The sequence below is a fragment of the Hakea prostrata genome, chromosome 5 (genome assembly GCF_041222555.1).
Source record: "Hakea prostrata isolate BN-2017 chromosome 5, UWA_Hpros_2, whole genome shotgun sequence".
In the NCBI taxonomy this organism is placed as follows: Eukaryota; Viridiplantae; Streptophyta; class Magnoliopsida; order Proteales; family Proteaceae; genus Hakea; species Hakea prostrata.
Window position 1 is genome coordinate 58,691,401 of NC_142604.1, and position 112,972 is coordinate 58,804,372.

The following is a 112,972-nucleotide window of genomic DNA, read 5'->3' on the forward strand; positions in this document are numbered from 1 at the left end:
TAACATTATTATATCATGTGACAAATCAAGAGATCAATTGAAACCTGCAAGATGGCTAATACACATGGTCCCTAAGATTTTGACCTCCAAGCTCTCCAAACTGGAATGTAAGACATTTTAAATCAAAGATACAAAGCCAACCTACAGTCAAATAAGAACCATATTATTGAATTAGATCACTATAATCAAATAAGCCAGAAGAAGGTTGATACAAGATGGTCCCTGTGTATCCATGCAGTTCAATAGGTCACATCAGACTCCTTACTTAAAAGAAAAATCAACTGTAAATCTGCAACATGATTAATCAACGGCAGACCCCACTTTTACATATAGCTGAAAGGTCTTACATCTTCCACCAAACACCACAAACCAACTAAAAGACCCTGTAGATGATTAGGCACACCTTTCTGCTACATTTTTCCCTGTGAACATCCGAGCTAATAAGTAAGGGGTATGCCAACAAGAGAGAATCACATATTTGTGAGCCCAGAAATTTCTTTAACTCCTTATTGACTTTCATTAAGAATGCATACCATCCATCAGCAATCGCATTATCAATTGGGATGAATCAATTACCTCAAAAAGACAATGAAGCAAATGACTTATGGTACTAAATTTATCCCTTCCCTTTTTTCCAAATCTAACTTATAAACCGAAATCTTGGGGTAGTTCTGAGAGGGTACCTAGAAGCATCACAATCTTATCACACTGCAGATACAAGAAAACAAGCACCACCAAAACTAGTATACACTAGAAACTCTTAAGAAGTCCAGTCTTCTGATCCTATGCATCAACTATTTTGTTGGATGATTCCGTTCTCATTAAGGTATTCCACGAACTCATCAATTAGGTAGGGCCATGCACCTTCTGCATCATAGTTTGACAGAGCAGGGCCTACAGTCTGCACAAACCAAGACATGGCAAACGTCATTTTTTTCTTTCTTTTAAAAGCCATAAAAAAAAAATTCAGTTACAGTAAGCATCAAACCCAGAAAGTGAATTTGAATTCTCAACACAGAATGCAAGATTTTGATTAGCCTGTAATCAGGGCATCATACTGTGCTGCTCTCAAGAACTCATTAACCCTTGTGCCTATCTGATAACTAAGCTTGTAGCTTGCTAGAGGAAGTTTCTCCTCTTGCTTTTTACTCTTCGTTTATTCAACTTCTCTTTCCCACATCAGACTGCCAAAAGAGTCAGCTACATCATACCCAATTACTATTTCTCAGAAGCAGCTGATATGGAACCAGAGCAAGGAGCAAATATCCCCGGAATCCAGTCCAAAAGCACAAAGAGCTACTTAGGGCTGGCCATGTAGCCGCTCACCTTACTTACTAATCACACAGATTTCCCCACTCCTCTCTGTCTGCCTATTAATCTTCAAGCTAAAAAGGGTTTCAAAAATACAGGCAAAGTTACATAGAAGATTTCTCCCACTCCTCTCTGGCTTTTAGGTTGACCATTCATTCACGTTTGATGTGGCCAATCTAGAGCCCACTTTACCTGTCTACTAGTTTGGGTTAGCCACACCACTCTTCACGTGAATTAAATACAAGCACCCACTATTTGAGGCAGATACGCAAGAAAAACTATTCTGCACTAGAAGCTTTACTGAAAAGAAGAAATCTATCTACATCTCATATTTGTGAATAAATTACCAATCAAGTAGTATAATCCCATTTTAATTGTATGATTTTCAAATAACAACTACAGCATGCACATATTCAGTTCTATGCCTTTCAAATTCAGATTTGTACATATTTAATAAATATAGACAAATTGTCTACTATTTTGCTTCAAGAACCCTATGATCCAGACAAGTGAATCATGAACCAGGAACAAGAAATATCTCAATAAAAGATGTCACATGTGCTTATGCGCTTACCCTTGCAAATTCCAGTAGTTGAGACCATGTGTCCCTTGGGATTGCTTTGTTGTGGCGAACCTAAGATGGAGACAACCAAAAAACAATACTAATGAGAAGAGCAGCAGCAAGACACACACACACACACACAAGGCCCATCGAAGCTGGCCGCAGAACCATATACATTGATTACCATCTTCCCCATAGTTTGAGAAATCACCAATATTGCAGTAATATCTCAAGAATTTCTCAATGCTGAGTCAAGATGCCATAAAACCCTCTCCCCAACTTGAGAGAGGTCTTGTGATCTCAACAGAACTAGGAAAGTTGTAAGTCTTGGTCAACCTGGTGTTTTTGGCTATTGCAGCTTACGGAACTCGGTGATAGATCTTGGGAACTCTCAAACTATAGGGTAAGTGATTTATTTATTTTATCTAGAGCAAATCATACATATACACCCTGGGTTTGCAAACTATTACGTTTACACCCCTGAAATTTTTTCTATTACGTTTACATAACCTATGTTTCAGATTATATGTCAAACATACCCCTATCATCTGAATAATAGGGTTAAGTCATGACTCAACATCTACTGTACTTCCCGAATTCCCTTATTACCCTCGTTCAACCTCAAACCTGTCTCATTCTCACTTTCAGGAAAGAGAAAAAAGGAAAAAAAGGACAAGGGGAAGACTGTCCTTTCTTCCATTGATGGGCTACAACTGATTCTTAAGAAAATTTTCAAGCTTAGGTAAATTTTCAATTTTTGCTCCAACACATAAAAAGATTCAACAAGGGCAAATATCTCTTTTTCTAATTGAAACTAATGGCATTAGGCACTGGGGACATCTGTAATAGAAAAGAATTTCAGGGGCTATAAATGCAATAGTTTACAAACCTAGGGAGTGTACACATAACTTGCTTTTTTATTTATACCTTGGAATCAGGTTGTTATGATAAAGTTGAACACTCTGGTTTCCATGGATAATTCAATCAAGTTACTCAAGTGTGGCTGTACTTTAGTGAGAAACTTTTTAAGGTCCATGAATTGTACATTTTTCATTTTATAATGGCTATTCAACTTCTTTTACATCAAATGCTTGATTTGATTACTTTCTACTATTAAATTATGTGCAGAATAGGGTATTTTAGACTTTAAGCACATCATAGCATTTAGAACCTATGGTCCAAAGTCAAACTTGTATTTCCACCGACTTTGTTCAAAATCTGATAGTACCATTGTGTTCAAAAGGCAACTGAAATGGCCCAAAATAGGCTGTAGATCAAGTTCCAGACGAAACTTGGATAAAAGCCCACCGAGGTGGAGACGTGGAGAACTGAGTTGCTCAGGAAAAAAAAATTATTGCAACTTGGTAACAAGATGCCAAGATCTAACTCCAACTCTGTTTTCTGGACCACCAAAGTGACCACTAAGGCCAAGATCTTGAACCATGATCTTTCCGAGGACAGCAGTTCTGAGATCTAAACTAAGCCGATGATTATCACACCAAGTATCATTGCTATATTAGATGTACTGCACGTCTAACTTGGGTCACCTAGTCTTGAACCAGTTGTTCCACAGCTAGATATGAGATGGTCTTGTTGTCATGCCACCTACCTGTAAGAACTGACACCAATGATCAACCAACGGCCACTGCTTTTCAGCAAATAGCAACTGCCACATTCCAATAGCTGTATCTAATGCAAGAGACTTCTGACCCTGCATTTACCAACTACTATCAGCATCCAGTTTAAAATTAATTTCATAATCTATCAATTGTTGGACAAAAACCAAATACATTGATTTCCCCCTTCTTAATTAGCAACAAGAGAAAAAAATAATGAAAACCTTTTTCAAATGACTTTCATTTAGTTGCTAAAAATCTCATAGATGAAAAGGAATATTGAGAGATTAAAAGCAAATACAAGAAAAATAATTAGCAGAACTTTAAAAATTGAAAAAGGAACATTATAAATGATGAAAAATCTGGGAATGCCAATTAATTGTGGAGTTGTTTAGAGATCATTCTACCATTGTGAACCTTAACAACCCTTCTAAATCTACAGATATCTCAATATTAACTTGCATGCCAATATTTTAACTTCTAAAAGGAAATCCAACTTCTCTAACAGTAAAACAACAATTCATCCTTGTTCCAACCAAATGGGACTTGCTACATAGACCCTTATACAGGGAAGATTAATAGAAGCAAGAACCCAACTTTACTAATGGTAACAGAAAAATAAGGTGTTCTGTCATTGTACCAATATATCCTGTCTGAGAACACCCCGTCAACCTATACTGAGTGAAAATATATTACTAATTCTCACAAAGCACTGACACAGCTGATGTGTATAAAGTGAATTGCATTGTGATAATGACCATATCATCGAAACTTGTTCCAAATATAATAACATTTTTAGACATAAAAATCTGTGAAACAATCAGAAGAAACAAACAAAAACTCCAGAAGGGGGTGCCCCTTGGAATAGGAGGATTAGATGGGGAAAGACAGGAAACAGTTGAGCAGAATGAAGTAATTTGAGACAGTAACATGATCAACAACCTGGAAAGCACCATGTTGTTTAATAATGGCGAGCTGCTCATCTATACACTTTGAAACATTAAAATTTCCCACAAAGAAATTATGAGACCTCTCTAGTAAGAACCAGCATGCAATATCATCAGTTTTAGCACCTCATACCCATCAGTACTTGAGGTTGTTAGATGGCCTAAAAACCAGGAAAAACAGAAGCATGGTAGGGAAAAGTGGAAAACCAGATGAGTGCATACATTTTGAACAATTCATAATCAGAAATAATTCAGAAAGTAAACAATCAACAGGAATAGGTGCTGATGCCAATATTCCTCAGTGCATCTCAGATTATTTTTCTTGCCTTGCCGGAACACAAAATATAATGTTCACCAATCATCAATTTATTTGTACCGAAAGACCATTTCTGCCCGAAATATTCAACAGATATCTAACCAAATATCAAAATAAAGAAAACGCCAAATTCAGAAGAACTCGGCATTCAATATCATACTAGCAGTGTTAATCTTAAGTCAATCAAGATGAGTGAAATACAGAAGCAACCAGACAGTTATCAGCGGGTATAAATAACATATTTTATTTGTTAGCATATCAGCGGCAATACCTTTTCTTTAGCCCATCCAAAGGCAAAGTTGTATATCTCACGGAACTTTTCTGGAAAAAGAAATCAAGCACAGAATACCAATCAGTAAACACAAAAACTTCTTTCCATATGTCATTTCATTAATTAATTACTTAATTAGCTTAAAAAAATCCAATGTTAATTGGTTCTTCTCATTTATGAATTACATGATTATAAGTTCTAGTCTATCCAAAAGGAACAACTTCTATTCCTATTAACAACGAATAAAGTGACAATTGGAAATTTCTTAGATCAAGAGTCTAAGCTTTCTAGAATAATAAGGGACATACGTTCATCTTTTAGTTCAGAACGCATATATTGTATCCTCTCACGGAGCTTCTCAAGTGAATCTACCCTGTCATCAGAATGTCATAAGCTCAGAAGTTACAGTTACCTTGAATCCTTGAGGTTGACAAATTGAAAAAGAGTTAATTGATACTGACCCGAGTGATTGCAATCCACCTATGAACTCCTGCTTGGAAAATTCACACATTGTAGCAGCCTTCATATGCCAGGACAAAACCAGCTGTAACAAATGCAAAATGCATATGTTATCAAGAACATTCAAAAGAGACAAGCATCGTCATCTTTTTCTCTCTTTTTTCCCCTACTTTTGCAAATAACTGATTTTATCAGGGGAAAAGAAGAGGGTCTTGTCACAAACCAACAAAATATTTCCTTTTTTTTTTCTTTATACCTATTTTAGAAAAATCAAAAGCCCTCCATTCCTTCATTTTGAAATCTTCCAGTGAACAACCAAATCTATTCAAATCTAAAGACATGATGCAAAAATAAAATGAAATAAATAAACCAACACTGACAACACATACATTGTTGTTGCATCTGCATTTTTTTTTTTTTGGGGGGGGGGGGTGGGTGTTGGAAGTACCATAACGCTACTCCAAAAATTATTTTTTGTCATTTCCCTCCCTTTATTTCTGCAACATTATATCACAGCATAAAACTCCAGTGTTGTGTATTCTCTCATTTTTTTCAAAACAATTGGCTAAGCAAGTCAAATAGTTAATAAAGGCTCAGTTGAGTAACCAAAAGTGGGTCATATGTGATGGTATAGATGTTTTGTCCAACCATTTATACTTTCACCCAATTTTTATATTCAGAAAAAGGTATTGACACTATAACTGAACAAGCACATACCATAACAATATCTTGAGGATCCACCTGCTCAAAAAAAATGAAAAAGGTCCACCAATTATTCAGTCACCAATAAAAGAAAAAAAGGCTATAGTAGTTGACAGAAGTACTGCAAAGAATAAGATCTATTTGATAAAAAGTTATACACAATGATTTCAACAATTCAAAGTATACAATTACCAGTCTTCAAAAAATAGAGAGTTACCTGCAGGTCATTGCAAAAAAGTGTGATGCCATCAACCAAGATCATGTCAGCATATGGGTCTGCAAAAAACTGACAGAGTCATTTAGTGTCTGGATCTGATGTCACAAGAGCGCAGTAATTAGGAAAATACTACATAGAAACTCTGCTTCAATTAGCAAAAAGAAATAGAATAAACTATGAAAAGTTTATCAAATTCAAAATTCCATATTGTAAAGGTAAGTCATTCATGAGAACTTTGAAAATGATTCTGCAGAGACTAGCTACTGTATTTCCTATTTATCATTAAGCAAGACAATGGCATGAAAATTGAAACAACCGAGTGGCACAATGTAACAGACAGTACAAACATACCTCCCCCCTCCCCCCACCTTCTCCCCCCCCCCCCAAAAAAAAAAAAAAGGTTCTCATCCTTGTCCCAGCATAACAGGGTCGGCGGTCGGCTGCATGGACCTGAACAAGACAAGGTACAAAAAAGGAGAAACGAAATAATGGGAAAAGACAGATGAGAAATGAAACAAGAAAGTTAAAGTGAGAGAGAGAGAGAGAGAGAGAGAGAGAGAAAAATATGATAGATCAAAATACGAGGAACAAGGCAGAGCCAGCCAGCCAGGAGAATCTAAACTACATGGGGTCTACTACATGTATCCATGCCCTCCAATAAGTTCTAACCGTGGTCAAGCTTGGAATTAGACCTCGGATATGTACATCCTTCCTTACTACTTGTTCTATGGTCATATTAGGCCTTCCTTAGCACTTTGAACTCCTTCAATCAGGATTATATCATTCCTTACTAGGTCATTCCTAGACATCTGTTTAACATGGCCATCTCACCTCAAATGACTCTCTTGAAGCTTGTCATTGATCGGGGCAACTCTCAAGTCAACTCCGATATGTTCAATGACATTTTTTATTACTCTGTCATTCCTAGTTTTCTGCACATTCAGCTTAAAATTCTAATCTCTACTATGCAGCTTCTCAATATGACACTTTTTAATTGCCCAACATTAATGCCCCATACATCATAACCGATCATACAACCATAGTTCAAGAACTCGCACTCGCAATGATCTCGCCAACCCAAAAAACTGAGATCTCGACGGAGATGGTGAGATCTCAGGCGAGATATGGGAATTTTGATGGGCCAATTCAATGGCCCATCTCAAGGGGCTTTAAGCTCCAGGTTGGGTGCAAACTTGGTAGTTAGCCTAATTTAGGCATTCTGAACATACTGGTGTCCTTAAATCTGTGAGGAAAAAAAATCCATAGTAGATATGTTCAATGACATTTTTTATACTCTGTCGTTCCTAGTTTTCTGCACATTCAGCTTAAAATTCTCATCTCTACTATGCAACTTCTCAATATGACACTTTTTAATTGCCCAACATTAATGCCCCATACATCATAGCCGATCATACAACCATAGTTCAAGAACTCGCACTTGCCAATGATCTCACCAACCCAAAAAACTGAGATCTTGACGGAGATGGTGAGATCTCGGTCGAGATATGGGAATTTTGATGGGCCAATTCAATGGCCCATCTCAGGGGGCTTTAAGCTCCAGGTTGGGTGCAAACTTGGTAGTTAGCCTAATTTAGGCATTTTGAACATACTGGTGTCCTTAAATCGTGGAGGAAAAAAAATCCTAAGTATGAGTTCTAAGTCAACCCTAAGTTTGAAACTGAATGTTGCAAGATTATGGACACCAAGATTATACAACATGAAATATAAAACCTTTTAGACATATAAATGAAAAGAATGTTTATCAAAATACATCAAATAACTTAAATATCATCAAAATTCCATCCATATGAGTATCACAATCTCGATTCTCGAGAATAGAATAATAAAATTATACGACCATTAGAAGTTCAATATAAATCATAACTCATAAGCTCACAAGCTCACAAGACAAGCATGGAATGAGATAAAAATTCAATCAAGCCCCAATGTCACCACCAGCTCCAGCAGCACCACGACCACGTCATATACTGGTGGCTACACGTCGGCCTTCCAACTCGATGAGGGATCTACCATATATTCCCTCCCGTGATTAGGGACAGTGGGGCACATGGCTGTATCATAGTAGCCACCAGCCAAGTGTTGCTCGAACTAGTTGGTTGATCCTCCTCTGGTATTGTAGATGTGCTAAGAGTGGTTGCAATTGAAAATCCGACTGAAATCCACAACAAATCAGGCAAGAAAGAGCGAGAAAGCAGCGAGAGAGGTCAAGAGAAGACCTCTCTCGCATGGGATAAGGTCTTCAAAAGACCCTGGTTGGACCAAAATTGGCCCAAACCTCGGTCCAGGCGAGATATAGGGGCAAGGTCTCACACAAGATGTGGGATCTCTGAGATCTTGCCTCGAATCTCATCTCGCTTCTTCAAAAAACCAAGATCTAAAACCATGCATACAACAATCCTATAAAACTTTCCTTTAGTTAAAGGAATAAATGTGTCACACAACAATTTGGACATGCCTCTCCACTTAATCATATCACACTTAAATTGATGCACATTCAGCACAAAAAAATGCCTCTCTTCTTGGGGGGAAGAAAGAAACAGTTGTTACCCATATGAGTTGGCCCTTCATTGGATAGGTTATGCTTGTAATCAGCCAACTTAATGGGCCTAAAACATGGGTACACGATTTAAGTACAAAATTTCCCATTTTCAGTAAGTCTTACAATTAACTTAATTGAACCAATGGTTTAATTCTGGTTCAGTTATTATAATTATTTGGTTTAATTTAAATCAAGGACTCATGTGTCTTGTATTTTTGTTTTAAAATGTATGGTTACTTCACTACCTCTATGCATGGGACACCTATTTGGCGTCACACTATCATAGAGGTAAATAAGAATGTAAAATTACTACTTTCATTTTCATTTTCATTTTTTACATTGATTACTGATATAGTACACACCACATAATTATTGTTATGAATCTTATGATGCTTGATGAGATGAGTTTTTAATCTTTTTTTGGATAATTTTTCATAATTGTGATTCTTGAATGTTTTTTTTATTTTTATGAATGTGATTGTTGAATGTTTGTTTAGTACTTTAGTTTATTATAAAAAGTATTTGTATTAAAAAATAGTTTAAAAGTAATTATATTAAAAATATTAACTAAACCGCTTTGGTCGCTTTATTGCCGCTTAAGCGCCGCTTAGTCACCTAAACGCCAAGACGGAGCCTCAATCGCTTTGCCGCTTTAATAACCTTGGATAAGGCACTTATTTGGCATCATTCTATCATAGAGGTAAGTAAAAATGTACAATTACTACTTTCATTTTCATACTTATAATTTGATACAGTTTATAGTCATATGTTATAATGCTTGATGAGATGAACTTATGCTTGTGTTCTTTTCTGAAAAAAAATTCATAATTATGATTCTTGAATGCTTTTTTTAGATGAATGTGATTCTTGAATGTTTGTTTAGCTTATAATAGAAATTTATTAGCTTAAAAGTAGTAGTATTGAAAAATTTTAACCCAATTGCTTTGGTCACCTTATTGCCACTTGGGTGCCGCTTTGTTGCCTAATCGCCTAGGCAAAGCCCCAGCCGCTTTGGTCACATTGCCGCCTTTACAACCTTGCTAACATTAGTCAATAATAACATTCAAATTAGAATCTCTAGATCACTTTTTTTTTTAAAGGCAAAATGGCGGTTACCTAGTCGGGTTAGGCGCCCAAGGCAACGCCTTACTAGCCAAGGTGACCCACCTTTCATGCACTTAACTTAGCAGTAACTGTCCATCCCCATAGAAACCACCCCTAGATGTCTAGGCAACACCTTGACAACTATGATACCACCAAAGTCAAGAAAAGGGGCAGCGACATTATTCACATGAACATTGATGTGAACAGCTTTTGGCCTTCTGTTCTGCATCACTCCTACAGTTCCCATGCTACTCACCACACCCCCACTCATACATTTAATCACATCCACATATTTACTTGACACCCCTCTCCTCAGTTGAACTTGCTAGATTAACTCTCTAGGGACTCAAACATAGGATTTTTCCATGTCAATATAAGTCATTAGGAGATCCTTCTCATTATCTATATATCTTTGCATGAGCCTCGTTAATAAGAGACAGTACAAATGTATTAATGACATTCTCAAGTTGTTCAAAATGCAAAAATGCGAGCAGGTCTTTGGGACATGATACAAGCAGCCGAAGACCCAGGTGATACCAAATAGCCAAGCAATTATGTAGGAGTTGATGTGGCCAGATTGGTAAGCAACAGATGCTAGAGCCTAGAACTGTGACTTTTCTTAATGACATGGAATCTCCAGTTAGCGGCAAAAGATGCTATCACCATGACTCCTGAACCACATGAAACGCATCAGAACTCTCTCTACCTCCCCCACCCTTGAGCGGTAAGAAGATTGTCAACTTATGATTAAAAGTTTTGAAGGTTAGGACCTTTCTTGTAAAATCATGCAGTTGTCATATTGTTTGTGTGTGTTAAGATCTGTATCCCTTGGCTAATAACATTTTCATATACAGAATTCTGGGGATGCAGGATATGATAGAGAACCTATGAACTCAACAGATAGCTGAAGAGAGATCCCTATGAGTTTATAGAAAACAAATAAATACTACTTCTTATTAAACTCAACTAGAGAAACTATCATGCTGGAAAGTCTGGCTATTAGCCTGGCTGAAAGCCTATAATAATAAGTTCACAAGTTGATTTTACTTTTTATGCATTTTTTTTCTGGGTTTTGCATTGATAGAACTTACCTATTGAAGAAAATATATGGCATTAACCAATTCCAGCATATATATCACATAGATTGATCTAAAATTTAAGACTAAGGTCTTACGTTCTGTAACACTCTCAGATTAAAGGATAAATACATAACAGATAAAGATAAAATATGCTTTACTGAAGCAGAGTAAGAGTAGGGATCTGCCCCTCAGTGTCTCTATTGAAGTTCCAGTTGTTAAGAATTAAAGACAAGTTTGATTGGACTTATTGAGGGCAGGCCTTAGGCAATGGTAAGGTTGCACCATTGTGACCAAGTGGTCATGGGTTTTGAGTCTGGAAACAGCTGCTGTCTGAAACCAGCAGCAAGGCTGCATACATTATCACCCCTCCCAGGCCTCTCACTGGTGGGAGATTCATGCAGCAGGAGTGCCCTTTTTTTTAACCAATTGGAAACAGGAATAAGTTAACCTGGGATTGCATATTTTCAGAAACTAGTATGTTTTTTTATTGTCATTTAATCTTGCTCGGTTTCCAAGTTGTCTTCAAATCTCTTAATCTTCTGTAAGGGATCAAATTGCAATACTGCATGTATGTGGCAGACTATATCACCAGGAAAAAAAATGATGCATCAAGCTCCGTGCAACTTAAACATTGACAAAGCTTCCTCAAGAAACTGAATACTGATCAACACCATAAAGAAGAGATCTCTCTATTGAATTTTTCTTTGACAATATCAGTCAATTTAATTAAAATCAAAACATAAACAGCCATCCAAATGTAATGAATGAATAGGTGAATCTTGCCTTTGTATCTATTGTAAAGCTCCTCAAGGTGTCTAGAATCAGTAACTGCTTTAACCTGTGGCTGGCTGTAAAAAATATCAAAAGCCCCCTCAAGATGCCAATCACTGGACTTCAAAGCCTGGAGAGCACTTTTTTCACTGCAAAGAAGGATGGTTTGTAATAAATACACAGAGAACAAATGATACTGTAGACTAAGTAGCCTGTGTTGCCTTGACTGTGCAAGTAACAATAATTTCTCAAATAAATAAAATTCCTAAAAGCCTACTAGATTCAAACACTCAAGCTGGATCTGGTATAATATCCATGTGGATACCCAACTGGGTTATCTATCCAAGAGAGGGTATCTGCATTAACAAAACTCCCATGGGAGAGGCTAATGTTCTAGTTCTTTATGTAGATTTCTGAAGTTCAGCTTTAAAGGATTTTCATCAGGAATGTGCTTTTGGTATATGCTGGTATCAGACTTAAGGATGGATCAGTTGGAGCAACTCATGCCGGTTGGAGAAAGAGATTCTACAAGAGAAGAGATTAGATTTTTTTTTAGGAAGGTCTTTTTGGTGTACAAGGGTCTATCAGACTTAAGAATGGGTCAGTAGGAATAAACAATGTCAGTTGGAGAAAGAGACCCCACAGGAGCAGAAGCCTTATGCCTCATAGTATTGGCGGGATATATTTAGTAACAAAAGCTTGTGGTAGGAGGATTGGCCAATACCATGTGAAAATAGGGCAGATGGTTATGAAGGATCTCAATCTAAAAGCAACTTCAGCTGTGAGAAAGACCTAATTTCTAGCTTCTTCTGATCACGCCTCAGTTCCTAACAGGGTCAGCGAGTGGGCAGCCGATTTTTCTGTTGGCTGTCACTTCAACTTAAGCTGGGCTGCAGAAAAACTGCTGGTTGCATCGATCAAGTACAGCCAACAGTATAGCTGTGGTTACATTCCCTAGGAACTCTCAAACCACATATCACAAGAGAAACAGTACCTGAGGTTTACACCACATCCAAAAAAAACATAGCAAGGAAATGATACCAAATACTCACAGTGAAAAGATAAGTAAGAATATATGGTTAAAGGGTTATTCATCCGCCAGATACAATGACAGTCTCCTCAGAACAAACCACCGTTACTACTCCTTTTATGAGCTACTCCTTTTATGAGCAACTTCCCGGTAAAAACCCATACATCAAACTCAAGTGGAGCAGAATAATCAAGCTCACACTTGGAACTACGAATTAAAATGGAAAAGAGAAAAAGAGAAAAGAATATGTAGATGGGACATGAAATGCTACGGAAACTAGTAGAAGGCGTGAACTAAGTCTATGTCACCAACAGTATGAATAGAAGTAAAGCAAACACCAAAAGAAGGAGAACTTACACAAATAAACAGGCTATCTACAATTTTTCAAGAAAAAAAAAAAAAGAAAAATAAAATAACCAACCTTGTCCCGGTAATCGCCATGAACTGCTGAACCTTGTCACGGTGACCTCTACTTAATTTATTCTGCCAACAAGCAGCCCTTCGTTTATCAACCAACAGCAATAACAATTCGGAAACAAAACGAAAAGAATCACCCTAAACCATAAATCGCAAATTCTCGAGAAAGAAAAAAGGAGGTACTGCTTCCTAAACACCCCCTTCCCCCTAAAAATCATTGCTTCTCAGTATGGACGCGCTACCCACATGCAGTAAGGGATGGTCATCTTCTATATGGATATTAAAAAGAATTCTTTCTTTAGAAGTTTACCAATCCGATAAAGACTTTAAGCGGAAAACAGGATCCTCCCAAGCCAACTAACCTGAGTTTCGAATCTCACAGATAAACGTACTGAGACACTCGCATTTCTATATCCAAACTCCAATAAAAACATTTCAGATCATTTAAATCGCAAACTTCACCGGGAAGCAAAGAAATCAAAAGAAAAACGACATCGAGAGCTATAATCGACTAATAACCAAATTCTACGCCCCCTTGCCAAATAAAAAAGAAGAAGCATATCATGCATGGAATGGGATGAAAATCTCGAAGCTCGAAAATTAGGGGAAGTACTAACCATTTTGAGTTCGGAACAGAAAACTTGATTGTCAGAAAATATGAATTTTCAAGAGGGAACTGGAGCGAGTGAGAGATTAGGTTTTCGATCGTCGTTCTTTCACTCTTCGCTCTCTTTCCCTCTCTGCTCCTTCGGGCCTTCTAATTCTCCCCTTTTTGGCTTCACTCCTACTGTTTACACACATAGCATCATCAACTTCGCGATTTGCTCTTTGGCAGCAGTCATTTCCGAATCTCGTTTCTCGGTTAAAGTTTTCGGTATTACATCGCTACCCTCACATCTTCCTCAAATTTACGATATTGTGTTTCCCAAAAAAATTTACGATATTGTCTCCCGCATTAGGTGTATTATTTTGTTTTTTTCTTTTGCATCAGGCATGTGAGTGTAGATCCTATTTAGGGGTGTAAATGAATAATCAAAATCTGCTTCCGAATTCGCATCCGCATTCATTTAGGGGAATCCGAATCTGTCCGATTATTAATAGGATGCAGATATGGTATACCCATTTCTTACCGAATATTATCCATCCAATATAATTATCCGATTAAGTTACTTATTTAGATTTATTATTCTTATTTTTATAAATTTTACCTATGATATGTGACTATTTTTCTAGATTTTTTATTAAAATAGCTACCGAAGTTGTTAAATTCTTAAATTTCAAACCTATCCTTCACAAATAAAAAGGTAAAAATTTAAACAGGTAGTTGAAAACTTGTATTCAATCTATATTCATGTTCGTTTTGAAGAATCTATTTAAGAAGATAACTATCTGATTATCATCTGAATCCGACTGAATCCGTCCGAAAACTAATAGGATATTATCTGAATCCGTCCGAATATAATAGGATGCGGATATGGATATACCACTATCCGATCCGAATCCGGTCCGTTTACACCCCTAATCCTATTAATGTATGATAGCAAAAGTAAAGAAGTCACTAATTTGACTATTGTCGATAGGATATGTAATATTCTCATACTTTATATATAAAAAATAAATAAAAAAAAGTGTGAGGGGTTCTTGTTATACAGGTGCATTTGACATGGTTGTGTCGATGGTGCCAAATTGAATAAATTCTATGTGAATTTCATTAAATTTCAACCACACAATAGAATGATTTGGCTCCAATTAAGGAAAAATCGCATTATTTGACTCAAGCTAGTATAATCTACACGTATTCTTTTGTATAACTAGAATTAATAGAATCCACATAGCGTGCATTCAATGATAGGCATCATAGGCATTAGCATATCAAACATACTAGCCTATTCAGATCTAGTGTGAGGAGAGCACAATCTTCTATCTATCGATCCCAACTCTAGGTCTGCATGCTTCTTCAATAGACTTTATTGATGAACCGAAGCTTTAGAATATTCTTAAGATGTAACCAATAAAAATGATCACTTAAAAATAATGCAATTGAGAGAGATGTTGATGAATCCAATCAACCTTCACATACTTGAACTAGATAAGAGATATTCATATGAAATCTGTCATATTGTGTTGATCTCTATGAGATTCTTTATGAATGTCTCAGATGTATTTATTTTCGTTCTTGAACACAAAGAATCCTACACACATCTCGATGGTCAAAATAACGAGCAATACTATCTCTATATTAATTTTTGTTATTATTTTGGATAGATGTTTTTATGTTACTGTATGCATGCAAAGATTAATGACAGACTACACACATGGGCATCATAGAGTGAGATACAATGCTTTGTGGGGTGAGACTCTTTTGTGGGATCAGATGATCAATTTTACCTATTTGTACCTAGGTGTGGGTACTTATATTCCATCAACAACTTTCTCTTTTTTCTTTATTCTTTTTCTTTTTCTCCAAAAGTTCATAATTGAGAGGGTAGATTAGTAAAAAAATTTAAGAGTTACTATTCGCATAGGTACTCATGGGGTAGATTTGTACTATCTATAAAGCACGGGTCTCAAATCTTAGAGGCGGATCCAAACCCCCCAATAAAGGTGGATATTTTCATTTTTTGTTTTTTCCCCCTTTTTCTGAAGATGGATATTTTTCTTCACTTATACCCATGTGAGAATTTACAAGGGCTCAAGTAAAATGTGGTCTATATAAGAGACCCCTAAACCAATAAAAATTGATGCTTATGATAGTTATCAAGTCTTTTTTATGGTTGTGGCCCTTAAAAAGATCTAAGAAAGTTGAACTAAAGGTATTTGCTTTCCTGTGGACTACAAGCTAGGGTACCTCTCAAGTTATTAGCATTTTAAGTTTGTGAATCATACAACTAAATGTCCAATATGTATTATAGAAGGCCAAATATATTTGTATTTATTGTTGTGTAGATGAAAGATTCTTTATATATTTGAGCAAATTGCATTGGCACCCCAAAATGGAGGTCTTTAAAGCACTGACACCCCCACTTTATGTTAAAAAGCACAGAGACCCCAAAATTTGAATTTTCATTGGAAATATTTATCCAATTTGTCACTGAAAACCTTTTAGACACTGTTTATTATAGGGATATTTTTTTTAAAAAAATAAACAGTGATTTACCTGCTTTCAATGATAAATTTGACAAATATATCAAATAAAAATTCAATTTTGGGGTTTCTGTGTTTTGTAAACTTAAAAACATCTATTTTGGAGTGCCAGTGTAATTTGTTCTATATATTTTTATTTTTTGTCAAAAATTTTGTATATTAGACATTTATCAAAGTTTACGGTTAAAATTCAATCATGTTCTCCAATAAAAAATCGAAGAGAGAGAATATTTTTGAATAATAAAAGATTATCATATTAGAGTAAAGTCTAATTTATAGGCAACATATTTAATAAATGTATATTTATGCTATCCTATAACTTAACCTAGTTAGTTACCAAAAAATAATTCAACCTAGTTAAAATTATCAATTTAGTTAATTGGGTTAATAATGTATCATTAAATGTAGACCTCGTATATGCACAAACCTAAAATATGGTCACGGATTTTGTATGAAATTGAATATAATTACTAATTTTTATGATAGGTTAAGTTAGTAATTGAAAATAACCGCTTCTCTTGAATAGTATATAAAGGGGTTATGGTCTTCAAGTCAAGTATAGTTTGTTCTTCTCTCTAAATCTCGTCATTAGAGAAAAAAAATAGAGAAATCAAAAAATTTCCTTAAAAGAAGGCTTGCATTCAGAGCTTAGAAGATCAATGATCCCAATTGAAACTCATTTTAATCTCATGGATCAAGGTTAAGTTTTGTACTTAATATTTTTTTAATGATTTGATATATTTGGTTCTGAGTGAATTTTGGATCCTATAAGTGACATCAGAGCAATTTTTATATTAAATCATTAGAATTAAATCATTATGATTGTTACTTTGATATATAAGAATGTAATTTGGGAAATAGGAATTTTTTTTTTAATAAAGGTTTATTTGAAAATGAAATTTACTAATATATGACCATAATGTTTTGATTTTCTGATTAGCTATATGTTTTTGGTTAATTTAGATGCTTGGTTTCCTATTACTATGATTAATCTTTAATGATTTCGTTTCCTATATTTAATTTGTTTATATATTTTTATTAATAAATTCCAAAACGCCTTTCCTATGTAAGTAATGTCAATTCATTTGAGAATTAAATTATTATAATCTAATGATTAATTAATTTAAAAACTGAATTTCTATAATTAAAGAATAGGTTTACGGTAATTTCTTGAAGATAAGTTTTCGTATACTTTGAAAATTAAATTGCATGGACTACCAAAAAAAATAAGAAAAAAAATAAAATGCATTTTTTTCTTGTATGATATAGAATGCATTAAAAATTTGAATTTTGGCATGATTTTAAATTCAAATATTGATTATTTGGTATATGTGTATTAGAATAAATTAATTGCAACAATATGTTATCAAAGTGACATTTTTCGTGAGATTAATTTTATTTTGAAATACAAAAAGTTGTATGCATATTAATCAGCCAAAGGAAGGTTGGTATTCAATAGAATTGCATGCGCATTTGTGGCAATAAGCATGTGATACTTATTTGTTTTTACATGTGATTAATAATCAACGCAAAAGAATATTTATTGATTCTACATATTCATTATTATTTGTGTTTGATTACTACACTAAGATATCAATGGGGAAATTGTTTTTGTTGTTACAAAGAGTTTTCAATCAACATATTTTATATTTATAAGGGCTCAATCATATACTTAATGAAATGTATACATAATGATATTGAAGTGAATTTAAACATATCTTAAAAATGGTGTAAGTGAATTAGCCGAAAACAATTTCTTAGAATGGCAAGAGTTTTAACATACTTTTTGAACTTGTGTAGTTGATTCAAATGTAAAGAATGTCTTACAGCTATTACAGAAACAATACTAAAATATGTGAGTTCAAATGTCTTACAACTGTTACAGAAAGAATACTAAAATATGTGGAATGCTTAACACCCACAAAACTCATCCATTAATAAAGCAAGGCCTTCCACAATTGAAGAATCTTAGTTGTATAAAACCAATAAACCATAGAACCTATGTAGACGATTCTTAGTTGTATCAAACCAATAAGGCATAATTATTCTATGTATGGGTTAAAACAAAGTCTCCCTAACTAAACTGAAGAATATTAATTGTATCATAACATACCCATGGTCCTCTCCGGTCTTTCCTCAAATGTTCCAGCACTTGGGCTGTTTTTCCACTGGGCTGCTGAAAGCACACAATAAAAAGCATCAACAATTATATGGGGAGAATAATGGGAAAATGACATACTAAAGATTCCAAAAACACACAGTGGAAAATTATACACGTGAATTAGAGAATTTGGTTGGGGATGGTCTCTGTGAAGGGTGCGACAGCAAGGGGAAGGGGTTTCTGGTTTGCACAGATAGGGGAACGGGCAAGGAGGGTTATGCAATGGGTATGGGAGGTGATGCTACTTAGTTATGGGCAGAATGAGGAGTAAGATTCCTGGATTTTGCTGGAATTGCAAGATAGAACTGACGAAGATAACATAACTCTTAATAACCACAAGGTCCCACTTGAAAAGACCTTGCCACACCTTCTTGGTTGCAATTCTTCAATAATTTTAGATCCCACAAATGTTCCATTCGATGGCAAAGAGTTTTAGGGAGGAGGATGAAATTAAACAATTTTGAAGAATTTTTATGTTAATGGTGATTTTAACATACCTCTACAATTGTTGTAGGTACTGTTAGAGTAACGATTTCTCAGAATGGACCTGGTTAAATTGACAATGGAGCTGTTGGATGAATTCTTTAATATGTATGGGCTTATTTTGGCCAGTTGAACAGTCGTGTTTATAAATTATATGATATCCATAAGGGTTATCAGGGTTATTAGGCGGTCAGTCTTCATTGAGTGATTTCATACATAATTTAATTCCATTTGAGGATTATTTCCATAATTGAATGATAATTGAATTTAATTACATGGGGAATGTAAAAACTTAGAAATCTAGTGAAACAAGTTATCCATAAGGGTTATCAGGGTTATCAAGTGGTCAGTTTTCATTGAGTGATTTCATACATAATTTAATTCCATGTGAGGATCATCTCCATTATTGAATGGTAATTGAATTTAATTACATGGGAAATGTAAAAACTCAGAAATCCAGTGAAGCATGGGAAATGTAAAAACTCAGAATTCTAGTGAGGCAAGTTATCCATAAGGGTTATCAGGTTGTCAGTCTTTGTTGAGTGATTTCATTCATAATTTAATTCCATATGAGGATCATCTCCATAATTGAATGATAATATGATAATTAAAACGATCGAGCTAATATTGAATTTTTGTTCTTGGTATTTGCTTTCCGGAATGATTTCGAATAATGTATCAAGCAATGAATGATTTATTGGAAAATGAAATAGGAAGAAATTAAAAAATAAAATGAATTCAATAACTTGCATTTACAATTGTAGACATACTTTACAATTAATGCAAAGAACTACAAAAATCTAATTGTGTGAATTCAGAGAGCTAATAGTGGAAAACTAAATGTAGCCATCTCCAATTGAGTTCATGCTTTTATAATTGTACTAGTATGATAGTATGATATGTGTTTGATTACTATGCCAAGATATCAAGATGGACAAGGCTCATTTGACCAGTACTTCCGAGGATAAAGAAAAGAAAAGGAAAAATGATAACAATGATAAAAATATGAAACTTAATAAGAAACAAAAACAACATCAAACGATAAATGTTGTTTCTTCTATAGAGTTGAAGGTCATCAAAAGAAGCAATGCATTAATTATCAAGCATGGCGTGCTAAGAAAGGTATGCTTCTTAATTTGGTTTATTTTGAGGTTAATTTAACTTCATTATCTAAATACACATGCTGAATATATTATGTTGTAATAAATCACAGTAGTGTATCTAATAGGGTTGTCTGAAATGTTAAAAGGCAAATGATGGTGAAAACTACATCCATGTAGGTGATGACAAGTCGGTTCAAGTTGAAACAATATAAAATTTAAAATTAAAATATTTAAAGACTAGATATTATTTGGATCTTAATGAAACATTTGTTTAGTCGTCTTTTAGACGGAATTTGATTTTTATTTTTGTTTTAGACAAATTTGGTTATTCTTGTTCATTTGGAAATGAAAAATTAAGTTTATTCCATGATTCAAAATTGGTTGGTTTCGGTTCTTTATCAGACTATGATCGATTGCTTTATTTAATGAATCCTTGCAGTCAAGTATATGAGGTATTAAAAGAAAATTAACTAGCAAGGATTTAGTTGTGCTTTGGCACAAGAGATTAGGTTACATCTCCAGATGGAGAATGGAGAGACTTGTGTCAAACAAACTATTTGCACCCCTATATTTTATAGATTTTGACGTTTGTGTTAAGTTTATAAAGGGAAAACAAACCAATAAGGGGAGATTTTAAGCCAATAGGATTTTAGCCATCTTAAAACTTATGCATACAAACATTTGTGGGCTACTTCCTATAGCTACTTGGAATGGTCAACAATATTTTATAATGTTTTTACATGATTTTTTTTTTCCAAATATGGCTATGAATATCTCATTCAGGAAAAAGCATAGTCGTTGAATGTGTTCAAAAATTTTAAAGCTGAAGTCAAAAACCAACAAAGCAAAAAAAATTAAAAGCGTAAGACCTAACTGTGGTGGGGAATGTTATGATTGATAGAACGATTCAAGTCATAATGTCCAAAACTATTTGCTAAGTTCATAGAGGAATGCGGTATCGTCCCACAATACATTATGTTGAGTTTGCCCAATATGAATGGTGTTGCTAAGAGGCGAAACAAAATGTTTGAAGACATGGTGAGGAGTATGATTAGTCATTCTACTTTGCCTGAATCACTCTGGGGAGAAGCACTTGAGATTGTAATATATATCCTTAATAGGGTTCCTACCAAAGTGACTATCAAAACCCCTTATGAGCTTTGGACAAGCAAGAAGCCTAGCTTGAAGGATCTATAAATTTGGGGATGGCCAATTGAGGCAATGCCTTACAGGCCTAATGAAAGGAAATCGAACTCAAGAACGGTAAGTTGCTATTTTTTGTTGAATACTCTAAAAGTTCTAGGGCTATAAGTTTTATGATCCCAATACTTAGACAATTTTTGAGACGAGAAATTAATGTTGAGTTCTTTAAGGATATTGAGGTTGTGAGGGAATATAAGGTTGGAGATTTTGTCTTTGAAGAAGAAGAGAAATACACTAAAATTCCTACAGAAGAATACGTTGAAATTCCTATAGTTGTCATTGACATTGATTAAGGATTGATTCTTAACATTGTTTAATAAGCAAACCAAAATCAAGATAATATCCAAGAGATTCTTATTTGAGAAGAACAACCTCTTCCACCTTAAGAACCTATGCCACCAAGGAGATCTACCAGAGAGAGAAATGCAGTGTCAATAGATTACGCCATATTTAAGCAAGAACTTGAGTATGACATTGGTGTAGTGGAAGATGATCTTAATTGACTTTCGTCAAACCATGAAAGTTTTAAAGTTCAAAAGTGGATTGATGCCATGAATGATGAGATAAAGTCCATGAAGGACAATGATATTTTGGATCTTATCCCATTGCCTAAAGGTCCAAAAGCCATTGGTTACAAATGGATATTTAAAACTAAAAAGAATTACAAAAGATAATGAACCTGGCTAACATATCAAAACATATGTTATTTTTGGACTTCCACAACCCAATGCTTCAAAGATAGTTTGAATATTATGCAAAGATAGGAATCTCTCAAATGGTCTGTCAATAGTGTTTGTGGTGCTTTGCACTAATTTAGTTCTAATCTAAGTTTCTTCTAATAAAAAATAAAAATAAAAAAAAACTAAAAAGAATTTGAGAGGCAATGCAGAGAGGTACAAAGTGCATCTTGTTGCTAAAGGCTTTATCGATTATAAAGAGACTTTCTCTCTAGTTTCAACAAAAGACTCTTTCATGACAATAATGATACTTATGACACACTTTGATCTTGAGCTTCCTTAGATGGATGTTAAGATTGCTTTTCTCAATGGCTACATTGATTAGACAATTTATCCGAAAAACTTTGTATCTGGAGATGCAAAAAAGATGGTTTGCAAGTTAAAGAAATCCATCTATTGATTTAAGCAAGCTTCTCATCAATGGTATTATAAATTTCTTCAAGTTATCATCTTGTTCAGTTTTGAGATGAATATAGTCAATAAATGCATAATCCATAAGTTCAATGGGAGTAAACAAATATTTCTGGTTTTGTATTTGGATGACATATTGTTTACCGCCAAAGATATAGACATGTTGCACGAAACCAAGAGATTTCTATCAAACAAATTAGAAATGAAAGATCTTGGTTATGCCTCTTTTGTGTTAGGTATACAGATGCATTGAGATCGTTCTCAAAGTACACTTGGTTTATCGCAAAAGAGCTATACTAAAAAATGTGTTTAAAAGGTTTGGCATGCAAGGCTGCAACCACGTGGTACTCCTGTTGCTAAGGGAGGCAAATTTAGTCTCAAACAATGTCCCAAGAATGATTTTGAAAAAAAAAAAAAAAAAAATGTAGAAGATTCCTTAAGCATCAACAATAGGGAGTCTAATGTATGCTCACGCTTGTATTCAACTAGATTTGCATTGTTGACATGTTATGTAAACTTAAGCAATCCTGGAAAGGATCACTGGAAGAGAGCCAAACAAGTCATGAGGTATTTACAAAGAACAAAAGACTACATCTTTGTGTTATCAAAGGTCGGATCAAACTAAGATCGTTGGGTATACTGACTCTGAAACTACCAAAGATAGTATGAAATCAACTTTAGGCTATATTTACCTACTTGTTGGAGGTGCTATGTCTTGGAAGAGTGTTAACTAGTTTCTTATTGTTTTTTCCACATTAGTAGTTATTTATAGCTTGTTATGAGACATCAAATCATGCATGGGATATGGTTGTGAAATTTTGTCATGGGGTTGCGCATTATAGATGGCATTAAAAGACCATTGAAGATATTTTGTGACAGCAAATAACAGTATTGTATTCTAACAACAATAGAAGCTCGACAAAGTCAAAACTTATAGACATTAAGTTCTTAGTTGTTAAAGAAAGAGTTTAGAGTGGACTTATGTCTATAGAGCATATCGATACAAACTCCATGATCGCGGATATGTTTACTAAAGCATTGCCACCCAAGGTATTTCATGATGAGCACATTGCTTGTATAGGTGTCATGTCACTTGAGGATGTATAATTTTAGTGGGAGTTTATAATTTTGGATGGTTTCTTTCATTATAGATATGTTTTTATGTTATTCAGTTTATGGATATTTTACAGTTGTTCACTTCACTTTGATTTTTGTATGGTTTGATCTCCTTAAGGTTTAAGGTAGACCAGTTGAAAACAGGTATGTTAAGATCACAGTACATGATATTTTCATGTTGTACATCAAGCATCCACACTTGATCTTCGCCATTAGTTGTATAGATATACGTGATCATTGATGGGTCTAATCATGAGATATATGTGATAAAGATCACCTTAGTCCTTTGTTTATATAATTAATGGACAAGTTTGTTAAGATGCATCAAATTTTGATAGCAAAATTCATGAGCTGATAAGGTATAATGTTTATTTATAAAGTTAAATATATTGCCCAAGTGGGAGATTGTTGGAGTAAAATCCAATTTATGGACAATATCTTAAATAAATGTGTATTTATGCTATTCTATAACTTAACCTAATTAATGTTTACAAAAAAGAAAAAAAAGAAAAAAAAAACACTTAACCTAATTAAAGTGATCAGTTTAGTTAATTGGGTTAATAATGCCTCATTAAGTGTGGACCTCCTATCTGTAGATACCTAAAATATGGTTATGAAATTAAATTTAATTACTTATCTTTATGATAGGTTAACTTAGTAATTGAAGATAACTATAGTTTTCAAGACTTGGAAGATCAACAATCCCAATTGAACCTCATTCAATCTCATGGGTCTAGGTTAGTTCCTGCACTTAATATTTTCTCGATGATTTGACATATTTGATTTTGGGTGGATTTTAGATTCAACAGATCACTTATTTTTTTTTGGGTGGGGGTTGGGATTGAAGAAAGATGATCATTCTTGCTTGCATACAAGTATTTTATTAAATAGATTTATAAAACCATCAGCCAGTCTTACCATTTGTTAAAAATCGGTCTAAATGCCCTTGTTCCCCATCTCCTATCCACACACATAAATAAATAAATAAATAAATAAATAAATAAAAAGAAAAGAGTGCCAAGAAGTTCTTCCATTTATTATATCTATTTTTTTTAAGGAGAATCATGCAACTAGAAAAACATGTGCCATGTGCCTTTTGAGGGAAGATTAAGTTTGAATACTTCCCCCTCCCCACCCCCACCCCCAACAATCTTTGTGCCTTGTTATTTTTTACTTTGGGTGTCTGTTTTTTTTTTTTTTTTGTTTTTTTTTTTTTTTTTCTTTTTTTTTTGTTTTTTTTGTTGTTGTGGGTTGGGGGGGGGGGGGGGGGGGGGGGGGGGGGGGGGGGGGGGGGGGGGGGGGTGTGTTGTTACTTTTTGTTCGGTCCGCTCCATTTCTTGGCTCTCCTGGTTTGTTACCAAGTTATCTATTTGTGTTTGGTATGAACTAGGTCTCTTGTGTGTTTGAGTGTAACTCTGAATTTGATCCACTTGTGAATAAGATGTAATCTGCTGAAGTCTCTTGAATAAATAAGTTTGAGTCTGGTTCTTGAAGTCTTGCACGCATAGAATTAGTTGAGTTTGAGCGGAGTTCTTGAAGTCTTGCACGCATAGAGTAGTGGTGTCTAGGCAACCCTAGATTCGACTAAGGTTGCCTGTGATTTTCATGTTTTGCCCTCAGACTGTGGATTACCATCATTATCCTTAAGAATTACCTATGGAAGTATAAGCTCCTGATTTCAATTCTTCATACCGATGAGGCCATTCATGTTTATTGCTTATCACTATTTTTAATGAAACTTGAGTGGTTTCATTCAACTCTAATATGATATGGTTCATGCACTTGTGGGGTCAATATGTGCATATAAGAATATTCGAGTCAAAGCCTAGAAACTTTGTTAGAAAAATAAAATAAAACATATAGAGAGATCAAACAAGATATTGTCGTTAAGAAGGGGGAGTTAGTAACCAATTTAAAAGGAGTTGAAACCCTTAGGAACCAGATTTTGTTATGTGTGCTTGCATGGGTTTTGCATCTAAGTGCAACCATTGAATTTTGTGTGTTCTAGGGGCAACTGATGTTACAGGGGTGAGTGATTTGATTCCCTTGATGAACCTATATAATTACTCCTCTTATATATATATATATCTACTTTTCGCTCTTAATACAAATGACTTTTCAACAGAAAAAATAAACCATTTCGAACCCCAATGTGTCTTGTGTTCAGGTTAATTTCTTGGTCCACCTTCCCTTGTAAATCATTGAGTTTTATTCCTCAAAATCAAACTTTCAATTTGGAAATGAGTTCTTCATGCCCCATCTAAACTCAGTATATTATTATGTCAATAGATTTAAGGATTGGGATCTCATCTTCCAAAATGACTAAATTATTAAATAAATTATTTTTTAATGAATAATTATATAATTTTCAAGACAAAAATACTAGGCCAAAAAAAAAAAAAATGATAATAATAATAACTTAGAAAATGGAAGGAATTTATATATACATATTTTTTGGGGGTAAAAGTTCATCTAAAATCAAACCTTAGGCAAATTTACTAATATAACAACAACTTAGTCTTCTAATATAGCTTAAAATTTTTCTTTTTGATACTAAACAAAAGCTTGATATTAATTAGGATAGCAAATACATAGAGTAGTAGGGTCTATTACATTTAATGACTTGTTATGGTCTATGGAGGACACAAATGTTAAATACATAAGCCATTGGTGGAGTGTGGTATCACAAAAACCATTAAGGTTTGTATCCTTAATGTTACATACTAAGTTTACCAAAATTGGGACATAAGCTATCGGCCACCTGTTGTGATTAAGTGGGAGAAGTAGATCTAGCACTTCTTTTTCATTGCACCATATGTCTTGTAATTGAAGTCTGTAGAGCACTGCTTGATCTATTCCATCCTTTAATCCAATCAGTAATGCCTCAACGATGTTACCCTTCCCTAGTCCTCCTGTACTTAGATACTTTAGTTGTCCTTCACATAATAATCTCACACTCCATCCTGTACTGTCTAGCTTTGCATTATGTATCCCTGCACACACCAAAGTTGGACAATGATTTAAGTTAGTAAGGTTTTTATAGAAACAAATATTTGGTTTGGATGTCTTTACTTGTGTTTGGTTATGTGTGGTTTCAACTGTTTCATGTGTTTTAGGGCTTAAGTCATGGATCCAATTTACTATGTTATTTAACACTCTTATGAGGTTGGGGATAACTTTATTAGAAAGTTTGTTGTTCCGTTCTTTCCAGATAAAGTAGCATGTGATTATAAAAACGGACACCGTCCATCTTTTTGATGCATTGTCCAACCCAAAGTCTAGGATGAAAGAGTTGCACAGATCACTAATTGATGTGTTTGAAAGTCTTTCCGTTCGTGATCCTAGGGGACTTGTAGCCCAAATCCTTTACGTCCAATCACATGAAAGGAATACATGCCATATAGATTCCACACAATTTCCACAAAGCTCGCATTCTAGGGACAATGGCGTCCATTGAACAAGTGTTGCCTTAACTGGTAATCCTGCATTTAAAAGACGCCAAAAGAAAATCTTAAATCTAGGGTGTAGGGGTAATTCCCAAAAGAACTTCCACCATGCGGTGTAAGTATTAGATTGTGATGTCGATCTTATTTGCGATAGAGTTTTCCCTGCCAGTTTGATAGAGAAATCTCTATTGCTTGAAATAAGAGACATCTAGGTGTCATTTTCATTTGAGAGATTTATGTTGGAGAGATGAAAGAGTTGAAGGTTTAGGAGAAGAGGTAACTCCCTGTTGAGTAGATTGATTGAGTTTGCCACTTGAGCCAATGTTGTGTTTCTTTTCTATAGCTTGGTGTCAAGTTCTAGTTGTGTTCGGTCTTCCAGATTTTTTATCCATGGATTGAACAAAAAAGATGTACTCCTCCAATTCCCTATTTTCTCCATATCATACTCTCAAGTTTTGGTAAGATTCTGCAGATGCTGTTCCATGTCCATGATCCCTTTCTTTTTTTGACCTTTGGAGGATCGAACAATGCAGTGTTCGGAAAATATTTTGCCTTCAGTGTCTGCACCCATATTAATTCCGGATTTTTGAGCATTCTCCATCCTTGCTTGAGTAAAAGAGTCGTGTTGGCTTCCTCCATTTTTTTGAAACCCAGCCCTCCATTTTCTTTCAATTGGCAGCATCGATCCCATGAGATAAGTGTCAGCTATCTTTCCTTCGTCGGACTCCCTAACCAAAATTTTTGGCATAGGGAATCAATTTTCCTACATAGCATACTTGGGAATTTGAAGCATAGCATTTGATACACCGATTGCAGCTGAAGGACTGATTGTAGCAAGACTCCTTGCCCCGCAAAGGATAGACTTGATGCTTTCTAGGTGGCCATTTTTTTCTTCATTTTATTGATTACATACTGTAGATCTTTCATTTTAGATCTGCCATGGATAAGGTTGGTGCCCAGGTAAACTGAGTCTTTCTTCATTTCATTGATTCCTAGTGTTGAAAGAATCGTAATCTTTTCTTAAACTTTTCTTTTGTATCAAAGTGTGGTTGAGATTGCAATAGGGGAGTGGAAGAAGTATCAAAGGGAGCGGAATATAGGATGGGGAAGCAGGTTGGTGGCATAGAATTATAGTGGAATTGAGGCTGGTAGGTTTGCAAGAGTAGAAAAAGAAAAGAAGAAAGAAAAAAAAATGTGGTTGTGGGTTCCATTAGGTTATTATATCGAAAAGTATTACATAAGTTATTTTTTCCCCTCAAACAAAGTTGTTTGAGCCAGCTTATTTGCACCCTAAGTAACCCTTATGGACCAGTCTTGAATTTATACATAGTATGTTAGTGAGTTTTCAATGGACCTGATAGCCCAAATCATGAGTTACTAGGTACAGAATTTGGTAATGATGTTTGTCCACACCATTATCATAAATGGTCAACTTTACAGAGCAATCTAATATATCTATACTATATTGGAAGATATAAATTAAGTTTACAAAGTGAATAAAAAATCGACTAGAAATCACAACTTCTTAGGGTAACTAGGTTTCAAATTAAAAAAAAAAAAAATCATTTTCATCAAATGGTCAATCATTTACATACCTTATTGTAATTAAAAAGTTGAGACATTATAAAAGTGGATAATTTAAATATGAGCATAAAGTAACCATCTTTGTAATGACAAGCTTTGTCATGAACGAATTAACTGTTTTCAATGTAAGAGATAAAAGAAAGCTTTGTTTTCTGCATTTTTTTATAGGAAGTTGATCCACATAGAGTAATTATATCCCTTGAAACCATTTGACATGCGATTCTTTTGGGGGAGCAATTTTTCTTTCATCATGAATGTTTTCTTAAAATTTTCAACATAATTATTGATAAAAAGTGACCACGAAACATCAAGTCTTCTATTTGGACTTAATACTTTATATAAAAATTAGTGTATTCTATCATGACCCTTGCCACTTTTTGTTTTTTAGTTTTTTCATTAGATATAATTGAAGAGGACACAAACATGACAAAATAGTGAAGGCCATTCAATATAACAAAAAAAAATGCATTGTGGAAGACAAATGGGTAAGGGAATCATATCGGCCAAGAAATGCAAATTTTCTCTTTTCTTTCTTTGTTTTTTTGGTGAGCTTTTCCTTTGTTTTCTTTAGAATATGATGTTGATACATATCCAGCCTATATGCCACTAGTGATTTTAAATATTTACAAATTGCTCTCTACGGGAGATGATCCCAACTCTGAGTGAATCAACCAGATGATTTTGATTAATTATCACTGAACATAGGAGGAGTTTTTCAAGATAGAAGTTGTATGTATATGGCATGTAATGTAGTAATTAATTTCATCAATTTAAGCAGCAAATGAGGTTAGAGGAATATCAACTTCAGTTTTCAATGGAAGACTATACACTTCAAGTTCTTTTGATCCGCTCTGAAACTAAATGACATGAAGGGTTGGTAATGAGGAGGACCTCTTCTTCTTACATCAACTCAATGATACTAATTTCTCTGGAGAAGTTCTATTGATTATTTTTAAGACTTCAGTTGCTTTTGATCAAGCATTTTTGCTGGCAAACCATATTCCATTTTTACATTAATGAGTTGCTAGCTTTCAAGGGTCGTTTAGAAACTAGTAGAGTAGAACCTTGATAACAAGAAAAAAGGAGGAAAAAAAAAAAAAAAAAAGAAAAGAAAAAAAGAAGAAGAAGATAGAATCAACAATTAAGCTATGAACTCCAGAAAATAAAATCAGTTACATATACGCATGGAATACATGAATAAATTAATTATAACAAGTAACCTGCCACTTTGGGTTGTGAGTGGTCATGGTGTATGCAACCTTAACTCTTCTTTGTGGAAAGACTGACTGATGACTTAAAAATGTGATGGAAATCGCTCCTCTCTTTTGTTTCTCCTTTTCTCCAAAGCCTCCGCCTCTTTCTGGCCTCCAAAAATGCGTTTACGGATGAGATAAAACATAAATAGGGTTTAAAAATCCGAATTTCCAATTTTGCCCCTAAACAGAAAATGGGATGGGGGTTGGTTCACCCAAACGGCTCAAACTTCTGGCTTGTGGTTGGACCCCCAAACGAACTCCGATTTTGATGATCTCAACTTGAGTCACTTATTTCATCTATTAATCTCTTGTGCATAATCAATAGAAAATGATAGAAAATTCAAAATGGAGACATGAAGCTCAAATATATATTTTTTTTTGATGAAAGAGAAAAATTCAGTAGCTTACTGAAAGCACTTACTAATATTAGATTGGGTTCTACTAGTTTCTGCTACATGATTGGATGGTGTTATGGCTAAATTAACAAACCAACTTTAGAGCATTGAGGATGGGAATTCGTCATACTTCATTGCTTGTGTTGTCTTAGCAACATGCATTAACCTAGATATTACATTAAGAGGCCAAAATCTTGCTGTTGGCTTTGGTAAGAGAGAGTTGGTAGCGCTGAATGGTTGCTCCAAATTTCTCTTAATTCTAGCCCTTGATCTTTTGCTTCATCAATCTCTAACTTGTATACCAAAAAGTGTCACCTCCAATTTATCTACTATATTTAATTTGCCAAAATTGATGAACCTCATATGTCTATTTGCATAGACCCCCATGCTCCATTTTGCAACTCCTATCCGTTCGTTAAATCCTTGCACATATTAAAACAATATTAGTAGTCTGTGGTATATGAGTGCAAATATATTCTTCAAATTGTCTAGATAGCATTAGTGTCATTTTGTCTAGATAGCATTAGTGTCATTTTGTGGTATTTTAGTGTCATTTTGTGTCATTTTGTATTTTTTTTTTTTTTTTGTTTTTTGTGGTTTTTGTGTCGTGGTTTTGTGTTGGATTTTTAGTGAATTGAGAACATTGTTTTTGTTCTCTTGTAGCTGCAATGCTACAATCCATTGGTGTACTCGAGAAAGTACCATCAATGGATTGGGAAATTTTTTATGTAAATACCCTAGAATTTCGTTCTTGCCAAATCAAGTAACAGGTAATTATAAAAATTGAGAGGAGCCATGTAGCATTTGACTTATCCATTTGAGAATAGAAATTTTGACACAAACTCAGAAGAGACGTATCATTCAAATTTTCCATTTGTAATCCTAATGGGCCAGCAGCATGAATTCTTTTCACCCAATCACAAGAGATATTCTGACTGGATATTTGTCTATTGAGCTAGTTTTGCTCTGATAGGTAATCATGCATTCAAGACACACCAGAAGAAAGCTTTCAATTTCGGGTGGATTGGTAACTTCCCCATATACTTCCACCATGTCGCAAAGTGGTCTTCATTAGGTGGAAAGTGCACTTTAACTATTGCGTGAAATGCCAATTTGACTGAGAATTCCCCATTTGGGGAGAGTAAAGAGGATAACGAGTCATTTTGGTCCAACAGGGTAAATGGCATAGTTATGATGGGGTGGGGTTAGAAGAAGGTAAAGAGATCTCCCTATTAAGCATTTGCGGATCATTGAAGACTTCGGTCACTGTGTTGTGCCGTTGCCATAGAGAGAAATCTTGAAGATTTATCAAAATTTTCCTTTGTGAGGGTAACCATGGATCAAACCAGAAAGATGTTTGTGTTCAATTCCCTAGTTTGCGGATCACCATTGTCCCTAGTTGAGGGAGGATACTAGTAATACTATTCCAAATCCAGGATCCCTTTTCAATGTAAACTTTAGGATCAAAGATTGAGGCACCCACATTGCTTCAGCTTGAGAAATGATTTTCCATCCTTGCTTCAATAACAAGGCTAAGTTGTAATCCTCCATCTTCTTGAAACCCATTCCACCCCTTTCTTTTGGTTGGCAGCATTTCCCCCATGATATGAGATTCAATTTCTTGTTCTTACTTGGTTGTCCATTCCAGAATCTTTGACATATCGCATCTATTCTTGTGCAAATTGTCTTCGGAAACCTTAGACATTGCATTTGATAGAGTGCCATAGATTGAATTGCCACTTGCATTATACTCCTCTTCTAGCATAAGATAAAATATTTGTTTTCCAGTATGCCATCTTCCTGGTCATCCGATCTAGAACCATTTATAAGAGCTTTGTTTTCTCCCTTCTCGTCGGCAATTTTGTTCCCAAGTAAGTGGTTTTCCGTTTAATCTCTGATACTCTCAATATTGAAAGTATCAGATTCCTTTTTTCTCTGGATACATTACAGCTGGAAAAAATTGCGTTTTTCTCGAAGTTGATTTCTTGCCTCGTTAGATCATAGAATAGTTCCAAGACTGCTTTCAAAGCTAGTACTTCCTCGGTATCTGCTTTGCAGAAAAGAAATGTATCATCTGCAAAAAAGAGGTGAGTAATCTCTGGTGCCCCATCCGACTTTTATGCCATTCAAAAGAGTAAGGGACCCATACTCATCGAGCAGACGAGATAAAACTTCCATAATTAATAGGAAGAGGTAAGGATTGAGTGAACATCCTTGTCTTAACCCACGAGATCCCAAAAACCACATGTAAGGAGACCCATTAAGCTTAATCGAAAAAGTCGGCGATGAGATTAATGCTTTAATGAGCAAGCAACACTTATCGTCAAACCCAAGAAATTGAAAGAGTTTGACAATGATGTCCCTATCTGCCCTATATAGGCCTTGGACATGTTCAATTTTAGGGTGATAAAACCAGTCTTACTACGAGATTTTTGCATGTAATGAAAGATTTTGTGGGCTACTATGACATTATCCGTGATCTGTTTGTTAGCCATGAAAGCACCGTGATCCAGGGAAATGATACCGGGTAGAAAGGGTTTCAACCTCTTGGCCAAAATTTTTGCTATTATTTTGTAAGACATATTGCATAGGCTAATATGTCGAAAATCAGAGACAGCTTTTGCCTAATCCTTTTTCGGGATGAACACAAGAGGGTGTGGTTGACTCCACCAAGTAATCGACCTTCCAATAAGAAGGAAGTCACAAAATTGACTACATCCTCATTAATTAAATTCCAAATTTTTTGAAAGAAAAAGGCATTAAACCCATCAAACCCAGGGGCTTTAAAAGGTCCAAGGGAGAAGACAACACTTTTAACCTCTAAGTGATTTGGGATGGCCAAAAGAGATCCACCCCTCACATCAATGGGTGGGAAGAGACTTTTTACAAACTCAGGATCCAGGGAACAAGGAGCTTGATAAAGTTTTTTCATATACTCAACAAATACCCCAACTGTTTCTCTTGGATTAGGGAAACACTGACCATTTTCTTCAACTAAAGAGATCTGTCTCCGATGATGATTGATTTTACTAGGAGAGATGGTAAAATCTAATGTTTTGGTCCCCATTAGAAATATACATACCTCGAGACTTTTGGAACCAAAACATCTCTTTAGCTTTTAGAGCTCAATCCAACATTTGTTTCTTTTGATAGATGAGATTCCAATCCGGATTGGTACCTTGTTCCATTACATCAATTTCAAGGGTTGTTCTATGGAACATATTGTTCACATTACTGAAAAACCGAATTATTCCAGACTTCCAGTGTCGCAAAAAACGAGACTATTGGTTAACTTTTCATTAAGAGGTACACAAGAGTTTTCAAACCATGCATACTGAAAATATGAAGAGAAATTAGGGTGAGAAAACCATGCATTTTGAAAATGAAAGAGCTTCCGATTATGGTTTGGTGCAACACAGGGTTCAAGGATCAGAGGGTTGTGGTTAGACCCAATCGCAGGTAATTTTGCAACCTACGGGTTCGAGAAACAACTAAACCAGTTTAGAGAAGAAAAGACCCAATCTAGCTTTTCCTTAACCAAATTAGGAGGTTTTTGTCTATTAGTCCAAGTGTACGGGCACCCAGGCGCCTAAATATCAAAGAGGTTTTCTGCATTAATGATCGCTCTCAAAGCAGGGAGCGCACTAGAGGGCTTAAAAGTTCCTCCTAATTTATCTTTGTTTCCAGAGGTTCATTGAAGTCCCTCATAATCACAAATGGTTCCTTAATCGAATACAGTAAGGAAGCCACATGTGACTAGCATGCCTTTCCATTAGAATAATTAAGGGGGGCTTAAATGAACACAACCACAAAGGGACAACCATTTCTCTTGCATCAAATCATAAAGGATGAGGGATCGGAATGAATCAATCGAGCTTGATAATTCGACAAAGATAAAACCACCATCCCTCCCTTTAACCTTTTGGTTCCAAGGCTAGCCTCTTGTCCCACAATGTTATACCCACTAAAAAGTTTCTTCTTACCGGACACTAGCGCTTGATGGTCCAGACATTTCTTTTTCACACAAAAAGACTAGGTCTAGTTTGTGTTTCTTCAAATTTTTTGCCAAGTAGAGTTAAGTAAAATTATCATTGATACCCCTCATATTCCAAACCAAGAATTTCATGGTAACAAAAAAAGAAATTAGCACAAATATAAACCTCCATAAATGGAAAACTTTCTTCCACCACCTATTTCCCCAGGATAGAATCACACTGAGAATACAAATATAATAATAAAAAGCAAGGATGGGAAAGAAGTAAATAGATTACATAGATCCCTACACCTAGTAAAAACTGTCATTCATAAAATAACAAGAAGGATACACATAGAAAACCTAAATCAAGCAGAAAAACTATTTCTAGACTTAGGGTGGATTTTGTTTAACCAACTATTCAAAATAGCAAGTATTGAAATAAAGAGTACGATGCAGAAATCAAAGAACTCAGAGTATTTATGGTATGAGAAGACCTGGGGGATGGCAATCGCCAGTCTCACCACTACATTCTAGAACACAACTTGAGGAGCCTGTTGAGTTTGAGCCATCTACTGTATCGGTATAACTGGGTTTAGATTGAGAAGATAACGTGCTTCCATGGATCCCCATGCAGCCCAAAACAGAGTGTTAGGGTCCAAAGATTCCCTCAGTAGTGAATCCAAAAAGAGGTTGAAACGATCGAGACGTAGGAGTTGCATGAAATTTGGAGATGTCCTACGACGTTTGGGCGTGGTTGGGACAGTGATTATAGGTTGTTCTTCCACCCCCCTCTCGATGTGTACCCCTTCATCTATTTGAGTTTGCGCATCAGCTGTAGAAACTTTTTGGTCAACCTTTGTCCCATTGATTTTCTCCTCAAGTTCAATACAATCACATTTGGACACCAATGTAACAGACTGAGTGTTAAGTGAATGGATAGTCACCCTCTCCAACTTTTCTAAATGATCAAAGGCCAAGAGCATTTTTTGCATCAATTGCGACTTAGCTCCATGTGTATCGTCTTGTCCCATCTCCATTTTATGTTTTCCTTTTTCTAGAGTCAGCTCCTTGGTTTGTTCTAGCAGCATGCTCACTTCAAACCCCTCATTTTTTGTGTTTATGTTAACATCTCTTTTGAGGATCAGAGGTTTGACTCACTTTGTTGTTGAGTCCCTCTGCATCCTGGATCACCAAACCCATCAATATATCTTTGGAAAGTCCCTTCTTACTCAAAACATCTTCATCATCCCTTGACTCAACTTGCGGCTGCTCATTAACAAGAGCTAGCCCCTTTGGCCTTTCAATACCACCCGAGGATACCTTTCTTCTTTTGTGACTTGTTAGTTCCAGCAGCATTCCCAGCATAACTTGTGTTATTAAACTTTGAATTAGTTCCTTGAAGATGAAGTCTTCTATTACGAGTATCATCACCTTCCAAACCTTGGTCACCATCAGCCTCCCTACTCACTGTAGCAGGGAGCATGAATAAATTCTCTCGAAACTTCTTGTTGAAAGCATATGGGTGTTCCCAAATTTAATTGGATGAGTGATAAGATTTTGATAGATCTTTACATGGCTTGATTTAGATTTGCCTTCATCTTCTACAATGGGACACCGAGTGGAAGAGTGGTTGATCTTCCCACAATTGTCACAAATGAAGTAAGTTCATATTTGAGTTGAACATGCACCCATTCTTCCCCACAACTTTTTAACTGAGCATACAGTCTAATCGGGTGATTAAGGTTATGCATCACCTTAATTTGAGCTGACCCCTCTAGAAGCCTCATTGCATCAACATCCATTTGGATCTCCACTACCTTCCCTAGTTCACTGGCTACCTTTAATATCAGCCCATATTCAAAACAATTAAAATGAATGCCCCTCATTTGCACCCATATAGCAATTGGAGGAAGAGAACCCCTGTCATTGTTCTTTGGAATCAGATCCATAGCCACATGCAAAAGCAGCCTGTCCACCCACCATGGTGACATTGATAAAACCTCATTTCTATTATTTTCAGAGGCAAAAATAGCTCGAAAGCCTGCTCTGCTGATAATGGAGATACCAACAACTCCTAGAGGAACCCATAGCTCTACCAGCCTTCTACAGATTTCTGAAATATGTTCAATGTGTTCTCCAATCACCAGCCCATATAAAGTCCTGGAAGCTAGGCAGCGAGCAGAGAAATTAGATGATCCCCCTTCTTTCCATCCCATCGTGTTTGAATACCCCTTGTAGTTCTCCCTTGAACCTGATCTAAACCTTGTTGGAAAATCATGAATATTTGAGGAATTTCCTTCTGCAATGGTTCTAGAGGGGTGGGGGGGGGGGGGGGGAGAACTATTAGTGGTTCACCATACTAGCATCCCCCTGAGGTTATTTACTTAGAAGAAGAGACTAGATATACAGGGGAGAGAAGGGAGACCATGTTCGAGTGGTAGAGGATGGGAGATAGGTTGGTCTTTTTCGGGCTGGTTTGGCGTGCAAGGGGAAAGTTTGCTTTTACCTACCGCTAGTGGTTGAAACCTCATGAAGCTCAGATTCGAAACTGTAAATCACCCATTCTTATAACGTCGAAGGAGTTTATTTTTATGATAAAAGGAATTTGTTATTATAATATTTTATGAGGATAGAGAAACTACCTCATCATATGTGGTCCCATATGCTCTATACAGAGCAAGAGAAATGATTGTCTACTTATTTTTATTAGAAAGAGAAATAATTATCATGCTCATAAGAATTTACACTTTTTTGTGGAGGCATATATGTTGTTTGGGCATTAAGTTGGTGTGCCCCATGCCACATGCAACCACTTAAAGGATGGTTCTCTCTAACAACAACAATAATGACACTATTAGGAAAAAGAATAAGAACACGAATAAGAATATTTATGCTATGAATTCTTTATGGGAAGGCATTGTCCGTATGCACATCATTAAAAAAAAAAGAAAGAATAATTTTGGAATAATTATTGTTTCCCCCTTTACTATAACTTAATTACTAAAAATATCTTCCTCTTTATGAAATTACTGTTGCTTCGTTCAATTTTAACGGTGTTAAAAGATTGTTATGGTTGAATGTTTAATGTTTACTTTTCCCTTCTAAAATTAAGAAATCAAAAGATAATATTATCCTCATTTAGAAAAACCATATAAAATACGAGTTGTATTCTTATCATTTTGGATTTCAAAAAAATGAGTACCCTATTGGTAGTGGGAACTTTCTGATTTTTTTTTTCTGGTAAGAGAACTTCTCAAAATTAATAATGTCAAATTAGACAATAAATAAATAAACACCTATTGGATGTAAGAACTTTTTAAAATTAATAACATAAATAACAAAAATTAAAAAATAACATCAAATTGAAAAAAAAAATATATATATAAAAGATAAAAAAAAGGATAATTACTGTTGTGACTGTATTATAGTTTAATTACTATTTTATTCCCTATACTTTTTGAAATTACTAATCTACCTTAAACTTCACTTGTAATTACTGTTGCCCCTTACCGTTAAACTCCGCCAGTTAAGTGATGATGTGGCAATTTTTATTTATTTAAAAATCCAAAAATAACCCTAAGGTTTTATTCTACTTATTTATACTTTATATTAAATTACATTATTATCTTATTATTAGGAAAAAATTAACCCTAATTAGGTAGCTCCTTATTTTTTAGCTTTTTTATATATACTTTTCAATTTGGTGTTGCTTTTCAGTTTTTATTATTCACTTTCCAATTTGATGTTATCAATTTTAAGAAGTTCCCATTTTAATTAGATTTTCATTTAGTTACTATCTAATTTAGCGTTATCAATTTTAGGAAGTTCATTTTCTTAGCAGAAAAAAATAATTTAGGTAATATTTTTTTGAAATTTAAAATAATAAGCATACAACTCTAAAATTGGTACTTGATATGTTTTTTTTTTTCTTCTTCCTTTTCTCTCTCTCTCCTTCTAAATGAGGATAATTGTATTTTGACTTTAATTTTAGAAGGACAAAATAGACATTAAACATTAAATTGTAACAGTCTCTTAACACTGTTAGAACTGAAGGGGACAACAATAATTTCATATAAAGCAGGATTTTTTTAGTAATTAAACTATAGTATAGGGGGCAATAATAATTATCTCATTAAAAAAATAAAATAAGAAGTTATCATATTTTTTTACTATCTTATATTTTTAATATTGGTTTTGAATTTTGTAAATAGGGAGAGGAAGGAGCCATGGGTTGAGAAGAAGAGGAAGAAAAACTCATTTTTTCCTCCTTCGGACACGGTAAGAGAAGAAGATGAGATTTTTATTATTATTTTGTTTTCTCACTTTATTATTTAAGTTAGATGTTATTTTTTTCCTAATAACTAATGGTATAATGTAATTTAATACAAAGTGTAAATAAGTAATTTTAAAATTTAGGATAATTTTGGGATTTTTAAATAAATAAAAAGTGTCACATCATCAATTAACTAACAGTTTAACAGTAAAGAGGTAGTAGTAATTAAGAGTAAAGTCGTCAGATTAATAATTTTAAAAATATAAAAAATGATGTAGTAATTAAACTATAGTAAAAGAAGTAACAATAATTATTCAATAACTTTTTTTTTCTTTGTTGGCAAGTGTTTTGTGCTCATGTAATTAATGCATACACCACTGCAGATACAATGGGCCTGTCTAGTAACACTTTTGTTCCTTCTTGTTTCTCTTCTTTTGTATATATTTTTTTTTTGGGTAAAGGTCTTGTTTTGTATTTGTAGAACAAAAAAAATAGAATCTTCCATCTAAGTATATAATATATATAATATATATATATATATTTTTTTTTTTTTTTTTTTTTTTTTTTTTATATATATATATATATATATTTTAAATTATTCTATGAAACAAACCCACCTCTATTTTGTGTTAAAAAGTGGATTTCTTTTTCAGAATCTAAGTTCATTCGGGACAGTTTATATACAGATGACATCTCTAGGTTTTATTTTTTTATATTTTTATTTTTCAATATATAATGTATAATTTAAACATACAACGAGGCTTTTTCCTTGGTCTCAAAGAGATTCAAATTCTTAACCTTGTACTATAAGGACTTTTAGAAAAAAAAAAAAAAAAATCATGTTTCACCATTTTTTTCAGCTTTCTTTTATTTTTAAAATAAAAAATTGAAAATAGAAATTCTTCCACCAAAATTTCTGCCAAAGGCTTGAAAAAGAAGAGAGAAAAACAAGCACAAGTCTCGATCTTCTACCATTACTTCTGTCTTTGAAAAAGAGTTTGAAACACTATTTTGTGATTTTGAAATGTTTTTCTAAGCACATAAACAGTTAAGGTGATAAAATATATGCTTTAGAGTAATAGGCTCAATGAATGTGCATAAGGAGTTCTATTTTATACAAAAGTTTCTTGGCTTCCTTGGTATCCCATTTCTTTATGTTGTGTCCTCAAGTATTTTCACATTGATTAAATTGACATAAATGATCTCTCAATGATCCCAAAATTGACGTTGCATGGTTTAATAATTCTGTTCATTCAATTTTTCTTTACTTAAGCATTTAATATTTTACCTTGGTTAAATAATTCCAATCATTGTCAAGTTTTACCCAAAATATGCTATAGTGATGTTTAGGTGTCCAATCACCTAGTCAAAATTTTAATAAGCATTAAAATCTTATTCATAATCTCAAAAAATATTTGTTAGATATTTTGGTACCATAAACTCTAAGCTAATGGAAATTTTTTACTATTTTTAAGGTTGTAAATTATGAAATTATGTATGTTTATTCCCTTCGATGCTGCAGTATTTGGAGGGTAATTAATTTTTTGGAAATCCTTTTCAATTTCTAGCAAAAACTATGGTAATTAATTTTTAGAAATAAAATTGGAAGCAATGAAGAAAAATAATAATACTAAAAGATAAACAAAAACTAGAAATGAATATTCTACATAGAACTTTGTTAGATGAAAGTAGGAGTCGCATGCTCTCTTGTCAGTGGGTATAAATTACATCTTAATTAAAATTAATTATTTTCTCAGTTTTATTTTAATTAAGAAAAAATATTATAATAATCGAATTCCAGTTGCAGTGCTTTTTGAATAGAGAGCTGTTCATAGGATTCTTTGAAACTTATGTTGGCTTGTGGTCCATTTTAAATTGAGAATCTCACGTTTTTAATGAAGTAATTTTCTTTGGTACAAAGACGGGGCTAAACAATTCAAAGGAAAAAAACAAAAAACTTAACTTAAATAAGACTCTCTATCCACCATGAGAATTCATTCTAACCCAACTGGAGGATCCGGAAAGAATGCCCATGGGTCCAAGAAACAAAGTTGCATCCTAGACATCCAGTCAGTAGCTTTGTTTGCTTCTCCACCAATGTGAATAAACCTCATCCTTCCATTAAAGTATTCCTGAAAAGGCTGAAAGGGTTTTTTAAAGTTATTACATAAAATACGTGTGACCTTTTTTTTTTTTTTGTTGCCAACCCCAGTTTCCAAGGCTTTGCCCTGACTAATCCGGTGTTCGACCCGGGTTGCACACCTGACTGTGGTGGGTGAGTCTCCCAGCGGAAATTTTTTGCATCCACAAGGTTGCGATACCGGAACCTTGCTTAAGTGGACCAAGCTGCTTACCACTTGGACCAACCCCGTTGGTATACGTGTGGCCTTTTAAGTAGTTAAAATAAAATACTTATTAGAAGACAAGAATTATGTTTCTTGTTTCCATTTAAAAGCACATAATAAGATATGTTTAAAAGATTAAAATGACAAATAAAGATTAAGATGCATTTTTCTGACATTGATTATAATCCAATACAAAATCTATAATTAACATGCAAAGCTAATCATATTATAATTGGTACTGGCAACATCGAGGAGAAAAGAAAATGACAGTTTAACCATTAGAGTCAGATTTCACAGCAACTGCGAGGCATGAGGATTATCTTTCAAGCACAGGGACCACATAATGGTTGGTATGAAATCGACCCTCGTTGTTAAACAATTATTAGAGAGAACCCAAGTTCAGATTTACTAAATCCAAAATATGATTTCTTAGCTCTATATAAGTTTATCTTAGTTCTAATGCAAAGTAACTCCCAATAACTATTGAGCTAATTACAAATCTCACTCTCTTCGTGTAGTTTGTGCTTTTGTGGCTTGTTTGCTCAGCCTAAGCTATGCAAGCAAACATGCTGAATGTTGGTCAGTTGTTGCCTCAGCCAAAGACTATCACAAAGGTTCATCAAGGCTTCTCGCTGTTGCATAAGACCAGCTTCATTACAGGGCATGGGAGTAGCGTAAGACTCCTCCTTACAGGACCACGAAGAGTAGCAGCTCTCCGTGCAAATTGGAAGAGCAGTTCTATTCAGGTCATTTCTAATGAAGCTAATGGGAATGCCAGTGATGAGACAATCATCAAACGAAGTGATTTTCCAGAGGACTTCTTCTTTGGAACTGCTTCATCTGCTTATCAGGTATCTGTGCTTTACATGCATGGCTTCAAAAATTTTCTTATTTATGCATTTTATCTGTCAATGAGTTTCATTCTCTAATTAGTACGAAGGTGCCATAAAAGAAGGTGGTAAAGGAGTAAGCAACTGGGATCAATTCACTCATAGACATCCAGGTCTCTCTCTCCTCCACAAACACAAAAAGAGTCAAAGACATTTTCTTTCTTCCATACATGCTTGAAAGAGTGCAAATCACTAACAATAATTTGTGGACAGATATGATAAAGGATGGCAAAAATGCAGATGTGGCTGTAGATTCTTATAATCGATACAAGGTACGTATCATGCATATTTATCGTAGTATGCTGGTGGTGCATTGCATGTTTCATGCTAGCTCGTGTTGAACACACCTCATCATGTTTTTTTTTTTTTAATTTCATGGGGACACATCTCCTGTTGATTATGATGATGATGTTAAAAAATTTTCATCAGGAACATGTGGCTGTGATGAAGGATTTGGGTGTCAATTCTTACCGATTCTCGATTGCATGGACTAGAATAATACCAAGTAAGTAGTAAGAATTGTTACACATTGTTTCTTATGTGAGCACACACAGTGGGTTCTGTTTGAATGTCTCACATGCATTAATATTCACTCACATACATGAAAGCCAAGGGTTAGAGGCAAAATCTCTTGTGGTTGAAGAGTTATATGTTGGTTTATTCATATTATTCTTACAATTTTAGAAATGATAAATTTGAACTCTGGTTTTCTTAACACTAATACATCCGTAGCTGGAAAGCTAAGTGGAGGAGTGAGCGAGGAAGGCATCCAATATTATAACAACGTCATCGATGAGCTTCTATCCAACGGTAGACTCTCTCTCTTTCTCTCTCTAATATAAGATTAATTATGTCATGAAATTAACTTAAATACATGCAGGGATTCAACCTTTCGTGACTCTTTTCCATTGGGATGTCCCTCAAGCACTGGAAGATGAGTATGGTGGTTTCTTGAATCCTAATATCATGTAAGGAGCTCTTGCTCTAGCTTCGAATTAGCATTTTTTCTCATCAAAACTTGAAGTTCATCACTACTCATTGATTGTATAAACAATGTGTGTATGTATCTGTTTGCAGAAACGATTACACAGACTATGTAAATGTTTGTTTTGCCCGATTTGGTGACCGTGTGAAGCATTGGATTACCTTGAACGAACCATTTATTTTCACTAGAGAAGGATATATTTTTGGCAACTTTCCTCCTGGCCCTGTAGAAGATCTTGGGACACATCCATATACAGTGGCTCATAACTTGCTTCGTGCTCATGCGGCTGGGGTAGATCTCTACAGGAAGAACTACCAGGTAATCAATACTTAAGCTTATATTCTGTAACAAGTAAGATTAATCTGAATTCTATTTAAACTTAATTATGTTCTATAAAAATATTTTGGATTTGATAAAAATTGAATTCAAAATGCTGAGTGTTGTTTCACAGGAGGTCCAAGGAGGCAAGATTGGAATCACATTGAATTGTGAGCTTACGGTTCCTTTAACCAATAAACAAGCCGATATGGAAGCAGCTGGAAGAGCTTCAGATTTCTCATTTGGATGGTGAGTCTTTGTTAATTTATGATGAAAATTAAAACTTATATTCAAAAGCATAAATCAATCAACTCCACATAATCTATCTATTTATCTTACCAGGTTTATGGATCCAGTAAACTTCGGAGACTATCCCGAGAGCATGAAACATCTTGTGAGAAACAGGCTTCCTACATTCTCTGCTGAGGAATCTCTCATGCTGAAAGGGTCGTATGACTTCCTTGGACTAAACTATTATACTGCAAATTATGTTACTGATGCCCCTGCTTCTCATATTGGTAGTTATCTCACTGATGGTTGCTTCAGAATTTCTAGTAAGTACAAATATATAGAAACCTTGAACATTAGGCGTTACTATCTTTTAACAGTGACAGATCCCTCAACTGAGTCTTTGGTTTTTATACATAACAGGTCGCCTAGAAGGAGTCCCTATTGGTGAACCGGTATGTAATTATATATGTATATGATAAATTTTTTGTTCAACCGATATCCAACCAACCTATATTCACCCATGTATGTTGGTGCATCTTTATATTTTTCAATCATTCGTATTAACAATATCTGATTAACTTACAGACTGGTTCAGATTGGCTCTTTGTCTATCCACAAGGATTACAAGAGCTCCTACTTAACATAAAAGAGAAGTATAATAACCCCGTTGTTTACATTACTGAGAACGGTAAGCCATTAGTTTATTCCAATGCTCTTTAGCATGTTAGGTGTCTACTAGGTTTAATTTGGAAGAAGTTTTATGTTAATATGTTTTCTTGCAGGAATTTCTGAGCACAGCTCATCGACAATGGATGAATCTATTAATGATGCCCAAAGGGTGAAAGCCCTCCAGGACCATCTATATTACCTCAAGAGTGCCAAAGAGTGAGTATACATGTACTGCATATGTTCTTCTCGTTTAGAAAAGGAAAAAATAAGGGAAAACAAAGATAACAGTTTCTCTTATTGATATTTGGGTTTTTGTATTTTCTGTATTTTGTAGTGCTGGTGCAGATGTGAAGGGATATTTTGTGTGGTCTTTGCTGGATAATTTTGAATGGAATATTGGCTTCACAGTTCGCTTTGGAATTAACTATGTAGACTTCAATGATGACCTAAAAATATATCCAAAGAATTCAGCCACTTGGTATAAAGAATTCCTCACTCAGTAAGAAAAGAGTGAATCCTGGTCTTCCCTTTCATAATTTCCTTTGTAATAAACTACTGTTGTTTTTTGTATGATTTGAAAGACCTTTTTGTGGGGGAGGGATCTTTCATGAGAATCATTTGTGGGTATTATTAATAAACTAGTTTGGTGACTAGTATAATGGTAGAACTAATCCCAAATGGGTTTGATGCGTTTGTGTGTTTGGAATATTTCCTAATTTATTTCATTCAAGTTCTTTATGGTTAGAAGTTCACCTTTAATATTTTTCGAATAATGGCCCCAAACAAGCAAGTAAATATTTATGACATATCTTCAAGTATGCAAAGCATGCATCCGAGCTTATACATATCTTGATCATCGTAGTCTGGTGAAAGAATGTTTATGCACAACTACGTTTGTGTTAATGGTTATACCTTCTAATAGTTGATGAGAATAGGAATACAAGTTTTTCTACAATATACCTTTCCTTGATTATTTTTGTTTCCTAAGTTTAACTACGTCCTTCATCTATCATTGTAAAATTGAAATGGTGAGAACAAAGCAAATTAAAAGAGAAAATCTATTGGAGGATGACATACATGGAATGATCATATCAAAGCTATGAGTAGTTTGGATACATAATCATGATGTTGGAACAATGGCATGCATGTAAGCATTGCTGCGTGCTATTCCTGTGATCAACGATCTCATTATTCCAAGAAACCTTGTAGGGGTCTATGTGCTTCAGTGCACTACAAGTGGTTTGCCATTGCTCTGTTGTAGCATAAGAGACTGTAAGAAATTAGCAGCGCAAGATATAACCGTGAGTAGCCCTAGTTATGAAAATAACAAGAGCATCATCACCAGTTAGCAAGCTCTTCTAGTGGTATAGGGATGATCGTATGGCATCCGAATGGACCACATGTATGAAACCAAAGACAACATTTCCTGTGAAGGCAACTATCGCCATTATTGTCAACACAACAACACTTTTGGATTTTTTTGTAGCAGGTGTTGGTCAATTCTACACCACAAGCATAGGGATTAGGCGGTGGTGGCAGAGGAGGGCTAGGTGGGGGTGGCGAAGGAGAGGGAGGAGGTGGAGGAAAGGGAGGAGGAGGGCTTGGTGGGGGTGGCGATGGAGAGGGAGGAGGGGGGCTAGGTGGGGGTGGCGATGGAGAGGGAGGAGGAGGAGAAGGAGAAGGAGGGGGTGGCGAAGGAGAGGGAGGAGGAGGGCTAGGTTGGTGAGGAGGTGGAGGAGAAGGGGGTGGCGACGGAGAGGGAGGAGGAGGGCTTGGTTGGTGAGGAGGTGGAGAAGGAGGAGGAGGGCTTGGTGGGGGTGGAGACGGAGAGGGAGGAGGAGGGCTTGGTTGGTGAGGAGGTGGAGGAGAAGGAGGAGGAGGGCTTGGTGGGGGTGGCGATGGAGAGGGAGGAGGAGGGCTAGGTGGGGGTGGAGACGGAGAGGGAGGAGGAGGGCTAGGTGGGGGTGGAGATGGAGAGGGAGGAGGAGGGCTTGGTTGGTGAGGAGGTGGAGGAGAAGGAGGAGGAGGGCTTGGTGGGGGTGGCGAAGGAGAGGGAGGAGGAGGGCTAGGTGGGGGTGGCGACGGAGAGGGAGGAGGAGGGCTAGGTGGGGGTGGCGACGGAGAGGGAGGAGGAGGGCTTGGTGGGGGGGGGGCTGGTGGGGGTGGGACGGAGAGGGAGGAGGAGGGCTTGGTTGGTGAGGAGGTGGAGAATGGGGAGGAGGGCTAGGTGGGGGTGGCGACGGAGAGGGAGGAGGAGGGCTTGGTTGGTGAGGAGGTGGAGGAGAAGGAGGAGGAGGGCTTGGTGGGGGTGGAGGCGGAGGAGGGAGGAGGAGGGCTAGGTGGGGGTGGCGATGGAGAGGGTGGAGGGGGGCTATGTGGGGGTGGAGGTGGAGGAGAGGGAGGGGGAGAAAGAGGGCTGGGAGGTGGCGGTTGGGGAATCTTCTTGATGGGGTAAAATGGCTGACTAGTAATTTCACAACTACCGCAGTGTTTTTGGGAATTACGTGCAATCTTCATGTATCCACTCTCACCCCAGCTAGGTCCCCACGAGTTCTTTGCAAGCCAATAGTCACAACCATTTTCGGAGCCATAGCCCACAATAGTCACACTATGATAATCTATCCCGCAAGGTTCTGAGAAGACGCCCTAAAAAATAAAATAAAGATGTTGGAAAGGAATTAGAGTTCTATCATTTTCATAAAAAAATTTGCTAGAGAACTAAAAACGAGTCTGAATCCTCTTCCCCCATGGAGAGTATCTTACTGAAAAGAAAATCAATGGATCACCATTACTAAAAGAAATATAAGATCTTACTTTGAGATTGAACTCGTGTCAATCCAACCATATAAGTTAAAAAATTTCTTTCCCATATAGGGAGAGTTTCCAGACTCAACAAACTGGTAGACCGATCCTTGTAGGTTTTTTAGATTCAAAGAGGCCTCAACCATCAATGATCATGCATTATGAGAAAGAGAGAGAGATGGGCATTTACAGATTTGTAGTGTTGGAAAGACAAGCTACCAGCTTTAATGAAAACTGTAACCGGTTGATGGGCCACAGCTTTCTGTAATGCCTTCTCGTTGCACTGAGGAGAAACCTCTTTGAAATCGTTAATGGTAACATTTTGACCCTTTTCCTGTAGCAAAACATGGGAGATAAAGAGAGATCATTAGCAGTTGTTTGGGTCTGCGAAAATTGTAAAATCTCAGAAAACATATCATTACAGACCAGAGCCCGATTGCATTTGCCTTTGATAGCTTGGTAAGGGTAATCTTCTTCGGTGGAGATGCCATAGTGCTTAATATAATAGAAGGCTGCAATAACAGAGCCACCATACTTGGTGGCGCAGTCCACCAGCTCCTGCTCCGACAACGATATTAGATTCCCAGTTACAATCTGATTTATCCCTTCCACAGCAGCAATCGCCGCAAACGGCCATTCATTCCCTTCAAATTTTCATGTCAAGAAATCGACTCAGCCCTTCAATTCTATTTCTCTTTGTAGATCCACGCTGCTCAATATGCCAAACACAGCTTATAAAAATATAGAGACAAAAACTAACCAAAACCCTAACCCTAACCCTATTATATAATTGAAAGAACCAAATAGATTTCACTCACAGAATTGATTGCCTTGATCTTTGACAGGAACAACAGCACCTTTTTCCCTCCAATCAATTGAGTCCGGCAAGTTATCACCATCATCATCAGAAGAATAGCCATTCCTCTTAAGCCACATTGACTTTGTCAACTTGGGATCAATAGTCTTGGTACCCAGATACGCAGCACGGAATTCGTCGTTGGTAAGATCTGTGAACTTATTCAGCCCTAGCTTGTACGAAGGATTCTCAAAGTTGTGCTCCTCAATGAACCTGAGGTTTTCCTGAAAAATCTTGAACCTCATCTCCTTTTCCTCCAAGGTGTTGTGATTCTTATTGTGTTTCACAAGCCATTTTTCATATGCAACCAGCACCTCAGTGTGGCTCCTTATCTCATCATGACTGAATCTTGATACATCCAAAGTTTGACCAGAAGCAAAAGACAACAAAAGCAAGCAGAGAACCACCATGGTTGCCATCTTAGAAGAACAGGAAGACGATGAAACCATGTCTCCCCAATACAGAGAGAAAATATTTTTTATGGTAAATGAAAGGAATTTAAGTACAGCGAAATTTGAGGGGAAAAAAATCATTTCATTGACGAAAATAATTAAAATAAAAATGTGATACAAGAGACATGTGTCACGCTTGACTAAACTATTTTTTATCCCATTGATATCGCTGTGAGGGTGGAATGAGGTGATAGGAGAGACTTAGCAAGAAAATGAGCTTCATAGGTGGCAGACATGAATCGAGCCAGAGAAAATCGAAATAAATAAATAAATAAATATTTTTGATAAATGACCCAGTTGAGAGGTCATCATGTTGAGAAATAGAAAGCTTAATATACTGTTGGCAAGAGCAAAGCAAGCAGAACGTGTCCTCAACTGTAGTTTTTGGATCTATATCCTCCGGGCGTCCAACCCGTCCACCAACAGAAAACAGGCGGATGGATTTAAACCATCAAATATGTGTTTAAACCCGACAGTTACAATTTAATTCGTCCACCTATCGTTCATCCAATGATGAAGACAATATCGTAAATTTGAGGAAGATGTGAGGGTAGCGATGTAATATCGAAAACTTAATTTAAGTGAGATTCTAGAATGACTGCTGCCAGGAGCAAATTGCGAAGTCGACAACGTTGTATGTGTGTGTAAACAATAGGAGTGAAACCAAAAAAGGAAAGTGTGAGGGGATCTTGCTATGCTGGTGTGTCTGATGTAGTGGTTCCTATGGTGTCCATTGAGGATAGACGCCACGTGGATTCTATTAAATTTCAACTGCACAAAAGAATGATTATATCCCAATTAAGGAAAAAGTACTGGATTACTTCACTTAAATTTGGTATAATATGCACATGCTCATTTGTACATCATCGAAATTTAATAGAATTTACATAGCGTCCATCCAATGATGGGCATCATTGGCACTACCGCACTAGCAGTCGAAATTACTAGTCCAGTAAGATCTAATATGAGGGGAGCACAATCCTCTACCTAACGATCCCAACTCTAAGTCTACTTGCTTCTTCTGTAGACTCTATTGATAAACAAAAGTTTTAAAATGTTGTTAGGATGTCATCAACAAACCGATGACAACAAAAATAATGCTCTCGAGAGATGTCGATGAGTCTTGATCAATCTTCACATACCTGAACTAGATAAGAGATATTTAGATGAAATCTATCATCTTGAGTCGACCTCTATGGATTCTATATGAATGCCTTAGATGCATTTATTTTTGCTCCATGCTGCAAAGAATTCTACACACTGTCAATATAGGGTTGGTAGAGTGGTAATTAAGATCCATACTTCTCAGTGGAAGGAGGTCATAACAAGGCTCCCTCTCGAGGATGTACGAGGTACCTCAAAATAAACCAAAAAAAAAAAGAAAATCCTACACAATCTTGATGGTCAAAATACGAGCAATACCATCTCCCCATATTTATTTTCTAAATTGTTTTGGGTAATGTTCTCGTGTCATTGCATGCATGCAAAAATGAAAGGCTACACACATACACACATGGGCATCATAGAGTAAAATACAATGCTTTGTGGGGGGGGGGGAGACTATAGCCTTTTGTGGGATCAGAAGATCATTTTTCCCATTTGTAGTTAGGTGAGGGTACTTATATTCCATCAACTACTTTCACATTTTTCTTTTTTTTTCCCAATAGTTTATAGTTGAGTGGGTAGATTAGTAAAATAAGTTCAGAATTTCTACTCACATAGGCACTCAAGGGGCAGATCTGTACCATTTGTAAAGCTCGAGGCTCAAGTCTTAGAGGTGGATCCACAACCCCCAATAGAGGTTAAAAAAAAAAACCCCAATAAAGATTGATATTTTTACTTTTATTTATTTTGTTTTGAAATGAATATTTTAATTCACTCATACCCATGTGAGAATCTACATGGAGTCAAGTAAAATGGGGTCTATATAAGAGAATCCAACATGAGCCAATAAACACTGATGCCTAAGATGACTATCAAGTCTTTTTCTTGGTTGTGGCCTCTAAAGAGATCTAGGAAAGTCGAGCTCAAGGTCTTTGCTTTCCTAAGTATAACCTTATAGCCTATGAGCTGGTGTGCCTCCCAAGTTATTAGCATTCTAAGTTTGTGGATCATTTGTACTAATGTCCATTATGTATTATAGAAGGCCAAAAATGTAAGTATCTATTGTTGTGTTGATGAAAGATTTTATATATATTTGAGCAAATTGTGTTGGCATCCCAAAATAGAGGTTTTAAAGCATTGACACCCACTTTATGTTTGAAAAACGTAGACACCTCAATTAATTAAACACATTAGTCCATTATGTTAGAAAAAGTTAACCCATTGTTTATTTTTCTGTAATTCCAAAAATGCCTTTACCAAAATATGAGGAAAAAAAAAAAAAATCCAACAACAATGTCTTCATCAAATAATCTTCATAGGTGGAAGAAATTTTTTTTTGGGGTAAGGGTAGAATAAGATTTCTTGAAAGGGTATAATAGTCTTTGCGATAATATAACTAATCATTTTAACCAAATATGACCTATGTGTTTTTCAAACATAAAGTGGGGGTGTTAGTGCTTTAAAGCCTCCATTTTGTCATACCAATGCAGCTTTACTCCTTTTTATTTTTATTTTTTGCCAAATGCTCCATATATTAAACATTTATCAAAGTTCATAGTTACAATTCAATCATGTACTCCATAAAAAAGAAAAAAAAATGAAGAGAGAAAAAAATAATATTTCCAAATAGTAAATGATGATCATGTTGGAGTAAAATTCAATTTATGAAAATTATCAAACTATACTACTATTATAAAAGCAATAACTGAAAAGACATGATTACATTTTCTTTTCCAAAATACCCTTGTTTATTCAAAATAATTAGATTTTTAAATCATTTAAGAAAGACATCTTAAATTGTAATTATCATTTATGAGCACAATATTAATTGATTAAGAGGTGGATCCACACCCCAATAAAGGTTGATATTTTTATTTTTATTTTTTTGTTTGAACGTGGATATTTAATATTTTAATTCAGTTATACTTATACCCATGTGAGCCTACAGGGACTCAAGTAAAATGTGGTCTGTATAAGAGACCCCAACATGAACCAATAAACACTGATGCTTATGATGACTATGAAGTCTTTTTCATGGTTGTAGCTTTTTAAAGAGATGTAGAAAAGTCAAGCTCAAGGTCTTTGTTTTCCTAAGTATAATCTTGTGGACTATGAACTAAGGTGCCTTTCGAGTTACTAGCATTCTAAGCTTGTGGATCATTTCAACTAAATGTCTATTATGTATTATAGAAGGTCAAATAGTAAAAAGGCATTGGTGCTCGTTTGACGGAGAGGTGATCCAGATTCATTATTCGGCCATCTCCCCCATGTTCAATCTTGACTCCACCCCTAGCAGAAGAGAGATCACTCAACTAGAAGGAATGAAGAAGAACTCAGTAAAATTTATGTACGCACCAATCCAACTACAGGGACAATTTTCCCTTGCTCTGAAATTGCTTCATCGAGTATTGCTTGCTTGCTTTTAGGTTTTCCTCTTAATGATATAGTATGTCTTAAACCTTATATAAATTCCAATTATAATTCTTAATTTTGATGTTACTTGTATCATATACAAGAAATCTTAATGATAGCCCACTTATCTGAGGTTTCAAACTCTACCCAATAATCATCCCACCCATTCTTGTCCTTGCCCTTATTATCTATTAAAATCCACCCACTTTTATTTATTTATTATTATTATTATTTTTTTTTTTGTAAAAAAGACATTTATCAAAGATTGGAGCTAGTACAAGCATTGACTTCTTCATGACTTCTTCATTATACATCTGAAGAAGTTAATAATTGATATTATGGCAAGAGGACCACCTTAGCCAAAAAATCCGCAATCAGGTTGGAAAACCTTGAAATAAAAACAAAAACACAAGGTACTTAGATTGAAATAAATGGGAGTTGGTGGCAAATGTGCATTTAAAGCTATTTAAAATTTCCAAACTTGACTGGTAGAGTTAGGAGAGAGGTACTTTTTTTTTTTTGATAAATTAGCAGAGAGGTACTTGCCAGGAACTAAATGGGAGTTAGTGGTAGGGACCCATTTACAGTTGAAGTGTGCTGGCATTCATGAATATGATATGGATAACATCAAATATTAAAAATTGAAATAAATGCCACCTTGAGGATGCAATCAAAGGCGGACCTACATCGGGGCGGAGGGAGCCATGGGGATTGAAAAAAAAAATCTTATTAGGTATTCAAAATGTCATTCCTAATTAAAAACTAACTTCTCAATCCCTATTTATTCTCTCCTTTCTCCTCTTTTTATCTATTCTCTTTCCCTTTCTATTAGCGTGGGTTTGGAAAAAAATCTTCTCCACAATTAAGGGATTTTTGTTCGCTGCTTTCTCGGATTTATCCGTCTCTTTTTGAATATGCCTCATTTTTTGGAAAATTTGAACGGTTTTGATTTTTTTAATAAATTTTTATATTTAAAATGTTTTATAAATTACAATTATTCGTCCTTTATACTTTTTAAATTTACAAAAATCAATCCCTGCTTATCTCGATGAGAACAAAATCCTAAACGGGATTTACAAACTCCTCTAACCCCTCCATTGTTCACCTTGGCTTCACCGAGAATCACCGATGGGCTCCTCTGGACATCCTTGCCGCAGCTTTCGTGCCGTTTGGTTTGCATCCTACCCCATGGTGTCCCACCGTAGTTATAACAATGGAATCATAGATCTCAATCTGTTTGGATCATCCATTTAGCAATTAATCAACATTCTCAAATATTCATTTTTTCAAAGATTTGTAGCAAATCAAAGAAGACCAAGCCCTTTGATCATTCTTTTAGCTTCGCGATGATTTTCCATCACAAAACCTAGAAACCGAAAAAAATAACGTGTTATTATTTCAAATTTCAAGAAATAAAAAATTTATTATTAGTCAGAAGGGAAAGAATGTAAGAATTAGAAAACAATTAGAACCGTCTTAAAGAGTTTTAAATGATGTAGAATATCTCATGCTATTAGGAATGACAAGAAAAAGTCACAAAGAAGGTATTGTGGCAACATGGTAATTTTTTTTATTTTTTATTTTTATTTTTTCTGCAGGGAAGTGGAGTACTACTGAAGCGGCTACGGGACGTGCAGCAAAAGTCCTATAGTTCTTAATGAATGACAGATTATTATGCTGCCCTCATGAAGGGAAGAACACATACGAAATGGAAATCAAGGGTAAGGACACCATGGGGGCCGGAGTTACCGGCAGAACTAATGGTGAGGCAACGGAAGCAGATGACCTGAAGAGCGGTGCGGCAATGAAAGCAGCGGCAAGGATGTCCGAAGAGGCCATCGGTGATTTTCGTTGAAGAGCCAAGGTGAACACTGGAGGGGTTTGAGGAGTTTGTAAATCCCGTTTAGGATTTGCTCTCATCGAGATGAGCAGGGATTGATTTTTGTAAATTTAGAAAATATAGGGAGACAAATAATTGTAATTTATAAAACTTTTTAAATATAAAAATTTATTGAAAGAATCTAAACCGTTCAATTTTTCCATACCACGTGGCATATTTTCACGGCTGCGCGGATGGATACCCGCGCAGCCGCGAACAAAAATCCACAATTAAGTACCCTTGCTCTTTCTCAATTTATTTGTCTTTTTTTCCTCATTTTTTAAAATTTTTATTTATTTTATATTTCTTTATTGCTTCTATAATTTTTATTATTTGATTTTATATTGTGTATAAAATGTCTATAGTTAGTAAGGTAATTAAAAAAAAAAAAAAATTGGTTTGCATCTTCTACCAAAGAAATTTTGGTTTCGCGTTTAACTTTTTAGGGTTTAAGTCATGTGTCATTGTTTTTTTGTATTGTTGCTTTAATTTACTTATATTTTGTCGAAAAAAATCATTATCAATAATATACCATTTTATTGAAATATATGTGGGCCAATGCTTTAATATAATAAAAAAAAATTTCAGAGGTGAGACCCCCAATGGGTCTTATAAGGGCCCACACAATATGTGTAGCGAAAAAACATTAGTGCTTCTCCAACGGAAATGTTATTTGGACTTTCATTCTTCGCTGTCCCAATGTTGAATACTGGTTCCGCCCAAAGATGCAGTTGAAGTGTGCTTTGGCATTATCGAATATATATGATATAAGTAACATAAAAATTAAAATAAATGTTACTTTGATGATGCAGTTGAAGTATGCGTGAACTAGTCCGGATGAAACTCAGATTCCAACAAAAAAGTCGAAAAAAAATATAATTTTTAGTCCATCTAATTCCACAATCATCCATGTACCACACCTCATAAAATTTGAGAAAAGAGAAACGATCCCGAGTATTTTCTTAGCAGAGTTTTGCGAGGTACTTTGGTCGTGAAATTTTCAACTTTTCACAGAATACATGTAATACTCTATGCATATGATATACATTTATTTTAATCCAAATACATAAGATTATTATATTTGAAGGCATTATTTGAGTATTGTTTTGCTTAAATTACAAATAATTATTTCCCATGCAATGTCTCATCTTCATATCTATGATCTCTCCCATAGAGGATCCAAATATGTCCCTAGGTTCCCCAATCTAACAACTTGTGAGTAAGGAGTAAACTTGAAGGCTGTGCATTTAATGCGCAACATGTGTTGTTGACAGTCGAGATCAAATATTGACTGTCCATTTTGAAGGTGTTGAAAACCGAAACAGACGATTGGTAGCACAGTTCTACACATTTAATGCATAGCACTGAAGTCCAACCCGTAAGCATTTACTCATAGAAATCCAAGTCTCTTTCTCTCTCACACACATATATACACACACTCAGACACACAAACACACGGTCATACGCTCATAATGATGCTTCTTTTCTTTCCATGCATACATGCTTGGCTGAGTACAGATCACTAAAAGTAAAATTTTTGGACAGACAAGATAGCGGACGGCTCAAATGGAGATGTGGCCTTGGATTCTTATCATCGATACAAGGTACCTACATGCACTTTTTATTTATTTATTGCTTAGTCTTCATTTACTAGAAGACAAAGGTACCTACCATCCATAGAAGACTAAGGGGATTTTGCTTAAGTCAAATGCAGAGGACCGTCAAGTCATTAATTTTGGTCGGTTGGATCAGAATTTCGATCGAGATTTTGATCTCGACCTTGAAATTCAACAGTTGAAATTTCGATTCAACGGACTGAAATCTTGCTTGATCGTCATGCGCATTTATTTAATGCGTATGACTCAAGCAATTTCGCAGCTAGGGTGTACATGCTTTATTCATTAAACTATTCAGTTCAGTGTGATTATCATGATAATGTATTTTTTGATAAATAGGAACATGTGGCTATAATGAAGCATTTGGGCGTCAATTCTTATAGATTCTCCATTGCATGGACCAGAATATTACCAAGTAAGTAGTCTGATATTGGTCCTTAATGCGAGTATGTTAATACATATAAGACACACATGGGATACATCAGATGTGATCACATGGTGGATGCCTCCCATGCATTAATGTATATTCATGGAATACATGAATATTTATTTGTCTTGCTTGGATCTATTAATAATCCATATATGATGTATAACATTAGCTTAACTCTTCATGTTGTTAAAAATCTTTGTGTTATGCATTTTTCTTTCCTTTGGAATAGATGATTTTCTATATACTAGGGATGAGAGATTATGCTTGAGAGCAACGCTGCTCCTAACAGTGCACGGTCCAAATTCAATTTGGGGTCTAGAGAAAATCTGAATCGTTGAATAAACACTTCACTCAACAATCTAGATTAGCTCTGGACCCCAAATTGAATCTAGGCCTTTGACTGCTGGGAGCAGTGCTGCTCCCAAGCAAAATCAAGGGATGAGATGTATTCCATAATATACTATCAGACATAATCAAACTCCCGACCTCTTTACTAAGAGGTGTTGGTCTTACCAACTAAGCAAACCTCCAATGTTTTGTGTTATACCTTTATAGTTAAGGCAAAAGAATGCAATTGTTGTGTATGCTTGTGTCTAGACATAGTCAATCTAATTACCATACCATATATCATAATTTCTCACTAAGTTGTGTTTGGGTGTTGGCACAGACTAAAACACATAACTTGTCAGTATTGTTTCTTTCTTATTCATACTGTTACCTACACTGTCTCATTCTATAATGGAAAAAGGAGGTGAAGATCAGGAAACTTGATAAGATGACATTTTTTTGGGGGTAAAAATATATAAGATGACATTTAATGCATCAAAATCTAATATAGATGAAGGGAAATTGGCTTTATATAATTTTATTCATACATGATAAATTTGACTTATGATATTGTGAATCTAAACATTCACAGAAGGAAAATTATGTCATGGAGTCAATGAGATTGGCATCAACTATTACAACAACCTTATCGATGAGCTTATATCCAACGGTAAAATCTCTCTCTCTCTCTCTAAATAAATTAGAGATGAATTATGTCAAGAAGTTATCTTAACTGTATGTACGTAGGTATTGAGCCCATCGTAACCCTTTTTCACTGGGACCTGCCTCAAGTCCTCGATGATGAGTATGGTGGTTTCTTGAATTATCGAATCATGCATGTAAGCTACTCCTTATCACCTTCGGATCAAAACTTGAAACTCATTGGTTCTCATTGATTGTATAGACAATATATATGTATATGTATGCAGAAGCGATTTCAAGGACTTTGTAAACATTTGCTTTGAACGATTTGGTGACCGTGTGAAGCATTGGATCACCTTGAACGAGCCACATATTTTCACCATGCTTGGCTATGTTTATGGAAACATGGCTCCAGGCCTTGTGGAAGATCATTTTATAAATCCATATGTAGTAGCCCACAACTTGCTCCTTGCTCATGCAAACGCAGTGGATATCTACAGGAAGAAGTACCAGGTAATGTTTTATACCTAGCCATAATGTTCTATAGAAGAGTTGAATTTATGGTGCTTTATTTGTTGTTTACACAGACGGACCAGCAAGGCAAGATTGGAATCACTTTACAGTCTGACCACACGATTCCCGCAACCAATGACCAGTGCGACAGAGAAGCTGCTGGAAGAGCTTTAGATTTCACACTGGGATGGTGAGCTTTTGTTTTTCTTCTCTGCTAATAGGATCATTTGTATTAGAAAGCGAAAAAAAAAATAAAAAATTACAAACATATAATCAAAGAACCATTCCTCAAACCTGCAACATCAGTTGCCTCCAAATACATCTAATCAATCATTTCCACATAATACAAAATTCGTTTTTGATTTTTTTTTGACAAGGTTTATGGATCCAGTACACTTTGGAGAGTATCCAGAAAGTATGAAAAAAAATGTGGGGAACAGGCTGCCAAAATTTACTCCTATGGAATCTTGCATGTTGAGAGGGTCATATGACTTCCTTGGATTGAACTATTATACTTCAGTTTACGTTGCTGCAGCCTCTCAGTCTCCTACTCCTTCTTACTTGACTGATGGATGCTACAGAACCTCTAGTAAGTTCAGATAGAAACCTTGATTTGGTATCTTATTTCAACAATTAAGAAATCTCCAAACAGGAGTTTTATAGAACAGTTAATTAATTTAACCTGAGTTACATCATTAGAAATTACTATGTTTTCATAAAGATATATCTCAAGCTTATTATTTGGTTTTTGTTACATGATATTTCAGGTCGCATAAACGGAGTTCCAGTTGGTCCACTGGTATGTAATTTAGGAATATATGAAGGCAAAAGTTCTTGAAAATCTTAATCATCAAGACCGTCCACCAATTAATATGTTAATATGCATGTTTAGTTGCAGGCTTAGTTCATTCAATATCCACCACGAATGTTGATCCAATCTTATGTTTTTCAGTCATATATATCATATATACATAAATATGTAAATTTGCAGGCTGCTTCAGATAGGCAATGTATCTATCCAAAAGGACTACAAGAGCTTCTACTTCACATAAAGGAGAGATATAATAGCCCGGCTGTTTACATTACTGAGAATGGTGAACCATATACCTACCTAATTTCCTTGCTCTTAAACGTGTCCCGTGCTTTATAAATTGGATGCAAAAAAAATTTAGGTAAAAATATTCTACTGGGTTTTTTTGCAGGAATTTTTAATCATTCATCTGAGACAAAGGGTCAAAAATTAAATGATGTCCAGAGAGCGAAAGCCTTCCAGGAACATTTGTGTTATCTTCACAAAGCCATGGTGTGAGTATTTATACTTCATTCATATAGTCTTGTTCATGAAGAAAAGAATCATGGAAAACAAAAATAAGAATTTTTTTTTTCATTTGATTATTAAAATTGTTTTTCATCTTTATTTTGTAGTGCTGGTGTTGATGTGAAGGGATACTTCATCTGGACTTTGTTAGATGCCATGGAATGGAGTAGTGGTTTCACAGTCAGTTTGGGAATTCACTACGTAGACTACAAAGATGGCCTGAAAATACAACCAAAGCATTCAGCCATTTGGTATAAGGAATTCCTAAATAGTAGTCCTTCTATCCATACGTAATAAACTAAGGATGTCTTTCATATGATTTCAAGTTCTTCTTTTAAAAGAGCAAGTCGTATTTCCTCTTGCTCCTTCACCATATGAAGTAGGAGCATTTCAATAATCTATAAAGCATTGCTATGTTTTTCTTGCTTCATCTCAGATAAAAGAATCAGTGAGGTTGGGTTGTACTCAGGGCAACTATTGTTGCAGGATTGGGTGTGCGTGTGGTTCCTAAGTATGTGTATTTGCATTTCAATTATTAGTAAAGTCTGATTCCTTTATTTAAAAAGAGATGTCCTTTCACTCCTTGCTGCTCTAACTTCCTTGCAAGTATTCTGGAATGCAATGGTCTTCCCTTCCACCTAAAACAGCAATACAAGGTTGGGTAATTAGTTCATTCATTGTTTAGGGGCCATAATCTTCCCACATGCTTCTCAGGTAAGTAATATTGTGTTGATCCATTGGCTGAGATTGTTTGTGTTGTCACTGTTGACAACAATATGCAATGTGTTCTAAGAGTGTGTGGCTTTTACTGAAGTGAAGGTCCCATAGAAGACTTTGGGCATTCACTATGTTTTTAGAGGGTAATTAACACTGTTACAATGGTCTTGAGTGCTTATGAGAAGATTTAAGAGTTTAGCGTGAAGTAAAGATTTCTTCTGATGGTGGATTTCATAGGTCACTAAGCAAGGGTCATATTGGAGGAATTTTTTGATAGTCAAGTAATTGTTTTCTGGGTTCAGCTTCAACTGAAAAAATGTAGCTCTTGAAGTCTTCTTTTCGACACACTCTTTAGATTGTGATTTTGATATTAAATGAAGAAGTTATGATGTTTCTCATGAGAGTATAATACATGGAAGCAAATCTAGGCAGTGTAGACATCTAAGGAAATTTGCTTTCTGTGATGCTATATTTCATCAGGGGTTAAAATATAATTTTTAAGAGTTTGAGGGTCTTTTTGAAAGAAGATTTAAGTCTAAAGGAGGAACATGCAATTTTGAAAGACTGAATGGTGCATATCTAACAGTTATTAGAGGGACAATGACAAAGATCCAATTTTGAGGGCCAAGATTGATGTGTTTGGTTTTAAAGAGACAGAAAAGATTCTATCACGTGGTTTTAGGTTGGTTGAGAGCATGCATATGTGGTACACTACAAAGTATGATGATTAAAATGATCCCGTGTTCATCGATTAAAATATGATTAAAAAAGATTCTATTTGAGATAATCCTGTGAAGGGTACTCTAATTTTACATTACCTAAGGGATCTGATGGCCCAGATGTTACCTTATCCATATTCAAAGTGGATATTTAACCAAAAACGTTTATGGATTTAGATTCCTGGATTTCGAAAAAACTATACATTTGCAGATTCAGAAAAATCACGCGATCAATTAGTTTCTTGAACTGATTTCATTCCACAACCAAACACTAATTTTATAAATTATAACTCAATAGATTTGGGATCTTTAGATATTTGAAATCTACGTCTCATGTGGGGCCGGGCCGGGTTACCTGCCATTCAAAGTGGAGCCAACCGTTTTATGGATAGATTCCTTTTGGGACAACAAGGAGGATGAAACCGAGGTTCCTGAACTTTACAGTCATTCTATTAAGCTCAATTTTGGGTTAGATAACAACGTTTTCTCGGGTGTGTTGACTTGTGGAGACTAAGAACATCGGGGGGGACAAAAAGCAAGATTGGTTGAAGAACATAGTGATTTTTTTTTTGGTTAAAGAACATAGGTAACTAATCTATTGTCATCTCCCAAATTTGAAAAATTAACTTTTTAATTAGTTGCTTGTTAGGTTTGAGTTGTTTGAGGTTGTAGTTTTACATTGCAAGAGTTCATACTCGAGTGGGTGCTCCATGTGTTGAATGCATTGAGAGTGGGTGCTCTTTGATCATTGTATTGATCAAGATTTTAGTTGGAAAGTATTGAGTAAATACGAAGTTCATTTTAGGACATTATTCCATGTATGTAGGAAGTTTGGCCAAACCACATAAATTTGGTGTTTTATGTCTCTAGTTTATTTTTGTGTTACATCTATTGGAGTGCTTTGATTGTAGAATGGTAGAACATTGTTTGGTAGACTTAGCCACATTGTAGTGTGTGGTGAATGTGTCCATGCGCGATTGATAACTACACAATTGTCTTGATCAACCTTGTCTTGAGACTAAAGCCTCCTTGGTGGCTAAGGGGTTTAATCAACAAAAGGGTCTTGACTACAATGAAACCTTTAGTCCTATTGTCAAACCCACTACTCTCCGCCTTGTTCTATCTCTTGTTGTCTCCCATTCTTGGCCTATTCACCAACTAGACATACAAAATGCCTTTTTACATGGCTTTTTTAATAAAACAATCTACACAAAACAACCACTAGAGTTTGCTAATTCTCTTCATCCTGATTATATTTGTCATCTTCACAGATTTCGTTATGGTTTCAAACAAGCCCCTCGTGCTTGGTTTGATCGCCTTTAGTTCCTTTTTACTGGAATTTGGTGTTGTTGGATCTAAAACTAACACTTCTCTTTTCATTCATCATGGTATTTCTGATACACTTTATATCTTAATTTATATGGATGACATCATTGTTATTGAAAGCTCTGAGTTGTTACTTTCTAAATTCATGACTACTATTGCCCCTATGTGCTTTCAAAGATCTTGGTCCCTTACATTATTTTCTTTGGAATGTATGTGTCTCCATTCTCTAATGGTCTTCATCTTTGTCAACAATAATATATTACTGACCTTCTTCACAATGCCAACATGGGTAATTGCAAACCTGTTACCAATCCTCTTTCTCCTTCTACCCAATTGAGAAAAATTTTTGGGGGAGCTAATGGTTGATCCTACGTTGTATAGAAGTATTGTGTGGGCTCTACAATATGCTACTATAACTCGCCTTGACATATAGTTTGCAGTCAACAACGTTTGTTAGTTTATGCAAAGTTTGACTCTTGATCATTGGTCTGCTGTATCAAAAGGATTTTGTAGTACATAAAAGGTACTATATCTCATGGAATTGTCATCAACAAATCCTCTAATATGACATTAACAACCTTTTCTGATGCTGAATGGGCTGATTGCCCTAACGATCATAAGTCTACATTGTATCTTGGAGTTCTCAAAAACAATCCATTGTTGCTTGCTCCAAGTACGGAGTCTGAATATCAAGCTCTTGCAAATGCTGTTGCAAAGCTCACTTGGCTACAATCTCTCCTCCACGAGCTTTATATTTTTCTAAGTGATGCTCCTGTTCTTTGGTGTGACAATATTGGTGCAACCTACCTCACTGCAAATCGTATCTTTCATGCTTGTACCAAACATGTGGAGATTGACTTCCACTTTGTCTGTGATAAGGTTGCCAAATGGAGATCTTCAAGTTTGTTTCTTATCTACTAAAGATCAATTGGTTGACATCTTCACCAAGCTACTATCTACTCCACGTTTTAGCATGTTGCTAGCCAACCTCAATGTCACTTCACCTCCCTTGAGTTTGTAGGGGCGTAAAGGGATACTTCTAGAAATGCAACCAAAACCCTAGTCACCACTTCATCTCAAGCTTATGTGGCTAGGGTGCTTTTAAGAGTTCTATAGCTGATCAAACACTAGCCACTACACTCAAGAAGGTTTCTACAATTGGTATTTACAAAGACTCTAACCAACCCAAAGAAGAGTTTGATACAGATTACAATTGCTACAAAACCTTGGCCAATATTTTATATAAATCCAAAACACTGACTCATGGAATCTAGAAAATCACAACTACAAGAGTCCTAGAACACTGATAAAAAAGGACTCTATATCTATATAAGGAAGCCATTTACACAACTCTCAATATGGTTGGAAATATTTGAAACTCTCCCGTGGACGTAGGTTGAATTCAACCGAACCATGTAAATATTGGTCTCTTGCCTTCTCTCTCTCTCTCTCTCTCACTCACACACACACATCTCTCTCTCCACACATTTCTCTCTCTCTCTTGCATGTCTCTCTCTCTCTCTCTCTCTCTCTCTCTCTCTCTCTTCATTCCACGTTTCTAGCACAAACATATCAAAAAGAACATAGACATGCGGTAAATGTTTAAGATATAAAAAGTTTCAGAATAGAACATAGACATGCATGCAAAGGTTGATTATATATATAATGAGAGAGAGAGAGAGAGAGAGAGAGAGAGAGGGAGAGGAGAGAGAGAGGAGAGGGAGGGGGAACCTGAAGCTTCCCATAGGGATCAAAGAGGGGGGGTGGGGAATGTTGATACACAAGTCGATCTTGGGAGACTGCTACAGATTTGGCAAGTGTGTATGCCACAAAGTTAGCCTCTCTGGGAATATGCGAGAAAGTTCATTCTGTAAAAGATGTAGCTAACTGGAGGATGTCATAGATCAAGTGAGTGGTTTTTTTAGTTGTGGCGGGTCGTTGGGCTTTGTAAGGAGATCACCAGTTCTTGGTTATCACTTTCCACACATACGTGAAACATATTAAATTCATATGCAAGAGCAAGACCTCTTCTAATGGCAAGTTCTTCTGAGATAAGGAAGTCTTGACAACCCATTCCTTGTCCTAAAGCAAAGACCACTTGATGGTTATGATCCCAAATCTATGTGTATCAGAGAAAAAGAGCCATCCACATTGAGTTTAATATCTCCTGGCATGGGGGGTTCCCACCTTATAAGCTTTGATGATTTTTGGACTGGTGTTGGTGGGAAGGGAGGGGAGAATTCAACTATAGCTTGTTGGAGTCGTTGTAGGGCATCCTGTATTTTTGGTTCTTGAGTTGAATGGGTGTATGGTTATAGTAGCCCCATAAAATCCAAAATGCTATGAGGGTGTGGTATGGCTTGTTGATTGTAGGTGGAGGGTGAGGTAGGTTGAGAGACAAGTGCTAGCAACCGTGAACAAAAAGGTTGGGATGAATGACCCTGAAGCAAGTGCAATGTATGCCATAAATGAAGTGTAAAAGGACAAGAGGTAAAGTGGTGTTGTGCCAAAGCACTGGGATGACCACAAGTGGTGCATTGGGGGGGGGGGGGGGTACGTTGCACCCATGCGCCAACAATAGATTTTCTGTGGGTAACTTGCCATGAATAGCCTTCCATAAGAAAAAAAGGATCCAAGGTGGAAGAGGAAGATGCTACAGCTGTAGGCAATTGAAGGTGGGAGTCGGGGTAGGGGAGGTGGATGCAAGACGGTAAGCCAAACTCATAGTGAACATACTTGTGGAATGGAGCTTCCAAATGAATCGATCTAATGTCGGATTAAGTGGAAGGGGAATACCTAGGATTTTTGTTGCCACCTCCAAAGGCCACCAAGCTAATACTTTGTCCCGATCCCACGAAGCGGTCTTTGATTTAATAAATTTAGACATGTTAATGGAAGAGTGAGTCGGAAACGGACACATCCTCGACCCTTCCCCACCGTTCCCCGGCCTGTGCTGATCCGGTACAAATATTGATTTTTTACCCCCCATTTATTTTTTAACCGTTTGTTGGGCCGGTCTCCTGGCCTCCTGGGGTGGGGGGGGTGTGATCCTGGATAACATCCAACGTCCTGTGGGTGGTCGGGAATCCCGTTTGGGTTCCAAGGGCTCGCCTGAAGACCATCCCCAATTTGGAGAAAGAGTCCTTGACGCAAGAGAACCCTTGCTTTAATCATCGATTTCCAGCCCCATGAGGCCGTTGGGAGTGTCGTAGCTTCTAAAAAGGTACAATGCTTGAAGTACTTATGTTTCATCAACTATCCCCATAAGGAGTTCGTGGGGTTGAGGAGTTCCCATGCCTTTCGAGTCAGAAGAACGAGATTAAAATCCTCGATTTTCTTGAGCTTAAGACCGTCAGCTCGGGTAGAGCTACAAATGGTGTCCCACAAGACACTGTGAATATGATGTTGAGTTCCATCAACACAAAAGAAGTCTTGAGAAAGCATGTCAAGTGTATTTGTGATTGAGACCGGGAGTAGAAAACATGACATGAAATGAGTAGGCATTGTAGCGAGCGTGAATTGAATGAGTACTTTTTTCTCCGCATAGGAAAGGAATTTGGCCCGCCAGTGTTGACGTTTGTTGTTTTCTTTTTGTTTGCATGTAAGTTTTTCGAATCGAGAAAGAAGGCATTAGCAACAATTACCCTATTGGGTAGAACTTATACAATAATTGTCCAAGTTTTATCATATCTTTTGTTTGTTTCATTTCTTTAAACTAATCATAAACATGTTTTTTTCTTCCTAGTATCTACTAAGTGAAAATGAATGTTCAATTATCAAAGTCCAATTATCTTATCCCATCCACGTGATGTGAGGGCCACCTCTCTATTATTGAGACTCTATAATTGTACCCTGGATGCGACATCAATGCGGTGACCAAACAAAGAGCACCTGATTTGTTATCCACAATTTGTATTCATTAGAATGATGTGGAACACCTTTCCATTACTGCATATAACTTGTGTTGGTAATATTATAATAACGTGTCAAATTAAAATGATTATATTTAATCATGAGGGAAAGAAAATTTATAAGGAAATAATATACTTAAACCCACCATAATAGCTAACTCATTATCTGCTATGCCTACTGTGAATGAATGATTAAATTAAATGGATTAAAAATACATGTATTTCAATTTTTATGTTAATTGTATCTTATTCTTGTATACTAATGATTAATAATATTACATATATACTATAACTATTAAAAATCATGTCTAAATTCTTTGGCTGAGTTTCTTTGGTTTTTTGTGTTTTATTATGTTCACTTCTTACTCGAGGTTCCAATTCTATAACTATTGACCAATTTTCAACCCCCCACCAAAACCGGTCTTTCCATCCAGGAGGATTTTGGTATGTCCATGTGATTTCCAGTCTTCATAATATAGAAGAATTTTTTTTGGCCAAAACATAATAGCATGAATTTATTAAAGAAAAGAGTTTAGGTCAAAAGGCCTATACAAAAGGATCCACAAACAAAGGTGATCAAATACCCCACAAAGTTCTATCTAGAGATAATCGATAAGCACCCCTAGCAAGAAAATCAGCAAAACCATTACCAACCCTCGGAATATAGCTAAAAGAAATCCAGCGAAAAAGAGGACAAAGTCTTAAAATATCCAAAAACTAAACTAGAACTCATCGAATCTAAAGATGATTGGAGACCTTGGAGAGCAAGAACCATAGGTAAACAATTTGAGTGGATTTGTAAATCAACTACTCCTAACGAAGAGCCAAGCAAAATGCCATCTCTAATGACTTCAAGTTCTACTAGAGTTGCCAAAGAGCTATGTCCACATTTGCTTTCAGCCGCGCGCCACAAAACCACCATTGTAATCCCACAAAATGCAACCTCTACCTCCTTAGTGTGAATTGCTGTCCCATGATCCATTTGTAAATATATGAAAGAGAGCAAGTTCCTTATTAATTAATGGCATGACTTGGCCTTGAACAAAGTTCCCCTCGAGCCCTTTGGGACTCCATAATGTGTGATTGTATATCTGCACATAGATAAGAGAATTTAGTCATTGTAGATCTCAATCCCTCTAAAAAGAGCTGCATTCCTAGTTTTCCAAATACACCAAACTAAGGCACTCCACATCTGATTCAGCAATATTAGATTGTCACAACCAAGGAACTTAAATTTAATGAAATCCATCTAATCAAATACATAGAGGGGATAATCTCCAACACTCCTATGCATGAGAAAAAAATAAATAAAGTTTGACATACATTCTCCTGACCATGACCACATATTAGGCAGAGGGGAGTAAGAGAAGCATTCCTCAAAAAAAGTGAGCTCCCTATTGCAATAGCCTCATGTGATGATCACCATAGGAAATTTTTAATCTTTGAAAGGGTGTGGATCTGCCAAATATGTTTCCAATGTTTAGACGACAAAGAAGAAGAAGCTACATTACCTTGATCATCAGCCATAAATAAACATTGGTGATAAGCAAACTTCACAGTAAACTTACCATCTTTTACTTTATTCCAAATCCATGAGTCTAAAGTATCAAGAAACACATAGGGATAGATTGAATAGCCCTGATTTCACTTAGAGAAAATAGAGTTTGAAGCAAAGGTAATTTCCAAAGATGAGTAGCCCAATCAATTAGGTCGTGCACCCAAGTAGAGGTAGAGCTATGTCCCAATTAATGAAGTGCTTCTAATGCAATGTGAATAGCCTTGATTTAATAATATAGACTCACTATATATATATATATATATATTCTCTCTATCAACAAAAAGATGTAAATCTCTTTCTTTCTTCTCTTTTTACTATTTTTTGTCTTCCTCTAATGTGGTTATTTTCCTATCAAAGAATCTAGAATACCTATCCTATGATCCCGAAATTAATTTCACGTGTCAACTTGATTCCATATGTTTCACGAGTGTGTGGACTTTCACACCCACCCTCCCCCACCATAAAAAAAAAAAAAAGTAAAAAAGTAAAAAAAAAAAATGTCTTTCAAGTTTCAATCATGTTGTTTTCTATTTTATTTTATCTATAGAGGATTCAAATTTGTCGGCTATGGTTTCTATTCATAGAGAACCTAACCCCATTATATATTTTGACTAGGGTTTCGTTGCTCTATATAAGGACATCTTAGTTCTCATGCAAAGCACCTCCCATCGTTTACTAAGCTGATATTGTTGTCTGCCAATAGTTTTGTAGTTCTTTGCTCTGCCTAAGATATACAAGCAACAATGCCGATTGCCATTTCGTTGTTGCCTCAGCTAGAAACCCCTACTGCGATTCATCAGGGACTCTCGCCTTTGCACAAACCCAACTTCATTTCAAGGTGTCGTAGTAGTGCATGGCTCCTCTCCAGTAGGCCACAGAGAACAGTAGCTCTACATGGTAATTGGAAGAGTTATTCTATCCAGGCCATTTCTACTGAGGCTGTTAAGACTATCACTGATGAGACGCTCATCAAACGAAGTGATTTCCCAAGTGATTTCTTCTTTGGAACTGCATCGTCTGCTTATCAGGTACATCCACCTTGTATGCATGGTCTCAATTTTTTTTCTTATTGGCTTGGTTTATGCTGCACTAAGTGTCTCCTCATTCTTTACCCATCTGTACATGAAATTTTTCTTATTGGCTTGGTGTATGCTTGCACTAAGTGAGGTCCTCTTTCAGTATGAAGGTGCAATAAGAGAAGGTGGTAAAGGAGTAAGCCTTTGGGATCAATACGCTCATAGAAACCCAAGTTTGTCTCTCTTTCTCTCTCACACACACCCCCACACATCCACACCCACAAGCACATAGTTACAGTTCTTTCTTCCCATGCATACATGCTTCGAGGAATGCAATCCACTAAAAGTATATTTGTGCGCAGATAAGATAGAGGATGGCTCAAATGGAGATGTGGCCTTAGATTCTTATCATCGATACAAGGTAACGTGCACATCATTTAGGGTAAAAGTATCATCTATGCACACTTATAAAAAACAATAGTATGTACCATTTTTTTTTCTACTAAAAGACAAAATTACTTAGCATACTTATATTGGAGGTAATTAGTGGTGTGGACATGTTTCACCCAGTTTCCAAAGAAAAGACTTGTTTCATTTGTTAATTTATTTGGTTTGTACTCGCATGAAATTTCTTGGGAAAATTACATGATTAGTCACTTTTAGGTTTTCCTTTAAAAAAATAACCACTCAATGTTTCACTTAATAAAACTAACTAAAATTAAGTTTGAGTTTACAAAACTAGTCAAAATAGTAATTTTTCATTCCTTTGACATTTTAACCCCCTAAAACTAACCACATTAAAAAGGGAAAATTACCATTTTTTTTAAAAGGGAAAAGTCACTAATTTTTCATTTTCTTTGGACATTTTTACCCTTAAAATTAATCAATACAAATATGGGGGTAAAAATGTCCAAATGAATGAAAAATCACTATTTTATCTAGTTTTGTAAGCCCAAACTCAGCTTTAGCTAGTTTTGTTAAGAGAAACTTTTACTGGTTACTTTTGTAAATAAAAATTTAAAACTAGCTAATCAAGTAATTTTCCCAAATTTCTTTTCCTTTTCTTTTTGGGTGTAAAGATTCTTCGTTGATGATGTGAGATGAAATAGATTGAAAACTCAGAGATGGGAGTTCTTTTAATTGGGGGACTGAACTTCCATGAATTTTATTTATTTATTTATTTTTTTTTGTAAAAGGTAGCTGTGTATTAGAAAGAAAAAAAAAAAAAAAAAAAGTTACAGTCTGAAATAAGTCTTCCCTTCAGCGTCATCTTTTATAATACGAGACAACGCTTCAGGTAAGAATGAGGAGAGAAAGAAATTTCATGTACAGATGGGTAAAGTTTCACGTATAGATGGGTAAAGCCTAGCCAAAAAATCTACCCCAGCATTAAGCTCACGGACAACATGATGAAGCCCATATTGGCATAACCATCTCAACGAGTCCCGGATGTTACAGACATCCTTTGTTGCATACCATGGTATGGTAAACCTACCTAAATCATCGCAATAGCACTCGATGAATCAGAAAGAATATGGACTCTTTGGATAGAATGTTCCAAAGCTATCACTAGTCCTCGACGAATGGTCGTGAGGTCCATGCAAATAACATTTGTTTTCAGACACCTACCAACAACAGCAAAGATGACTTCACCCATCTCAGTTCTCGCAAAAATCCCATATCTTCCTTGATTCCCCATGACAGAGCCGTCACAATTGAGAGAAACCCATTCCACAGGTGGCTTATTCCAAGTTAGAGTATGTGGTCTTGAAATCCTATATTGCACCTTGATCTTCCAATGATGAAACAGAGACCGATTGCGCTCATTATCTATGACTGGAATTTCTGTCCCAAGGAACCTCAACCTCGTATCATAAATAATACGGTTTAAAACATTAGTGTGAGTCTCCGACTTCCCCTGAAAAATGCGATTATTCCTCTCTATCTAAAGACGATAGAGAAAACAACAAAAACTGAACTGAAATAGTTTACCCATCAAATCCTAGTTGTTGAAATGAGAAGCTGCCCAGGCCAACTCTTCACCCCAACTTCCATGGATTTGTTAATTACGTAGGGACAGAACTTTGTTGTTGAATATGATGATGATGATAATGTGGTTATCTTTTTTTCACCAAATAGGAACATGTGGCTCTCATGAAGGATATGGGTGTTAACTGTTATAGACTCTCCATTGCATGGACCAGAATATTACCAAGTAAGTAGTCCAATATTGATCCTTATGTGCGTATACATTAATGGAATGCATCAGCACTGGTTTAACATGGTAGCATTCTTTCGTTCTAGTTTCTATTGATACCTACTGTGTCTCATTCTATGATGGATCAGAAAGTTTGAACCAAAAATTCATAACAAGAGCTTCAATGCATCAAAATCTCATGAAGCTGAGAATATTGACTTTAGAAAATTTTATTTAGAATACATGACTTATGATTTTGTGAAATCTACATTCATAGCTGGAAAGTTATGCGATGGAGTGAACGAGGAAGGCATCAGATATTACAACAACCTTATCAATGAGCTTCTATCCAATGGTAAAATATCTCTCTCTCTCTCTCATCTGGAACTATCTTAAATCTCTAGATCTCTCTGTCTCTTTCTCACATCTGAACCTATCTTAAATCTCTCTCTCTCTCTCCCTCTCTCTCTCATCTGAAACTATCTTAAACATATATGTAGGTATTGAGCCTTTCATTACCCTTTACCATTGGGACATACCTCAAGTCCTTGAAGATGAGTACGGTGGTTTCATGAATTCTCGAGTCATGTAAGTGACTCTTCATCATTTTACATTCCAATTTGCACCTTAATCCCCTTCTGATCAAAACCTGAAACTCATAATTTCTCATTGTATAAACAATATATGTATCATGTATGTACAGAAACGATTTCAGGGACTATGTAGACGTTTGCTTTGCTCGATTTGGCGACCGTGTGAAGCATTGGATCACATTGAACGAGCCATTTATTTACACCAGAGGTGGATATATTAATGGAGACTCTGCTCCCGGCTATGTGGAAAATTCTGCCAATAATCCTTATGTGGTAGCCCACAACTTACTCCTTGCTCATGCGGCTGCTGTTGATCTCTACAGGATGAAGTACCAGGTAATTATAATTAAGCTTGAGGTGGCCACACAGTATACGATCTAATGAACAAATTCTAGGGTTTTGTCAAGATTGGATAATGGAATCCCTAGTCTCTTTCTTTCACTAAAAGTGCATTTGCATTTACAGGCGATCCAAGGGGGTGAGATTGGAATCACATTGTATGCTGACCACATGATTCCTGTAAACAATGACAAAGACAACAGAGATGCTGCTGTAAGAGCTTTGGATTTCTCATTTGGTTGGTGAGCGTTTACTAACTTTTGATGAGAAAAACAAAAACTAGATTGAGACAAAATAAATGTCAATCAACTACATAATTAATCTAAATTTTTTTTTTTTTTTTTCAATTTCATTTACAAGGTTTATGGATCCAATACACTGTGGAGACTACCCAGAAAGCATGAAACATCTTGTGAGAGACAGGCTACCAAAATTTACTCCTGAGGAAGCTCGCTTGGTGAAAGGGTCATATGACTTTATTGGATTAAATTACTACACTGCAAATTTTGTTGCTTCAGCTCCTGCCTCTCCAACTCCTGGTTATAACACTGATGGCTGCTACACGATGTCTAGTAAGTTCAGATAAAAACCTTCTTTGTAAGGCTTTTAAATTGAAATATCTTTCAGACTAACTATTTGGTTCTTGTTATATGATATAACAGCTCGCCTTGAAGGAGTCCCAGTTGGTGCACCGGTATGTAACTTTGGAATATGTGAAAGCCAAGGTTCATTAGAATGGTTAAATCTAACAATTTTTTAATTTTACAGTGTGGTTCAGATTGGCTATTTATTCGACCGGATGGACTGCAACAGCTTTTGCTTGGCATAAAGGAGAAATACAATAACCCTGTTGTTTACATTACTGAGAATGGTAAAGCACAAGTTATTTTATCCTTAATTACTCATGAGTCAGAAGCATGTTAGGTGTTTAACATATTTGATGTGAGTGAAATGTTATGTAAATATGTATTCCATTGGATTTTCTTGCAGGAATTTCCAATCATTCCTCTGAGACTGTGGATCAGAAAATCAATGACAACCTGAGAGTGCAGTCCCTCAAGGACCATCTGATTAATATTCAGAGTGTTGTGAAGTGAGTATATATACTACATATGGTCTTGTTATTGAAGGAGAAAATCATGGAAAACGAAAATAGGATTTTCTGTTTATCAATAATTAATTTGATTTTTTTCTTTTTTATTTTTTATTATAGTGCTGGAGCAAAAGTGAAGGGATACATCGTGTGGACTTTGTTGGATGCCCTTGAATGGAGCTTTGGCTTCACAGTCAGCTTTGGAATTCATTACGTAGACTACAATGACAATCTCAAAATATATCCAAAGAACTCTGCCGTTTGGTATAAAGAATTCCTCGGCATGTAATGGAAAAACGATGTTGGCCTCTCCTTCCATATTATGATAAACTAAGGGTTGTCTTTTATATAGTTTTGAAGTTTTTCTTTCGGGGTAGGGGGTCCTTTTCTTCTTGAGAATAATTTGTAAGTTTTAGTCTTTCAGAAATAAAACTAGTTTGGCAATTTGCAGAATTGTGGAATTAATCTAGAAGATTTGATAAAGTATTTAGGATTTCCCTTTTACTCCCAAGTCCCAACCAATTTTCAAAGAGTAATAAAGTAATTGCATACGCATTATTTACTTTGAAGTAAAAGAGGTAAATCCTCAACGGTAACATTTTTGAATTGAAAAACCATAGGACAGAGGAGATAAGGCAAAATTATCAGAAAAGACATTCTTAATGGTGACATTTTGAATTGAGAATCAGATTTCCCAACCCCTTCTGTTTTTAATTATCGCAGACAAGATAAGCTATGTTAATATTTTTTTGTAATACTTGTCTAATTTCTCTAAGATATTATTATTTAATGTTGCATCAAACGTGTAATAATTTTGTTCATATGTTTAATTTTCAATCAACAAACTGAATAACATACAAGAAAGTCAATACAAATAGCAACCACCACATTACAGAAAGTGGTGAAAGTGTGTGTACGATTGGATTAAATTTTTATTTTTTATTTTTATTTTGTGAGAGTTAACCCATGTATCAAAATTCCACACATCCTTTTTTTTTAAAATGGGAAGATCCCAATAGGAATCAAATAATTGTTTTGTTACTCTCATACCCAAAGGGAGGGAGGCAGTGACTATAGATAAGTTCTGACCTATATGCATAGAGAATTTTTTTTGTAAAGTATTGTAAAAAATTATGACGTCTAGACTGAGTACCTTGCTGCCCCTACTTATTTCTAAAGAACAAGGTGCTTCTAGAAAGGGAAGATAATTTTTAAAAATATTTTTGTCACCTCTAAACTATCTAACATGCTATTTTTAACAGCTAGAGGGGTGGAATGAGTTTGAAACTGGACATTAAAAAGGCTTATGACTCCTTGTCTAGGAAGTTTTTGTATGATGTTTTTTCATGTTTTCGATTTTCAATTCATTGGCAAAGATGGATTCACGAGTTATTGACCTCTACTAGGATTTATGTACTTGTTAATGGTGGTTCTATGGGCTTCTTTGGGGTTGAGCTTTGTCTTCAACAAAGTGATGCAATCTCTCCTCTTTTGTTTCTGCTTGTGGAAGAGGTCCTATGTAGGAGGTTAACTACTATGATGAGGGAGGGCAGATGATGGTCTTTGTGTGGTCCTAGAGGAGTTATGTTCTTTTGCACTTATTGTATGATGATGACATCATTATTTTTGCAAATCCATCATTGACATTGGTAACAAATTTACTGTTGTTTTTAAAAGTATCAAGTGTTTTCAGGCCAACATATTAGCCTAGACAAGAGTAAGTTGTTCTAGGAGAGGTTCCTCTTCAAAGGAAACAAAAAATAGTTGATGTGTTGAGAATTCCTATTGCAAAACTCCCTACTAGATATCTTGGTGTAGAGCTCTAAATCCAGGGTAAGTCGTGATAAGGTGTTGTCCATTCTTGATAAGATAAAAATTGCCTTCAGTGTTAGAAGGGGAAGTTGCTTTCTCAAACAAGAATGGTGAAATTGATTTGGTTAGTCATTGCTAGCATCACTATCCACAATTTTTCAGTTTACTGGGAGCCCAATAGTATAATTAGAATTGTAGAAAGGTGGATTAGGAATTTTTGATGGTCTGGTGACATGGAATCTATCAAAACAATTACGGTAAAATGGGAGACTGTCTGCCAACCGAAATCAAAAGGTGGTTTGGGCATTTGACGTCTAAGAGAAGTAAACTTTGCATTCTTATGCAAGCTGACTTGGTTCATAAAACATAATAAATAAATAAATCTTTCCTGTTGAATTTCTTGAGAAATAGGTTCGTAGATGCTTGTGGAAATCTCAGACTCCTATTTTTGGATCTTCCATCTTGGGTGGTCTCAAGAAATTATGACAAACTGTAAAAGAAAATGAGCAATGGACAATAGGGGATGGAAGAAGTATATGTTTTTGGATTGATAGATGGCTAGGACCTTTCTCCATTTCCGCTGGTTTGGGTTTGGATCAGATGTTCAGTCATCTATCTTCGATAAAAAATAATGAATATTATTGAGGATTCTCATTGGCTTTTTCCTCCAGCATAGTAGCCTACTTTGCAAGAGGTATTGCAGTTGATCCAGCAAAGTCCGTTTCCCTTCCCTGTCGTAGGAAGATGTGTACCATTGGGAAGGAATCCCAAATGGAGAGTTCTCATTGAAATTAGCTTAGATTTGAGCAAGAAAAGAGCAGCAAAGGTGGATGGAATTCATTGATTTGGGATGTGCAATTGCTGTCGAGATAGGCTCTTTTGGTTGAAAACTGAACCATGGGAAGATTCTTGTTGATGACTTGGTGAAATCCAAGTGAGTGAGATTAATTTCACGTTGTGATTTATGTCCCCCCGGATTTAAAAAAAAAAATGCTAATTCCTTTAATTTTTTTAGTTTTTATATTAATTCCCTTAATTTTTTCAATTTTTTCTCTTTCCACATGTGAAACATCACTATTTGGCCCTCTTTAATATTGTGAACAATTTTTAAAGGTAAAATAATGGGTATAATGTCATTCCAAATTAAAAACTAACTCCTCAATCTGTATTTATTCTCCCCTCTCTTCTTTTCTTCCTATTTATTCTCTTCTCTTTCTATAAACGTGGGTTAAAGGAAATTTTTGAAAAAAAATCTTATTAGGTATTCATAATGTCATTCCTAATTAGAAACTAACTCCTCAATTCCTATTTATTCTCTTATATTTTCTCTTTCCTCTCTCTTCTCTTCTCTTTCCTTTTTATAAGTGTGGGTTAAGGAAAATTTGGAGAAAAATATTCTTCACAATTAGGTTTTTCTTTATCAATTTATTTATCGTTTCTCTTTTATTTTTTATTTTTTTTATTTTTATTATTTGATTTGTATTCTCTGTTTTTTTTATTTCTTTTGTAATTTTTTTATTTGATTTTATATTGTGAATAAAATATTTAATTTGGTTTGTATCTCCTATCAAAGAAAATTTTGGTTTGCATCTAACTTTTTTGGTTGAAATCATGTGTATCTTTTTTTTGTATTGTTGTTTAATTTCCCTATATTTGTTGAAAAAAAAACATTATTATCAATAATTCACCTTTTTTTTTTTCAAATATGTATGGGCCCCACCAAATATATGTGAGCCTATTCTTTACCATAATAAAATAATTCATAGGTCCCCCAATGGGTTTTATAAGGGTCTACATAATATGTGTGGTGAAAAAACATTAGTGCTTCCCCAACAGGAAGGTTATCTGGACTTTTATTCTTTGGCCTCCTAATGTTGAATCTTGATTCCGCTCCTGTTTATGTGGAATGAAAAATGAAGATCTAACTCATATTTTCTTATTTTGTCCTTTTATATGTCAATGTCGGATTTGATTGGCTCCTTCCCCTGACATTATCCTAGAGGATAAGGATTCAATCCAAGAGGCTATGGGGTGGTGGCTGAATTAGTCAACAAAATGTAAGTGTAGAATTGCATGGTTGAATGGTTGTATTTTGATTCCATATTACATATGGTTGGTGCAAAATCTGAAACGCTTTGAGGAATCTTAGCGTTCACCAGATCGGATAATGTTTCAAGTTTTTAAGAAAATAAGGCAATGTATCTACACTCTTATTCACATGTAAATCTTAGCAAGAGTGGTGCATGCAATAAAGGAAGAAGTGGAAAGCTATGAAGGAATTAGATTCTAACATGCGTACCGGGAGTCCAACTACGCTGCTGACTGGATCACGAAGATACTGACTTTTTTAGAGGAACCTTCGCGATTCTTTCTGGATCCACCCCAAGAATTGGAGGAAATCCTACTGGCGGATAAGATTTGCATGTTTGAGAAGTTTTCTTTTTCAAGGTTGCTAATCCTTGTTTGTTTGTTACCAAAAAAAAATAAAATATGCCTAAACGCTCTAAAACAAAATTAAAAAAAAAAATAAAAATTCGGTAAAAAAAAAAAGCAAAAAAAGAGAAAGAAATATAATTGAGACAAAACGTGTTTTTATCCCAAAGAGGAAAAAACATTCTTTGTTTGCATGGGGAGAAGCATATGCAACAATTACCGTAGTCCTTATACAAAAATTGTCTAAGTTCTACCATATCTTTTGAGCGGATAATAGGCGTGAGCCTCCTCTCGCGGGCGATGACCGCAAGAAAGGTTAGATGCGTTGAGACAAAACGTGTTTTTGATGGCAAAGTAGATGATGAAATGTGGTCTCTTGCAAAGCTACACAAGATTATGCTCAGAGTGTTGATTGTTTTGGGTAGTCTTGCATTTATAGTGTGAGGTTACCTTTCGTGTACATGTTAAGTCAGCGGCGAGGGCTGATGTCTCTCCTTGGATCATGCTCCCTTGCCATTAGTCCCTTTTAATCAGCTATTGAGTTGACCTTCGATAACAAGGACGCATATGCCATAGGGGTGCGTTATGCTTTTGGTCATGGGTAGTCGCATCCTTCCCGATCGGCCGACAAAAATTGTCTAATGGTTCTACCATACTTGGTGCTCATCTTTCCGTATCACTTTTGTTTCTATGTTTGAAGTTTAAACCCATCACAAACACCTTTTCTTCTATAAATCTACCACCAGAAAATGACTGTTCAATTATTACGATCTAGTCTCACCCATCCACTTGATGTGAGAATCACCTCTCTATTATTGAGACTCAATAAATCTACTTTGTTGCGACATCAGATATGGTGACCAAACAAGAATATACTTAAATTGGTGATCAGTACCTGACCTGTTATCCACAATTTGTATTGATTGGAATGATGGGGAACACCTTTCCATTATTGCATATGAGTTTGTTGGTAATATTGTAATAACATGTTCAAATTAAAAATATTAACTTTATTAAATATGAGAAAGAATATTTAAAAGAAATTAAATACACTTAAACCCACAATAATAACTACTTAATTAAAAAGAAGCCCAAGACTCTCTTTAAGAAACTTGACCGCAGCATCTCATATCTGAAAACAAAAACACCACAGAGCAGCAGTTCAAAGAAAGACACAATGAACAAGCTAAACAAAGCGAAATCTTTGCCATTGCCTTACATCCCATTCAAATTCTTTGCTTAATTGGGTAGATTTTAATATATAATTTAAATATAAGGTGAGGCTTTGTCCCTAACTCCGAGGCGATTTGAACTTTTAACCTCATATATGAAACATTGGTCTTTTACCAACTATATTAATCCCTTGAGATGAACACTATAGTTACTTAATTCCCTGATAAAAAAGAAAATTGATCTTTGAATTTATTTCTTCTAAATAATACCGATATAGTTTTGTTAGGATGCAAATTATTAGGCCAAAGCAAATCATGATCCAAATAATTCTAAAATTTATCCAACTTTTTAAAGCACATTGAGTATTGCAGCTTGTTGTTGCAGAATTCGGTCCCTCCTGGTCGAATGCTCGAACCTGCAAAAACGTGCTTGACCGGTATGGTCGAGTTTCGTCTTCGACGAACAAGTTAGTTCAGAGGAACCAAGGAAGCAAGCTCAATCTCTCAATTTATTCAATAACTTAAGAATGCATACCTCATAATGATGAATATGTGTGTATTTATAGATCTTAGGAGATGTTACCTTAACTATGCAGCAATGGAATTCGAATAGAACTCTGTAATTGTTACTAGCTTCCTGGGGAGAGGAATCTTATCCGCCAAGACAGTATTACTTGGATTGTAGTTGTGCCTTCTGGATTGTAGTTGTGCCTTCGTTTAAGGAGGTTGGATATGATTCAAATTGTATACCTTGCTTAGTGCCTTCGTTTTATTCCTGATCCGAACAAGGTTTGATCGGTCCGGTTCTTCTTTAGTCGACCCAAACAAATCTGTTATAAAATATCCATAACACAGGTCTTTGGATCACGTGTTGTCCTATCTCCCGGGGAGGATTCTGATATTCTTTCTCTCTACCGACAAAACGCTGTAAATGTCTCTCTTTCTTCTCTTCGTAATTTTTTTCTGTCTTGTTTTTATTATCCTTTCAAGAATCTAGAATAGCTTATCTGTATGGTCCCCTAATTTTCACGTGATGACTTGATTTCATGTGTTTCTAAAAAAGGAAATATTCACAGAGAACCTAAATCCATTTTATATTTTGACTAGGGTTTCTTTGCTCTATATAAGGACATCTTAGTTCTCATGCAAAGCACCTCTCATCGGTTCCTAAGCTGATATTGTTGTCTGCCAATAGTTTTGTGTATTTTTACTCTGCCTAAGATATACAAGCAACAATGCTGATTGCCATTTCGTCGTTGCCTCAGCTAGAAAACCCTACTGCTATTCATGGGGGCCTCTCGCCTTTGCACAAACCCAACTTCATTTCAAGGTGTCGTAGTAGTGCATGGCTCCTCTCCACTAGGCCACAGAGAACAGTAGCTCTACATGGTAATAGGAAGACTTGTGCTATCCAGGCCATTTCTACTGAAGCTGTTAAGACTATCACTGATGAGACGCTCATCAAACGAAGTGGCTTCCCAAGGGATTTCTTCTTTGGAACTGCATCGTCTGCTTATCAGGTACATCCACCTTGTATGAATGGTCTAAAATTTTTTCTTATTGGGTTGTTCTATGCTTGCACTAAGTAAGTGTCAGGTCCTTTTCAGTATGAAGGTGCAGTAAGAGAAGGTGGTAAAGGAGTAAGCCTCTGGGATCAATAGACTCATAGAAACCCAAGTTTGTCTCTCTCTCTCTCTCTCACACACCCACACTCACATGCACATAGTTACAGTTCTAAGACTATCTACCCATGCATACATGTTTCAAGGAATGCAATCCACTACAAGTTTATTTGTGCGCAGATAGGATAAAGGATGGCTCAAATGGAGATGTGGCCTTAGATTCTTATCATCGATACAAGGTAACATGCATACCCTTAAGGGTAAAAGTATCATCCATGCACACTTATAAAAAACAATTGTATTTACCATTTCTTTTCTTTTTTTTGCTAAAAGACAAAGTTACTTACCATGCATACTTATTATGGAGGTAAATAGTGGTGTACAATATGTTTCACTCAGTTTCCAAAGAAAAAACATGTTTCATTCATTAATTATTTGGTCTGCACTCCCATGAAATTTCTTCTCCTTTTCTTTTTGGGTGTAAAGATCCTTCACTGATGATATGAGATGAGATAGATTGAAAACTCAGTGATGGGAGTTCTTTTAATTGGGGGACTGAACTTCCATGGATTTTGTTAATTTCGTGGGGGACACCTTTGACGATGCTGATAATGTTATCTTTTTTCACTAAATAGGAACATGTGGCTCTCATGAAGGATATGGGTGTTAATTGTTATAGACTCTCGATTGCATGGACCAGAATATTACCAAGTAAGTAGTCCAATTTATTGATCCATATGTGCGTATACATTAATGGAATGCATCAGCCGGGGTCCAACATGGTAGCATTCTTTCATTCTAGTTTCTATTGATACCTACTCTGTCTCATTGTATGATGGATCAGAAAGTTTGAACCCAAATCCTCATAACAAGAGCTTCAATGCATCAAAATCTCATGAAGCTGAGAGGCTTTATATAATTTTATTTAGATATGATATACATGATTTATGATATCCCCCCCCCCCCCCGCCGCCGGTTGTCTTTTTCCCCCCCCCCCCTTTGCCCCGTTTTCCCCTTTTTGGCCTCCCCCTTTTTGCCCTTGAGCTTAGATGCTGGAGCTGTTTTTGGCACCCATCGTCTGAATTTCTCTCCCTCTTCTTTCCGGCGGTCCGAGATCCCGGGGGAGCTATTCAGTTGACTTTTTCTTTTCTTTCTAATACACAGCTACCTTTTTCCAAAAAAAAAAAAAAAAAAAAATCCATATTCATAGCTGGAAAGTTATGCGATGGAGTGAACGAGGAAGGCATCAGATATTACAACAGCCTTATCAATGAGCTTCTATCCAATGGTAGAATCAATCTCCATGATGATTGGGAAGAGCTTCCAACGTCTACATGTTGGCCTCTCTCTCTCTCTCTCTCTCATCTGAAACTATCTTAAATATATATGTAGGTATTGAGCCTTTCATTACCCTTTTCCATTGGGACATACCTCAAGTCCTTGAAGATGAGTACGGTGGTTTCATGAATTCTCGAATCATGTAAGCGACTCTTCATCAATTTACATTCCAATTTGCACCTTAAACCCCTTCTGATCAAAACCTGAAACTCATAATTTCTCATTGTATAAATAATATATGTATCATGTATGTGCAGAAACGATTTCAGGGACTATGTAGACGTTTGCTTTGCTCGATTTGGCGACCGTGTGAAGCATTGGATCACACTGAACGAGCCATTTATTTACATCAGAGCAGGATATATTAATGGAGACTTTGCTCCAGGCTATGTGGAACATTCTTCCAATAATCCTTATGTGGTAGGCCACAACTCCCTCCTTGCTCATGCAGCTGCTGTTGATCTCTACAGGATGAAGTACCAGGTAATTATATAATTAAGCTTGAGGTGATCACGCAGTATATGATCTAAGAAAACAAATTCTAGGGTTTTGTCAAGATTCGATAATGGAATCCCTAGTCTCTTTCTTTCACCAAAAGTGCATTTGCATTTACAGGCGGTCCAAGGGGGTGAGATTGGAATCACAGTGTATGCTGACCACATGATTCCTGTAAACAGTGACAAAGACAACAGAGATGCTGCTGTAAGAGCTATGGATTTCTCATTTGGTTGGTGAGTCTTTACTTTTGATGAGAAAGACAAAAACTATTTTGAGAGTACATAAAAATCAATCAACCACAAAATCTAAATTTTATTTCTCATTTCTTTTACAAGGTTTATGGATCCAATACACTTTGGAGATTACCCAGAAAGCATGAAACATCTTGTGAGAAACAGGCTACCAAAATTTACTCCTGAGGAAGCTCGCTTAGTGAAAGGGTCATATGATTTTATTGGATTAAATTACTACACTGCAAATTTTGTTGCTTCAGCTCCTGCCTCTCCCACTCCTGCTTATAACACTGATGGCTGCTACACAATGTCTAGTAAGTTCAAATAAAAACCTTCTTTGTAAGGCTTTTAAATTGAAATATCTTTCAGACTAACTATTTGTTCTTGTTATATGATATAACAGCTCGCCTTGAAGGAGTCCCCGTTGGTCCACCGGTATGTAACTTTGGAATATGTGAAAGCCAAGGTTCATTTGAACGATTAAAATCTAACAATGTTTTATTTTACAGAGTGGTTCAGATTGGCTATTTATTCGTCCAGATGGACTCCAAGAGGTTTTGCTTGGCATAAAGGAGAAATACAATAACCCTGTTGTTTACATTACTGAGAATGGTAAAGCACAAGTAAATTTATCCTTCGTTACTCACGAGTCAGAAGCATGTTAGGTGCTTCATATATTTGATGTGAGAGAAATTTTATGTAAATATGTATTCCATTGGATTTTCTTGAAGGAATTTCCAATCATACCTCTGAGACTGTGGATCAGAAAATCAATGACAACCTGAGAGTCCAGTCCCTCAAGGACCATCTGATTAATATTCAGAGTGTTGTGAAGTGAGTATATATACTACATATGGTCTTGTTATTGAAGGATAAAATCATGGAAAACGAAAATAGGAGTTTCTTTTAAAGATTTTATGTAGGAATTCTTATTGTTTATCAATAATTAATTTGATTTTTTCCTTTTTTTTTTTTTTAGTGCTGGAGCAAAGGTGAAGGGATACTTCGTGTGGACATTGTTGGATGCCTTTGAATGGAGCGTTGGCTTCACAGTCAGCTTTGGAATTCATTACGTAGACTACAATGACAATCTCAAAATATATCCAAAGAATTTGGCTGTTTGGTATAAAGAAATTCCTCAGCATGTAATGAAAAAGCGATGTTGGCCTCTCCTTCCATATTATGTTAAACTAAGGGTTGTCTTTTATATAGTTTTGAAGTTTTTCTTTCGGAGGAGGGGGTCCTTTTCTTCTTGAGAATAATTTGTGTGTTTTAGTATTTCATAAATAAAACTAGTTTGGCAATTCGCAGAATTGTGGAATTTATCTAGAAGGTTTGATAAAGTATTTAGAATTTCCCCTAGTACTCCCAAGTCCCAACCAATTTTCAAAGAGTAATAAAGTAATTGTATACACACTATTTATCTTTTGAGAAAACATTAGGTTTGATTAAAATCTATATTATCTATATATTAGTTTCAAATTACTTTTTGCATTTCTTTTATTTATTGTTTTGTTTGGTGTGGACCCTTGAGGTAAGGGGTAATCACCATGAGTAAGGGCCCTTATGACCTTGGATGGCTCTTCAAGACATGGTCATGGGCTTAAGGTCTGAGGTGATGAGGTGGGTTTACTTGAATGGTGGAATTACTCACATTCTAACTCGCCTCATTTCATTTCTCACCACCTTCATGACCATTACCATGAGTGGGGGTTAAGGTCTTTGAATGGGTTAAAGGTAATCGGGGGCGCTCCCCAAGTAGTGGGGAGGTTAGGTCAAGGGGGTTTATTCACATTTTTGGAGTGAGGGACAAACCATTGGATTCTCCAGTAGTGGAGAATTTTTTTCTCTCTTGTGGGGGGGGTGGTTTGGGGCCCTAAAAACCCCCCCCCCCCTTCCTTTTTGTGGGGAAAAAGAAACCCCCCTCACTCACATTGTTTGTTTTCAAAGTTCATTTTTTCTTGAGGGGGGGTGGTTTTGGGGGGGGGGGTTTTGTGGGGGGGTTTTTTTTTTGGGGGGGGTGGGCTTTGCCTGGGGGGGCCCCCTTTGGGGTTTTTTTTGGGGGCAAGAACTTTTGGTACTAGGGTGCATCAATTACCTTAATGACAACATTTTTGAATGTGAGAACCTCATCAATGATGGTCTGCGGCAGCTCTCCGGATTTGCAAAGACGACTTCACTCTCAATTGTATTGCAATTTCATCTTTGTATGTTTGAAGAATTTGTAAACATTACCCCAACAGCCCCAAACAAGATAAGCTATGTTAATATTTTTTGAAATATTTGTCTAATTTCTCTCAGATATTATTATTTAATGTTGCATTAAATGTTTTATAATTTTAGTTCATATGTTTACAACATACGAGAAAGTCAATACAAATAGCAACCACCACATTAGAGAAAGAGGTGATAGTGTGAGTACGATTGAATTAAAATTTATTTTATTTATTTTGTAGGAGTTAATCCATGTATCTAAATCCCACAAATCCCTTTTTTTCAAAAGGGGAAGATCACAAAAGGAATCAAATAATTGTTTTGTTACTCTCACACCCAAAGGGAGGGAGGCAATGACCATGGATAAGTTGAGACCTATATGTATAGAGAATTTTTTTTGTAAAGTATTGTAAAAAATTATGACTTCTAAACTGAGTACCTTGCTGCCCCTACTTATATCTAAAGAACAAGGTGCTTTCCAGAAAAAGAAGATAATTTTTTAAAAATATTTTTGTCACCTCTAAACTATCTAACATGCTATTTTCAACAATTAGAGGGGTGGAATGGGTTTGAAATTGGATATTAAAAAGGCTTATGACTCCTTATCTTGGAAGTTTCTGTATGATGTTTTTTTCACGTTTTGGATTTCAATTCATTGGCAAGGATGGATTCATGAGTTATTGACCTCTACTAGAATTTATGTAGTTGTTAATGGTGGTCCTATGGGCTTCTTTGGGGTTGAACGTGGACTTCATCAAGGTGATCCAATCTCTCCTCTTTGGTTTCTACTTGTGGAAGAGGTCCAATGTAGGAGGTTAACTGCTATAATGAGGGTGGGCAGATGGTGGTCTTTGTGTGGTCCCAGAGAGGCTTTTGTTCTTTCTCACTTACTGTATGTTGATAACATCTTTATTCTTGAGAATGCATTACTGAAACATGTCAAAAAATTATTGTTGTTTTTAAAAAGTATCAAGTGTTTCCAGGCCAACATATTACCTTGGACAAAAGTAAGTTGTTTCTAGGGGAGGTTCCTCCTCTTCAAAGGAAACAAAAAATAGTTGATGTGTTGAGAATTCCTATTGCAAAAGAAACGCATAAATACCTAAGAATTAAAGAAAAAACTAATAATCCGAAGTCTCACAATTGGTGAAAATCAAACTTCCATTAATCTTGATTGAAAGATGGAATTAGCTAGACATGGAAAATAAAAACAAAGAAATGAAAATAGAAAACATTGTGCCATTCTTCCTCAGAACCGTGGCTTCCTCTTGTTGTAGCTTATGATGTTCAATATCTGAAAATGCGCTCCTTCTTATAGAGGATTCTCTCAATTCTGCATTCTTTTCAATTTTGTCATTTCCATTGTTATCCACAATTGGTATTAATTGGAATGATGTGGAACACCTTTCCATTATTGCATATCAATTGTGCTGGTAATATTGTAATAACATGTTCAAATTAAAAATATTAACATTATTAAATGAGGGAAAGAAAATTTATAAGGAATAAAATATACTTAAAACCCACAATAATAGCTACTTCCAAGTTCCATCACACCTATCATTTATCCGTCCTTATCAGATGAACAACTTAGTTGAGAAACTACTTTCTAACCAAGGACCCTCTTAATTATCATAATAAAAAAATAAAAAAAAAAAAAGAAAGAACCCAAGACCCTCTTTAAGAAACTTGATTGCAACGTCTCATATCTGAAAACAAAAACACCACAGAGTAGCGGTTCAAAGAAAGATACAATAAACAAGTTAAACAAAGCAAAATCTTGGCTAGTGTTTTACATCCCAACCCACTTCTTTGCATGGGTAGATTTTAATGTGTAATTTAAATATAAGGTGAGGTTTTGTCCCTAACTTTAAAGTGATTCGAATTCTTAATCTCATATTATGAGACAGTGGTCTTTTACCAACTAAGTTAATCCCTTGAAATGACCACTCTAGTTACTTAATTCCCAGATAAAAAAAAATGAAATTGATCTTTAAATTTATTTCTTCGAAATAATGCATATAGTTTTGTTTGGACACAAATGATTAGGCCAAAGCAAGTCATGATCCAAATAATTCTAAAATTTATCCAACTTTTTTAAGCACATTGAATATTGCCGGTCTTTCCATCACCCTATCTCCCGGGAGGATTCTGTATGTCCCTGTGATTCCCAGTCTACAATATAGACTCACTATTCTTTCTCTCTGCCAACAAAAAGCTGTAAATCTCTCTCTTTCTTGTCTCTGTACTTTTCTGTCTTCTTGTTATTTTCCTATCAATTCTACCAAAAAAAACGTTGTTATTTTCCTATCAAGAATCTAGATATCTATCCTATCGTCCCCTAATTTTCTCGTGATGACCTGATTCCAAATGTTTCTAAAAAAAGAATAATACTGATGAATAAGTTCACAAGTCACGAGTGTGTCACTTTCAACACCCCCCCCCCCCCACATCGGTCCTTCAATCATGTTTTGTTTTTTTATCCTAGAGAACCTAACCCCATTATATATTTTGACTAGGGTTTCGTTGCTCCATATAAGGACATTTTAGTTCTCATGCAAAGCACCTCCCATCGATTACTAAGCTGATATTGTTGTCTGCCAATAGTTTTGTAGTTCTTTGCTCTGCCTAAGATACACAAGCAACAATGCCGATTGCCATTTCGTTGTTGCCTCAGCTAGAAACCCCTACTGCGATTCATCAGGGACTCTCGCCTTTGCACAAACCCAACTTCATTTCAAGGTGTCGTAGTAGTGCATGGCTCCTCTCCAGTAGGCCACAGAGAACAGTAGCTCTACGTGGTAATTGGAAGAGTTATTCTATCCAGGCCATTTCTACTGAGGCTGTTAAGACTATCACTGATGAGACGCTCATCAAACGAAGTGATTTCCCAAGGGATTTCTTCTTTGGAACTGCATCGTCTGCTTATCAGGTACATCTACCTTGTATGCATGGTCTAAAAGTTTTTCTTATTGGGTTGTTCTATGCTTGCACTAAGTGAGGTCCTCTTCAGTATGAAGGTGCAATAAGAGAAGGTGGTAAAGGAGTAAGCCTTTGGGATCAATACGCTCATAGAAACCCTAGTTTGTCTCTCTCTCTCTATCTCTCTAATACACCCACACACACATGCACATAATTACAGTTCTATCTACCCATGCATACATGCTTCGAGGAATGCAATCCACTACAAGTTTATTTGTGCGCAGATAGGATAAAGGATGGCTCAAATGGAGATGTGGCCTTAGATTCTTATCATCGATACAAGGTATATTGCATACCCTTAAGGGTAAAAAGTATCACCTATGCACACTAATAAAAAACAATAGTATTTGGCATTTCTTTTCTTTTTTTCCTAAAAGACAAAGTTACTTACCATGCATACTTATTATGGAGGTAAATAGTGGTGCGTGACATGTTTCACCCAGTTTCCAAAGAAAAAACATGTTTCATTCATTAATTTATTTGGTCTGTACTCCCATGAAATTTCTTTTCCTTTTCTTTTTGGGTGTAAAGATCGCTCGTTGATGATATGAGATGAAATGATTGAAAACTCAGAAATGGGAGTTCTTTTAATTTTGGGGGATTGAACTTCCATGGATTTTGTTAATTACGTGGGGACACACCTTTGGTGTTGAATAGGATGAAGATGATAACGTTGTTATCTTTTTTCACTAAACAGGAACATGTGGCTCTCATGAAAGATATGGGTGTTAATTGTTATAGACTCTCCATTGCATGGACCAGAATATTACCAAGTAAGTAGTCCAATATTGATCCTTATGTGCGTATACATTAATGGAATGCATCAGCACTGGTTCAACATGGTAGCATTCTTTCGTTCTAGCTTCTATTCATAATTTGATACCTACTGTGTCTCATTCTATGATGGATCAGAAAGTTTGAACCTAAAAATTCATAACAAGAGCTTCAATGCATCAAAATCTCATGAAGCTGAGAATATTGACTTTAGAAAATTTTATTTAGAATACATGACTTATGATTTTGTGAAATCTACATTCATAGCTGGAAAGTTATGCGATGGAGTGAACGAGGAAGGCATTAGATATTACAACAACCTTATCAATGAGCTTCTATCCAATGGTAAAATCTCTCTCTATCTCTCTCTCATCTGGAACTATCTTAAATCTCTAGATCTCTCTGTCTCTTTCTCACATCTGAACCTATCTTAAATCTCTCTCTTTCTCTCTCTCTGTCTGTCTCTCATCTGAAACTATCTTAAATATATATGTAGGTATTGAGCCTTTTATTACCCTTTACCATTGGGACATACCTCAAGTCCTTGAAGATGAGTACGGTGGTTTCATGAATTCTCGAGTCATGTAAGTGACTCTTCATCATTTTACATTCCAATTTGCACCTTAATCCCCTTCTGATCAAAACCTGAAACTCATAATTTCTCATTGTATAAACAATATATGTATCATGTATGTACAGAAACGATTTCAGGGACTATGTAGACGTTTGCTTTGCTCGATTTGGCGACCGTGTGAAGCATTGGATCACATTGAACGAGCCATTTATTTACACAAGAGCAGGATATATTAATGGAGACTTTGCTCCCGGCTATGTGGAAAATTCTTCCAATAATCCTTATGTGGTAGCCCACAACTTACTCCTTGCTCATGCGGCTGCTGTTGATCTCTACAGGATGAAGTACCAGGTAATTATATAATTAAGCTTTGAGGTGGCCACACAGTATACGATCTAGTGAACAAATTCTTGGGTTTTGTCAAGATTGGATAATGGAATCCCTAGTCTCTTTCTTTTACCAAAAGTGCATTTGCATTTACAGGCGATCCAAGGGGGTGAGATTGGAATCACATTGTATGCTGATCACATGATTCCTGTAAACAATGACAAAGACAACAGAGATGCTGCTGTAAGAGCTTTGGATTTCTCATTTGGTTGGTGAGTCTTTACTAACTTTTGATGAGAAAAACAAAAACTAGATTGAGACAAAATAAAAGTCAATCAACTACATAATTAATCTAATTTTTTATTTTTTTCTTTCAATTTCTTTTACAAGGTTTATGGATCCAGTACACTTTGGAGACTACCCAGAAAGCATGAAACATCTTGTGAGAGACAGGCTACCAAAATTTACTTCTGAGGAAGCTCGCTTAGTGAAAGGGTCATATGACTTTATTGGATTAAATTACTACACTGCAAATTTTGTTGCTTCAGCTCCTGCCTCTCCCACTCCTGCTTATAACACTGATGGCTGCTACACAATGTCTAGTAAGTTCAGATAAAAACCTTCTTTGTAAGGCTTTTAAATTGAAATATCTTTCAGACTAACTATTTGGTTCTTGTTATATGATATAACAGGTCGCCTTGAAGGAGTCCCAGTTGGTCCACCGGTATGTAACTTTGGAATATGTGAAAGCCAAGGTTCATTAGAATGGTTAAATCTAACAATTTTTTATTTTACAGAGTGGTTCAGATTGGCTATTTATTCGACCGGATGGACTGCAACAGCTTTTGCTTGGCATAAAGGAGAAATACAATAACCCTGTTGTTTACATTACAGAGAATGGTAAAGCACAAGTTATTTTATCCTTAATTACTCATGAGTCAGAAGCATGTTAGGTGTTTAACATACTTGATGTGAGTGAAATGTTATGTAAATATGTATTCCATTGGATTTTGTTGCAGGAATTTCCAATCACACCTCTGAGACTGTGGATCAGAAAATAAATGACAACCTGAGAGTGCAGTCCCTCAAGGACCATCTGATTAATATTCAGAGTGTTGTGAAGTGAGTATCTATACTACATATGGTCTTGTTATTGAAGGAGAAAATCATGGAAAAGATTTTATGTATGAATTCTTATTGTTTATAATTAATTTGATTTTTTTTTTTAATTATAGTGCTGGAGCAAAAGTGAAGGGATACATCGTGTGGACTTTGTTGGATGCCCTTGAATGGAGCGTTGGCTTCACAGTCAGCTTTGGAATTCATTATGTAGACTACAATGACAATCTCAAAATATATCCAAAGAATTCTGCGGTTTGGTATAAAGAATTCCTCGGCATGTAATGGAAAAGCGATGTTGGCATCTCCTTCCATATTATGATAAATGAAGTGTTGTCTTTTATATAGTTTTGAAGTTTTTCTTTCGAAGGAGGGGGTCCTTTTCTTCTTGAGAATAATTTGTGGGTTTTAGTCTTTCAGAAATAAAACTAGTTTGGCAATTTACAGAATTGTGGAATTTATCTAGAAGGTTTGATAAAGTATTTAGGATTTCCCTACTGCATTGTCATGTTTTATTTAATATAATTTTGTCATTTGTTTTGTTGGGTTAGATGCAAAAACTCAAAATGATCAAAGTTAGTAGCCTTTGAGTTTATTGTTTCACAACAAATGTTAAAGGCATAGGTTTTTTTGAAACTATAGCATTTCATTGGGTTAAAAAATTTGTGACTAAGTGTCATTACTTGATTTATATATTTGTTATACCTCAATACCTTGTTATTTCCAAGGAACATATTTTTTAGGTAATGGCTCCATAATTGCATTTATGGGTCAGATAAATTGCGTAGACCTATAGGCTAGACACTATTCTAGCGTGATCGATATGAGTAACATAAATTTTAATTTTACTATGATGTGTTATGGAGTCACATGAATACATTGCAATTTATAATGCTTATAGAGCATCTTGGCATAAAATAGCAGAAATTACATGTTCTTGTAATTGGATATTGACCATAGTTAGAATTGTTATCTATTGTTATCTAGCTTATGTACTATTTCTTTTGAGTGCAAGTAGATGAAAATTTTACATGAGTGGCTGGAATTATTAATGTATGTTAATGTTGTGTTTGACATTTTAGAAATTAAAAAGTTAAAAAATATGGTGACAACATGAGTGTAGTTAAGGTACCTACGGCCTCGACTTAATCACCATAAAAAACCTACCTGGATAGTTTGGAGAGTTGAACCTCAAACTTGGAAACGAAAGACGTTGTTTTGTTTAACAACACAAATCTTACTTGATTCTTATAATAGGATCTTCCTACTATTGGAGATCATGAGTCAAATGCATTAGCGGTGCAAATTGTTGACTTGTAAAAACAAGTTGATTTCCTATGTCGAAACTATGTTCTAAACATCTTGATTGATGCACTTTATGGTGAATATAGTTCAACGGTTTCACAAAAAGAATTGTGGAAGTTCTTCGACCTCAAGTAAAGATCTAAGGATGTTGAATGAGGAAAAGTTCTTGATGGGTTTGTTCTTGAATTTCAAAATGTTGGACTCAGAAATAATGATGAGTCAAGTTCTAGACTTCCAAATGATCATTTGTGAAATTCATATTGAGGGAATGACCCTGAGTAAGTCTTTCCAAGTAGTTGCAATAATGAGAAACTACCATCTATGTGGAAAGACTTCAAGAACTATTGGAAGCAAAGAGATGACTATGTTATCCATTGAAAGATGTGATATATCATAGAAGCATATTTACTTGTATATAGTACCATTCATATATGATAAACATGGGTTGTGTTGGAATCTTTCCCTTGTTGACCACACCCTATTGTAATCATATGAAGTTGTGTATTACAAAATTTATCAATTGTATCTAAACTATGCGGATTATGTCAAATCCAAAGCTGGCTATGATAAAGGGCTGTAAGAGATGAAGAATGTAGCATAATTAATGCAATCTAAGTAATTAGTGTCGTATGCATGGTGGTTATGACCTAAATATGGAGGACATAACAAAAATATAAGATCATAAAGCTTAATATATAATAAACCTGAATTGTTGGGTTTACATAAAATTTCATATAAAAATGAAAAGATTTGAGATCATGGTAATCATGTGATAGATGACTTCTTTATTAATTCATGACTGTTGATGGTGGATCTTGTGGAAATCCTTCAAAGTAGAAGGTGATAACCAGATCTATCATGGAATTGAGTTTGTAGCTCTGGATAAATGTGGCAAAGAGGTTGAGTGGCTATAGAACTTCTTGGAAGACATTCCAAAATAGGTTATTATGTAACTTGCACATTTGCAATGGGTACATATGAGGTTATTTTATAACATCTATTCTTTCTAGTGGTTGATGTGAATATTTGGTCCATTGGATTGTTATGGACTGGTTTTGTGGAAGATCATCCAGTTTGAACACATTGTTCTCGACTCGACCGCACTCATCCTAATGTATTAGTTTCTTAAACACACATTATTAGACTATGATGGGTTTGAGGGTGCAAGTTAAAATTGTACAAACTATGGGAGAGTTGAGGACCAGTCCCTTAATGGTTAGTGCACTTTGAATATATGGAGTTCATCGATGTAAAGATTGTGTTAATGCTTCATTGCTAGTTACTTGCAATTATGAAAGTATACGCCTACTTACAAATTGCCTTTTAAGGGGTTAATCAAGAAAGTAGTTTTGAAAATTGTTTTTAATCTATTAGTAAAAACTAATCTATTTTCATGTTGGTTTTTGCAAAACTAGTCTTGTTTTGTTATGGTAGTTCTGTAATTTTAGTTCCCTTATTAGTTTGGGGCATTTTAGTAATTTTTAAGGCAAGCTAGGTGGCTAGCATGTTGTTTAGGAATGGACTTTATGGCTAATCATCTCCACCCTAGAGGTTTAAATATCTCAACGTCACACGAGTAAAGGAAGTTGTGTTTTAATTTGTTGCTAACATCACTTGTGCCTACTATATGTATAGCTAAACATCTATTGAGAGAATGCAGAATATGATGTACAATAGTAAATCAAGACTCATATGTTGTTAACATATTACTGTTAGCTAATTGATCTCGAATGAATTCATGACATGTAACTATGTAAGGTCAAAAGGAAAGAATTATGGATCCGCTAACAAAGGTTGATTGAGATTAAGTAAAACAAAATTCAAGAGGAATGTGACTCAAGCTCATTAATGAATAGGTTAATTACAGTGGAAACATAACCTAGTTGACTAGAGATCCCAAAATCTAGGTTCAATAAGACAACTAAACTGTAATAACCGAGTGAGATCACTGTGGGGATTCATCCTCTACCCATTCCTAAGATGAAAATAGTGAAAAGGTTAAGCTTATGCTTTTAATGATTCTTACACTTTGGACAAATGTTGGATCCAAGCAGAGTAATGTGAGTTAATCTTAAGTAAGAAATCGCCTATGTGAAAGAGAAGAGGGGTTGTTTCAAAGGAGAATCGTGAAGGCTTAATTCTCTAGAAACTCTTGTAGAATCAAGACTATGTCCCCGGCTAAAATAGATATAACCATGAAAACTGTAATTGTGTCAGGGGAATGCTTGCATGGAGGATATTGTTGTTTACACAAGCGGAACAACAGTTCAAAGACATCGCGTCTACTAATCAGCTAGTAAAGTAAATATATTTTCACAAGGAAAAGTTCAAAGGCAAAACCTACGTATTCTAGACAGGCATTAACCATAGAACTCTATCACTATGTGAGGGATTGTTGGAAAATAAGCATATGTCAATGAAAATCATTCATTAAAAGATAAATTTTGTAGAAATAAATGCATGAAATATAGTTGATTGGGTGTTTCAAATCCCAACGATGGTTCATGCACGAAATGTTAATGAATGTTTGAGCTTTACATTTCCCAAGTAAGGTTCATAAATGGATTGTTATGAGACTTTCATTTCCCAAGGGACCTCTCATTTCGCAAGCTTGGTTAATAAATATCACAGCTTCTCATTTTCCATACTTGATTTATTAATAACTAAAGCTCTTCATATTCCAAGTTTGGTTATGATGGCAAAAGCTTTTCATTATCCCAAGCTTGTTAATGAGACAATGATGGTATTATGGTATGTTCATTGTACCTACCAAAGATCTCCACTATAAATTGGGATTTCCCCCTTAATGAAGATAAGTCATTTCTTTTTGGTTTTTCTCTGTTTTGATTTAAGAGTTGTACTAAGTTTGCTTTGAGAGTCTTCTTAATGTTTTGTGAATCTTGTTAATGATTTGAAAATCTTGTCGATTTGAATTTTACGATGATAGAAGGAAGGCATATATCAAGTTCGTCATAGCGGTCTACTTTATGCTAAGTATATTGTTATTCGTCGTTGTATCCTTGGAGACAGACTTCTATTGAATTCTCAAACACACTCTAGAGGGGACAGATCTGTTTTAAGAAAAACGTTTTACATGCCTTGACAATTCTTCCCCTTTTTTCTTACTGCCTCGATGGCTTTCGGTTATTCTTATCCTATTGGCTCAGGTTTTATTTATATGTCTTTCCAATTTTCATTAATTTTTTATTCCCTTTTTGTATATCTACAATGTCGCCAACTACAAGCCACACACTCTTAGACACACAAAATTTTGGTTGCCAACAATGACAGCGCATGAACCCTCAACCAATGGATTGACACATTAGAATGGTTAAAATGTAACAACGTTTAATTTACAGACCGGTTCAAATTGGCTATTTATCCAACCACAAGGACTACAAGAGTTTTTGCCTGTATGTTTTTTTACAAATTATATTTGGTGTCCCTAATATTTCCATATTTAATCTATTGATCCTAAAAGGTTACATTTGAGGGAGATATCACCTACTACTTATAACAGAGAATCAATACCTGAACCAAGGACCATAGTTTGCATCTCTTTCACACGCATCACAATTTAATTATTTTGTAGTAGTTATGGAAGATTTGGTGATACCATTTTTAACTCAAACAATACATGTATGTAATTAATCGATTAGATAAACACAACCAAAATAGTCTTTATTTTCGTATGTGAAATTATTAACTGTACTACTGACAACATGTGAAAGATCCAGGGCGGCAGCATCTCCATAAAGAGCAATTTTCGTTGGTACAACAACAGACGTTTCTCATGGAACAAGAGTGGGGGCAAAAGAATGGTGGCATTGGAGACGGAGGAGAAGGGCTAGGTGGTGGTGGTGGGGGTGGTGGAGGAGGAGGAGGGCTTGGTGGGGGTGGTGGCGGAGGAGAGGGTGGTGGTGGCGGAGGATTCTTCTTGATAGGGTAGAAGGGTTGAGTAGTGATGTCACAACTTCCACATGGTTCTTTGGAATTACGTTCGATCCTTATGTATCCATTCTCACCCCAACCAGTACCCCATGAGTTCTTCACAATCCAATAGTCACGACCATTTTCTGAGCCATAACCAACCACAGTCACACTATGATCCACAGTTGTTCCGCAATATTCTGAAAATATGCCCTGAAAATAAACCAAAATATTGAAAATGAAATTAGATGTCATCAATTCCATTAATGAATTTCTGATTAAAAAAAGATTGAATTTGAGAGCGATGGGCTTTTTACGGAATGATAGTGTTGGAAGAACCGGCTATCAGCTTCAATGGAAACAGTAATGGGTTGTTTGGCCACTGCCTTCTGCAATGACTTCTCATCGCACTGAGGAGAAAGTTTTCTGAAATCATCAATGGTAACATTTCGAAGCTTTTTCTGTAGCAGAGAGAGATATATTGTTAATTAGGTGTTTGAGATAGTGAAAACTCCCCCCCCCCCCCCCCCCCCCAAAAAAAAAAAGGACATTAATTTTTACAGACCTGATCTTGATTGCATTTGCCTTTGGCAGCTTGATATGGATAATCATCTTCTGTGGAGATGCCACCATTGTCCCTGATAAACTGGAAAGCCTCAATGACGGAGCCACCATATTTGGTGGCGCAATCCACCAGCTCTTGCTCTGATAATGATATCAGATTCCCAGTTATGATCTGGTTTATCCCTTCCACAGCAGCAATCACCGAAAATGGCCATCCTTTTACTTCAGTTTCCGAATTTCATTTCCCCACCCCATGCGATTACACACCCCAAAGAAGAAGAAGAAGAAAAAAAGAAGAATTTATCAAAATTGTTAATTAGAAAGTAGAAAACCAGTCTAGATCCTCTCCACCCCAGTCGAGTTGTCCACCCATCTTGTCACCTTCACAGTGAGTCTAACATGGACTGGCCCATTTGTGAGGGTGGGGGATGGGAGAATGGGCAGTTGGATGGAGATGATCTAGCAAGAAAATAGGGTCTGGTTCATCTCGATTCTATACCTTTATGTTCCTTAGTCAATGTATGTTCATCTTTTATGGAAAAAAAATGAAAATGGTTTGGTAACTTTGGCTTTAGAATAAGTTCCGAATGAGAACAAAAGTTTGCTATATCAATATGCAAAATTAATAAATAAAATTTGAGAACAATTCATTAGGATTTGGGGTGAGAAAAAGGTGAAATAACATGATTTTCATAAAAATAATATATATTTTTATTATTATAACCTCAATTTGTAGTTGGATTTTAAGTTGCTTGTGCAAAAATGAATAGAATAGGTTTTATTTCACCTAGAATCCATAACAGGCATAAAGTTTATTATGGATTTTGGGGTTTTTCGATTCTTTTAAAGAAAGAGAAATTTTAAAGAAGATACCAACAAACGCATCAAAATGATGACAAAAAGTAAAAAAATGAGAATACAAATTGATACCAAAAAGTCCCTGAAAACCAAAAGAGTAGTCACTTACAAGACCGATCGCCTTGGTCTTTGACAGAAACGATTGCACCTTTTTCCCTCCAATCAATTGAATCTGGCAAAATATCATCCTCATGGAAATCGTCGTGGTTGCCCTCAAGACCTAGTAATTGAGTTAGCTCAGCATTGATCGTGGTGCTTAGATACATGGTGCGATATTCTTCATTGGTGAGATCGGCAAATCTATTTAGCCCTAACTTGTATGTTCTATTCTTGGCATTCTGGTCGTTGATGAACTTGAGATTATCTTTGAAGATATAAAACCTCTTCTTATTTTCTTTCAAAGCTTTATAATTCTTACCATGCTTTGCCAACCACGATTCATACAGAACCATCACCTCATCAAGACTCATTAGATTTGAACTGTGCTTCTCATTGTAATCGATGAGCAATGTATCCAACAGAACTGATTTGAAAACATAAGCCAAGAATGACAAGAGAGCTACTATGGCCGCCTTCTTAAAAAAAGAGGCAGATGGTAAAGCCATGTTTTCTTAACACAAAAAATGAAAGAGAACTACTAAATATATAGAAGTCAGGTTAAGATTGGTGGGTGACTAAAAATTATATATTTCTATAATGGACTTGAAAGTCATTCCATTTTTTGTAAATTTATTACAACAAGGTGGTGGCTAAACATTTTAATTAGTTCCCACATCACAATCTAATCACATGTATTATAATACTCATGAGATGGTAGGTGAGTTGTTTACGGCAAAAATTTCTATAAGGTCAAGTCAATATATAATATCCGAAATTTGTTCATACACATTAAAAAAAATAATTAAAAAAAAAAAAAAAAAAAAAAAAAAAAAAAAAAAAAGAAGAAGAAAAAAAGAAAGAAGAAGACTTCAAAGCTGCATGTATATGAGAATGGTGCCCTTAGAGGTCGTTAGATGGCAAATCCACGAGGTGTTTGGTAAGAAAATGTAGATAAAGTCAAGTCATTATATAAAATTTGAAACTAGTTCACATATATTCATACGCAGTTGTGAGAAATTACAGATTTGTTTATAATTAGCCTGAAATCACGAGATAGTAAGAACATGAGATTATTCCCCTCACGAGGTCAAGTCAATATATAATATTTGAAAGTTGTTCACATGCATTTATCAATTGAATGACCTAAAAAATGACTCATGTTCTCTTGCAGTTCTGAGAAATGAAAGAGAAGCTTCATCTATAAGCCTGAGAGAATATGAGAATAGTGCCCATTAGAGATTGTGATCCAACTTATATATAAGGAGAGTTTGATTGGCCCAAGGGAAGTATTACTCATTAAGATCTCTCTCTCTCTGTGTTGCTGGGCTACCCTTCCTAATTAGGCTTCCAAGTATCAATCACATAATTTCCATTGATACATGGATCCAACAATGGAGACAGATGAGGCACCTATGAAAAAAATAAAGAGGATGTTAGGAACGGCTGACAAGCCGTTGTCGAACCTAAAACTGGTTCTGTGAGTGATAGCGACTTCAACGACATCAAAGCAAGTGATTTCAACTTCCCAAAAGAGTTCTTCTTTGGAGCTGCATCATCTGCATATCAGGTGACTATATAATCGGCCCTCATACTAACTTCTTGTTGTGTCTCAATGAACGATCATCTGTTTATTAGTACAGATTTAGATAAGAGTTTTGGTAATTGTTTTCTCATCTAGATGATATAACTTATGTGACATGCGGTGATTCTTCAGTATGAAGGAGCTGCAACTGAAGATGGTAAAGGAGTAAGCAACTGGGACCAATATACTCATAGAAATCCAGGTCTCTCTCTCTCTTTGCTTTCACTCATCTACATTCATGAATTTTATCCAAATGCTTCCTACATACATAATTCAGCAAGAGTGTTTGTTTTTCTGCTTAAGCTTTCAAACATATATTTTTTGGTATTTAGGTAAAGCTCATTCTTAGAAGTGCCTAAGTATATATATTTATAAGCCTACATAGATTTCGAGGGGAACCCATTATTAATCTCCTCTCCTACTTTCAACTACCAAGATTTTTTATTTTTTATTATTATTATTTTTTAATTTTTAAGTATTAATTTGTGGACTATAGATAAGATAAAGGATGGCAAGAATGGAGATGTAGCAGTGGATTTTTATCACAGATGTTCGGTAAGTACCAATTATAATGTGTATACATGTTTTCCATTCAATCGTAATGAAGGTGATGATGATAATATATTTTTCGGTGCATGTAACAGGAAGATATATTTAATCCGAAGTATGGACTTGCATCTTTGCATGTTAATGCCTTCAGATTATCAATTGCATGGACGAGAATATTACCAAGTAAGATATACATATATAGACTTCATATTAAAGCTTAAATTGCAAGTCATGAATTTGCTTTAACATTATTAGATATGATTGGTAATACAACTCGTTCTAAATAGTTTTTATTCTTGAAAGTCATTGGGTTTTAATATTATTTATAGATATGATTAATTTGTATGACTTTGCTTGAAAATTTTATACTCATTCATAGCTGGAAAACTGAGTGGAGGATTGAATAAAAAAGGCATTGATTTTTATACTGACCTCTTCACAACACTAAAAAAATCTGGTAATCTCCCTCTCTCTCATATAAAATAAAATTAACATTTAACGTATAAATATATGATTAAATAATTTTGAATAAATATATGTAGGGATTGAGCCTTTTGTAACTCTTTTTCACTGGGATATCCCTCAAGCCCTAGAAGATGAGTATGGTGGCTTCTTAAATCCTATGATCATGTAAGAGTTACATAACTTGTTCTTCTATTTTCCATCTTTTTTGAATTTAGAACTACATATTAGGGTTTCATGTAGAAACAATAACACATATGCATCGTGATTATTTGTATTTATAATGTTTATGCAGTGAAGATTATCTGGACTACGTAACTGTTTGTTTCAACAATTTTGGAGGGCTAGTGAATTATTGGATCACCTTCAATGAGCCAATTATTTTCACAAGATATGGATACGCTGAAAGTGGATTTCCCGGATGTTTAGAAGATCCCGGGACAAATCCATATATAGTGTGCCACCACCTACTCCTTGCTCATGCAAAAGCAGTTCAACTCTATAGGAACAAGTACAAGGTAATAAGTTTATTGCGCCAAATGCTCCGAAGCTGAATATAAAAATCACTAATGAATAATTTTTCATTAAGCTTAACATGCGCTTACAGAAATCGATAGATGGAAAGATTGGAATCGCACTCAATCGTGTTTATATGATTCCGATGTCTGAAAAACGGCATGACTATGATGCTGCAAACAGAGCTACTGATTTTCAATTTGGGTGGTGAGTTCTTCAATTCCTATTATTTGTGATGTGCATGATCCAATAAAACCTAACTCAGGTTCTACACAATTTCCAATTTAATTTAGCTTTTTTTTTTTGGTAATTTCTACATAATTTTGATATAATTTTGGTTTCTTTTATAAGGTTTATGAATCCAATCACCTTTGGAGATTATCCGGAAAGTATGAAAAGACTTGTCCAAGACAGGCTGCCAGTCTTTACTTCTGAGGAATCTAACATGTTGAAAGGGTCATACGATTTCCTTGGACTCAACTATTACACTGCACTTTATGTTGCTGATGTTCCTCCCTCCATGAATCCTAATTATACCACCGATGGTTGCTACAAACTCTTAAGTAAGTTCTAACTCAGCTGATGGGTTGCAATAGGATCGAGTTTGGCTGGGTTTTCTCACTTTTCTGAAACCCTAGCTTGGAGCTGAATACTAGACCTGTAAACGGATCGGATTCGACTCGGATACACCAATATCCGAATCTGAATCTGATTAACAAAACCACTATCCTAATCTGAATTCGAATCCGGTAGAAACCTAGAGTAGGCATCCGAATTCGAATCTGAAACTTTATCGGATATATATTCGATAATAATCCAATCCAATAAACTATCCGATTATTGATTGGTGATTGTCTTTTTTTTTTTTTTTTTATCTTTAATTTCCAATGATCGATTATAAGTTTCTAAATCCGATTATTAGCTCTTTTTTTAGAAAAATTTGTTTAATACTTTACTTTAATCAGATAATTTCCGATTTCGATTTCCGATTATCCAGGTTACCAATATCCGAATCCAATTATCATCATTTTCAAAGAAAAAAATGTTGAATACCTTACTCTATTTGGATATTATCCAATCCGATAAGCAATTACCCGAATCCGAATCCGAATCCGGTTGCTTAGCGGACGGATACAAATATTTTCCGGTAAGAAAAATTCTAAATACTGATACCCTTAAACGAATCGAGCGGTTGGCCACCAATAGGCGAACAACCTTAGCCACCTAACCCGCGCAAACAACACCACCCTTTGGCCGTCTTTCTGCCGGTTGGAGGACTAGACTAGTTAGGCCAGGTCAAACACTAAATCTTGATCCGACCCTGATTCTATTTTAGGGTTAGAGTGTCTGGATTTTGATTGGTTTTTTGAGCCAAAATTTTAAGCCAAGCTGGTACTTTGACCGAATTAAGCGCAAATGTTTGGGCTAAGAATGGATTATGACAGATTCGGGCCATTAGGGTAAAACTTGTAACTCTATTTGCTACATTACATGGATACCAGTTTCCTTACACATTAATTTGTAAATATTCCAAAAATATGAGTTGACATAAGTAGTTATCTTTTTATTTCAAAATACCTATTGATGTAATTTGCAAGTGTGCAACTTCTTCCCCACGCTATTGTATATATGTTCATCATGTCAAAAAAAAATCCATTGACTACTTTTTTGATATTCGTTATATGATGTAACAGGTCGCAAAAATGGAATCCCAATTGGTTCACCGGTATGAATTTCACACCCAATCTCCATTTAAATTTTAGAAATAAATCTGTTTTCATAAAAAGAATTGCAATTTCATGTATTCCCTATGCTCTCAAAATTTTACATAACCACTTGATTGATGAACATTTTTTGGGGGGTTTAAAATTAAAAAGTAACAAGTAAGCAAGGTGTCTATTTAAACAAGTATGCATGTTTAATTGACTGGAAGTCTAAAACACATTGTGTAAGGGCCTGAATCATCTTGAAAAAATATTTATGGAATCATGGTTCAAATGTTTAATGCTTTTATAGTAGGGGTGAAAGATTTCACCTCATACCCATAAATCTACAAATTCACGTTTTTTGTGTAAAAAGGTGAATCTCTAGAATACATGAATCCAGGGATTCACACAACCAAACAGGTATAAATCTTCCATTTGTGAATCTAGATATTTGAAATCTCTAGATTCATGTAACCAAACAGGCCCTAAATCAATTATATGTATTAACAACTTGTTATCCTTCAATATACAGACTGCTACACCACCGATGTACGTCATTCCGGAAATGCTTGAAAAAGTTCTGATTGACATTAAAGAAGATTATAAAGACCCCCTTATTTACATTACTGAGAACGGTAAGATCATAAATCTTTCATCACATTTATTGTATGAGATGTTTGATGAGAATTTTAAAATCAAAAGAAATTTAATAAAAGCAAAACCCATAGTAAATTTTTTATTTTTTCATTTCTTGCAGGAACTTCTGATCCAGACACTGCTGGAATCGATGATGATCAAAGAGAAGATGCTCTTAAAAAACATTTATTTTACCTTAGGAAAGCCAAAGAGTGAGTATATACAAACTGAACTTGTGATTCTTGAGATATGCATTCATGGTAAATAAGATTAGAAAGAAATACTAAAGAAGGTACAAATTAATATTGAGACTGCCATTTCTTTATTAATTTACATATAAAAATATCTTATCTTAGAATAAGAGGATTTGAAAAATTATTCTATTTATTTCTTTCTTTCTTCTTCATTTTGCAGTGCTGGTGTAAATGTGAAGGGATACTTCTTATGGTCTTTCTTGGATAACTTTGAATGGAATTCTGGGTACACAGTCCGTTTTGGCATTTGTCATGTAGATTTTAGTCCTAATGGGAGCCTATCGAGAACTTTAAAGAAATCAGGGAAATGGTATAAGAAATTCCTCTCAGAGTGAATTTTTGTTCTCTCTTGGGGTCTTTCGTTTTAGTCTGTAACATCTCCCTATTTGACAATTTTATAAGGCTTGTTTAGAAAGACTGAATTTTCTTCTTTTTTTTTAATTTTTTAATTTTTTTATATTTGACTCTATTAAGTCTAGTACGCGGTATGCCTATGTGTGGATAAATTTTGTATCCTAATAAATCTTATTAGTTCAATAAACTCTACATTCTATTTAGGGAAAATTTTCATCACTCCCTTATCCTTGCACTTTATTTACTGAAACTCCTCTATTCAAACTTTTGCCTATGATCCTATTGTCAATCTCTAAGAAAGTTGAAGGTTGTGGTCTTCTTGACTAGTCAACTAAAGTTCATGTGAACAAGGAAGCTTTGTTGTTTAGTGTTGATACGGAATCTCGCTCGTCCTTCCCTGTCACGAACCTGCAAGATATGAGCTCGACCTTGGGGGGTCGAGGTACGTCTCCGACGAACAAGTCAGTACCAATATTATGATCTCAACTACTCAATGGAGAACTCAAGTAATTGATCACACAAAGTATGAATATCTACCTCATAGTGTTTACCTGAGGTGTTTATATAGAGTATGGTAATAGAGTTATATTGGGAATATGACTCTAATGAGAGTTGCCATAGGAGAGTAACTCTGTAGGAAAGTTCTCTTACCTAACTAGAACTCCTCTGTGGTCGTTGGTTGGTAGGACTCTATCCTTGTGAGGTTACCTCACCCTGTTAGGTGGATGCTATTTATCACTCTGGTCGGTCCTACCATGAACCGCCTAGTCGAACTTCACTAAGTATTGAACCTGGTCGGATCGCACAACTGCTAGTTCAGACCGGGAGCTATAGAATAACCATTTTAGTCATTAACATTTAGCAATGATCGGAGTAATGTTCCATTGGCTAGAGACAGATTGGGATGGGAAAGACAATCTGGATATGTCAAGATGGAGGAAGAGTTTAGAAGGGGAGATGATGGTGTGTGCAAGAAAGCTCATCAGCGTGGTGCACACGGTGGTCACAGCCATGGCAAAGTGTGGCCTCATTCCCAATGAAGAAGAGGGAGACCTTTTTTTGTTGTAAATGTTGCACTAGATACTCATAGGAAAAACATCCTCTATCGTGCACAGCGGTGCACCACCATGAAGCGACACATGTAATATATCAAATAGAAGGCTAAAATTAAAATTAAGCTGGGGAGGTATTTTTTTCACTTGAAATCAATCTTTTAATCTTAGTCCTCTATTTGGTATATTACACATGTCACCTCATGGTGGTGCACTGCTATGCACAGCAAGGGATGTGTTTCTACATTCATAAATATCAATTAATACCTTCTTTGGTACATCACATGGTTTATTGGTTATTTCTGGGGGAGGATAGAGAAAGGTGAATCTCACGAAGCAAAGACTAAATCTTAGTCACCTCGGCCATGGCCAAGGCAAGAACTCTATACTTGCTCTCAGTGCTAGACCAGGCTACAACAGATTGTTTATGAGATTGCCATAAAACAAGATTAGATCCCAAGAAAACTAAGTTAACCACCTATAGACTTTCGATAATCAATACACTCGGCCTATTCAACATTAGAATAGGCATTTGATACCATAGAAGAACAATAAAGGTTATGTTAAAGCATTGAAAAATTTCTTGTCGAAGTATCAAGAATTTTCGGGTCAACATATTAGTTTGGAGAATAGTAAGCTTTTTCTTGGACGTGTGCCTCCTAGTCGGAAACAGAAAATTGTGGACATATTAAATATCCCAATTGCTCTCTTTCCTATTCGATACCCGGGGATAGATATTTTTAAAGGAAGAGTTACTCATGTCAGATTGATGTCAGTTTTAGACAAGATTAAGAATCAGCTACAAGGGTGGTGTGGAAAGCTGTTATCTTTGGCAGGTAGAGTGAAGTTGGTATGTTCAGTTATTTCTAGCATGCCGATTCATAATTTTTCAATGTATTGGTGGCCTAGCTCTATTATTTCTCAAGCAGAGGCTTAGATGCGTAACTTCATTTGGACAGGGAGTATAGAGGCTGTGAAGAAAGTTACAGTGTCTTGGGCAAAACTATGTACTCCAAAATGTGAGGGTGGTTGTGGTATTCGGAGATTAAGAGATGTCAATTTTGCTTCCTTATGTAAGTTGGCTTGGACAATTAAACATAAACGCTCTGGTTTTGCTCATTTTTTAAAGGGGAAGATGGTGGACAAAAGGGAAAATTTAAAGATTTATGGGCAGCAGTCATCTTTGATGTTGGGATTGATGAAGGTTTGGGGTTTTGTTTAAGCTAATGAACGGTGGTCAGTTGGAGATAGTCAGAATATAAATTTCTGGTTTGACAGATGGTTGGGGAATTTTACCATTGCAGACTATGTTGATATTCCTCTAGATCTAGAGGGTCATTTGAAATTGACTGTTGCAGATTGTTTACAGCAAGGGGAGTGGAGATTTCCGTCAGTGGACAATCCCAAATTTCAAGAGGTAATCTCTCTTATTATGTTATATCATGTTCCTTGAGCTGGTTTTGTTGATGTTTGTCATTGGCAAGGTTCGGTGGGGGGAGAGTTTAGTTTATGATCGGCATGGGATCTCTACCGTAGAAAAGGAGAACAACTGGAATGGGCTAAAAGTATTTGGAAGACTTCTTTGTAGCCTAGACAACAAGTTTTCTATTGGAGACTTTTTCATGATAGCCTACCTGTTGATGCCTTGTTGACTCAGAAATGGATTATGCTGGCCTCTTGTTGTAATCTATGTGGTAAAACTTCAGAGGACATAGGACATCTCTTTCTTCACTGCTCATTTTCACGTGGATGTGGAGAAGCTTTTGCAGCAAAGTTTGGTTATAGTTAGACAGTAAAAGATTCGATTGTAGAATCGTTCAAGGCTTGGAAACACCAGTCTTCACAGTCTCCTTTACAGACTGCTTGGATTAATGGATGTTGTTTGTTTTTATACTTTCTTTGGATGGTCCGCAATCAAATCCTGTTTGAAAATTTAAATTTCAAGACTGATGAGGTGGTGAGTTTAATTTTTTCAAACTTAGTACAGTTTGGCTTTAAGATGGATGAAAGAAAAGTAACTCCTACCATTTATTCGGATGCAAGAAGATTGGGCCTTCACTTCTCTGTCTTTAGTGTTGCTCCTCCACAAGAAATTTTTTGGTGTCCTCCTGCTGTAGGTTGGGTTAAACTAAATATTGATTGGTCTTCTTTAGGCAATCCAAGAAGGTCTGGCGGTGGAGGAGTATTTCGAAATGAAGTTGCTGCTGTGGTTTTCAATTTCAGTATTTTTTTAGATGTTAAAACCAACTTTGTCTGAATTGGAAACTTTCATTCACGGATTACGTTAGGTAAGGCATTTACAAATTAAAAAGCTTTGGGTAGAAAGTGATTCAAAAGCTGTGGTGACTTTAATACAGCAGAAGAAAATACCTTGGTATATCTTTCATATGTGGAGAGAGTTACAAAAATATTTGTTGACTATAGATTAGAAGATTTCACATTGCTATCGTGAAACTAAATACAGTGGCAGATTTTTTTGGCAAATTCGGCAGCTAGGACAGGAACTTCTGATATTAACATTCCTTGGTCAGCTTCAATCCTTAATGAACTTGATGTGGATGCCTCTAGACGTCCTAGATTTTGTTTTATAAGTTAGTGGTTTTCTAATCTGAGCAGGAACCAATGAGGAAGGGTGTATTGGGCGCAACAATTGTTGGGGGTAAGGGAGGTTGGTTCCTTATACGGTATTAATTGATGTATTTTTAATATTTCTTCTTTGCTTAATATAATGATCCTTTTAGCGAAAAAAATAGAAGAACAATAAAGCTTAAGGCCATGAAGAGTCCCTATGATATATCGTGTATAACAAAGTGAATAGTCAACCAATAAACGTCATTGGGACAGTTAAAATTGATAAAGCTTATTCGCCGCAAGTGCAAATATCCAAACTTGTTAATGTAACATGCTATAAAGGAGTCCGGATCATCCCCCAACGGCTTTACAACCACAAAACACAGTGGGGCCCACTGGAAAAAACCAAAAAAAAATTGAAATTTTTTTTATTAAAACACAGTGGGGCCCACTATGTTTTGTGGTTATAAAGCCAACGAGGAGATGATCCAGATTCGCTACGAAGCACCAACTACACTCAAATATTCAATTATATCAGGAAGTGGAAAACTATCACCATGAGATTAGATTTTTTTTTTTTTTATTTTTTTTATGACCAACTGGATACCATCATGACTGGGGCCCATAGGGCCTATGGTGATGGGATGGGAAGGAGATGTGGAGGAATCGGAGGATCAAGCCACAAACCTCCAAGGACTTTAAGCCGCTTAACAAGAGACATAGGAGAACCAATGGGCTTAGAATCAGCCATGTTAATAAGCTGAATTAGTCCACACAAGTATTTTTTGAGATAGAAGTAGCCCATTAGTATCTGATGTGAGATCAATACATAGAAATCGTGGGCCGGGCCCAAGTCTATAATGGCAACTTTGCAAGTGAAGACAATAGAGCATCAATTTCAATGGACCAATCTGTTATCCACGTTAATCAAAACATAAATTCGGCCCATAGTGTGAAGAACATAAAATCACGAGGTATCTGTATTATTATTATTTTTTTTTTGGTAAACAGTACTTCATTCATTAAAGAAAGAAAAGTACAAACACACAACTACATGAAAACACAAGGTTCACACCGAACCAAGGAGCGGAACGTGACCAAACTGTCATACATGCAATAGACAGGGTCTTCCTGAGTAAGGGATGGGTCAAGCCCAATATACCCTTAGAAATAAAGCTGCAACAAATACAGCACCAAATAAGCACCGGCACCCACATAGGGGAACAAAATACATGCCTCAAAGGCGGACACATAACACGCCTCAAGGGCGGACACAGACACACAACACGCCTGAAAGGCGGACAAAAAAGTCGTTCGGTTGTCGCAGTGGTAACATCAAAAGTGTGGAGGAGGGTCAGACGTGCCATCCGGCACTGCCGTAAAGGCATTCAAGCTTGCTGCAGAAAAACTTGTATCCAGATTTGGAGTTTCTCGGCGGTGTGCACCAACAATCACTGCAACCAAAGAAATTATTCGTTATTGAGAACTAAAGAAAGGGAAAAAGAAGTATTGCAACTAGGGAGAGAGATCGGCCAGAAAAACAAACAGATCGATGCCAAAAGCTATAGATCTGGGTGTCCGAGCAAAAGGCAAGAGGCGGAGAAGGAGAAGGAGATCAGTGACGGAGGGACGGAAGAGGAGAAGGAGATCGGGAAGAGGAGACGGAGAGCAGAGGCGGGAGGCGGAGATGTGGTGGAAGAGACCGGAGAGGCGGAGGCCGGAGAGGTAGGAGCGGAGACCGAGACGTGTGGTGACGGAGAGGATGGAGGCGGAAGAAGAGATCTGAGACGGACGAGTGAAACAGAGTCGGGAGGTGGAGAGGAGAGCTGAGACCGAGAGGAGATCGGAGGAGTAGAAGAGAAGCAGGGGAGAACGAAGGAATGGAAGAGAAAACAGGGGGAGGCGGAGAGACTACGCAAAGTCAGGCGAGCCTCTCCGCCTCAAGCTTTCGACGACCGGAGATGTTGCAGAGCGGCTTGGTTCTACGGTTCTTTCTCTTTAGCGGCTTTAGGGTTTCAGTTGCAGAGCGGCTTTAGGTTGCTAATCGTTTCATTAATTTGGTAGGGTTTCGATATGGTACCAACTTTGAATACTGAAAATCAGAACCATACCGTACGGAATTTACACGGTATGGTACGGTTTTGGTATTTGCAAAAATGGTTCGGTACAGTTTCGGTATTAAATCGGTGCGGGAAAACGGTTTAAATACAATATCTAATGCGGTACAGTTTTGGTACGAATGAACTTATGCCATTTTTATTATTAGATTATTAAGATCCTAATGAAATTGCGATCAACCAATCGATAGAATTTGATATTAACAAAGATAAAGCAAGTAAATCTAATTAGTAAAGACAAAACAAGTAAATCTAAGAAGATGAGTGAAAGATGAAACAAAAAACTGAAATAGGGAATTAGAGATAGGGTAAAGGTAAAGTGTTTTAATAGTAAAATTAGAGTTTATATCCCTTAATTTGGTACGGTACCAATTTGGTATGGTTTTGGTACATACCAACGGAACCGTAATGAAAAATTCGGTTTCGGTACATACTGTACCAAATTTTGAATGGTGCGATTTTAGACGGCGCGGTTTGGTATGGTTAAATGGTTTCGGTACGCAATTGACACTCTTAATTAGAAGTTTAGAACCACAAAAGCCCAATGGATTCCAAAAATGAATTCAAGCAATTGAACCAGGCCCAAGGCTCGAGTGGTCTGTTTCAGAAAAAAAATCAACAACCTGATTCGGTTCTGATACCAGTTACTTAAGATAAAATATAGGATTTTTTATTTTGCCCACTTAAGTTGGGCCCAACTCTAAGTTGTCCACTTAAGTGGCCAACATTACATGTTGCCCAGTCCGGTGAACGTGGAATATTACAAAAAACCAAAGCTAGTTTTTGACAATTTTCTATTAAGTTTTCAAATTTTGAAATGTGTTAAGACTTAAAGACCCTCACCATCTTAATTGTTAATGGAAAAGAATACCCCTCACTTATGTGAATGACCAAAAATGCCCTCTCACTCACTATGTACCCAACCCCTAGGTGGGTGAAGGGAGAACCTTCTCCCTGCTGGAAGCACTCCCTATTGCCAAAATTTCCTTGGGTTTTCCTAGTAGATGAATTCTTCCTAAATCACCGTCTTTATGGTCATGCTAGAGTTTCATGGCTGCTTCTTGGGTTCTCAGCCCTCCTTTACATTGCATGAACTTTCTGATTCCAAATTTTGAATGCTTTCATGGTTTTGATCAATCCTTTGGATCTAAAGCAAAAAGCATCAGATTCTAATGAAGCTTAGATGTTGAGTTGACTCTTTAGATGAAGAAAATTGCCTGGATCCATTAAAAGGTGGAGATCTTCAATCTCTATGAAAAGCTTCCAGATCCTTTTTGGTAACCAGCAATTGTTCATTGCTTTTCCAAGATCTTGACTGTTGATTTTATCCATGATTTGTTCATGGAGCTCCAAAGATCCGCAGATCCATGATTCTAAGATCTGATGAATGGTGAAGAGCATCTAGTTCTACTGGAAAATCACAACCAAAGCTAAATCTTGAAACACCAAACCCTTTTGGAGTTCAACTCTCAAAAACTAGAATAATTCAATTAAAAAAACAAAAAAACTAACCGCTCAGGGTTTCACCACTGCTCTCATCTACCAGTCGTGATCCCTATTATCTCCACTTCCCAGTTCTTTAGAACCAAAATCAAAACCTTTGCATTTGTTACCTCGTCTTAAACTCCAACAATATCTTCGTTCAAGATAATGTTTAGATTAGAATATAGCAAAGTGAAGGGGAGGTGTGGTTGCCGGAAGGGCAAGGGGTGGTGGTCATTGGCACTGGTGGGATTCCTGGCAAGGTGTAGGAAGAAGGTGGATGGACATATAGTGAGTGAGAGGGGGTCATTGACATGGGGTGAGGGATTTTCTAATCCATTAACAATTAATTAAGATGGTGAGGGTATTTAGGTCTTAACATATTTCAAATTTTGAAAACTTAAACAAAAAATGGTTAAAAACTAACATTGGGTTTTTTGTAATATTCACAGTTCACCAAATTGGACATGTAATATTGGGGGAAAATTACTTGATTAGCTAGTTCTAAGTTTTCATTTACAAAAGTAATCACTCAAAGTTTCACTTAACAAAACTAGCAAAAACTGAGTTTGGATTTACAAAACTAGCCAAAATAGTGTTTTTTCATCCATTTGGACATTTTTACCCCTAAAATTAATCATACCAATATAAGGGTAAAAATGTCCAAAGAGAATGAAAAATTAGTGATTTTTTCCTTTTGAAAAAAATAGTGATTTTTCCTTTTTAATGTGGTTAATTTTAGGGGTTAAAAATGTCAAAGGAATGAAAAATTACTATTTTGACTAATTTTGTAAACCCAAACTTAGTTTTAACCAGTTTTGTCAAGTGAAACATTGAGTGGTTATTTTTGTAAAAGAAAACCTAAAAATGACTAATCATGTAATTTTCCCTAATATTGGCCACTTAAGTGGGCAACCTGGAGTATGGGCCCAACTTAAGTGGTGAAAAAAAAAACCAATTGAGATTTAATTGATTAAAAAATTAATGGTTGAGCATCATCAATGTACCACCATGCTCTTAGGAGCAAGGTTTAAAGTATTAGTATCAAGTATTGCATCAATTAGATGTTTTTAAGAGATATATCATCATGTATTGAGTATTATATCGTACTTATCAATGTATTTTAGTGCAATCCGATAGAAAGATGAAGCAATATATATCATATTGGTTGTATCTAATATGGATACTTGTTGGCTAGTATTATATCGTATTGTAGGATACTTTAAACCCTTTTATGGTCATTCATATTCCAACTTAACTGAGGAGTGCTTAGTTGGAAACACACCAACACCTTCACGTAGGAAGTTAAAGTTTGAATCTCCTCAAGCCAAGCATGAATCCTGCCTTATATTATGTAATACTCCGATCTAATATATAAAAAGCTCCTTAATTTATTTTTTTTTAAATACATACAGTTAACTAACATTTTGCCAACTGTCATTTTTATTGACATTAATAAAAAAACTCCAACATTTTATGCACATGTATAGTTCATTTTTATTTTAAATTCTTTTTACAAAAATGAAAATTTGAAAAGAAAAGAATTTCAGATTGTGACATATAGAGGAATCATTGTAGAGTATATCCTTGTACAAAGACGTATTCAGACATTCCAACAATCAACCACGTAGAATCTACAATGGATAGACACTAGAGTACATCTCATTTCCTAGATAGTGGATTCTATATGGTTGGCTCTTAGAGAGTTTTGGACATAGTTACACGAGGACATGATCCTGACCATCAAAAGGTCACTTAGTTGGCAATTACTATTTTTTGGTCAATTTTCAATTATCAACCTCTTAACGACTCTCTTTGGTGTTATATGTAATAACCTCCCCCTAATCTATATAAATTCGTCAATTCTCCCACCCCCCCCCCCCCCAAAAAAAAAAAAATTGCCCTTGTGACAACATATAATTATTTCTTTTCAAATCTGTCCAACACAGCATTTGAAGGTGTTATACAATGCAAAGGAGAAGCATAAAAAAAACATTGTCGTTAAAATTAATTTTTTTTTTTTTTTTTTTTTTTTTTTTTTTTTTTTTTTTTTTTTAAATTTTTTTTTTGTTTTTTTTTTTTTTTTTTTTTTTTAGGGGGGGGGGGGGGAATTTTTTTCCCTTTTTTTTTTTTTTTTTTTTTTTTTTTTTTTTTTTTTTTTTTAATATTTTTTTTTCCCCCAAAAATTTTTTTTTTTTTTTTATTTTTTTTTGGGAAAAAACCCCCCCCCCTTTTTTTTTTTTTCCCCAAAAAGGATTTTTTTTTTTTTTTTTTTTTAAAAGGGCAAAAAGGGGAAGGGGAATGGAACCCAAAAGAGCCTAAATGTAAACACAAAAATCATTATGCAATTAGTGGATTTGCATTCCAGCATTTGCATTTGAGATGTCACACTCATATAGGAGATATAACTCCCGCACAGTATGTTTAATATTATTTTTTAGATATCGAAAAAATTTGTATCCTCATATTTTGATATACTATTTTTTTTTCTTCTTCCAATAGGTGTAAATATTGTTTGTTCCTTCTGCCAGAAGAAAAAACTAATTTATTTCTTCATTTTTCCAAAAGTAATGAAACATTGTTCACTTCACCTATGTGTTTCAAAAAATATAATACATTAGTATGTCATTTCAGTATTAGTTATTAAACCCTTTACGTCCCAAACTAAAAGAGATTTTGAAGACAAAATAAAAATTTCCAAGTAACTTGAAAGAAAAAATTATCCTTGAATAGTCATCAAAAGTTGTTTCATTTTAATTTAGATAAATAATTTAATTATATTGTCAATTTGTTTTATTCGTCTACCAGCATTGATCACGAGTTTTATTGTCCATCTGTTTTATTCCAATATACATCATGTGAATAAATAAAACTTATATTCCAAGAAGGCAGGGAGGAGACAATAATCATCTTGTTATTTTTATTTCATGACTTCTAAAAATTTGTAATTCATGATCCATGTGTTGTGTATTATTATCGGTATGAAGTGTTAGTTAAAAGAAAAAAAGACAAGAGAGATAAAAGAAGAGAAAACATAAAGAGAACCTTTAAAAATTTCATATTAATATATCTTTTACTTTACTAACACCTAAAGCTGTTATCAATTGGACTTGGTCCTATTTCCAATCCTTGGTTACTAGGACTTTTTCCTACTGGGTGTTTCTCGCATTAGTTCTCCCTAATGAAGTGTTTTTACTCAAAATAAATAAATAAATAAATTTGGTCCAAAAGAACAGTACCCCTAATTTGGTAAGATATCAAATAAAACCAGCAGATAAGAAAGGCATGATAACTTAAGGACTAAGGAGGGTTTAATTTGTAATGTAAAACGATATAAAGGAGAAATTAATAATTTTGAAAAATATCGAGAATATTAATAAGTAATAACTACCCCTATTGATATTTTATGTCATATTTTTGGGGGTGTTAAATGCTAAGAACCCAAGTGATATATTCCAGTAGATAGGTGCTGAGATTATATTAATTGTTGCATTACTTGGGTATGTAAGATTGTTGTTCTATTGGTCTAAAATGAAGGTGTTGTCATTGTTGGCAACTTAAGTGGGCTTTGATATGGAAATTAGATTTGAGAGAAAGAATCCAATTCAAATAAAGAAAACTCAAGAATCCCGTTTTTGAGGGTCTCTGTCCAGCGTTGATCAACCCTTTCATTGGATGGTCATCCAGTGTCCGATTGAGCCGATTTTTGGAGGAGAGCTTCACGGCTTCTTGATCTTCAAATCCAACGGTGGGATTGGTCATTAGAGATCTTTAAGTTAGTCCGATTGGTACGTCAAAACACTCCTTGTTTAAGTCAGTTAGGAACTCTGAGTTTGATTCAAACTCTGAGTCCAGTTTTGATCAACCTCTTCATCGGATGGTCATCCAGTGTCCGATTGAGCCGATTTTTGGAGGAGAGTTTCACGACT

General features: G+C 35.6%; 10 protein-coding genes and 1 long non-coding RNA gene across 11 annotated transcripts; 7 read left to right on the forward strand and 4 right to left on the reverse strand.

The window, feature by feature from the left end:
• Positions 1–615: 615 nt before the first annotated feature.
• On the reverse strand, positions 616–14,207 carry LOC149016802 (defective in cullin neddylation protein). Its single transcript, XM_089154867.1, has 11 exons — positions 13,980–14,207; positions 13,367–13,428; positions 11,928–12,064; positions 6,402–6,460; positions 6,200–6,223; positions 5,485–5,567; positions 5,332–5,396; positions 5,024–5,073; positions 3,483–3,584; positions 1,886–1,945; positions 616–901 (listed from the first exon to the last, which is right to left on the reverse strand). The coding sequence occupies exons 1-11, from the start codon at positions 13,980–13,982 to the stop codon at positions 791–793; spliced, it is 756 nt and encodes a 251-aa protein (XP_089010993.1). The 5' UTR covers positions 13,983–14,207; the 3' UTR covers positions 616–790.
• Positions 14,208–35,978: 21,771 nt separating this feature from the next.
• LOC149016803 (uncharacterized) lies at positions 35,979–36,593 on the reverse strand. The gene has a single exon (XM_089156813.1). The coding sequence runs from the start codon at positions 36,591–36,593 to the stop codon at positions 35,979–35,981; it is 615 nt and encodes a 204-aa protein (XP_089012939.1).
• Positions 36,594–41,488: 4,895 nt separating this feature from the next.
• Positions 41,489–44,873, forward strand: LOC149016804 (beta-glucosidase 13-like). Its single transcript, XM_089154868.1, has 13 exons — positions 41,489–41,846; positions 41,929–41,998; positions 42,099–42,157; positions 42,315–42,390; positions 42,618–42,695; positions 42,766–42,853; positions 42,963–43,188; positions 43,322–43,437; positions 43,531–43,742; positions 43,840–43,871; positions 44,005–44,107; positions 44,202–44,304; positions 44,423–44,873. Exons 1-13 carry the CDS (start codon positions 41,550–41,552, stop codon positions 44,589–44,591), a joined length of 1,629 nt encoding a protein of 542 aa, XP_089010994.1. The 5' UTR covers positions 41,489–41,549; the 3' UTR covers positions 44,592–44,873.
• Positions 44,874–46,311: 1,438 nt separating this feature from the next.
• LOC149016805 (cysteine proteinase COT44-like) lies at positions 46,312–48,238 on the reverse strand. The gene is made up of 4 exons (XM_089156814.1): positions 47,709–48,238; positions 47,317–47,534; positions 47,081–47,224; positions 46,312–46,734 (listed from the first exon to the last, which is right to left on the reverse strand). Exons 1-4 carry the CDS (start codon positions 48,193–48,195, stop codon positions 46,312–46,314), a joined length of 1,272 nt encoding a protein of 423 aa, XP_089012940.1. The 5' UTR covers positions 48,196–48,238.
• Positions 48,239–53,422: 5,184 nt separating this feature from the next.
• LOC149016806 (furcatin hydrolase-like) lies at positions 53,423–58,733 on the forward strand. Its single transcript, XM_089156816.1, has 12 exons — positions 53,423–53,555; positions 55,139–55,197; positions 55,549–55,624; positions 56,559–56,636; positions 56,714–56,801; positions 56,896–57,121; positions 57,196–57,311; positions 57,499–57,710; positions 57,889–57,920; positions 58,113–58,215; positions 58,324–58,426; positions 58,547–58,733. The coding sequence occupies exons 1-12, from the start codon at positions 53,423–53,425 to the stop codon at positions 58,731–58,733; spliced, it is 1,413 nt and encodes a 470-aa protein (XP_089012942.1).
• Positions 58,734–67,343: 8,610 nt separating this feature from the next.
• LOC149016807 (beta-glucosidase 24-like) lies at positions 67,344–72,320 on the forward strand. Its single transcript, XM_089154869.1, has 13 exons — positions 67,344–67,698; positions 67,850–67,919; positions 68,049–68,107; positions 69,826–69,901; positions 70,161–70,238; positions 70,384–70,471; positions 70,587–70,812; positions 70,942–71,057; positions 71,176–71,387; positions 71,478–71,509; positions 71,584–71,686; positions 71,806–71,908; positions 72,029–72,320. Exons 1-13 carry the CDS (start codon positions 67,414–67,416, stop codon positions 72,195–72,197), a joined length of 1,617 nt encoding a protein of 538 aa, XP_089010995.1. The 5' UTR covers positions 67,344–67,413; the 3' UTR covers positions 72,198–72,320.
• Positions 72,321–79,071: 6,751 nt separating this feature from the next.
• On the forward strand, positions 79,072–80,238 carry LOC149016808 (uncharacterized). The gene is made up of 3 exons (XR_016173376.1): positions 79,072–79,186; positions 79,583–79,658; positions 80,158–80,238. It is a non-coding gene; the product is annotated as an uncharacterized LOC149016808 (long non-coding RNA).
• A 107-nt stretch (positions 80,239–80,345) lies between these two features.
• On the forward strand, positions 80,346–82,418 carry LOC149016809 (beta-glucosidase 12-like). The gene is made up of 8 exons (XM_089154870.1): positions 80,346–80,427; positions 80,543–80,768; positions 80,901–81,016; positions 81,119–81,330; positions 81,420–81,451; positions 81,526–81,628; positions 81,748–81,850; positions 81,996–82,418. The coding sequence occupies exons 1-8, from the start codon at positions 80,411–80,413 to the stop codon at positions 82,270–82,272; spliced, it is 1,086 nt and encodes a 361-aa protein (XP_089010996.1). The 5' UTR covers positions 80,346–80,410; the 3' UTR covers positions 82,273–82,418.
• Positions 82,419–85,765: 3,347 nt separating this feature from the next.
• On the forward strand, positions 85,766–89,575 carry LOC149016810 (beta-glucosidase 24-like). The gene is made up of 13 exons (XM_089156103.1): positions 85,766–86,162; positions 86,244–86,313; positions 86,437–86,495; positions 86,910–86,985; positions 87,254–87,331; positions 87,483–87,570; positions 87,686–87,911; positions 88,044–88,159; positions 88,278–88,489; positions 88,580–88,611; positions 88,685–88,787; positions 88,907–89,009; positions 89,123–89,575. Exons 1-13 carry the CDS (start codon positions 85,878–85,880, stop codon positions 89,289–89,291), a joined length of 1,617 nt encoding a protein of 538 aa, XP_089012229.1. The 5' UTR covers positions 85,766–85,877; the 3' UTR covers positions 89,292–89,575.
• Positions 89,576–94,022: 4,447 nt separating this feature from the next.
• LOC149016811 (cysteine proteinase COT44-like) lies at positions 94,023–96,268 on the reverse strand. Its single transcript, XM_089156817.1, has 4 exons — positions 95,773–96,268; positions 94,807–95,027; positions 94,559–94,702; positions 94,023–94,454 (listed from the first exon to the last, which is right to left on the reverse strand). Exons 1-4 carry the CDS (start codon positions 96,266–96,268, stop codon positions 94,023–94,025), a joined length of 1,293 nt encoding a protein of 430 aa, XP_089012943.1.
• A 385-nt stretch (positions 96,269–96,653) lies between these two features.
• LOC149016812 (beta-glucosidase 13-like) lies at positions 96,654–102,061 on the forward strand. Its single transcript, XM_089156818.1, has 14 exons — positions 96,654–96,699; positions 97,214–97,329; positions 97,477–97,546; positions 97,841–97,899; positions 97,989–98,076; positions 98,273–98,350; positions 98,436–98,523; positions 98,651–98,873; positions 98,963–99,078; positions 99,223–99,434; positions 100,566–100,597; positions 101,110–101,212; positions 101,335–101,425; positions 101,628–102,061. The coding sequence occupies exons 1-14, from the start codon at positions 96,654–96,656 to the stop codon at positions 101,800–101,802; spliced, it is 1,497 nt and encodes a 498-aa protein (XP_089012944.1). The 3' UTR covers positions 101,803–102,061.
• The last annotated feature ends 10,911 nt before the right edge of the window (positions 102,062–112,972 follow it).

What these genes read in the sequence shown, in the direction of transcription:
- LOC149016805 (XM_089156814.1), bottom strand. Translation starts at nt 48,195, where the DNA reads ATGGTTTCATCGTCTTCCTGTTCTTCTAAGATGGCAACCATGGTGGTT. An exon ending in AGATCAAGGCAATCAATTCT is followed by an intron (nt 47,535 to 47,708) that starts GTGAGTGAAATC and finishes GAAAATTTGAAG; the next exon opens with GGAATGAATGGCCGTTTGCG. An exon ending in GCAAATGCAATCGGGCTCTG is followed by an intron (nt 47,225 to 47,316) that starts GTCTGTAATGAT and finishes GTTTTGCTACAG; the next exon opens with GAAAAGGGTCAAAATGTTAC.
- LOC149016804 (XM_089154868.1), top strand. Translation starts at nt 41,550, where the DNA reads ATGCAAGCAAACATGCTGAATGTTGGTCAGTTGTTGCCTCAGCCAAAG. An exon ending in CTGCTTCATCTGCTTATCAG is followed by an intron (nt 41,847 to 41,928) that starts GTATCTGTGCTT and finishes TTCTCTAATTAG; the next exon opens with TACGAAGGTGCCATAAAAGA. An exon ending in ATTCTTATAATCGATACAAG is followed by an intron (nt 42,158 to 42,314) that starts GTACGTATCATG and finishes AATTTTCATCAG; the next exon opens with GAACATGTGGCTGTGATGAA.
- LOC149016802 (XM_089154867.1), bottom strand. An exon ending in ATGGCGATTACCGGGACAAG is followed by an intron (nt 12,065 to 13,366) that starts GTTGGTTATTTT and finishes CCTTCTTTGCAG; the next exon opens with TGAAAAAAGTGCTCTCCAGG. An exon ending in ATCCTCAAGATATTGTTATG is followed by an intron (nt 5,568 to 6,199) that starts GTATGTGCTTGT and finishes CATTTGTTACAG; the next exon opens with CTGGTTTTGTCCTGGCATAT.
- LOC149016812 (XM_089156818.1), top strand. Translation starts at nt 96,654, where the DNA reads ATGGTGCCCTTAGAGGTCGTTAGATGGCAAATCCACGAGGTGTTTG. An exon ending in ATATACTCATAGAAATCCAG is followed by an intron (nt 97,547 to 97,840) that starts GTCTCTCTCTCT and finishes TGTGGACTATAG; the next exon opens with ATAAGATAAAGGATGGCAAG. An exon ending in TTCTTAAATCCTATGATCAT is followed by an intron (nt 98,524 to 98,650) that starts GTAAGAGTTACA and finishes ATGTTTATGCAG; the next exon opens with TGAAGATTATCTGGACTACG.
- LOC149016807 (XM_089154869.1), top strand. Translation starts at nt 67,414, where the DNA reads ATGCCGATTGCCATTTCGTTGTTGCCTCAGCTAGAAACCCCTACTGCG. An exon ending in ATGGACCAGAATATTACCAA is followed by an intron (nt 69,902 to 70,160) that starts GTAAGTAGTCCA and finishes CTACATTCATAG; the next exon opens with CTGGAAAGTTATGCGATGGA. An exon ending in TGTTTACATTACTGAGAATG is followed by an intron (nt 71,687 to 71,805) that starts GTAAAGCACAAG and finishes ATTTTCTTGCAG; the next exon opens with GAATTTCCAATCATTCCTCT.
- LOC149016811 (XM_089156817.1), bottom strand. Translation starts at nt 96,268, where the DNA reads ATGGCTTTACCATCTGCCTCTTTTTTTAAGAAGGCGGCCATAGTAGCT. An exon ending in AGACCAAGGCGATCGGTCTT is followed by an intron (nt 95,028 to 95,772) that starts GTAAGTGACTAC and finishes CGGAAACTGAAG; the next exon opens with TAAAAGGATGGCCATTTTCG. An exon ending in TCTTCCAACACTATCATTCC is followed by an intron (nt 94,455 to 94,558) that starts GTAAAAAGCCCA and finishes GTTTATTTTCAG; the next exon opens with GGCATATTTTCAGAATATTG.
- LOC149016810 (XM_089156103.1), top strand. Translation starts at nt 85,878, where the DNA reads ATGCCGATTGCCATTTCGTTGTTGCCTCAGCTAGAAACCCCTACTGCG. An exon ending in TGGCTGCTACACAATGTCTA is followed by an intron (nt 88,490 to 88,579) that starts GTAAGTTCAGAT and finishes ATGATATAACAG; the next exon opens with GTCGCCTTGAAGGAGTCCCA. An exon ending in AATATTCAGAGTGTTGTGAA is followed by an intron (nt 89,010 to 89,122) that starts GTGAGTATCTAT and finishes TTTTAATTATAG; the next exon opens with TGCTGGAGCAAAAGTGAAGG.
- LOC149016809 (XM_089154870.1), top strand. An exon ending in GAGTCCCCGTTGGTCCACCG is followed by an intron (nt 81,452 to 81,525) that starts GTATGTAACTTT and finishes TTTATTTTACAG; the next exon opens with AGTGGTTCAGATTGGCTATT. An exon ending in AATATTCAGAGTGTTGTGAA is followed by an intron (nt 81,851 to 81,995) that starts GTGAGTATATAT and finishes TTTTTTTTTTAG; the next exon opens with TGCTGGAGCAAAGGTGAAGG.
- LOC149016803 (XM_089156813.1), bottom strand. Translation starts at nt 36,593, where the DNA reads ATGGGATGGAAAGAAGGGGGATCATCTAATTTCTCTGCTCGCTGCCTA.
- LOC149016806 (XM_089156816.1), top strand. Translation starts at nt 53,423, where the DNA reads ATGGAAATCAAGGGTAAGGACACCATGGGGGCCGGAGTTACCGGCAGA. An exon ending in TGTTTACATTACTGAGAATG is followed by an intron (nt 58,216 to 58,323) that starts GTGAACCATATA and finishes GTTTTTTTGCAG; the next exon opens with GAATTTTTAATCATTCATCT. An exon ending in TATCTTCACAAAGCCATGGT is followed by an intron (nt 58,427 to 58,546) that starts GTGAGTATTTAT and finishes TTTATTTTGTAG; the next exon opens with TGCTGGTGTTGATGTGAAGG.